At 41.7% G+C, this 110799-nt stretch overlaps 3 protein-coding genes across 3 annotated transcripts; 1 reads left to right on the top strand and 2 right to left on the bottom strand.

Moving 5' to 3' along the window:
* Positions 1 to 9743: 9743 nt before the first annotated feature.
* GFM1 (G elongation factor mitochondrial 1) lies at positions 9744 to 51307 on the top strand. Its single transcript, XM_084639001.1, has 18 exons — positions 9744 to 9903; positions 12414 to 12566; positions 13169 to 13301; positions 14399 to 14603; positions 15435 to 15551; positions 17015 to 17165; positions 20637 to 20791; positions 23220 to 23304; positions 25648 to 25785; positions 26645 to 26746; positions 28390 to 28446; positions 29053 to 29190; positions 30588 to 30670; positions 43421 to 43583; positions 44833 to 44977; positions 46166 to 46326; positions 47846 to 47899; positions 50863 to 51307. The coding sequence occupies exons 1-18, from the start codon at positions 9829 to 9831 to the stop codon at positions 50992 to 50994; spliced, it is 2247 nt and encodes a 748-aa protein (XP_084495127.1). The 5' UTR covers positions 9744 to 9828; the 3' UTR covers positions 50995 to 51307.
* On the bottom strand, positions 30706 to 42972 carry LXN (latexin). The gene is made up of 6 exons (XM_084639002.1): positions 42153 to 42972; positions 39137 to 39199; positions 38235 to 38412; positions 37592 to 37728; positions 32148 to 32210; positions 30706 to 31048 (listed from the first exon to the last, which is right to left on the bottom strand). The coding sequence occupies exons 1-6, from the start codon at positions 42279 to 42281 to the stop codon at positions 30950 to 30952; spliced, it is 669 nt and encodes a 222-aa protein (XP_084495128.1). The 5' UTR covers positions 42282 to 42972; the 3' UTR covers positions 30706 to 30949.
* Positions 51308 to 54489: 3182 nt separating the features above from the next.
* RARRES1 (retinoic acid receptor responder 1) lies at positions 54490 to 71700 on the bottom strand. The gene is made up of 6 exons (XM_084640191.1): positions 71288 to 71700; positions 60334 to 60396; positions 59302 to 59476; positions 58420 to 58556; positions 55184 to 55246; positions 54490 to 55098 (listed from the first exon to the last, which is right to left on the bottom strand). Exons 1-6 carry the CDS (start codon positions 71510 to 71512, stop codon positions 54934 to 54936), a joined length of 828 nt encoding a protein of 275 aa, XP_084496317.1. The 5' UTR covers positions 71513 to 71700; the 3' UTR covers positions 54490 to 54933.
* Between the last annotated feature and the right edge of the window lie 39099 nt (positions 71701 to 110799).

Genomic DNA, 110799 nt, shown 5'->3' with positions numbered 1-110799 from the left:
GAATTACTGCCTTATCCTAGCCATGCAGGAATAAAGACGAGATATGAGGAGTATAGTTTTATTTAGATTGCAACTTCATTAGTTCATTTGGGAAATATCTGGCAATGAACTATACAGTGCAGGGCATTGTTTCCTCAAGTTTCCACCTCTTGGGAGGGCTGCCACCAGCCCTCCTCCTTTCCAACCTTGTTCTTTCCTGTTGCTGGGACCCCTCGCTCATAGATCATGATTCAAACACTTTGTATTGGGCTCTATATGTTACTGCAGTTCAATTTTGCAACTTTCATGAGGACTCTAAAAAAGAAAATGAGCAGATACCTTTGTGTGTATTTAAAATATACCAGCAAAAGTGCCAACTCTTCCACAAATTTTCCTGAGGGTGATTCCCTGTACTATTTTTCATTTTTTAAATATTCTCGGGGTAGAGACACTGAATGTGTCAGAAACTCTAATTCAGTTAATGTTGTCATGTGCAGAGAGGTGCTAGAATAAAATTACATATTCCAACAAGTTCTCGTGCCATAGGTCTTGTTTTCACTCCGTGTGAAAGCTGTTTGAGGAGGTCATCTCAAAGTTTCAAAGCCTCAGAAGATAAATTGAAGTCCACACCAAAATCCAGTTTGCCCCACTAGCAAAGGAAGTAATGCCTCTGATCATGAACACCCTGCTGGGTGATGAGAATTTCCTGACTAGTGCTAGGATTGAAAGAACACTTTGCTCAAGTATGTGGTATAAATTAACGTTTCATTGTGTAAAAAGTCTTTTGTCCATGACACGAGAATCTTTTGCTCTTAAACGTGTTCCTGAAGTGACTAACCAAAGCAATATTTTAAAATGTACAAACCTAGAGATGGAGTGATGCTGCAGGAATAGAGAGGAGCAGTGTGGCAGGAGAAAACACGTTTATTAGCTGAACACTAGCATTCAGAACGAAACCCTCCAAAAGACAGAGACTCACTTTGGGTGAACTATTTAGCCATATCGAGAAACTCTTGTTGGATATTTAAAAAGAAAAATTCCCTGGTGAAGTAACAAATTTAAAGAGCAACATCTGTCTGTAGTTAGTTCAACGTATAAATCTGATACCTATCCCATTCTTTGCATACTTTTAAATAATTCTGTGCTCTAGAAGGTAGGATGGTTGAAGACTATTCCTTTGAGTAGGAGTCCACTTAGGTATAAAGTGCTCTACATGAGGTTATGGTTCTCATCAGATGAGGTTACACACCCCATCCTAAATCCATCCTTGACTAGTGAAATCTACCCTGGCAGAGTAAAATATGACACACCGGAAATAAGTTTCACTAGGGAAATAACCTGTTCTTCTACCTGCCTGATGAAAGATTTATGGTTGAAGCTGCAATGGTTGGGATATGTAGGAATTCATTTTCCCTGTGTAGTGATTCCAGAGCCTGTGACAACCCATGGTATTCTGTTATTAAAACTCAATACTTTAGTGCCTAATTTTCACAGTGGCCTCAGTCTGGTGTCTGAGCTTTGGTGCCCAACATTCAATTTACGTGTATATTTGCATATACCATTAACCTAGGTAGACATCTGTGAGACTTGTGCATCTAAATTTGAATTTTACATCACATTGAATTTTGAGTCCTCAGATGTATTCGTGCAACTGAATGCTCAGGCCCTGATTTAGCAAAGCACTTAAGCATTAGCCAAGAAGCTTATTATTGGAAGGCCAAATTACACGTGCCCTACTTATAAAAGCAATCCAGTTGGAGTCAGTAGAACTTCTTGCAGGATTAAGATGACACCAAATTAGATCACAAATTCTAAAGATGCAATATACCTGTTTGACTAGATGAAGGTCCATATTATTTGTATTACAGTAGCACTTAGAGGTATCAACTGAGATCGAAAACCACATTATGCTAAGCATTGCACAAACACATGAGACAGTCCCTGCCCTGATGAGTTGACAAATAGAAAGACAAAGAGTGGGAGGGGAAATTTGCAAGAGAAGTGAAGTGACTTGTACAGTGTCACACAGCTGCTCTGCAAATTTTTCTCAAAATGTATCAGCACACTTGGTAGATGAAGTTCTGTTTCCTTAACAGTAATATAAACAAACTTAGTCAAATTCTGCCAGTTCAGCTCCATTGATTTGTGGGAATACAAGAGTATAATTAAGGGCAGAATTTTATGGCTTATTTAATTTCCATCAAGGTATTTTTGCTTCCTAGCTGTACATTAATGTGCACCTGACAATTAAGCAGTAAGTGCTCCAGTAATTCCTCTACCCTCCTTCCCCCCGCCAAACATATGTTAAACTTCAAGGACAATAAATCATGGAATTGACATCTATGGTAGAACAGCTGACGAAGGCTTCAATCAAAAAGGAATTTCCCAGACATGGATGCTGCTTGCAAGCTTTGTGTTGTATGTGCCATGGCATATACATTTTGTACGTATCTAAAATTACCAATCAATTTAGGAATGCCAAACATAGAAGTACAGTACAGAGAGGTGAGGCTACACAAATGTATGAATTATTTGGCTAAAGGCCAGAGTTGGTTCTTTTAATAACTCTGACCTCCAAACATACTAAAGAATTAAAAGTTGAACTAAAATAACTGGAGAATATGTATTCCTATCCAAAGAACCAAACAGGAATTTTCTGCATTCCTTTGGAAAAAGACTGTTCAACTTGCTGAAGTTCAAGTTGTGAGTAGAGTTGCTGTTATTACTAGAATGATCTAAGGTTGTTTGGAACGAACTGCATATGAAATAGTGATCCATTTTAGCAGACTTCCATGATGGTTGTAACGCTGATGACTCCAAAAAAAAAAAAAAAAAAAAAAAGGGAAAGTGCAATATGATAACGTTTTGCATTGGTGAATAGCAGTGAATTAAGGGATGGTACTTATAGGATAGCTATTGTGACAATGTTTTAACCAATTTAGGTCACTAGATGTTCAAATTGCAGTCTTATTGCATCAAACATGTCTGTCTGCCCGCCCCAGCGCAACATACTGCATTAGAAATGTTTATACATCTCTCCTTGCCATCATTAAGCCCTGCTCTGAAGTACCAAATTAAAGTTTTAAATCTTCCACTTCGGCACATATTTATGATTTGTGTTCAGGGTGTGATAACAGCTTATAAGAGGTGGCAGAATAAAGCAGAAGGTAATGCATGTGTTGTGCTTATGCACCAATACATAGTACAATCAAAAACTGTATAGCCGTGACAGCACAAGCATTCTGAATGTTTCTGCTTCTTTGCTGCCAAGAGGCCCCCACAATCGTGTCCCCTGATAAAATAATTATTAGAATTTAGCACAGTCTAGCTTTTAATTTTCCTCTGCCCTCTTTGAAAATGGTTTAATAATTTACACTGGGGCTTGGAAAATCAATTTACCATTGGCAAGTGGGGAACTTTTCTTGGTGAAGGAGGTTGCATAAAAAATAAATTACTGGAGAATGTATTTTTCATTTAGAAAAAATCATTTCCTATATTGTGAAGACAGCTATATGAATGTCAACTAGTTCAGAGCTGTCTTCCTGCTGCTAGTGCTCTAGTGCCCCTGCTGCTCAGTGTAAGCAGTGACACATAAATATGGAGCAGTGAAACTGACAAATATGTCAGTTTTACTTCTCCACTGCAAGACAAAGTTCTCAGAACCTCTTGAATTCCAAGGAAGGAGATGGGGATGCCTCCCACATCTACATGCTCCTCTCCCAGCCTAAGGAGGAGGTCTCAACTGACATTGGGAAACAAATAATGGAAAACAGGAGTGAGGGTTACAGGGTCAGAATCAGGGATCCAGCAGAGGACACTGAGCAGAGAACCCTGGATGCACCCACTGCTCCTCGAAGGAGTCCGGGAAGCCAGTGGATGCAGCCCAGAGGAACTTTTCCCGGATACCTGATCTGAGGGAGGACCAGAAATAGGCCCCACAGTTGCAGAGCACCTCTCTATCCAACATCCTCCTCCTGTGTGGCAAGTTCTGAGCAGCTGCAGAGGCAGACCTTGGAGTTACTAAAATAAAAGGTAAGCACTGGTGACATCTTTCCCTCCATCCATCCACAATCCCTTGCCCTCCTCTCTCCCTGCACAACAGCCAGGAGTCCAGAGAAGATGGGGAGAGGGGAGGGGAGAAATAGAATAATGGAGACTGAAATAGAATAATGGTGTGTTGCCTGATGTCCGCCATCTTTAGTAAAAATATTCTTGTGATTAAAAGACAACTAGCTGGCTGGAGACCTGGGATCTGCCCCTGGACTTTGTGTGGAACTCTGAGCAAGGCAATTCACTTCTCTGTAGCTCATTTTCCTCAATTGTAAAATGGGGCTAATACAACACTGCCTAGTTAATGGATATTTGTAGAGATTTTTTTGGAGATCCTCAGATGGAAGCCACTTGACAAGTGCAAAATATTATTTATTATATTATTATTTATGTATTTTTGTTTCTATGCAAATTTTTGTTTCAGTTCAAGAATACAAACCACTACCTTTAAAATGTACATTATTAGGGTTCAGCTTTTGTCTCATTGAACCAAAGAAGGTGGCAAATATGGCAAGGCATGCAGCCATATTTCAAGCCATATTTCAAGGTGAAATCCTGGTCCCACCAAAGTCAATGGGGCCAGGATTTCATGCCAAGAATATTAATTTGAATGGATGGGAGGCAGTTAATATGAAATTCCACTTGTATTAAAAATGACATTGTTTAAGTTGGTCTCTGGGCTGTTTTTCTTTTGAAAACACCATTGTGTGGTATCACTTACTACTTTTAATATCTGCCTGTGATGTTTTTGAGAGACGTGTATCTCAGAGAAACTACAGCAAAATAATGTCTTTTTATAAAGAATGAAGCTAGTGTTTCTCAGAGTGATGGAGATCCTGAAAACTGAGGAGGCTAAACTCTGGTATTTATCCAGGAACCAAGTACCTGGCTGGAGAAAAATGCTGGCTTTGCTGTACTGTTCCACCTGTTTCCCCCAACCCTGATTTGAAAGGCTAACCTTTGAACAGTGCCAGATTTTTTTTCAGATATTCTGCTCATCCAGTCCAGCAAAGATATCTAGAACTTGAAAAATATATTACTGAGCTTCCACAATCTCATACAGAATTTCTTCTCTGCCTTCTTCCCCTAAAGAATTACCCTCAAAACAAACACACACACACACACACACTTTCATTTAAAAACGGTACTTCTACACTAACTTCCCGGTCCGAGTACCATACTAGCTTAACTAAAAGTTGCCTCAGAGCTTCTAGTTGCTACAGTACTCATGTTTATGGTGTCAGTAGGGCCTACACCTCTTTTTAGCACAGATTTTTGGATTTGTGGTGTACTTTGCAGTGTTGCCAATAGTCCACAAAGATCTACTGTGAGTTTGTTGGTGACGCTGGGCACTACTCTAGGTAACTCAGGAGGGTGGAAGACCACGAGTGTTGATGAAGCCTTCTTGCTCTAGGCCCAGGCAAACTGAAGCCCCTCTGCTCCTTGAACTTTCTGTGACCCTGCACAACTATGAGGAAGCTAGTACACAGATAGGTTTGCACACGGCTCACTAGCCAAGGCCAGCTTCTGCCTGGGAAACGTATAGATAAGGCAGAAATGTTTAGCAAAAACTAGTAACAAATAGACCCAAATAAGGCAAGGCTCGGGCAATGCTACTGAGGAAAAACACAACTGGCTGCTTTAGCTGATTGGCTACGGTATTGTACGGGGCAACAGGTAATTGGTTGTATAAGCTTGTGTAGTGAAATAGGCAAAGGTATAAATTGTATACTGTAATCTGCATTCAGGGCTGCAGGATTTGAGACAGCTCAGTCTCCCTGCGCCCTATTTGAAGCTTCAAATAAATCTCTCTGCTTCTCTACCCCGTTGTGGTCATTGGCGCGACGCACACTGGGCAACGAACCCAACTGTTGCTTGCCTCGGGCACTCTGTGCCAGCAACAAGTTTATACCTGCAAACCATTTTCTTCAAATCCTACAGAGCTACTTACATGGAAAAAGTTTTACTTACTCACATCAAGGCTGAATCTATCTTGGACATTTAGGTAAATTAACAAGAAACAACAAAAAAGATTTTTGTGTTGATTATTTTCATATCAAAATAACTACATGATAGCTGTATATGAAATGTAAAACAGGAAGATGAAAGTGAGACAGTGAAAAAGCTGAAATGGAGGAGTTCACTAGCTTTAGTGCTGTCTTCTGGTGAGAATTTTTTCAAGTGGATAATCTTCTTAACCTGTCAAGATTAAATACCCTAAAAAAAGAAAAAAAAACAAAACACATGAGCCTTCAGTAGGGGTGACGGTAACTTAAAGGACTTACTGGTACACTGGTGGCTGGGCTCCTGGACAAGGTGTGGGGTGGGGAGGCTCTGGGCTCCCAGAAAGGGCAGGGCCTGGGGCAGGGTTGGGGCCAGACACCCCCAGCCAGCCCTTCAGCACTGCCCGGCCTGCTCCACCAGGGCTCTGGCGGTGATTTAAAGGGCCCAGGGCTCCAGCCACTGCCAGGAGCCTCGGGCCCTTTTAAATCAGCAGGTCCTGGGGCAGCTGCCCCTTTTGCCCCCACCCCCATCAGTGGGCCATGCCGGTATGGTGTTTAAAGTGCAGCCATGGCAGCGCTTTAATGTCGGCTGTGTACTGGCCCATACTCGCAGCCACTTTCTTACCAGTACGCTGTACTGGCTTACTTTCACCTATGACGTTCAGATGGCAAATTTAAATTTTATCCCCCTCTTTTTCCAGGTATAGTCCATTTATTAGGCCATGTCTACACTACGTACTTACGTCGATTTAAGTTACGTCCATGATCATAAGCTGCTGTAATTACATTGCTTGTGCATGTTCACACAACGCTCTTTATAGCAGGAGAGCAGATCCACAGTTGGTGCTCTAGCATTGTCAGAGAGAGCAGTGCACTGTGGATAGCTATGCTACTGTGAAATTGCCACCGTCTCTTGCTATGATCACAGTGCATCCTGGGGGCAGACTTATCCCCGCAATGCAGTTTTCTCGGTCCCATGATTCCAAGGGCTTCCGACTGCATTTCGTGCCATTTTTCGACTGCACCTTTAAACTTTGCCCGCCATCTCTGCTCACCAGTCTTGTGTTAAGCGTTATGAACACAACATAGCGGATCCTGCAGTATTTCATGAGCTGCAAATCTGAACAGAAATCTGTGGTGTCTGCCCTGCTGGGTGCCATGGAAAGAAACAAAGAGCAGCTGTCCACAGTGGACCATTGCTATCGGGCTCAGAAAACAAACACCGAGTGGTGGGACTGGATTGTGGCACAGGAATGGGATAATGAGCAGCGGCTGCAGAACTTTCATATGCGCAAAGCCACCTTCCTGGAACTCTGTGTGGTGCTCACATTCTCCCTCCGGTGCAAAGTCTCCAAAATGAGAGCTGCCCTAATAGTGGAAAAGCGCGCGGTGATCAGTGTGTGGAAGCTGGCAACTCCAGATTGCTACCAGTCGGTCACAAAAAAGCCTGGAGTTGCGAAGTCACCATGGGGGTTGCAGTGATGCAAGTGTGCAGGCATAGGCTCCGACTCTGTGGGTGCTCCAGGGCTGGAACACCCATGGGGAAAAACTGGTGGGTGCTCTTCACCCACCGGCAGCGCTCCACCCCCGCAGCCCCAGCTCACCTCCACTCGGCCTCCTCCTCTGAGCATGCCAAGTCCCTGCTTCTCCCCCTCGCTCCCAGTGCTTGCTGCTGCAGAACAGCTGTTTCATGGTGGCAAGCCCAGGGAGGAGGGGGAACACAGCGCGCTCTGGGAGGAGGCGGGGCCGGAGGGAAAATTTGGGGAAGGAGTCCAACGGGGGCAGGGAGGGGGCGGAGTTAGGGTGGGGACTTTGGGGAAGGGGTTGGAATGAGGGTGGGGGAAGGGCAGCAGGGGGCAGTACAGGGGTGGAGTCCAGGTGCGGCCCGGGGCGAGTACCTACCGGCACGGCAAAAAGTTGGCACCTATGATCCTATCCTTAGTACATCAGGGTCTGGCGAGCAGATGTTTGGTATATTTTTCAAGTCTTCTATAACATTTATAGCACGGTTCATCCCAAATGATCTAGGAAGCAGTGCTACTGAAATGCACCCACCTGTGGGTGGAGAATAACATGCACTGCAGTATTGCAGGAGGGGTATTCAGTAAGGTACTCTCAGGTATACATGTTTCTTAATCAGTGCAATAGACCTTAACTATCTACAAAGAACTGACATAGCTTTAATTTTTAAGATTTTGTCAGAAAGACACACAAGCCCCATTCTCCTCTCTTTCACGCACATTTATAGTGCATGGTATGGTATGATATTTTCCTACTTTAGAAAGACAGTAAGTGGAGTTTGTTGCAATTTGAAATTATGATTCCAGGGTGTCTTAAGTCTTCATACCTGGCTTATACCTTTAAGCCATTCCCTCCTGTTCATTTTTGGGACTGCATTCTTCCTTTTACTGAGAACTGCTCTGCCGCCACTGAATAGTCTTTAATATTCCAGAAAAGTCCTATTGATCTAACTATTTTTTGTACCATTCCACTTATATCACAAAGGGGCCAAACATGATACGGTTTCTAGGGGGTACTGTAATATAAATAAAATAACAAGTATAAACACTGGTTTCAGAGTAGCAGCCGTGTTAGTCTGTATCCGCAAAAAGAAAAGGAGGACTTGTGGCACCTTAGAGACTAACAAATTTATTTGAGCATAAGCTTTCGTCAGCTACAGCTCACTTCATCGGGTACATTCAGTGGAAAAATGAATGCATCCGATGAAGTGAGCTGTAGCTCACGAAAGCTTATGCTCAAATAAATTTGTTAGTCTCTAAGGTGCCCCAAGTACTTCTTTTCTTTTTAAGTATAAACACTCCATCTCATTATTGCTATGCCTAGATTTTGGGTTAAGACATTGTTTGCTGGATTAATCTCGATATTGCAATCACTGTGTCTGGGGGTCGGAAAGGACACTCTATTAAAAATATATTTTATACAAAGCACTTCATATACTACACACCTACAGTACCATTGAAACACAGCCCTGGCTAGTCTGGAAAGTGCTGGTGGACAGCAAAGGGAATTTTCTCAATGTGGTCCACTCTGTTAACTCGCATGATATTTGGTGTAGTTCTTAAGCTCCAGCTCCTGGAATCAAGTGATTATATGAGAATCACAACTTTCATTTTTAAAAATTATAAGTTTCTAACCTTCATGGTTGAGGAAAAGGAAGCTTGAAAAATGTGATTCACGGGCACCCTAAGGCTCAAAAGCCAGAAGGAAAATACACAGAAACCAACCTTTATTATTATTTTATTAATACTACTAATAATTAATATATATTTTATTATTTAAAAAATTGTGATTTTTAAGGCAGTTTCATCAGCATCGAATCCTTGGGGTTGGCAAGCCTGACGACACCTTTCCTTATGCTGCCACTGGGCTCTTCCCCGCCTCCTGCCTCAGCTTCCCCAGCTGTAAAAGGACGCTAAGGATACTGGTCTCTTTGTAAAGCTCCGCGCACTCCACCGATGGTGCGTCCCAGGAGAGTGCGAGGCACGCATGAATTATTATGACGGCTCCCGCCACTGGGAAGCGCCACGTGAAGCGGAAGGGCCTGGCTCCCACCCACACAGCCCCTCATCGCCGAACCCCGCCGCCTCCCGCCCTGCAGGTGGCGCTGTCAGGAGCCTGCCAAGTGCATGGCCGGGCAGGTCCCCTCAGTGCCCCGGAAGTGTTCCCAAGCCGGGCCGGAAGCGTTCACTAGCCGGGCCGGAAGCGTGCGGGCAACAGGACCTTGGCGGTCAGAGCCGGAGAGGGAGCGGTGCGCCGCGCCTTGTCTGAATGCGCCATGCTGCAGCTGCTGAGAGCCGGGCTGGTGCTGGGGCCCTGGCGGCGTCAGGGCTCGGCGCTGCTGTGGCAGCAGGTACTGGGCTAGGCCAGCAGCCTCGCTTGTTTCCGCGGGGCCAAGCTGGCCAGGGGGCCGGAGCCCCTCTGGGTGGGAGAGCAGCTCCCGGCCCGGGGAGTGTCGGCAAAGGGCCAGCTTCTGCCCAGCCGCGCGGGGCTGTTGCCGTCGCGCCGGGGGCGAGGGCTGTCCGGGCTGCGGGTGGTAGGAGATACCACGATCCCTCTGCCCCTAGGTGTAAATACATCCATACTGCCCTACACAGACCGTCTGACTCAGGTCTGCGTTTTGAGATGCATCCACATTGCAAACCGACAGGGCTTGGGCCTGAATCACAGTGGAACTCTGACTCAACCTCCTCCGCCCCTTACAGTCCTAAGACTCTGGTCCTAAGTGCTCAGTGACTTCAGTTAGACTGATGTGTGTGGATGGAAGGGGGGGGTTAGGGCTCAAACCTGAGTCAGAGCCAAGCTTTAGCGTGCAATGTAGACAAACCTTAAACTTGTGGGCCTCTTGGCAAGAGTGTGGGATTAATCTTTGCGTATTGACCAAATTACATGCTAATGACTCTTTCAAAGATTTCAGTGCACTTTCTAAACATCCACTAAAGTGGACAAGCTAAAAATCTTACCTTAAAAGCCAGATTCCTTACCTGTATTCTTAACACCATGTTATCTTATTTAAAACCCATCATCTCTTATTCTAATGCACTTTTCACTGCTAATGCTTTTTTTTTCATTTCTTGTAGTTTCGCAGGCTTAAGTAGTTTAGTCAGTGATCCTTTGTGGCTCTCGAGCACTAGAACAATCCTGCAATGATTGGGTTGCAAACACCATAGGATAATGTTTAAATCCAAACAAAGAATAAAAGCTTTTGTTGGAATAAAAATGTACTTAATATATATTTAAGTCTTTGTTCACAAAACTTCAATTTATGTCTGAAGTGATCTGAAAGTGTCCCTGTAGACCTTACATACATCCTGGTGAGGCAGGTAAATATTATCTCAATTTTATAGACATAAGAGTATGACTTGACTGATTTAAAGGCCATGCAGACTCAGTGATGGAGCTGGAAACAGAATTAAAGAATTTTGGCTTCTGTACCTCAGCTCTGATCACCAGACAAAGCTTCCTAATATCTTGATAATTACATTCTACCAACTCAGTATTCCCCTAGTCTCACTTGGATACCGAATGTTGCTGCTTCTCTTCTACTATAATACAATGTTACTATGCAATGCTTAACCCCGCTCTGCTTTAGTTGAGGGCTCTAAATTGAGGAACAGGTCCCTTCTTCCTGCAGTTGTGGTTTGTATTCCTTAGGGCTCTGTAAGTGCTGTTAATTGTATTCCTAGTCCCCTCTTGTTACTGACCTGCCTCTGCACAGAGTTGCTCTATGCTTATTCACCTTTGCCCAGATTTGCCCTCCGTATAGGTTTTGCCTCTCACCTGCAGGTTACTGGCATGGGACTTCATCTGTACAGAGATTACATTTTTTATTTAGGCCTCTTACCATTATTGTAATAGCGATGTCAGTAATGGTGGGAGCACTACCATGGCCACATTGTCATTGACTAGAAATTAAGAGGAGACGAATGGAAAAAAAAAAACTAAATGGAGGATAATATCTTAGAGCGTGGAAGATCAGACTGAGGGAAGTAGTAGGTAGACATGGAGAACAGCGTGTGGAATGAAGGGATAGAAAAGAAGGGAGACAGGGTGAGTCTATAAGTGTCCAAGTCCTCAGTTTCACACACACAACACTTTTAGGGATGAACTCACCAATAATGGCTATCTTGTCTGCTCATTTTCAGATGTTCCTGATCTCTCCTGTCACCTTGTGACCTACTGTCTTTCTGCTGCTCCCTTTAGGCATAAAGGAAGTTTGCTTTCATACATTGTCCAAAAACCCCTTAAATCCACACTATGACCCTCCTCAAAACAGGAGAGCTAGGAGGTGGCTTGACTGAATTAATAGCTGGTAAATGCAGGGAAAAATAAGACTGCTACTTCACACAATGTCTTTGAATGTGTACAGTATCTTCCCTGATATCCCAGAAAGCAAGAGGGTGCAGGGAGCAAGTTTATCTGAAACCTCATTGCAGCATCTCTCTGCTTGCCCAAAGGATGGCAGGCTAAGTGCAGGGTTGATTGAGCTTTGGGTTGGAGGTGGGGGTTCTGGAATATGCTTAAGGATGTTTGGGGAGCTCAGATTAACTGATTTATTTCCTATCACAATGAAACAGAGGAAAGAATCACTTTAATGGTCACAAGTTACCTTCCTTGAGGCATAAAGAAAAGGAGTACTTGTGGCACCTTAGAGACTAACACATTTATTTGAGCATAAGCTTTATTTCGTGCTCAAATAAATTTGATAGTCTCTAAGGTGCCACAAGTACTCCTTTTCTTTTTGCGAATACAGACTAACACGGCTGCTACTCTGAAACCTTCCTTGAGACATGTTTATGGTGAGCCATTGTTGTTCTGACATGGACAAAACTGGCTGAACTGCCTTCTGCTCTTGTTTTTCAGTTTCTCTTGAACAGCTGCAGACAGTGTTCTTCAGGAACCATTCCCAATGAAAAGATCCGCAATATTGGAATCTCTGCTCACATTGACTCTGGGAAAACGACATTAACAGAACGAGTCCTTTTTTACACTGGGAGGATAGCACAGATGCATGAGGTTTGTCTCTGCAATACTGGTATGACACTCATTTTGGTGGTGAGGGGATTTTGAACGTTACATGCAATGATTCAGCTATCGAGTTGTCTAGAATTGTTGAACCACAAAGAGCACTGAATGGAATAAGAAGGTTGTGCTTAAAGGCTTAGTGACCCTGTTTGAAGTACAAGCCAAATGGGGAATCCTAGAGACAGCTTTCTCATGGTGCTCTCTGACTCCCCCCTAAAGTCACACACATTTGCTGTCACATACACTCCCCACCCCCCCCCAACAAAAAACCCCAAGAGACCCACCACCAACATAAATGGAGAACTTCTCCATACAGTCAAAGGTGAACGCTCACTGGCTCCAGATATGTTGGCTTATCAGATTCATAGTGAAATAGAAATTGTTTGCAATGGCTTTTTGACCACCAGGTCTTCTTCAGGAATGATATGCAAAGGAAAGAGCAAAGCTAGTTAGGATTGTAGACTTGTGCCACTAACTCAGCTGAATTTTGTTGCCTGTGTGAAAGATGCTTAGTCTGTGTTTATTCAGGCAAAATTCTCATTCAAGCCAGTGGGAGATTTTCTTTAAGTAAATGCTTTACTTTTTGTGCTTAGGTAAAAGGTAAAGATGGAGTCGGGGCTGTCATGGATTCTATGGAGCTGGAACGACAGCGTGGTATCACAATTCAGTCTGCAGCAACATATACCTTGTGGAAGGACACCAACATCAACATCATAGATACACCAGGTAACGTGAACTCTGAGAACTTTGCAAGTGCTATCCTAACCAAAATATCTTGTGTCCAAAGAAGACATCGATTCTCCCCCACCACTGTGTTACCAATCTGATAACAGTAATGTAGCTGTTTATCTGAGCTGATCACACAAAGTGTTGCACTGCCCAATCCAACCACCCATTCTCCCCTGCCTGCCCCCCACCGCCCCATCCAACCCCCCCATCTTACTGACTGCACTCATTCAACCCCCCGTTCCCCGCCCTCTGACTGCCCCGACCCCTATCCACTCCCCTGCCCTCTATCCAACCCCCCCGCTCACTGCCCCCTTACTGCGCTGTGTGGAGCACCGGTGGTTGGCAGCGCTACAGCTGCACCGCCCAGCCGGAGCCAGCCATGCTCAGCACAGCTCAGCCACCGGGTCAGGCTGCGCTCTGCAGCTGCACTGCCCCAGGAGCTCGCCACCCAGAGTATTGTGCTGGCAGTGCGGCAAGGTGAGGCTGTGGGGGAGGGGGAACAGCAGGGGAGGGGCCCGGGGTTAGCCTCTCGGGCCAGGAGCTCAGGGGCCGGGTAGGAGGGTCCCACGGGCCAGAGTTTACCCACCTCTGTGCTAGGTGCTGTACACAGAACAAAAAGACAACCTCTGCCCCAACAGCTTACTATCTTAAGTGTTGGGCGAGAGTCAGCAGATACAGAGGGAGATGGGGAGCACAAGAAAACAGTGAGACACTATTAGTCATCACGATCAGCAGTGGTATCAGTGGTTTTCTGTTTTCATTATTGATATACAGTAGTCTGCTTCAAATCAGTTTTCCTTTCTGGCTTTTTTGCACTAGTATAATGATGTTGTGTTTTGAGTTGTAGTCACTGTACGGGGGTTTCTCTGTGATTAAAATCAAAATGCTGTCCAGTGGAATTCCTTTAAAAACAATTTCTCAGAAACACTTATTTTTTTTCAAAATCTAATTCTTGGACAGAATTTGACTTGACAGTGTCCCTTTCAGCAGAGCTAAAGATTTATTCATGTGGATACAGAAGAGAAAACAACCCAATAGAGCGTAATTCCTTGCTGCAACTTAAACCATCACAGAAAATTGTTTTTCTCATTCAGGGCATGTGGACTTCACAATTGAAGTGGAACGAGCATTAAGAGTTCTTGATGGAGCTATCCTGGTGCTCTGTGCTGTTGGAGGAGTCCAGTGCCAAACAATGACCGTGAATAGGCAAATGAAGCGTTACAATGTCCCATGTTTAACATTCATCAATAAACTGGACAGAATGGGCTCAAATCCAACCAGAGCTCTGCAACAATTGAGGTAACTAATGTGCTTAGCTTGTTTGCAGTGCAGTTCCAAACTGTTCATGTGATGATTCTTGATGTTCTGAGTAGATGTTAATGAGCTTAGCTTGTATGGTCTGAGATAACAATTCAGAGAATAATGCGTAGCTTCAGGTTACATCAGATGGTAGCAAGGTAACAGAAACAACTCTTCTTTAATGTCGCCATAAGGTGGTACCAAAATAACGCTCCCATTCATAAAACAGCTGTCAATGTCAGCTTAGGTTATGAAACTTCCATTTCCCCAAAAGAAGTCCGTTTCATGGCTAGTGAGTTAGGTCTGTGGCTCATTTGGACTCATTATGATAATGGAGATGTTTCTGGAGTTACGTATAAAGGTTTAATAATAAGATAGGAGTGCTGCAGTGCGTTGTTCCAGTATCCCAGGGAGGAGGAGTAGGGACCTAAATGTGGGGCAGGCGGTTGACTTTAGCCTTGTATCTCATGCAGGTACTACCTTCTTTTCCCCCATCCTCTTCCATGCTCCAAGTCTGTACATAGATTCATTCGTAGTAGAAGAACAAGCTGGCTCCAAAGTACTAACACACATGAGGGAGAAGTAACTTCCTGGATTAAAATTACTATTGAAAACAACTAACATGGGTGAAAGCAAACTTTGATCTGCTAGTGTTTCGATTTCACTAGGGCTCTGATGCTATGACATGAGCCAGTGAGGCTTTTCTCTTGAGTGAAGGAACGCTAGGTTATTGGTCCCGGGGACACTATTGAAGAACCCAGGTAAGACAGATGAGTTAAAATGCTGCCTTGTCTTGTACTGAGAACTGATTTGTATTTTTAAACTTTTCAGATCTAAGTTAAATCACAATGCAGCCTTTATGCAGATTCCCATTGGCCTGGAAGGAAACTTCAGGGGGCTTATTGATCTTCTTGAGCAAAGGGCCATATACTTTGATGGTGACTTTGGGTAAGTGGTTGAAGGCATTTCTTATTTGTTGAGGCTACTCCCTGTTTGGTGAATGCTGAAACTGAGTAGACAATTGTTCCTGTTCCCCACCCCCACCCCCCCAAAAAAAAGTAAAAAAAAATTATTTCTTGGTAGTGAGAGAGGTAGTTAGTGGCTTGCCTGGGAGGTACATGTTTGGTTGCCCAGCTTTGGTAGCTGCATCCCTTTGATGGCCACCTGAATGTGGTTGAGAAGGTAAAACAGCACTGTTCACTAAGAATATAGGGAATGCAATTTGATTGAGGAGCCCAAATCTTTGCAGTCTCTGTGGTTGTGGGCAAGGTGGGAAGACAACACAGCATTATATCACGTATCTGGCAGAAATCAGGAGCAAGATTTTTATTCTTGTGGCCATTGGTTAAGCTTGTTCGGTGAAATCCTGTCCCTGTTCAACACAGCAGCAAGACTCCGATTTACTTCAGTGCACCCGGATTTCACCCATTCTCTCTCATGAGGGTGGGGTAGATAGGCAAGGATCCCATTCTTCACTTCATATTGGCTGTGAATAAAAAGCATCCATCCATGACGTAATGGGGGATGAGGCCCCTAACTTTGTATCTTTATTTAAAACCTGTTGAGATGCCAGTAGGGCCAGTTTAGGGTGCAGTGGTAGCTGCCGGAAACTTGGTGCAGCATAAATCAAAGCGATCTGACATTACAGCTGTCTAGAAGACAACAATTCTGTTTTGTGGGAAGTTTTGAAAATAATTTTTGTACCCCATTGGAAACAAAACAAGACCTTCCAAATGTTTTCACAAAAAAAAAGTTGGTTGAAATGTCAGTTTTCAGACTAAGACCGTACCTTTTTGATTTGGGAAGAAAAGTGTGTGTCTGTGTGTGTCCGTGTGATTCAGAATAGAGCTTTTCATCCCAGACCACTCTGAATCAGGCAGAGCAATGGCTTGAACCACATCCCAGGCAAGTGCCCTAACCACCAGGCTGGAGAGCATGGCAGTCTCTCTCTCTCTCAACCTTCCCAGTCAAAACCAATATGTCTCTGCAAAATGTTTTGGCTTTGACAAAACAGGATATTTTGACAAAATTTCATGTAGTTGAAAATGTTTGGATTAGTTCTAGTGGCCAGGCTGGTTGCATCCAACCTAAAGAGTAGGAGATCTCCTGCTCTGAAACGAGGTCCAATAGTACCTGTTTGGCATGTGAGTCTTGGGATAAACTAAAGGTAAGGTGGAATTGAGGCTGATTGTTCTGCTGCACTGCAAAGCCCCAGCATGAGCTGTTGAAGTTCCTCTCTGCTGTGGTGTTGGAGATGCAACATTGGTAGACCTCAGGAAGTTTATTATTTGCCTACATGCCGAGACTGTTGAACTGACTCAGAATTTCATGGCCACTGTGGTGCCACATGATTGAAAGCTCCACTCACATGGCTGTTCACAAAACTTACCGCGTTTTCTTTGCCTTTGTAGCGAGACCATTAGATATGATGAAATCCCAGCTGAATTTAGAGCAGAGGCTACAGAAAAACGCCAGGAACTGATTGAATGTGTTGCTAACTCAGATGAACAACTTGGGGAGCTGTTTCTGGAAGAGAAGATCCCTACAGTTACTGATTTAAAGGTAAATGATAATTCTTGTGGAACATGTATTATTTATTAGCGGTGAGATTTTTTTCAAAGCCTCCTTAAGGGATTCAGGTGCCTAAATACCATTACAGTTGTTCTTTATATCACCCAAAGTGTGCCAAGTGCCACATATTGCAGGGCCACCGTTACCTTGTAAGTGTGCCTTTACCTAGAGGCACAGCCTCCCTTGGGAGAGAGGCACCTTCGCTCCCTATACCAGCTCAGATGGCTAACAAGGCTGCCAGATGTGTTGGTGGGTTTTGTAATGTGGACAGGGAACTGGACTGACACCGCCAAAAGGCCATGAGGTCTGGAATGGATTTGAACTTTTATGTGCCCTTCATAACTCTGATAGTCTGTATAAGTATGTCCACACTTCACACTAAATCCAGGTCTGTGGGACTCAGGCTTGTGGAGTCAGTGTTTCCAAGCCAATGCTTGAGTGTCCACAGTGCATGGTAAACCTGGATTTCCAGTTGCTGGACCCAGATGTCTCAGCTGTGCTAACATGGCCATACTGCACTACACAGAGCTTGTGACTCAGGTCTTCTGATGTGACCTGCTTCCACACTGCATAATGACAGGGCTTGGACCTGAGTTACAGCAGGACTCCCGTTCTGACCCACCTTCTAGCTGGTTCCTAGGTCCTGAGTACTTCCTGACCTGCATCAAACTGATTTGTGTGTGGACAGAAGGGAGGTCTGGGCTCAAACGTGAGTCAGACCCTAGGTGTGGTGTTCCGTGAAAACATATTCTTTATGCCCTTCTGAATCCTTGAGCCATCTATTTAGTCACCCAGGTTCTTTAAGCATTAGTCTATCACTGTTACAGATGGCCATTCTGATATTGAGGCACAGAGATTGTGACTTGCTCAAAGTCACACAGCTATCCAGTAGCAGTCCTGAGGGAATTCTGCACCAAAAGATTCTGTGCCCAATATTTTAAAATTCTGCATATTTTAATTGTCAAAATAAGACAAACACAATAACAATATAATCACATCATTTTCAATTATTTGCTGACAAGTATTTTGAAATAAATTACCAAAATAATTGAAAATGGTATGATTATATTGTTGTTGTGTTTGTCTTATTTTGACAATTAAAATATGCAGAACTTTGCAGAATTTTAAATTCTTTAATTTTTTGGTGCAGAATTCCCTCAAGAATACCAGGGTTCCAGGTTTGAATGTATTTTCAGTATTCCAGGAAAGTGGCCAAAGCTGTGCCTGGATGGGATAAGTGGGCACTGTTTCACTGAATTGAACTCACTTAGGCTAGACTGAATTTGACTCAGACTTGATCATGGAAATCATAACTTTAAAACATAGCTTTAGATTTAAAAATGCCTTTGTCAGCATCTCTTTGACTCCCTTGGTATCAGAGTAATTTGGGATTGCCATTTTGTAATGCTTTCCTGTTCTATTCATGTTCTTATACTGCACTCATCACCATAGGAAGCAGCCCCCTATACCTGCTATTACTGGTGTATTACAGAGGCACAATAGTCACTCAAAGTTGGATGCATTGAGGGTTCCATTGTAAACTTTACTTGGATACTCTGGGCCCCTAACTTTTGAATTGAGTAAGTGATTTGTTTGATCCTTTTATGTACGTAATGCGTATTAGGATTGAAAGAATATTGATTTTTGGCTCCATGGAACTTTATTGATGAATCTTGTTGTCCAGCAAGTGCTCTGGCTTCAGGAGCACTCAGAAAGTTTGTACCTCAAGATGCTATTAAAGCATGTGCCATGAAGGCAAAAGGCCTGATTTTTCGGAGGTGCTAAGTAGCTGTTGCTCCCACTGACTTCAGTGGGAATTCTGGGTGCTCTGTACATTTGAAAATCCGGTCCACTGTGCTTTATTTGATGAGATGTAAAGGAAGAAAAACTAACTGGCCCGCTCATAAAGCACCCCCTCTGCTGAGTGACTAAGACAGTCCTTAATAGTGGCCTTAGAGAACTGCAAAGCTCTTCCAGTCAGAGGAGGGAGTGTTGCAGTAGTCTGTGCGCTCTCTTCCTGTTGTGATTTGCTGTAAGAGATTCTAAGAGTTTGTTGTTGATAGTACCCAGTGGGATGTCTGGGAAGGCAGTCTGTTACAAAAGTAAATTTTGTCTATTCAGAGTGGCCTTGCTCTTATCACCTTTCCTGAAAGCAAATTAATTACAGTTATTTAATATTTTTTCAGTGACAGGCAGCCAAGTTCTTGTTTAACATATTTTTTCTTGGAAAACATGTTAGCTATCAATCCTGAAGGTCACAGTGTTAGTGGATGATCATTAAGGATCAAGTGCTTAAATAAATATCTGGTTCTCTGGCACCAAACATTATTTACAAGAAATGTTGTCTGATGTGCCCCAGCTCCTTAATGGAATGAAAATAATCTTCACAAAAAAAGAAATAAAATTACTTCTGTATCTCTAAAAAATTATTGCTGATGAGAATTGTATGGAGCCATACATTTCCCGTGTTTTATTAGGCTGCCAAAGTAGAAATAATAGGCATTAACATAACTAAATAGATTTCCAAAACACACACACTCGATGACTAGTTAAGCAGAAAAGATGACAATGGAATCTTGTATTTTTGTGCATAATTTTGTTAGATCTTCAAATATTTTTTTTAAAAAAGCATCCAGCAAGATTTTTTTCCAATTCAAGAACTGTTAAGTTTTTTTTCCAGTGTCCTCTTTATGAACCATCTTGCTATTTCAAAATATTCTTTCAATCAGGAGAGCTTAAAAATAAACTGCAAGGTGGATGGCTAAGAGTTTGTGCTAATGGAAAAGGCAAGTAAAATTATTAAACGTAGGGGCCAACAATCCTTTTTTGCAAGTAGTTTGAGTTTTAGCATATTTTATAAAAGTCCTGATTACATGGAAGTGCCATGTGTGTCTGTAATGCCTCATGCTTTGGCCTGACCTCAGGGCAAATTGACTCCAGCCCTTCATTTAAGAGAGCTTGAACCTCAAGCCTAAACTTCAGGTCTAAATTTTCAGAACTGACTCTTGATTTTGGGATGCCTTAATATGAGTACTCACTAATTTATTTAAATTGGGCAATCAAATCACTGGAGCCCAAAATGGCCTTCAGTGGTGGTGTGTAGGCTATAATTTGCTTTGGGGAAGGGGCGGGGCTTTAGGGAAGGGGTGGGGTTGATCCTGGGTTGCCCTTAAATTCAAAAAGTGATCTTGGGCGTAAAAAGGTTGGAGACCACTGTGCTACATACATCATTAATGCTATAACAATGCTTCCGGTCCAACCCTGTCCCTTTATGAATGATTATCATTTTTTGTTCTTGTTAACCGTTTGCTTGGCACCTTGCAAGGGATAAGTAAAGACACAATCCCTGCCCAGCAAAGCTGCCAATCTGAACTGCTACAGTGTTAAAGGCGACTACCTTTGGTTCTATGTATAATATTGGAATTGCTACAAAATGTAAGTAATTCATAAATGTTTTTCTAGCTTGCAATCAGAAGAGCAACATTGAAAAAGTCCTTTACGCCTGTACTTGTGGGAAGTGCTTTGAAGAACAAAGGAGTACAACCCCTTCTGGATGCTGTTTTAGACTATCTCCCAAATCCATCTGAAGTCCAGAACTATGCTATTCTCAACCAGGAGTGAGTGCCAGAGGGAAGAGGGTGGGGAGGACAGATGCATTTTTATAAATATAAAGTGCTTATAGAATCAGGATTTCAAGCAGTTTCAAAACAAAGCCGGAAATTTTAACAAAATGCATGAATAATACAATTCATCAGTCATTTTAAAGAAAAACATTTATAGTAGTGTGGTGTAGTAGCCTTGCATGATCATTAAAAGATGACAGATCCCTCCATCAATGGGGCATTCTTTTCACTTGTAGTATAACATTGTTTTACTTCCTCTTAAATATTAAAACTGACAAATATTTAGTGATCTGGTCAGGTCTTATTTGTAAGGATAAATTTATATTGACATCTTAGGTTGTATCTAAACTAGGAAATAGGTCATATTTAAAAATGTCAGGGCATGTTTTAAAAAGTATTTGCTATTTCTTACTATAGTTATGACCTCATAGTTTAAAAACAAACAAAAAACAAAAACCCAGCCAAATCTTCAATGCTAGCATATATCCTTTTGTGTATAAATGGTGGTTTGAGTAATCTGTATATATGTGCATATTTTCAGACATCTCTTCATGTAGAAATAAATCTTAGAAGGATGATCAGGTTTCTCTTGCTGTATTTGAGTTGCTCAGATAATGCAGTGATAAGTACAATGTAAAACCTTTATACCTAGAAATTATACTAGTAAATGTTGTTTACCACCACCACACCCGAGCACCAGTATTTTTCATCTGACTCCTCACCCTTTCCCTGTCATGACCTTCCTTCTGTGTTAGAAAGGTTAGATAAAGTTTCTTATGTGACCCATCAGTGTTACTTCTGAGCTTGTGAGAGCAGTTGCTACTGAGGGTTCTCTCTGCCCTTCTAGCATCCAGGTTGGAATGTTTTCTTTATAATACTTCCATTCCACAACTGTAAGACCAAACCCAGAGGCTCTGAGGTTAGAGCCCCTGAATTGAATAGTAGCATATGGTACAACAGCCAAGCTAACCCATTCTTGTACCCTTATTGGTACTGACAAGCTGAGTTTTTGACCAGCCAGCTGTAGTTGAGATAGCCATGCATTTTCCCTCTCTGTTCGGTTCTCACGAATACTCCCTATGTTGACATTTATAAGTATGCGTCTCTGCTGCATGTGCAGGAAGAGCATGACGTGGAGGGCGCACTTGGCCGCAAAGTCCATGTGGACTGTAAAAAAACACTGCAAAAAAAACACCCGCAGCAGTGAGTCTTAGAGCTCAGGTCTTGTACTTGTGCTATGGTACTAAAAACAGCCGTAAAGATGTTCCTGCTTGAGCTGGAGTTCAGGCTCGGAAATCCACAACCCACCTACCCCCATCCTATCAGACCCGAATGGGAGCATCTACATGGCTATTTCTAGCACCATAGTGCAAGCCTGGTCTGTAGACTCAGGCTCTGAGACTCTCTGCCACATTTGCTTTTGTTTTTTTCCAGTGTAAAGAGAAATGTTCTGCACTGTCTTTCTTACTAGGCCCTGGTCTACTGTAGAAAATTAGGTCAGTTTAACTACATCGGTCAGAGTGTGAAAAATTCACTTTCCTGAGTGGCGTAGTGAAGCTGACATAAGTCCCCATGTAGACTGCATGAGGTTAATGGAAGAATTCTTCCATCAACCTAGCTACGGCCTCTCAGGGAGGTGGATTACCTATGCCGACAGAAGAGTCCCTCCCATTGGTGTAGGAATTGTCTACACTAAAGCGCTACTGTGGCGCAGCTGTAGCATTTTAAATGAGGAAAGACCGTAGATCTCCTTTCAGAGTAGAATTACACTTCAGTAATATTAACCAGTCTTCAAAATACCTGGAAGAGGCAGTAGTGTTATGAGGAGACTAGAACTTGGGAGGTTAAGCCAGTTTTGCCCAAGATCACAAAGGGAGTCACTGTTAGTTTGGATTTGTACTTGAGACTTTCTGGCTCCCAATACTGTGCCTGATGCACACCTCTCTCTAATGATACTTGCTTTTGGGATCAGGTGAAATCCTGGTCCCTTTGAAGTCAACAGGGGTTTTGCCATTGACTTTAAGGGGGCCAGGATTTCACTCTAGGATTTCTGTCCCTAGTGCTTTAAAAGTGCCATCTTCCATGTAGAATGAATTATATCTAATAAAGCATTGTGCTAGCCACTTCTTCCAGTGGAATTTTAGTGAGATGATGTGAATGCTGGTGATAAATATGTCAGTGCTATGGACCTCCACTTCTTCAGTGATGGCTGTAGTTTGTCTGAAGTTGTCTCCAGAGGGCCTGTCTCCAGAGGTGCACAGATTCTACTGGGAGGTGCTGAGCAGCACTTTGCAATTCCCAAACAAATTCAGTGGGAGTGTAGGGCACTCCAGCACCTAGCAGGATTGAGCACACATTCAGGAGAAGTTGCCATGTATTGTCTCATCACCTTAACCCCCCCCCCCTTTTTTTTTTTTTTAAGGGATTCTGAGGATAAAACCAAACTGCTGCTGAACTCCGTCAGAGATGACTCTGAGCCCTTTGTAGGTCTGGCTTTCAAACTGGAGGTGGGTTATTAATGTTTCTTTTTCATTTGAGAGGAATTTCTAGTTCAGCAAGAACAATTGAGGCACAGGGCATTTCCTGGGAGAACTGATGGATTAAGTAAGATTTATCTGCACTGGGCCATTAATGGCAGCTTGTCATTAATCCCCAGGAAATGTCCTAGGCAGGGATGGTTATTGGTTTTGTAAATGAAACATACTAGAGTTTTGTTTAAAAGTTTTCTGGTAAATATGTCTATTTGTCCATATGACACATTTGTTACGTGGCTGAGCTAAGGATTTCTAGCAGATGGATGGCTGGTACATTAGCCAGTTGACTTCAATTGTTTGAGTTTTTCATTTATCTTTTTCATGCTGCCAACATCTGATCCCAGCTGACTGACTTAGAGTGTTGAATACAGCTTCTGTTAATCACCTTAAAGACATACTGTACCCACATTCATTATTTGTGACCTGGGTAGAGAACAGAGCAAACAAAACCAAAGGGATCTGCCATAATGTATATAGCTCAAATCTCTCAAAAGGGGCCGAGGGATAAGAATTCTTCCATTCTGTACAAGGTAGATCTTTAATGCTGTTAATATTAGCACCCTGCGTAAGGCACCACATGTACTCTGGTTGGCTAGCAAAAGAATTTGACTCTAACATTCAGTATGCACTGAATTCTGGGGAAAGACTTTTAAACCAGGTTTTCATTTCATGAGCATAGCTTTGATCTCAAGATGAATTGCCAGGGAAAAGCATTAACAAATGGATGTAAGATGGGGTGAGATGGTGCAGGTATAATTAATCTTGCCTCAGAATTGGGGTGGTTTATGGACTAGATGACCTCTTGAGGTCCTCAGCCTTAAATTTGTGTGATTCTAATTGAGGGTGAAAACATGGATGGCCTCTAATATGTACTACTGTATCTTACCAGAACTGGTAGATCTTATGAGATAGAAGGCAAAAAATAAGAGACATGATCAGGAGGTAGGAATAAAGTGGCAATGAAGCTGATACACTAGGAGGAGAATAGCCAGGACATTGGTTGTTTCTTAGGACAGGCCAAGGAGGTGGTGATGGCCTCTCATTTTGTCCAGTTAGAAAATTTTTACTGTCTGGAAAAAGGGATAGTGGTGTATTGGTAAATGGCAGGTCCTGGTACATGGTGATGACCATGAATAGGATGCTGACAATAGCCCACGTGGTGATGCTGCTGCCCATTGAGTTAAGTTTTTCCACAGAAAAATGCACAAAACAATTGTTGTTTGTTCCAGATAGCTCTCGCTTCTCATTGCTTCTCATCTTAAGATGATTCTGGTTTATTGCAGTAACAATTTTGTAGCTTCAACAGAAGGCTTGAAAACCCCTAATCAGTTCTTTTAGTCCAGACAAACTCATTTAGCCCATTTCTTTGACTCCATTCTGTGCTGTCTTTCAACCTCCATTTTTATCCTTCCCCCTTTCTTCCATTTTGGCTCAGCAAGACTTCTTATCTTAACAATATCTTTGTTGTAACATATTTGTGGGGTCAGCAGCTATCCTGGCTCCCAAAGCCCCATGGAGCTGCTGAGCTCTGGTCTCAGTGCTCCTTTGATGTCTGTGCCTGTTGCCACAGACTGACAAGTAAATCTTTTAAATGGAGATCTTACTATCAGAGATCTAGTTAATAATGACTGTTAGACAATACATTTCTTTATTTTAATAACTTTTTTTCATCCTGCTGTGTCTGAATGCATCTATACATGGGTGAATTTGGAAATTTTAAAACGATTGCATTCCTGATACACATCATGTTTTTTCAAAAGGATTTGATTTTTCCACTTTTTCTGGGTTGAAAGGTGTTACCTTCCTTCTCTGTGGTTGGAACGGAACTGTAGCTGAAAAGTTTTGCATTCCTTTGATTTATCACCGATATTTTCAGAGGGAAATGTTATGTTCCTGTGAAAAGCTGGAAAAGGGGGTGGGTTTGTGTATGTGTGAGAGGGAAAATAAGGCTTAAAATGAAAACGTGGTTGCATCTTTAATTAGAGTAGTGACAGAGACCTCTGGCATATGAGACATTACCATCTGGATTGTTGCTAGGATGCTGTGGCATACGTTTTAGCGAGCAAGCTTTTGGAATGGTGAGTTGGGGAGGTAGGAAACTCCTCAGGAGATGCCAAATTCTACCCCAGAGTTGAGAGAAGGTTTGACTGTTTTAGAAATTTAGATGAAATTCTTTTTGATGTATAATTTCAAACTAATAAACCCAAATTAATGGTCCTTTAGCAACAGCCAGAGTAGAGTGCATGTAGAGTAGCAGTGCTGTTGACTCTCATGGTGGTTCTAACCTTTATCTCCATTTTTTAATGCCATTTGCAGGCTGGCCGTTTTGGGCAGCTAACGTACATTCGAGTTTATCAGGGGATGTTGAGGAAAAGTGAATACATTTACAACACCAGGACAGGGAAAAAGGTGCGAGTGCAGAGACTGGTTCGCATGCATGCAGACTTGATGGAGGTAAGTGTAGGAACTAGAACTAGAGGAAAATGTTTGGATGCTGTTATCTGTCCTTCAAGCTTTTTTGAAAAGTTGAGGTGCTTGTTCAGCATCTCAAAATAAAGCAACACAGGGCAAAATTCTGCTCTCGCTTGGCCCAGGTTACCCTATTTCCTTTAGTAGAGTTCTAAAGGTAGAACTGGAAATTTAAAATCTACTCCATTGTATTTTTTTTCCCCATTGAGTTGGACGATTCTCCACATATGTCTGTTCTCCACCCCTGATGCCTTACAACATGGCTCTTCGCCTTCTGGCTGAAGTAGGCTAGATGTCACTTTCTCCTTTTCAGCTTCCTTACTCATGTCTGTTTTTCAAAGGCTATTTCCTCTCTCTCCCAATGAAATAGCGCTGTTGTGAGGTTTTTAATATAATTCTCAAACTAAAATTTACCTCCCAAAATGCTACAAAAACTACCCCAATCCAGAAAACATGCAGCTGTGGAAAGCAGTAGGTTTGCTTCTAGAGTTCTCGCAACTGTGATACTATGGGCAAGTCAAGATTGCATGAAAGTTAGCAAGCGACATGCTTAGCACCCTTTCTCTTGGGCTAGCTAGTATTGAAACTGAGACCCCTTTATGAATTTGCACTGAAGATCTTCGTGTCAAGTTTGTATCCAGCTGTTTACAGCACATTTTTATCAAAGCTGGAATGTTAAAATAGTTAGACTCTTAAGCCCCTTTTGCAATTTCCAACCCAGTCCTTTTTATCGTAGTTCTTTCCACTTGAAACCAGATGTAGCTGTGTGTGTATATATATCAGATATTCTTTGCCATTTCTTTTCAATACCATGTACATAGCTAACCTGATTTTCTCCTCTTAGGATGTAGATGAAGTTTATGCAGGAGACATATGTGCATTGTTTGGAATTGATTGTGCTAGTGGGGATACATTCACTGATAAAACCAGTACTGACATTTCCATGGTAAGTATAACTCTTTTCATGGACCTGATCCATCACACCTTGGGACTTTATTGGGTTTTTAAGCCACTTTTTCTTACTTTAAATGCTCTGTTTATTCAGACAAAGGATATCTAACTGAAAATAACTTTTAGAAACATTTCTGATGCCAGTTTAGATTCCTTAAAAATGATACAAACGTAAATTGTGGTGTGTATATATGTAGGCATGTATACAAGATATTATACACACATAATACCAAATGTCAGCTCTCAGGAGTAACAGTTAGGTATAATAGGTAAAATGTTGTGTGTGTGTGTCAATGTACATATAAAATTTGGAGTTAAAAACATGGAAGCCAAACCATTTAACTAACTAGGAGACCCACAGTCCAGAAAAAAGGTAATTTCACATTCAAGCAACAGTATTAGAAATATTTTTCTTATAATTACTATATATATTAGAGTACAGTTTTGTCATGGTCTTGAGAGGAACTAATGGAATTTAGTAAGAAAATGGGGAAGGAGTTATAGTGCTTTGAAAATATCTGATAAGGCAAAGTGCTTTAAAGAGAGAGCTTTGAAACTAATGCAGATATGTTGGTGGTTTGTCATGTACAATATATAAAATCATTTATGATCATCATCACTCCCATAACCGCATTGGTCGTTGAGGCACTATCACTGATGAGCAATCAACCATTAAATCATTAGCTTCAGATTTTAAAATCTTTTTGATATACATACAAGAATTGTAACTAGTCAGTTTTCTTTACTGTGTTTGAAATGATGTTAGGTCAGAAGGATTCTTGGTTCTAATACATATCCACTTGTGGCAATGTTTTTCCAGTTTTATAATTCAATTAAAAAAAAATCCTCCCCATCACCTGAAACATAAACCTGTACAAATGTCACTCACTTATACTTGCAAAAAATATTTGAATACATTGTATATATGAAAGTGTCATGCTTACCTCATCCCACTGTCCTTCAGCAGTTATTGCATAAGGTTTGAGCTTGGCAAATGGGCAAGTTCTTATGCCTTTCCTTCCACCTTAGTACTCTTCTTTCCTTCCTTAGGAGGGTTGGTGGTGATCAGGGTAGTATTCTAGTATAGATTTAGATCGCTTCCATGCACACCCTTCATTCCCAATGCCGTAAAGCTTGAGCCCAAACTACACACAATAGAGAGTGGGTCAAGGACAGAGTGACAGCCTTAAATCTGAATTTTCCTAGCTTTGTAATTGTAAGAACATAACATTATTTTAATTTAACTTTTACCTAGGGATATGAATACCTGTTTAAAAAGTTAAACGTTTAAATGATTAAAATTATATTGTTTAACCGCTTCACTGATTAAAGGGAGAGGGGCTAGGGCTGCTGTAGCTGGGGCTGCTCCGGCCAGCGCAGCTAGGACGGGGCTGGAGGTTAACGGTTAGGGTTGGTTAACCAGGAAGACTAATGCTTACCAGTTAACCATTTAGTATTTTGTATCCCTACTTTTACCATGTTAGATGTAAATCTGAACAAAACCATGTTATAAAAATAGTCACTTTTGTTCGGAACGCATAGTCCCTGAGACCAAAACTTCAGTTTTCTGCTATAATTGCATTGCCAGCTGTACTGAAACTTGTTTATTTGGTAACTGTTCCTTTTTAACTACTACAGGAATCGATTCATGTCCCTGAACCTGTCATTTCAGTAGCCATGAAGCCTTCCAACAAGGTAAGAGCCTGTCAATCAAATTTAAAGCCAATAATATAAAACTTTCTGTCTGAGTTCCCCTCCCCTATCATTCTACTTTTGTCATTTTGCAGTTTATTGAGGGAAACACTCTGGATTTGTCTATGCTGTGAAAATGAGTGGTGTCTTAAAACATGTTATCTGATGCATTTATCAACATTTATTTGCAACTCAAATTGTTTAACATATGAATTAAATGTTAGCTGGCCCTGATTAACTGTAGGGATTTATCTACATTAAGAAAAGGCTATCCGCTAAATCAAGGTAAAAGGTGATAACCTGCACGTTCATGAAGAAAAAGATTGGGGTTAGCTAACGCTGCCCCAGTCATGACCTCTTTTCCTACTCTAGAGGTGTTCCTGCTTTGTGGTATGGCACATGCAGGCACACTTGCAAGAGTTTGGAGAATGAACCTGATTGTAAGTTTATGGATCTGTTTGGGATGGCAAATCCATAGACCTCTTATTGGGAGGAAACAGTGCTAGCTAGTTAAGATGAACTTTTCAGACCTTTCTATCATTTGCTGTTTATAGAATGTTGAATAAAGTGGTTAATTTATTTTGCATGTGTGTAATTTTTTTTTTTTAGAATGACCTAGATAAATTTTCAAAAGGCCTGAACCGGTTTACAAGAGAAGATCCTACCTTTAGAGTCCACTTTGACAATGAGAGCAAAGAGACCATTGTTTCTGGAATGGGAGAGCTGCACTTGGAAATCTATGCTCAGGTGATTATAAAAACTGAATCTGAGACGCATGCAGTTGAGTCTTGGCTGGGGAAAGTATTGCTCTTTATGTTCTGCCCTAGAATATTGTGTAGTGTTGCTGTGCACTTTTAAAAACATCTGCAGCAATCTTTCTTGTAGGTGGGCTAAGTAATCACAAAATAGAGGCCCTGATTCTGCAGTTGTGAATCACTATGCTTGTGTGGTGCTAACAGGAAGAGTTTGGGTGGAAAGCTGTTTTGAGATTTCAAAGATTTCCCACTGCACATTGGGATGAAACACATCTTTTGACATGTGTTGCCAAAAAAAAAGTCAGCAGCCAGTAGCCTAGTAGTTGGGGCAGTCACCTGGGATGACTTGGGCATAAGTCTAAATTCATGGCGTGAATTAGGCAGAGCAGGGATTTGAACCAAGGTCTTTTTCACATTCTGGGTGACAGTTCCAATCACACCCATCCTGGATTTGAGAAACCTTGATGAAAGTATCGTCAAAACTGACCTTTTCCTGTGAAAACATCCATTTTGATGAATTGGCATTTTCCAATGAAAAAACGTTTCATTGAAAAATTCCTGACCAGCTGTACTACCAGTGCTCTGCAAAAGTGCACGATTCCACTTGTTTAGATCCAGTGGAGGGTGGGGGCCACAGTTCATAAAGGATTTTTGGATCTCCAGAATGAAAAGCACTAAAATATTAATGTAAATAATTATTGGCTGCTTAAGCTCAGCATTTAATAAATGTCTAGATATAGATATTTGTACATTTCTTAGTAATCTTTTATTGGCGTTAATAGTTTTAGTTGAAGGCTTTCTATCATCTTAAAAATCAGACTTTGGTCTGAAATTTTTTACCTGTTAGTACAAACACCACCTAAGATTCCTATAATTAAAATTTCAGAAGAGCACTTTCTTCCCTATTTCCTCATTTTGTACATTTGACAGCCTTTTGTTTACAGTGAATGTCACCATAGTCAGTTTCCCCTGTTTAGCAACAGAAAGAAGAAAAAGCTCTAAGAGTTATCAAAGGAAAATGGGTTGTAAAACTAATTGGCAGGAACATCTGGAGTCTGTATGGGGTTATTCCCTTAAAACTAGTTTTGACTTGAAAAAAAAGTATGGTATTTCAAGATGATAGTGTCCCTTTAACAATTTTATATAACAATAAATGGAGCTGGCATTTTAAAGAATATAAAAAATCTTGTACAGCTTAAATCTGAATAAGAATGTTGCTGTTACCTGTATTGCGGAACACTTGTAGTTCAGAAATTACTGTTCCTAAACCAGGATTATATCAGAATGACAGTGACACGCAGTTTGTTTTTTCAGACTACTTTAATGACTGTGATCAAAGACATTGTCACTGACAGGAACAGTCCTGAATTTTTTCTGATTTCTCTGCAGCGAATGGAAAAAGAATATGCTTGTCTTTGTACCATGGGAAAGCCTAAAGTTGCCTTTAGAGAGAGCATAACAGCACCTGTACTGTAAGTATTTTCTCTATCCAGCATAATACACCAAATTAGCCAAGCACTGAGACATTTTATTATACCTTCATCACAACATTTACACTACAGAGAAGAAATACATAACACTTATTTTGATTTAGTTGGGCATTAAGTAAATACACATGGTAGGAATAGAGGGTTTCACTGAGTGAGTGAGGCTATTGTTCATCTCTTAGTCTATCTATACAGCTGCCTGCTTATATGACTTCTCCGTCACCATAGCTTCTGAGCATCTATTATTGCCATCTAGATATGCTTCTAGTCCTGCTCTGCATGTTTTGGCTGACAGCTGTTCTTTATTACTTTAACTCCATGCTGTGGATGCCAAAGAACTTGCATTTGCCAAGGAATAATTTCCTGTGAATAAAAAAATACATAACATACTGGAGAAGACTTGAAATTTTCTTAGAACAATACTGAACTAGAATACCAATTGCTGTTTAAGAAACAAAAACAAGTGCAGGACTGCAAAAGAAACAAAAACTGTGCTTTGTACTGCAGTTAGTTGGCTAATTCTTTTCAGGACCTTCCCTCCCCACAGATGACTGAAGTATGGTATGTACACGCGATGCAAATATTAATGGAGATGCAGTGGGTGTCTGAACAGTAATATTTGTAATGAGAGGGGAATCTCTTGTTATCTGTGTATGATTTAATACTGAATTGCAGTATCTAAAGCTTTGAGTCTAAAACTTTTTCCCTAAATCAAATGCAAATTATTTTCTTTGTAAAAAAAGATTTACCTGGGACAGAGTACTGTGTAGTAAGATGGTGCCAGGTGTAAGATGGTGCCATTTTGGGAACCTAAGGTGCTGCTGCCAGTGCCATGCCCAGTGTGGAGGGTAGCTCCATGGCCTGATCCAAAAGCTCTTTGTGGACCTTGCCCTTATGCTGGTTGGGTACACTGCTTTCATTCCTCCTAGCCTCTCCCTCATGTCTCTGGTCATCTTGTTCTGTGCCCAAATTGCTCCAACACATGAGCATTTTGGTCCTTGTGAGGGTGTTAAAGCAGATTAGGATGTTTTTGGCTCCTTCAAACATGGCCAGAAAGGGGAAGGGGTCCACCCTAGCAATAATTTGCCCTTGATGGAGAGATCTGAGAGCAGCTGCTCAAAGAACCTCCTCCACCTCACAGGAAAGGCCCAGGAATTTCACCCTTTTCTCTTTAGTTTTTGTAGTCAATTAGAATTATAACCAAAGAATTTAAGATCCCTGAAGCCCTGACATAAGCAGAGACCCTTGGTCTGCTACCTGCATACAAATCGAGGCAGAGTACTCTGGAGAATACAGAGTGGAAAGAGTGGTCTAGCCCTGTCATGCAGCCAATCTACTGGTCCAACCACCAGGGCAAAGGGGGAACACGTCACTGTCAGTCTGTCTAATGTGGAGGGTTCTAGAAAGACAATTCATAGGTAGTAATGTTATTTTCCCTTTTGCTTGATGATAAAACTTTTACCTGTGACACAAAATCATGAAGTAGGACAGTGTAGTCAAATTCCAAGTAATCATCGTTTCTTTTCTAGAACCACGTAAAGACAAGACAATAAGGACTGAGATTTTGTTACCTTTTCATTAATAAAACAGTCATTTAGTTGTACTTGGCAGCAATAAAATGCCCAAAATATTACAAAAGAGTAATGAATAAAACAGATGAAACATAGTTTTGCTCTATGCTGTACTTCATTTAACAACAGAATAACATCTGAAAGGCAGAACAAAAAGTTTAACGCCACACTGATTGCTCAAACAGCTCTGTTTATAAAGTCAGGCATGACTAATGTTCTCTTTCAGGGGAAATATTGGGTTTATTTTCCAAAACAACTTAACTTTTTTAGTGTTGACTCATTTTCCATTTACTTATGTTGCTATAGAGACTCTTTCCTTTGGTTGTGTTTAGATTTTTTTGACTGTGAATAATTTAGGGTTTGGAAGAAGAAGCAAAGTTGAGCAATTGGTCATTTAAGAAAATCCAAAGTGACATGGAAATGGTAAGCAGCAGAAGCTAGTACATATTTTAGGGAAAGCAAATCTTGCTATAAAAATACCTGATTTGGGAAACTAGCAGTTGCAATCAGTTGGATTAGTCCTCCAACCCACAGATATTGCTGTTCATAATGTAATCTTGGATGGGAGAACACTATGCTGGATGGAATCCCATAGAAGTTCTGTTTCTGTTGATACTAAACATTTTTACCATACATCTTGTTTCAAGCGTAACAAATGTTTGCATGTGCCATGGTCCAGTCAACTGGGGCCGTTAATCACTATGTCCATAATATATGAATATTTCAAGGCCAGATCTAATCTGAAAGGTGTTAGAATTCAGAGAAATTGTATCCTCTTGCATAAATGTTGGGTATAGGTGTTTGAACTTCACCATGCAGAGATATGAAAAAATTGTTCCCTTAGTTGAAGAGGTTAGAGGAAGCATGGGGGTGTAGCCTCCCAACTCCAGGGATCTGTGCGAAAGGGAACTCCCTCACGGCTGCTCCTGTGGCCTGTCATCAGCCTCTAAGACCCTACAGCACATGCATTTCTGCAGGTTTCCAAGGAAGAGGGAAATGATACTTCGGTGTTGGCATTCCACACACTCAATAAGGATCTCTTCTGCTTGCAAGAAGAGACAGTAGGGCTCCGGTCTCTTTATTACTCCTTCTGTACAGATGCATTTTTACACCTAATAGTGGTGAATAGAGTGGGACTTTTCAAAAGCCAATCTTTAAAAAAGGGAAGAAGGAAGATCCTGGGAACTACAGGCCAGTCAGCCTCACCTCAGTCCCTGGAAAAATCATGGAGCAGGTCCTCAAAGAATCAATCCTGAAGCACTTGCATGAGAGGAAAGTGATCAGGAACAGCCAGCATGGATTCACCAAGGGAAGGTCATGCCTGACTAATCTAATCGCCTTTTATGATGAGATTACTGGTTCTGTGGATGAAGGGAAAGCAGTGGATGTATTGTTTCTTGACTTTAGCAAAGCTTTTGACACGGTCTCCCATAGTATTCTTGTCACCAAGTTAAGGAAGTATGGGCTGGATGAATGCACTATAAGGTGGGTAGAAAGCTGGCTAGATTGTCGGGCTCAACGGGTAGTGATCAATGGCTCCATGTCTAGTTGGCAGCCGGTATCAAGTGGAGTGCCCCAAGGGTCGGTCCTGGGGCCAGTTTTATTCAATATCTTCATAAATGATCTGGAGGATGGTGTGGATTGCACTCTCAGCAAATTTGCGGATGATACTAAACTGGGAGGAGTGGTAGATACGCTGGAGGGGAGGGATAGGATACAGAAGGACCTAGACCAATTGGAAGATTGGGCCAAAAGGAATCTGATGAGGTTCAATAAGGATAAGTGCAGGGTCCTGCACTTAGGACGGAAGAACCCAATGCACAGCTACAGACTAGGGACCGAATGGCTAGGCAGCAGTTCTGCGGAAAAGGACCTAGGGGTGACAGTGGACGAGAAGCTGGATATGAGTCAGCAGTGTGCCCTTGTTGCCAAGAAGGCCAATGGCATTTTGGGATGTATAAGTAGGGGCATAGCGAGCAGATCGAGGGACGTGATCGTTCCCCTCTATTCGACATTGGTGAGGCCTCATCTGGAGTACTGTGTCCAGTTTTGGGCCCCACACTTCAAGAAGGATGTGGATAAATTGGAGAGAGTCCAGCGAAGGGCAACAAAAATGATTAGGGGACTGGAACACATGACTTATGAGGAGAGGCTGAGGGAGCTGGGATTGTTTAGCCTGCAGAAGAGAAGAATGAGGGGGGATTTGATAGCTGCTTTCAACTACCTGAAAGGGGGTTCCAAAGAGGATGGCTCTAGACTGTTCTCAATGGTAGCAGATGACAGAACGAGGAGTAATGGTCTCAAGTTGCAGTGGGGGAGGGTTAGATTGGATATTAGGAAAAACTTTTTCACTATGAGGGTGGTGAAACACTGGAATGCATTACCTAGGGAGGTGGTAGAATCTCCTTCCTTAGAGGTTTTTAAGGTCAGGCTTGACAAAGCCCTGGCTGGGATGATTTAACTGGGAATTGGTCCTACTTTGAGCAGGGGGTTGGACTAGATGACCTTCTGGGGTCCCTTCCAACCCTGATATTCTATGATTCTATGATTCTATGAAAAGCGCCTAAATGCGTTAGGAGCACAAATCCCACTGATTTCAAGATCTCAAGTCTGTAAGGTGTGCTAACAAGGAAAATAACTTGTAAATGAAATTATGTTAATAGGGTAAGATATGCCAGGCACTGCAGGAAGTCTCACCATGGTAACATGTTATAAGAGATGGGTGTGGACAGCAGAATACACAAAAACAGACTAAGGTCTAAGGATAAAGTGAAACCTGATAATTTGCCAGTAATTTCTTATCTCTGTATGAAGGGAACACAGCACAGATCTGAAATTTAATCTAATTTAAGTGTTATATAGTGTCTGCTTTTCCCTGTTCTAAAACTTATCTGTTGCAGACAGTTGTTAAAATCCACACATAATCCACTCCTGCTCCAAGTCAGCCATCAGAGGGAGAAAAACTAATTAACAAATTCTGTTCCCAGAATGATACAAACATCACTGAAGTGATGATGCTCAGGTGATTAGTCTTTATCCCCATTCTGTCACAGTTTTTCATTCCCAAAGTGAGTTTGTGACTGCATTCCTTTCGCACATACAACCTCAGCTGAGTTAATTGGACATATTGAATATCCAAGGCTGGGCTTTGAAAATGTAGTCTAAACAACTAAGGGACCATTGTACAACAGCGTGATCCTAAATGATATGCCAGTTGTGGTTATTCTGAATGTCAGGTCCTATTCTGCATTTCAGTGTCCAGGATTAATGTGTTTGAATTTTAAGTTGTCTCGCAGTAATTGCAAAAAAGAAACCATATTTCTTCTCAGCAAGCAGACAATAGAAGCAGGGAGTCAACAGATTTCCACTTGCCTAAATACCATCTATGGTTTTCCTAAGGAAACGTATACTCAGACAAATTGAGTGAAGTCTCTTTCTGGTAAGAAATCCCCAGGGTCTTTTGGCTGTGGCAGATGGATTACTTTTGACTAACTTGAAAAGCTATAATTTGTTTTGGCAGCCACAGGTCATGTACTTCTAAATGGCTTATGGCACATCAAGATCAATTCAGTAAGGAGAGACTTTCAATGGGCAATCAGAGTAATAAGGATAAAACATGAAATAACATCTACATGTTTTGGCCCTTCCCTTAGGGACCATCACCTTGCTTTTCCTGCATTTTATTTTCTTGTCAAACTTAATCAGTGATCACTATACCATATAATCCTGTGAACATTAACTAGCTAATAATGTACTGCTTTAACGAGCTGGATGGCTGCTTCTGCAGCAGAAGTAATTATAATATGAATCATATTAATAATGGCCCTCTTTCAATTATATAGTTTTAAAAGAGAAGAATTCAGAAAGCATTTCCCAACTATATAACTCTTTCAAGGTATGGGCTGCTTGAGTATTCTTTTAAGACGCATGTGCTTTAGTGAAATGAAATGTACAGAAATTAATAAAAGCAAATATAGCAAGAGCAAGGTTAAAAATAATATTTGGTGATATTAAATTAAGAATTAAACTGAGACTTGATCCCTTCTTTGAATATCCTTTTAGGTAAATTAACAATGGTTGAAGACTTGAGTGTTACAAACCAGTACAAACATAGATGGATTTTGATCTTATTGGAATTGAGATGAAGCCCATTGCTATTTGTCCAAACTCAAATAGTATAGAGATGTCAAACACTATTACTGTGACTGACTGTGATACTGTAGTGTAGACTGAAAGATAAAGGAGAGTATTTTGATATTGTGCAGATGTAAGACAACTGTAAATTGGACCTACAGAGAATATAAATGAAGGGAAGGAAAGAAAAGTAATAGAAACCCCAATCAAATGAAGTGACTAGACCAGAGATAAAATGTCAAAAGACTTATAACTAATAAACTTGCAATAGTGTAAGTACCAAGAAACTGTATGAGAAATGGAGCAAAATTAAATTAATGAAGAGAAGATCTAGGAGAATATTCCAGTCATCGAGCAGGTGCATTGTTTTGCTAGAGCAGAAAAAATATTTACTGGTTAAAAGTGCAACAGACCAAGAAATTCATAGGAATGGTTTAAAATAGAAATCTTTTTAATTACTTTTGCTTTGACTCAATCCTAGAGGTATGCTTTTCATATGAGGGGTATGGATCATAGGTGTAGGTTGGCCTGTGCCATAAAGCAGTTCAATTTTCTGCCTGGAGCATGTCCTTTGACATACTAGCTATTTGGGGGGATTAGGAGTGGGCAGGTTTGCTTCTTTATTGATGCACTCTTTGATAGTGATATCTAATTGCATCCATTGTATGAGTACTCCAGTAACAGGGTCGAAAAAACATGCGATCACATGCATATGCATGAATTCAAAAATTGGGACACTGAATATTAAATTCCAGAAACACCTTGGTACTAATGCCATGATGATTGTGGCATACCTAGAGAGAGCAAGCTGTCCTGTTATGTTCAGTGTCCTGAATTTTTTTTAGGTATTGATATGTAAATGCATATCAACTTTGAGGTGCAAAGGATAGAGAAAATAAGGAATAGGTCAGTCAATATGTACATATAAGACTGCTATCTTATACCCTAATCAGGGTAGGAAATTGTCTACACAATTTTGTGAATGGTGAGCAAAGAACCCATTTAAAATCTTGATATTGTCCAAATCTATCAGATTCACAGAATCTGTTCCACTGTAGACCTTAAATCTGAATGTATATGTTTCTACTTATCCTCCAGCAATCTATAGTTTTAACAATGGAGTATCCTTACATAGCAGCTTCTCTGAATTTATTCCTAATTATCATCATCATCCCAGTGCATTGATAGGTGCATTACTTACCACCTGCCTGACATCTCTGATATGAACCAAATTGTACAATGTGTTTTCAGTTGAGTTCTGCCATATTATATAACCACAGGCCACCCGGGCTAGATGGCTGATGGGCTCCATTTCTGGTGACATGTTGCCATAATTGTCTGAGAACCAAAGCAAATAATCTGTATTAAATGTGTGAAAATCTGACAATTTGAAACTCATTCAATCTCACCCTAGTGGATAGGATACTGGACTAGGAGGCAGGAGACCTGGGTTCTATTCTTTGCTCTACTGCACATCTGCTGTGTGACCTTGAGCAAGGTCTGTTTCTCCTTCTACCCTTTTCTATTTAGATGGTAAACTGTTCAGAACAGGGATTATCTATTCCAGTGTTTAAGTACAGAGCTTTGCACAATGATGGCCTGGTCTCAGTTGGGGCCTCTAGCAGCTACTGTAATGGTTAACAACAGTAATGAGCCATACGTTTTTAAAGCAAAGCAACTAGCCTAATAAGTATTCAGGGAAAGAGGAATTTAAAAAAAAAAATGAGTCAATCTCAGCACATGCAAAACAAATGAATGCTTGCTGCTGCTATGCTTGACACTAGAGTTTGAATGAAGGAAGTGAACGTTTCTGCCAAAATCCTTCCCCCACCCCATCTTCATACCTGGAATATTTTGTGCAACCAACGGTTCTTGAAGGCTCTTGATTCTGTTGTAAAATTTGTTATCTGCTTCATTTGTGTTCTTCCCAAGTTCTCCTTCCACTGTAAAATGCACTTGTGGTGCAGTACGTTGGTTGCCCAGAAGATAAAGAATTTCAGCAGTGCAGTTAATGGCGTTGTCCTGTTACAGAAATAGTTATATGGATTTAATCCATTTTAATAAAGTAAAATAGACAGTTAATATGTAGAAAACTCCACAATGCATCTATTTTATTGTTTTATGTATTAGCTATTTTTTCTGCAAGTCTGATGTGTGTGAGGCTGTGCAGACATTAAGATTAAAGCAGGGTCAAAATCATAATTACCCTTAAAATATATTCACAAACTTTCTGTGTAGTTTATATAGAACATGTCAAAGCTATATATTTAGTGATGGTGCTTTCCCTTTTATATCAATTTGACACAGTATTTTGCTTGTTATTTAGCTAGAGAAATCTATTCAAATGAGGTCTGCAATTTGAAGATGTTATCTAACTCACAGTGGCTGACACTAAGGCATCCTTGTTTTTAATATGCTAATTGCCTTTCTCAACCAATTGCCATACCATGGTATTGTACAGCAAAAAGTGACTTTTCAGGGCTTTCATGGTGCAAAAACTGGCTGTTTCGTATTTTGGTTAAATCCAGTCCTATGGCCTCATTAGCAATGAAGGGAGCTCTGAAATTTGTGTATGGTGCTCCAATTTTACAACCAGATCACTTTCAAATGATTATTTACTGGTACTGGCTAGAAGCCCCAACAGAGAGCAGCGCTCCATTAATCTACGTGCTGTCTACATGTATAAATTAAAAGATGATTCTTGCCCTAAAGAATCCACAATTCAAGTATATAAAGCAGAACTCACCTTGAGGAGGAGATCTTCTATTGAAAATTTAAGGTGGTATTTGTGCCCAACATCAGGAATGTCCTAAAGTGAGGAAATATTTTTTTAAAAGTTAAACTGTTCTGTCTTTAATCCTCCTTATTTCTGTACCTGATGGAGATTGTTCAGGTTATTCCTGTGAAGTATGACAATGCACAGTACCACTCTGTACAGTACATATTTAACGCTTATCTTTTGTGTACATGTGACCAGACTTAAAGCTAAGTCATTTAATACACAGCACCATCGTTCCTGATGTCACATCTGGTTAGTTATCCATGGTCCAGCTTAGTTAAAGTCCTATTGGGTTAAATACATCCAGTTCAGAGGTCCTATCTGTCACATAAAACCCATTCTCACTGCTCTTAAGCACTACAGTATTATAAATAATTGCCTTGTGAGGACCACGTGCATTGGGTGACTTTCACCCTCCAGGAATTAAGAACTGTATATAGTCTTAAAGTATTTGAGCTGTAAAATGAAAACACTACAGAATATCATACTTATCCTCAAGTCTAAGCTGTTTGTGTTCTGGAACATGGTACAGTCTCAATCAAGGACAGCTCTGTGCTGAGAGAGTCCCAGCTGTTCTGATCGTAACCATGACACTATCTTTCCAGCGAAGCATGCTTAAATGAGGTTCTTGGTGGAAAGATGGTAACTGATTCCTTGGCCAATACAGAGAGAGCCTAAAATCCCATCAGTACAGTAGCAGAAGTGTTGGGGGCATAGTTACTACACAGCAGTCCTTTCCCTCTCCTCAACTGTGTTAAACATGTTTCATACTAGCATTATAGGTGGAATAAAACCATGTACCTGAACTGTGCTACCTCCTTGGGCACTAGCAAGGCTGCTGCACAGGTTGGAACATAGTTCATTCTTACCTACACTGCAAGACTAAACCCTGTTTTAATCACATTGTAACCAGGTATCTCAGCACAATAAATGGTATAGTACAGGAAGTGTTGAACTGGAGAACAATCTTTGCAAGAAGTTATCACCACCAGGTTATTTATGCTTTCTCTGCTGCTTTGATCTGATATAAAAGGACATTGTCTGGGGAGAGGGCAGTGCAGATGTAAAAATAGCTTTATCTCCATACTTCAGAACTACAAAAAAGAAAATGGGCACAAGCTAATTCTTATTCTTCAGACTGTGCCAGTAGTGGGGGCAAGGCCACTTAAGACATCTTTGAGCAACTGGTGTGTGGGACATTTGAGCAGATCTGTCCCAACTATTATCTGTAAGAACAATGAAGAAAAAGCTCAAAGCTGTGACAAACAGGTTTATTAATACTTAGCATTTATATTGTGGTCCATTTTTCAAAATGCACAAACAGTGACTAATCCTCACTACACGCTTGTGGAGAATTGTTTCAGTGTTAGTCAAGTCACTTGTCCAAGGCAACATCGTTATCAAGAGTCAGGATTGGAATTTGGGAGCTCCTGGCTTCCTGATGTGCTCAATCCAGTAGACAATTCAGCCTACTTATCAAATAGATGTTTGTGCAGCATAAAGCAGCAGTTTTGGTTATTGATATGTAAATTAATCTGTAACTCAAGTTACTAAAGGCACAGTCTCAAAGGTGACTTTCATCCATGCATAGTAGTCTCCTAAAGAGCAGAGTTGAATTGAAAATGAGAGAGAGTAAGGCAAATTAAGGGTTAATGCAATTCAATCTGGAAAGAATCCACGGTTCTGTTACTTGTGGAGCCAGACCTGGAATAACTACAGGTATCAACAATGATCCTTTCTGGATTGAGGAGAGCTACAGAATTTCTGTATGGCAGGAAGAAACTCTTGAACAATGACTTAATCATTTGTCAGTGCTTTATGGTGACAGGTAGAATGGATAGGGGAGCTGATCTCAGTGGAGAACTTGAAACCAAGTCTCCTAAATTCTTAGGCCCTCTTCATTGTTGTGACCCAAACAGGACAATAGCTTGGCTTATTTTCAGTACTGACAATGCCAAGCATTGAAAAATCCTGAGCCAAGCCTTACTGAAATCCATGAGATCTTAAATTATAAATTTGGCATTCTTTTTATTTGTCTTGTGGTGGTAGTAATGGCTTATGTTTCCAGGCTTTTCTTTGCAACCATGAGGGCTATGTTATTTTTTTTTAATGAAAGCTGAGAACTGTGTGACTCCAGGAACTGAGGCTTTAGGCAAAACACCAAATACAGCAAAAAGAAAAGGAGTACTTGTGGCACCTTAGAGACTAACCAATTTATTTGAGCATGAGCTTTCGTGAGCTACAGCTCACTGCATCGGATGCATACTGTGGAAACTGCAGAAGACATTATATACACAGAGACCATGAACCAATACCTCCTCCCACCCCACTCTCCTGCTGGTAATAGCTTATCTAAAGTGATCACTCTCCTTACAATGTGTATGATAATCAAGTTGGGCCATTTCCAGCAATACTCAGGATAAAAGCAGGAGCCAGGGTAACAGTAGTTTTACCTGTGTAGACACTTTTTTTTTTTTTAAGCCATAGCAGAGAACCATAACTTAGCCTAAATCCTCCTGGGTTAAAACTTGGTCTTATGTGGGATCAATATTTTAACATTAGAAGATTAAGTCTATGTGATTTAAAGATATATTTTAATGTCCTGACAGACAAGAAAGACTAAAGGAGACTATAATATGGCTATTTGGTAGCATAGTTGCTGCCGGCTGGTAAATGCTCAGTTACAGCACTTCTGCAAAGGAACATCTCTGGTAGGAGCGTGACGCTGCTACGGGACTCCGCCGGGGTGGGAAACAGGCCTCTCCCTGCCCAGGCTCTGTATCGGCACTAAATCAGCACTGAGCAGAGGAGTGGGGAGTGGCTCTGGAGCAATTCCTTACACCACAGGCGGCACGGAAACTAGGCTAGCTCCGCCCTACATGCCCTAAATGCGCTGGGCTGTATCCAGCTTTCCAGACCCGGACTAATTCGGTCTAGTTCATGTGCCAGGGAGTTTCTAGCCAGCCCCTCCTCACACACTCACCTCCCTGCTGGCTTTGGTCACCTTCTGCACCATAAAAATCTTACTGGGGCTGCCGTGCTGGTAGTTGATGTAGTTGACGGCTACGGCGGCCGCTCTGGTCGCCGGGTAGTGGGTCGGGGGGATCTCCATGGAGCAGGGCGCTTGACTCGCTAGCACAAGCGGGAAGGCTGAGGCCGGCGCAGAGGTTGCGAGTGTACGATCCCTTCAGCTGCCGCTCCCGCGAAAGCCGGAAGCGGCCGCTGCAGCCTCCGCGCTGAGGGGCCCGGCTGCTGCATGTGCAGCACTGGGCACTGCGGGTCAGGCGCCTTGTTTCGGGGCAACGGGAGCAGCTGTGTTCTACTTTCGCTTTTGCGGAGGAGGGGTGAGGAGCCGCAGCAGCTGGGGCAGGCTGATGCGGGAGGCTGGAAGGGGTGTGTGTGTGTGTGAGACGCTATACATCACAATCCTTCTTCGCAAATACTGCCCCTAAAGTGAACACTGACAGCGTGGGCTTCTAGTAGTGGGACTAGGCACGTCTGTGATCAGCCCTGTGTCAGCTTCCCCTTGAGTGCCTGTTTCATAAATCCAGTCTCTGCTGTTACAGGCTTTCTTGTTAATACATTTTATTAGGCAAATTCACTTTTGGAGCTTATTCTGCCACTAGAAGCCCCACCAGTGCATCCTTGTTAGCATGAGGGACTGCCTGGATCATCCATGCTTAAACAGCTAGTGCTTTATGAAAAATTCGAATTTCTGTTTCACAGAAATGTCTATATTTTTCTTCATTCTCTGTTATAAGTGTCATTTGCATGACAACTGTCTAACCAGTTAATCCTGTCAAGGTTTTCTTTACCTATCTGAACATCTCAGACATTTATTGACAACCCAGTTTTTGCATCCAAAAAAACTAATGTCACAGTTGAGGATTATGACTTCAAGTGGAGATTAGACAGCGAAAGAAAATGAATTTGGGGCCGCAAAAGGGTTCTGATTTTCATGCTAATATCCCATATGGGTGTCTGTCAGCTATGTTTTGTTTTTAATATAGACTATTTTGGAGCATTTGGACTGCAGTGACCTATAAAGTAGAATCCTGTCTGTTTTTACTCTCATGTGGGTCCTTGAATATTTTTGGCTATTGTTTCAATGATTAATAGAAATGTGTAGCCATTTTGATTATGCATAACTAAATAGGATAAGGCAAAATATCAGTAAAGGGACATATTCCTTTGGAATTCTGACTAGAGCATAGCTTCTATGATAGATAACACAGTGCTTTGTCTTTTTAGGTTTGACTATACTCACAAGAGACAGTCTGGTGGGGCAGGCCAGTATGGTAAAGTAATAGGGTGTCTACAGCCTCTGGATCCAGAGAACTACACGCAGTTGGAGTTTGAAGACAGAACTATTGGAACAAACATCCCAAAGCAGTTTATACCTGCTGTTGAAAAGGTGACGAATATTTTCTAATATTTTGTATTTATGACATAACAATTGCACAATTCTTACCTTCCTCCTGTTGTCATCCCTGAGGAGACCAATCTTGCCCCATTGGAGGGAATGAGAGTTTTACTGTTGATTCAAGTTCAGGCAGGATCAAAGCCTAAAAGTGATTTTGCTGTGTTTTGCCCAATTCCTAAGATTTCCAGTTTTCTATGTAATTGAGAAGGTCTTGTTACTTATATTACTAAAGACAATGTAAACAGATCAGTTTCCTCATCTTTGGCATGTGAGATTCAATGTAAGACAAGAAACAAACAAAAAAGAACAAGTTGTTTTTCAAATGTTTTAATAAAACAATCCTACTTCCATTGAGACTGGTTTTTGAACAACCCCTTTCCTGAATGTATCTGCTTTTGGCTATGTCTAACCAGCAGCAAATTCTGAAAAAATGTAGTGTGTGTGATATATCTGAGATCTTTTTGTGCAGGAAACTCCAGCTAAGTTAAATTTCCTGAATAATTTCCCAAATTTCTCCACTGTGTATGTCTGTTTTTATGTGGCTGTATAGTTTAGTACATATAACTTTTAATATTAGCATGTTAATGGCAATGTCTCCATCATAGCACTGCTGTACCATTTTATGTTGCTGTATTTCTGAATCTCTTGTTGATTATGCAAAGAGATCATTCTTGGACACTTCTGTTTTGCACCCCTAACTTCAGTCGCACAACAAAAGAAGGATTTTGGCCAACCACTGCCAAGAAAAAAAAAAAAAAGGATGCTATCAAAAATGAAGGTGACATCTTTACTGATAGTGTGCCTCGTCAAGCCATTCTCTTTCTATTCAGGATGATACTTCAGATACCACAATCGTGGGAAATCTTATAAAAACATAAATAGATTATTTTAAAAAAATAAAGCTTGCCCTGAATTCCTCACCTGTTCCGTCTTCCAACGTGAGAGCAAACCAAAGTCTAAGAAAATGCCAGTAAAGAGCTTTCAAACTCTTCTGAGGGAGAAACATTCTTTCCTTTACTGTATTATGTTTTTGGGTCTTGTTTTTTCTTCTTGTCAAGTAATAGGACTGGAATTAGTTTAGGATTATACTTGCTGTGAAGCTTTCTTTCTCTTAGCAAAAGACTTGATGCTTAGTCTCTGGAGGGAGTTTACTGTTCCTTACACACTACCATTAACATTATCCTTTTTTAAAGCTATATTTTGGGGTGAAAATTGCTAACTTTGAGACACTTCTCCACAGGGATTCTATGAAGCATGTGAAAAGGGTCCTCTGATAGGTCACAAGATTTCTGGAGTCCGGTTTGTCCTAGAAGATGGTGCACATCACATGGTGGATTCTAATGAATTCTCTTTCATCCGAGCAGGAGAAGGGGCCCTCAAACAAGGTATCTTTGAAGATGTGCTGTTTTACATGTTCATAATTGAATCTTTGTTCAAACCAAATTAAGCTATTGATTTCATTTTTATGCTCCTTGCTTGCTTCCCTACTCATACACCTTTCCTATTCAGAGGCAGTCAGCCAAATGTAACCTGTGTTGAATAATGGATGTGTAAGATTTGTAGAAATTCCAAACAGTTATCTGAGGAATGTGACCTCACTCCTGAAGCTGTAGGAAAGAGACAATGGACCCTTTTTTCATAGATCTTTGTGGGAACCACCCCTTCCGTAATCATAGACACCTGTAAGAGTAAGACAGGGGGTGGGGAGGGAGTACTACACGGCCCTGCTCTGCCCCCAGCCCCTCTCCAGCCCCAGCTGCAGTTGTGATCCCCCCAGTTCCGCTGCTGGCCCTCTGCCACAGCCCCGCTCCTGGCCTGTGGCTGCGGCTTGGCCCCTGGCCCTGGCTGCAGCTCCAGGTTGTGGCTCAGCTCCTGGCCCTAGCTGCGGCATCATCCCCTGGCTCCGGCTCTGGCTCCACTCCCAGGCCCCAGCTATGACTCTGCTCCTGGCCTGGGGGGCGGGGCGCGGACACATTCCATTACTGATAAGGGGAGGGCGTGAGAGGAAAAGTTTGGGCACCACTGGACAAGATTATCATAATGACCCCTTCTGGCCTTAAAATCTATGATATAAAGAGTGCAAGTCCTCACTGAGGGAGGTTGGAATTCAAGACATTCTTCTCCAGTAATGTAAGAAATACACTTAACATTAATCATATAAGCCCTTGACATTGCTGTGCGCCAGAATATTATGAATATCAAGTCATCACAGCCAGGATTCTCCACTAGTTCCTATGATGGTCCATGCACAAGTATAACTTATAGCTAAGTGTTACCTTTCAAAACTGCCATGGAAATCTTCAAGCCCAGGTGCAATATCTGTTTTCTCACCCTTTACTGTCATGATGATTATAATGGGAAATGGACACACTTGCCTGTCACTTTTGGCCTTATCCAAAGCACTTTGAAAAACTTGCATTGATTTCAATGGGCTTTGGATCAGGTCCGGTGGGCTAGTGGTTGAATATAATTTTGCATGCCTGAGTTAGATCATTTTTGAAGACTGTGTAATATGTATGGATGAGGGAAACATAAGGATGTGACTATTCTACTTCATCTTCCTTTTTATCCAGCTATGGAAAATGCAACTCTGTGTATACTTGAGCCCATTATGTCTGTGGAAATTGTAGCACCAAATGAATTCCAAGGAGCTGTGATTGCGGGAGTTAATCGTCGTCATGGAGTGATCACAGGACAAGATGGAGTAGATGGCTATTTCACTCTGTATGCTGATGTATGTGCTGTTCAATGTGCCTAAACCTGTTTCCCCTTTCAATGACAGACCTAAAGCTGATTTACAAGAAACTTTATTTTAATATTTAGGCAATTATGTTATGAACAGAAGCAATTTCTCGTTTCCTCTCCTGCATTATTATTAAGTCTATGGCTGCTTTTTCTGAGCTCCAAATTTGCCCATATTAGTCTGATAAGTAAACCACATCCGAGGGATAAGTGTGACCTGGTGGAAGAAGTTAAATGTCATTGTATAGCAACATGTAGAACTGTACTATTAAACCTATTGTAAGTCTCCGCTATTTTAGCAAAGCAGTTTCATGCAGTGGATAAAGCATTAGACTGGGACTTGGGAGACCTGAGTTCTGTTACCTGCCCTGCCATTATATGATCTTGGGTAACTCTCTATGCCCAGCAGTCCCATCTTAAAAACAAGGATATTGATACTTCCCCTGCTTTGTGCATTGAGAGGTATAGATGAAAAGCTCTTCACTGAAAGGGACACGCTCTACTTTTTAAAACTAATAATTAAGTTTTCTAGTAGAGCACACTTTAAATAATATGTCCAGACGTCTTTTTTTATTATTTTGTTTGTTTTTAAAAGGATTTTTCCTCTCCTCTGTTGTTTACAAAGGTCTTTTCAGCCAGGAGAAGGGTCTGACCAACTAACTATACAGTGGAAGCAATGAAACCAAATTATACACAAAGTCCTGGAAGAAGCACAGAGTAAACTACCTAAAAAGTAGAAGAAATATTTCTTCCTCTAACTTCTTCCAGTTATAGTAACCTGTAGTGTTGTTACAAGTAACAATTGCAGATTTACAGACAAATGAGATTTTTTTCAAGCTGATTAGTGTCCCTTTTTTTCATTTAATTGTCTTGCTAGTTCAGGTTAAATTTATTTCTGAACAGTTGTAGGAGGTTAAAATACCTCAGCACAACTCCTTATCTCTGGCTGCCTGGTCATTCATTTTCATCCCTTACCCCCCAAAAAACATTTTTTAACCACCGTGGCAGTACTTTATCTCCATCTATAGCTTTGCCTACCTAAGGAAAAATAATCCATTGCTGACAGTGAGTGTCAGTAACATGTGCAGCCAAATCACTGCTGAACATGGTTTAAATGCAACTACAGCCAAGGACGAACCTTCTCAGTGCTATTACAGAAACTGTGGTTAAAACCTGCAGCCCAGAGATATTTCCAACTGGGACCTCTTGTGTGGTACTACAGCATACTGAGGTTGTGCCATTAAGCTAGCTGAGATGTCCTTAAACTGAGAAAGTCCTTGTTTTCCTGCTGAGCATAATGAAAATAAATGCTTTGAAATAAACACCATTTATAAAACCATATAAGAAAATCAATACTAAATGCAAAGCATAATTTTTAAAGTGTTACCAACTGGCTTTTTTGATGTCATAGTAAAGATTAGGAGAATGGAGCCTTTAATTCAAAATTACATTGAAAAATTTCTTGATTGCACAAGAATAACATGTATAATACAATTTCAATTGGATTTCAGGTGCCACTGAATAATATGTTTGGATACGCCACAGAACTGAGATCCTTCACAGAGGTAAGTCAGCAAATAAACTCTGCATACTTTTTATTGAAGAATATTGGATTTGCAGAAATAAGCATCTGAAGTTGTGTTTATCAGTGGGTCACAATGGTGACAGCAACAGTAGAAAAGAGAATCCAAATAGGGAGTAGAGTCATAATATAAACATGTGCATCGCTAATGTAGTTTATTCAAGAGTACTCAATTTTATTAATTTCTACAGCAGTCAGAAGCTGTACAGATGTTAGACACTTTAGGACAAAAATGGGTCAAAGATGCCTGCAATAAATTATTAATTTAATATTAGACACAACAATTGTGAGTGAGAATAATAATTGGTAGAGAGGGGATGGAGAAAAGGAAGATGTGGGTTATGGCAAAGTGATCTACAGTTGAGCACACGCACATTTTGATAGTATAGTTGGGTTTTTCAATTACTATTAGGGCAACAAAGAAGAAGGACTTTTGGGGTAGGGGGAGGGATAGCCCAGTGGTTTGAGCATTGGCCTGCTAAACCCAGGGTTGTGAGTTCAATCCCTGAGGAGGGATAGCCCAGTGGTTTGAGCATTGGCCTGCTAAACCCAGGGTTGTGAGTTCAATCCCTGAGGGAGCCATTTAGGGATCTGGGGCAGAAATAGGGGATTGGTCCTGCTTTGAGGAAGGGGTTGGACTAGATGACCTCCTGAGGTCCCTTCCAACCCTGATATTTATGACTCTTAAGTAGTTTGAATTAAGACCGGTAGAGGCATAGAAGAATAGAATGGGGGGAGTTTCATTCATGGAAAAAGGTACAGAGATGGAAGCAAATTGCACTGCCTCCCATCGGGCTAGAAGGGGAATGGCTTAGCCATACAAACAGCCAGTCCCCTAGGGTGTCCAGTTCACTGTGAAGGTCCAAAAAGAGTTACACATCATGTACACTGTGGCATATCATGGCAATATCTAACTTGACACCATTCTGGAGAAGGGCTCCAGATTCAACTGAAGCCAGGTCTTCTAAAAGGGGAGACCTCCCCAGAGTAACCAAATTTAGAAAGGCCTGTGCCCATTGGTCTGTCTGGGTTGATGGTAGTTTCCACAGAAAACAATACAACCTGCTGGCAATTGTATGCCAGTAATTAATAGTACCAGTAACTCTTAGAAGCAATGTCTGTTGAGAAGTTTAGAAAGGACGTGAAAGACTAGATCCTTGTATAATGCATTTGTACTTAAAATAGTTATCATCCAAGGCTGCTATGTTCTTGCCAGAGTTTCATTGCATGTAAACTTCCTGTAAGCATTACGTTCTTTTAACAATAATAATTAATGATTTTAGAAACTTTAAATGTTTACAAATTGGCTGATATTCAAACTGCAGATTCGTGGAGTTCTAGGGGATGGAAATTTCTCTCTTCTAAGCAAAAAATGTTGGTATTGTTGGATGGTTGAAATAAAGGGCCAGATCTTCAGCTGATGTAACAACAACAACAGTTATTTTGAAGTCAGTGGAGCTATGTAATTTATACCACCCGAGACTCTGGCCCATAGTTTTCAGCTGATTAGAATATACAGTAAATGTACAGGTATTGTCTCCTTTGAGGAAGAGAGTCAGGTAGGGGTACCATAGAGTACTGAAGGAATCAAAGCAACATATTTCATACATTCTGAATGAGAAGCCTAATCTTTCTAGGGTACTTTTTTCTTTTAGAAAGGAATGGAGAGTACTTGGAACAAACAGTTAATGGAACAGTATTGGCAGGACTGAAATTTGGAGAATTCTGCCATTTTTTCTCCCAATTAAGTTCTGATGGCCCTGGTTCAAGAAAGCATCCCTATTCCATTGAAGTCCATGGGATTTATGCATGTGTATAAGTCCATCCTTATTCTGGAAGTGCTTAAGCATGGTCCAAAAAAATGTTTTTTTTTTAAATAGAGCTAATAGAGTATTGCTCCCAATTCCACTCTATGCCCATGATGCAGGGTATCAAGAAGGGGGAATATGGGGAAAGGGCGGGGAGACAGTTGTCAAGGCAGGGCAAGTGAGAATTGAGGAGAATAATACTGCCACTTTTGAACCCCAGAGCACTAGTATTTTGTGCAGAAACCTACATTGTCTACGTAGCTGGAGTCATTGCCCCCAGCAGGTGTTGCTGTATAAATGCATGTTTGGTGGGAGACAGGAAGATACGTTAAACAGGAGGTCACCTCCATATTTAAAATGTGTTTATAGATGGGTGGGCTTTTAGTTATGTCTTCTACAAAAGACAAATAATAAATATTGATACACTGAAAATGAAAATCTAAATTTTGATACCTCCTAAATACTTGCTATGTCATTGCAGGCTAATGATTTTCACATGCTTTGGGAAAAAAATGTCTTCCCTAATCTTAAGTGATAATATAAGGCATGAATTTAACACTCTTCTTAGTGTCTGTCAGAATGGAAAAGCTTGGGCATAGAAGCTACTTTCCAAGTCCAATACGTGTTGCCCATTTTGAATTTCTGTGCAGGTAATGGAGATCTTTGAAAGCAGCACTTCAGCAAGCAAGATCTCCATCTTTAACAATATGAATTTTTAAGACTGTATGTTGACTTAATTACTAGAGTACTCTTCCCAAGTGAGATTTTCTGTACATAAATCACTCACAAATAGCAGCTCAACATTCTGTTGCATGCAGGTACTTCTACCTGTGAGGTGCTGAGTGGGTCATTATTAACACCAGCATCAGTCTTTTCCAAAAAAAGAGGAAGCAAAATTATAACCCAGTGATGGTCAGTTGGTTGTTATAAAACTATTTGTCTCGGCTGCTTTCCAAGACAAATATACTGTATGTGAAATAAATCTGGACTTACATTACAGAACGCTTCATTGCGTGGCTCTTCATGCTTTACTGGCAGTTATTACTGTATATTGCTTTGCAGAACATTGTGCAATCTAACTGTCAAGTATGTGTGTGTTTACAGTGTCCCTAACTTTGATTTTTTTCCCTCCCTTCAGGGAAAGGGTGAATATACAATGGAATACAGTAGATACCAGCCATGTTTACCTAGTATTCAAGAAGACCTAATTCACAAATACCTAGAAGCAACAGGACAACTTCCCGTGAAAAAGGGCAAGGCCAAGAGCTGACTTGCCTCCTCCTGAGTGTTAATTAGCAGCTTTTCACAATCTTCCGACAAACTCTTTCTCCTGCAAAGCTCTGTAACCTCAGTGACTCAACACCTCCAGGGTGAATAGATGAATTCAGACTGTATCAGGACCTAATCTTTATTAAAAGCTCCTTCCTTTATGATACATTCAGAAGTTACCTGGCGATCACGGCTGAAATGGTCACATACAAATTCCATTCATTAGCAAAAAAAATCTGTTTAATTATAATAATAATTTGTCTTTGAATTTTTTGTTTTAAAGCACTTGTATTAAAATGGTGATATGGTAATTATTTTATTTTGTTACTTGGGAAAATACAATACTATGACTATTGTGCCTCAATTTTGAATCTTCTAGGATCCCAATTCAGAAGACTAAATTTACACAGCTTGATGGGCATCAGGTGGAAGAATTCTTATCCAATAGAATGAAAATGTGTCCTTAAAGGATGTTCCCAAACAGATCCCTTTGCTTCTATAAGTCACTCATTAGCAATAAGAAAAGGAGTACTTGTGGCACCTTAGAGACTAACCAATTTATTTGAGCATGAGCTTTTGTGAGCTACAGCTCACTTCATCGGATGCATACCGTGGAAACTGCAGTAGACATTATATACACACAGAGACCATGAAACAATACCCCCTCCCACCCCATTGTCCTGCTGGTAATAGCTTATCTAAAGTGATCATCAAGTTGGGCCATTTCCAGCACAAATCCAGGTTTTCTCACCCTCTGCCCCCCCCCCCCCCCACACACACACACAAACTCACTCTCCTGCTGGTAATAGCCCATCCAAAGTGACCACTCTCTTCACAATGTGTATGATAATCAAGGTGGGTCATTTCCAGCACAAATCCAGGTTCTCTCACTCCCTCACCCCCCTCCAAAAACCACACACACAAACTCACTCTCCAGCTGGTAATAGCTTATCAAAAGTGACCACTCTCCCTACAATGTGCATGATAATCAAGGTGGGCCATTTCCAGCACAAATCCAAAAACTTGTGGCACCTTAGAGACTAACAAATTTATTTAAGCATAAGCTTTCGTGAGCTACAGCTTACTTCATCATAGCTCGCGAAAGCTTATGCTCTAATAAATTTGTTAGTCTCTAAGGTGCCACAAGTACTCCTTTTCTTTTTGCGGATACAGACTTAACACGGCTGCTACTCTGAAACGTTTGATTTTCACATGCACATTTGTTCATCCCTGACCACTGCAACCCCTGCTATGCTTACAACATTCTCTGCAGATTTCAAGTTAACAGGCCATGGGGTGGGGATGGGGTGTGAAGCTCAAAAGCAAGAAAGCGTTTTGGGACAATGTTCCTGGCACCTTGTTCTGGTTATCCAGACACAGAATGGAACTGTAGTGACGTGCTTTGCATTCGCATTCACAAAAAGATAGCGAAGATGGTTATTTTTAAATAACTATTGTAAACAAATACAATTTCAAGGATTTGCCAGGTGCACATAGACACAAAACAGATGCATCTAGCTCCATGCACACTAAACCTCATAGAATCAAATCCTGCTTGCCCGGCTCATGTATGTAGCTATTCTCAGCTGGAGTACTCTTGTGAATAAGATCAACTGGATTTGGCCTTTAAAAGTGCCCCACACGTTGCTTATTCCTTTGTAATCCAGTAAAATAAATGTTCTAGCAGGATCTTCCTTTGCCACAAACAGATAAACCCCCTCATAAAAGTAATAAGGATATATTTGAGAAAGTAAAAACTGGGTAATTGTCACTTATTTTCCATATATTTGTGGCCCTCATTTTGTCCTCTTATCAGAGGATCCCTTTTTTTTTTTTTAACAAATAGCTTACATAGACCCAGATTTATCAATGTAAAGGTCATAAGAGTTTCCTGAATTTAGGTCAAAAATCTCTCTACAGGAATACAGGGTGATATGGTTATTGAAGGGACTGACAAAAGCTGGTTGCTCAATACAAGTGGCTTTAGAATAACGCTCAGATAGAATTTAGGCCCTAATTCTGATCTCGCACTAGTGTTAATTGGAGAAACTCCATGTTTGTCAGTGGAATTACACCAATATAAACCTACGTGAGTGAATAAGACTCAGACCCTATAGATTTCTTGGTGGTTTGGTGGGGGAAGGATGGTGTCTTGCACAGGTTTTGTTGGATCTGTAACATGGTAACACATCCTGTATAAGGAGTTTCAGTAACAGTCCAGACCGCTCCATTGTCTTCTCTTTGGGTAGTAACCATTAGTTTGTTCAAGAATTTTGAGGGGTCACTTCTATCTTTGTATCTGTCACCAATCTCAATTTTCATGGAAAAAGAGGCAGTGCTCCTACTTTCAGTAAATGAATAGTCCATTGCATCAGGTGGGTGAATTTCAGCTGTTCATGGGTTTGTGAGGCAGCTGTCCTCTCAGGGAGCAAGAACAGAAAGGACCAAAACATTCTTACAAAGTGGCAAAGCTTTGAAAATAAATACTTTGTTGAATCTGGGCTTACTGGTTGAAATACTGTTATTTAAGTTGCCCCCCCCCTCCATACAGACTGAGCTTGATGACTCTGATTAAAACATTTGACTGGGAGAATTTAGCCGAGAATTTAGACCATAGTAGTTCACCTATTGCAAGGAATTCCTTTAACTTATTATAAGTAAAAATGCTGTTTTCCTTGGTATTAAGACAATCCCAGATAGATTGGCATAGATTTAAGAGTGGGAGGTAAGGGGACACCCCAATTGCCCTAAACCTAGAACACGTGGCTTAGGGCAAGGAATTTTGAGTGAAAAACTATGAATGTTCTTACAAAAGGACTTTAATATGTTTGGGATGGGGCAAAAAGGCAGCAGTAGAAAAGACAGTCTGAGAGTACTAGCTGGGTAACTTGAAAACAGCTGTTTGCTGGAGACCTGCTGTGGGGATACATCTGTGCAAAGCTTTTTCTGTTTTGTCCATCTTTGTTCAAGGTAATAACAGGAACTCTGTGCATATTGTAAACAAAAATAGACTAGGAATGACCATCCTGGGTCTTTGGCCTCATTTTTCTTCTGAAAAATTTGTACTTCTCCAAGCAAATTGTTCCAGGCTGTCTGCACGCTGAGGAAGATGACACTACATCAGTTTTTGCTCTGTCCATATTTTTACAGTTGCCTTCCTAACCATGAGGGCTAGAAACTTTTTTTTTTTTAAATGAAAGCTTAGATAATGGAGCACAATTTTGTGTCAAGGAGTAGCTTGTGCACTAAAAATGTTGTGGTCACAGAACAGTGGAATACACCAGGTTCTTCTTCTTGGCTTATGTTTATTTTAGTTTGTGATAGAGAATGTTTTTCTCTGCCTTGCCTGTTGCTCTTTCCAGAAGTGCTGCCTAGGCTGGTCTGCAGCCTGTAATGGCCATGGATTTGGAACCAATGCCCACAATGGAGATTGCTTGGAGTTGCTGAGGATGAGGAATGAATCAGCAGTGTCATGCAAAAATAAAACACAACTTCCTCCAAATGTAATGGTATTTATTTTACTGTAGATATAAGTTAAAAGCTAACATCATATTTCTGTTCAAAAATTTTAAAAAATTAGTAGACAAATATTTTTCTTATGGAGATGGAAAATTAACACTTTTCTCAAGACTTTCATCCAAATATATTAACTTTGTTCACATTCTGAGTTACAACTAACTTAGTGAAATAAAATCAGGGGTGTGTGTGTATATATATTTATTTTATAAGAACATTTTTAGGTAGATAGATATAATGTGTGATTTCTTTCATTTAAAAAATTCTACAGAGATTTATTTTTGGTGAAGGTTGACTAGTTAAAAGGCTTCGAATTCATTGCAATATAGTTTGTGTAGAAGAGTTATCACAATACTGATTGGAACTATTAATGCAATATTTTTTTCCATTTCAAATCTTTATATAAAAGCCAACATTAATCTTTTTAAATATTTGCTGCTTTCTCATTGAAAATTCCATTAGTAGACCCAGATTCTGTTCCAGACCCTTCTCCAGATTCTGACCATTGATTCTCTGACGAGCAGAAGTACTTCACTTTCAGGGGATGACCAGGAGTCCAAATGACACGGAGGTGGCATGAAATCATTTCCTGGAGAGCAGACAAAACCAAGGTTATCTCTACATTGTCTTTTTTGTTGATGAAAAGAGATTTCAGACAATATGTGTTTTTGTACCTGTGTTGGAATTTCATGTAGTACAACCGAGTAGTCAAAGTCAATCGAATCATCTTTAGTTATCTGGATGCACACAAAAGACAACGAAGAGGGTCAACCAAAATGAGACTAATGTTCAGAAGCAATTCTTCCCGGTTCCATTAGTACGGCCAGTTAGATATTTAATACATGCTGTAGCTTTCTGATTCATTGTGTGGGCTTTTTCATTGTGTGGGCATTGTGTGGGCTATGGATGGACTCTCCTTCATCTCAAGCTCTGAACTAAGGAACACACCCAACAGGATCTGTGTGTTTTCCCATCACTTCCTGTGCCCCCTCCTAGACCAGCATATAACACACACCTAAGCAAAAGCATAACCCTCCTTGAGACTTTCAGCCTTGCCCTTTCTTCCTCTCATATAGTAGGGGATATCCTACTGTCCTCTCCCTTGAGCCCCAGACTCGTCACCTTCCCAAAGCAGTGGGGCTGCACCATCCCTGAGATCTATCCAGCTCAAAGATCCATTGTTCTTGAGTTATCTCTAGGAAGGTTTTTCTTTACTAGCAAATTAGGTCATGATGAAATATGACATTGAGAGTTGTGGTAAAAACATGATGTAAAACGTAGCTCTTTGTTTACCCATGAATAGTTGACATGATGCTAAACATGACTTGTCATAAGAACATAATGGCCATACTAGGTCAGAGCAATAGTCCATCTAGCCCAGAATCCTGTCCTCTGACAGTGGCCAATGCCTGGTGCTTCAGAGGGAATGAACAGAACAGGCAAACATCGAGTGATCCATCCCGTTACCCACTCGCAGCTTCTGGCAGTCAGAGGCTTGGGACACCCAGAGTGAGGGGTTGCATCCCTGACCATCTTGGCTAATAGCTGTTGATGGACCTATCATCCATGAACTTATTTACTTCTCTTTTGAACACCATTATAGTTTTGGCCTTCACTACATCCACTGGCAATGAGTTCCACAGGTTGACTGTGTTGTGTAAATAAATACTTCCTTTGGTTTGTTTTAAACCTGTTGCCTATTAATTTCATTGGGTGACCCCTGGTTCATGTGTTTATGTGAAGGAGTAAATAACACTTCCTTATTCACTTTAGCTAAGCCAATCATGATTTTATAGACCTGTCATATCCCCCTTAATTGTCTCTTTTCCAAGTTGACTAGATCCAGTATTTTTAATCTCTTGTCATACGGAAGCTGTTCCATACACTTAATAATTTTTGTTGCCCTTCTCTGTATCTTTTCCAATTCTAATATATCTCTTTTAAGATGGGGCAACCATAATTGTATGCAGTATTCAAGGCATACCATGGATTTATATAATGGAATTATGATATTTTCTGTTTCATTATCTATCCTTTTCCTAATGGTTCCAAACATTCTGTTAGCCTTTTTGACTGCTGCTGCTCGTTCAGCTGATGTTTTCAGAGGACTATCCACAACTCCAAGATCTATTTCTTGAGTGGCAAAAGCTAATTTAGATCCCATCTTGTGAGATCCTCTTGTAACTCTTCACAGTCTGCTCTGGACTTAACTATCATGAGTAATTTTGTATGTTCTGCAAATTTTGCCAGCTCACTGTTTACCCCTTTTTCCACATCAGTTATGAATATATTGAACAGCACTGGCCCAGTACAGATCCCTGGGGGACAGTACTATTTACCTCTCCCCATTCTGAAAACTGAACATTTATTCCTGCCCTTTGTTTCCTGTCTTTTAATCAGTTAACAGTCCATGAGAGGACCTTTCCTCTTATCCCATGACTGCTTACCTTGCTTAAGAGCCTTTAGTGAGGGACCTTGTCAAAGGCTTTGTGAAAGTCCAAGTACACTGTATTCACTGGGTCACTCTTGTCCACATGTTTATTGACCCTCTCAAAGACTCCAAATAGATTGGTGAGGCATGATTTCCCTTTACAAAAGCTGTGTTGACTTCTCCCCAATAAATGTGTCTGATAATTCTGTTCTTTACTATAGTATCAACCAATTTGCCTGGTACTGGAGTTAGGCTTGCTGTTCTGTAATTGCCAGGATTGCCTCTGGAGCTGCAGGCACCAAGTACCACCTGTTGAAATGGCTAACTATGGCCATAGATGCTGAAGGGTATGTCTCCACTGGAGAGTTAACTTGGGGTTTGCTGCTAACTCCCCTCCATCCACACACAAAACCCTCTCACCCAAGTGTGGTGGTGTGTTTTCAGCCTGAGCTAGCTGTCCCTGCTGGGGCTGTCGGTTAAAGCTCAGATGCTGCTTTCACTTGAGCTGGTAACTCACTTTGAAATGATGACATCAGCTAAATCACTCCAATGCTGATGGTCCTCCAGTGCGCTCCCACAATTTCTCCCATGTAACCAGAAGGAATGACAGTTTCTCCCACAATTCACTGGGAAAGAACCACGGCAGCTCATCTTACTTCAGCACAAAGAACCATGGCATGTGCCCCAAGAACTCCTAGTGATATACATGGCGGAGTGCAGCACCACTGAGGACACAGTAACTTGGATATGGCTTTGCAGTTTGGCTGATCACACCTGGGCTAGGTGAACCCAAGATGCTCAGAGCTGGATGCTGCTCATCTGAATTAACTTGGCAATAAAGACTTACTCCAGGTTCAAGAATTCTACCTCATCAACCACTGGAGGGTGCCACTGAAAAAGGGATCTTTCATCTTCCCATAGTTAGGGAAGCCTTCCCATAGCCTTTTCTTCTGAAAATCTGACCCTAAACACCCAGGACCAAAAACTAAACACATTGTGCATATTGATCATAGAAATTAGAGATGGAAAAAACCTATTAGATCACAGATTCCATACCCTCCAGATACAAGATATAGTCCCCTGAGAGAGGGCAGGTCAAATATTCAACTGGCATTATACTTAAGCTTAGCTAAAAGGCCAAAAGACAACTGGAATGAGTTAGTATAAAGTCAGCATATTACAGTAACACGGGGTCAAATCCTCACTCTCATGTTTAGTCTTACGGAAATCAATGGAGGTATTTGCATAAGTAAGGCAAGCAGGATTTGGCTCACACTTTGTACTAACATTTTTTGCATAAATTCTTGGACAAAATAAGTCATTTTTGATTGAAATACTTTCACTTCGGATACTGAGAACTTGTATGAATCTGATATTTGATAGTGTTTAGGAGCTGCTGATTGTTGGTTTATTATGTATTGCTTATTGTGAGATGATGTGTTAACCTTGTAATGCAGATTTAATTTCAGCTTCACTTACCCATTGCTTCACATTCTTGACTTGTGCCATGAAATAGCCTAAGTTCTCTGTTGACTTTTCCCACATTAGGTAGCTGCTGCCAGCAACTGCCAAAGCCCACGCTGGCTCCAAGGCTGGTTCAATATTTCCATAGCTATCTGAGAGGGGAAGTAAAAGACAGTGATGTAAAAATAATTCTGCTTTTACATCAGACACACCGGAAACCACTTTTGCACTGACATTGGATTATTCCCAGGAAGTAACTGTTTCCCCGAAGTCTGTTTTGCAATATTGAATGGAGAGGGTAATGAACTGATAATAAGCTTCTTCTAATTATAGAAATACAAAAGCATGGGCTGACCCTGGTGGAGTTGAGTTTAGCAAGCAACATTATCCACTGGGTCCCCACAGTGTAGAGTGAAATGGGAAACCCAGTCTCCATGATGACAGAGTTAGGATGAGCCTATCCAGAGTGGGTAAATAACTGAGGCACGTCATCACTCTATTTCCAGTATACAAATATTCTACTAGTCAGTCCCCTATGTGCCTCCTCTCAGTTGAGGGAACACCAGTGGCCTCAGAGACACTTGTTAATACTCTATGACTTCCCTAAAAGCAGCGAAAGAGTGGGTCTTTCATTGCAGAATTTTGCACAGAATTATGTCGTCGAATCGGACAGATATCTCTAGTCCATCATGTTGTCTTCATCCTGCAAAGCCCCAGCAAATTTTTTCAGAAATCTTCTGGAATGTTGGCCCCTTTTTAAAATCTCTTTGTTTTAAAGCTGCTATTGTTAAAATAAATATCTTTAAAAGAAGTTTGTGCATATTTGCTTGATTTTTGTAGTGGTTACAAAAACTGTTTAGCACAAAAATTTAAAATAATGACTGAAAGGGAATGTACCGGGAATATCATTTCCAATGAGTGGTTTGGTTTGTTGCCTCATTTTTTTGTAAAAGCTGTAGTCATCTTCTCGGGTTTGCTTCTGATCTTTGGTATATGTGCAGTTTATATTAACGGCAGGTCGAGGTTTCCTCTTCAGGTAGAACACTGTAGCAAGGCAAGTCCCAACGTTTTGCTAAAAACATAAATATCAAAGCTATTATCTTTCACTCCATGTCTTTATGTGCATGCATCATGTTTTCAAAACAAAACAAAAAAACTCCATTGTGTTAATCTCTGAGGCAAAGCATATACGGTCGGCATGTTATGTGAAACTATATAGGATTTGTATAGGGTTAGGAGGATTGGGGCAAAACACCTATGATTTATCAGTTATTGCTTTTGCATCTCTTGAAGTAAACTGTGTTCAGAAAAAATACAATCAGACCTGTCCTGAGCAACAGACAGAAATTAGTTGCTTAATAGAGCTGGTCTTCTAGTACAGGGGAGCAGAGCTGTCCACGGTACCCTTGGGGATACTTTGGGATCGTCTCTCTCAGAACAGGAGATTAACTGATAAGAGAGGTCTTTTGGACAGGTTTTTCCTGTATCATAAACATGGCCTTTATTCAGAGAAGAGCCAGGGATTCATTTTAAAAATCATTCTGTATGGTGTAGATCTGCCTGTAATGGAATCCCAGATGCATATGGTGAAATCAGTAATGAGAAGTCCCCAGTGGAGTGCAAGTGCAGTGAGGGTTATAATTTCAACAAATTCATCAAGTACGTATTCAGATTTTGGAGCGTGGACACCACAGGAGATACATTTGGATAATGAGGGCCATACTGTGCCATTGATTTTGACATCAATAGGAAGTTTGACTTAAAAGTTTGATGGGACAATATAGCTCCAGGTCAGGATTATCCTCCTCAGGCATTGAGGCAAATAAACCCTATGAAGGGTCCACTCACAAAAGCATTGAAATGAGCTGTATTTTTAGGGGTAAGTATTGTACTTTGTGTAGGAAGGACCATCTTACATTACAAACTTACGCTGCTTTTGTAGTCTTCTGTAGTGAACTGCAGGTAGTACTTATGTCCAATTCCTGGGATAGTCTAGAAGTGAGAGAAACAAGATCTTTATAAAAGGGGAAGTTCAGATTGTATTTTAGCACAGATTGTTCTGGTTGCGAAGGTAGGTCATCATTAAAATATTTACTGGTTATTGCTAAATACTGTATTCAGGTGATAGCACGGAAACCCATGCTGTGGCTTACCCTTGTATCCCGTGTGGGCACTACAATACGTTATTATGGACAAGACAGCGATGCATTATTAGAGGCGGTGTCTGGGGTCACTTTTGCCTTGCTTTGGCTGTCCAATCTGAAATTAAAGATCGCATGGTACTACTTGAAATGATGAGGGGATAACCTGAGTGCCCTAATGACTATTTCTGCTCTTATTAAAACCAGTTTTATAATGTCCATGCTACGAATAAGCACACAGGACCTGATCCAGCTCCCAGTAATGGAAATAGAAAGATTCACATTGACTTCAATAGCAGCAGCAGCTGATCCATAAATGGCTGTTTTATTTGCTTACACAATAACTACTATGCTAAACTCTTTAAGAGATTTAGATATAAAGCATTACAGAGAAAGGCACCGTCTACATTACTAACACCAATGCCCAGACACTGCTCATAAGACCAGAGGTGAGCTGGAGCCGGTTCGCACCAGTTTGCTAGGACCGGTTGTTAAATTTAGAAGCCCTTTTAGAACCGGTTGTTCCGCAAGGGTCAACCGGTTCTAAAAGGGCTTCTAAATTTAACCAGCCAAAAGTGGCGCCTTAGGCACCAACTCCACGGGTGCTCCAGCCCTGGAGCACCCAAGGGGAAAATTTAGTGGGTGCAGAGCACCACTGGCAGCTCCCCGCCTGGCCCCAGCTCACCTCACCTCCACTCCGCCTCCTCTCCTGAACGCGCCGCCCCGCTCTGCTTCTCTGCCCCCCACCAGGCTTACCGCGAATCAGCTGTTCGCGCGGGCAGCCAGGGCGGGCTGAGAAGCAAGCCGTGGCTTCCCACTCAGGCCCAGGGAGGCGGAGGTGAGCTGGGAAGGGGGGGACACGAGGAGGGCCGCCCGCGCCGCAGCAGGTAACCGGGGGAGTGGGGGAGGGGGGCGGAGCAGGGGAACCGCTCCCCGCCCCAGCTCACCTCCGCCACCCTCAGCCTGAGCAGGAAGCTGCAGCTTGCTTCTCAGTCCGCCCTGGCTTCCCGCCGAACAGCTGATTCGCGGGAAGCCAGGGGAGGGGGCGGAGAAGCAGAGTGGGGCGGTGGGTTCAGGGGAGGAGACGGAGGTGAGCTGGGGCCGAGTGCGGGGCTGGGGCTGCCGGTGGGTGCTCTGCACCCACCAAATTTTCCCCGTGGAGTCGGCGCCTAAGGCGCCACTTTTGATGTGATCAGTGGGGGGAGTGGCCGCTCCCTCTGCTCCCCCCCAAGCTATGCTCCCCCGCCCCTAGGAGCCAGAGGGACCTGCTGGATGCTTCCTGGGAGCTGCCCCAGGTAAGCACTGCTGGGACTCCCCCTGGCAGGTGCCTCTGGCTCTTAGGGGTGGGGTGGGTACCCACTACGGTGGCCCATGAGACCCTCCTGCCTGGTTCTGGGGGCAGACGGGGAGGGGGGTGGATGGGGCAGGGGCTGTGGGGGGGGGCTCAAGGAACACGGGGGGGGTTGGATGGGGCAGGAGTCCCGGGGGGCGGAGGTGGGCAACAACCCCCTTGTGGGGTGAGGTGGGAACCCGTTGTTAAGATTTTGGCAGCTCATCACTGCATAAGACCCATTTTTATTTAAACATGGAGCTTGAACTAGCTTGGCTTTACCACCAGTTGAAAGGGGTGTAATTTGGTGCATATATTTTTAGAAAGATGTTTGATTCTCCCTCCGTGCTTCAGAAATTCAGTTATGCCCCATTTCTACTTGAAGCAAAACTGTGCCAACTGAGCCAGCTTTAAAAATCAGCATAGTGTGAAACTAAATTCTGCTGTTCTTTCTCCATTCAATTTGTTCAACCTATCAAAACCAAAACTTAATAGTAGCACCACTTCTACTATGAAAATAGGTTCTATTTTAGTCCCAGCTATGAGCAATGGAAACCAGATGCAGTCAGGGGAGCACAAATATGTATATGCATTTGTTACAGAACAATACAAATTGCTACTAAGGATCCTATCCGGCCCAAAGACATCTATGCAGCTTCAAGTCTACAAAGGCCCTGGCAGTCTGCAAATGTTTCTGCTAACCTACAGTCATTGACTCTGCTGCTTATTCTGAAGGGCCATGGAAACCAATTTCAACTTTGTGTCTGCCTTTGTCTGTTCTATTCCCAGGCCACAGTCATACATGGTCGCTGCATTCCCAATGACCTAGAAACCAGGTGAGTTCTTCCTCGGCTGACTTTCAGATGGATCTCTGTCAGGAAGAAGTGATGATTAGGGCCCACTGGACAGAAGATTCTTCCCTTCTCATTATACTGAATGCCAAATTAGTGTGAGTCCACTCTGAATTATAATCAATTATTACTGAGGATGCTGTGATCACAGAGTAGCAAAGTAGAGTGTGCAAAGACTACTTCCGTCACTTTATCAGAAATAATGTTCTCTAAAAATGTAACCCAGACTTCCATTTGATTATGGTTTTTCATGTGATAGATAAGTAAAAAGGCCATGTTTGACAAAGAGAAAAGCAGAAACCTTCCAAAACAACTGTTAGATATGGACATCAGGCTGATTCACATTGAAAGTGTATACAGCCTAAGAGCTGTCTTTGCAGCAGTCCTGCGAAGACTGTGTATGTACTTAACTTTATGCACCCACCAGTAGTCTCATTGACATCAATCGGGTTCTGCTCATGATGCATAAGATTAAGCACATGTATAAGTCTTTGCAGGATCTGGGCCTTAGAAAGGTGATGAAGAAAGATGCAAGTATGTCCATGAATCATTCTGCCTGGCTGTGTGTAGTCTCCAAAATTAATTCAGAGTGTGTATCATGTAGCTTATATATTTTACTGAAAAGTTAGAAAAAACAAAACATTGGTCTGAAGATGGTATGGGAGTACAATACTGGGCACAGCATTCCATCCCAAAATTTGGAGCTTAGATTAAGGAATGTTCTAAAGCCAGGGTAGTACAGATTAAGATTCTGTTCTGAAGAGGCTGATAGTCTAGATTCAAAAGAATGAAACTCACATCTTCAGATCAGTGCTGGAAAGACTAGGTGGAGTTTTTAAACATAGGCTACAGGGGTTCCCTTAATGACATAAAGTTTAGATGTCTGTCATGTTGCACACTGATTTACAAGTGAAGACTGAAGCTGTCATCCCTGAAGATGCTAGCAGGTAAGAGACTCTCACATCTCATCAGAAGTTTCAGTTCCTAAAAGCTATGACTGAAACAAAAAAGATTCAATTCTTGCTGAGCGGAAATAACCGATGGTACCACAGTTACCACACAGGTTCAGGAGACTTTTGAAAACTGGAAAATTTGAGCACAGAGGAGCTGGAATAATTTGTAAAGTGGGGGTGCTGAAAGCCAATGAACCAAACTGTGAACCCTGTATATGATGGAAATCACTTCAAGCCAGGGGGCGCTACAGCGCCCCTATTTCCATCACCTATGTCTGAGCGTACACATTTGAAATTGTGGCATTTTCAGATCTGCAAATCTTGTCACCGTTGTTTAACATTGCAGTCCTTCATGATGATGATTGCTGACTGAAATGGTTCAGTAAGATTCCTCAGTGGATCTTTACAGAAACACTTCAACTAACAAGCTCTAATTCTGATGTGGTCTGCTTAACCACAGAATATCCTGGGACAAAGTGCACTCAAGTTGCACAGAAACAAATATTTTAGGGTCAGATTCTGAAAAACGCTATCATGAATAGTCCCATTGTACCACTCAAAGTAGTAAGTACTAAGCCTGGTAATAAGTATTTGCAGGATCTGCTCCTTCCTTTGCTAGTTAATCACTTATCCTCCCACCAACTTTTGTCTTTTTCATTTTTTGCAAGCAGGGAGTTTGAATGGTTTGGGAGCTAGTGAACATATACAGGTAAAGGGTGTTTACAAATTAGTTATCTGTTGAAGTCTTGCTTATAAATTAATATTTTGCATCAGTTAAATGGCTGGCATGTTTGCACATTTTTCTTTGATAAAATCAATTATAAGACAATCAAACCAAATGAATCTATTTGGATGTTGTCATACAGATTTTCCCTTAAGGGGTTGTCTATATTGCAGTGCCTAATTATTTTATTTGAGAGTGCTAGTTGTTTACCAAATGTGTGTGTTTAAATGTAAAGGTAAATTACTGTATGATAGCAAAAATTACTACAATTTGTTAATCTTATATTTGTTTTGCATGTGATCCTCCCCAAGTGAACAGTGAAAAGAATTCTGGCTTTTTGTACAGTGTTAGAGGTTAGAACCTTGAGCAGGTGTGCACATATTTTACTTATCCAAACTTGGCTCTCCTTACACACACACACTTTTTTTTCTCCAGGCAGCTATTACTATCAAATGTTTGTAAAAGTTTACTAGGAGAGCAAAGCTGTGGGTCTGGCATCTGCACTATGTATATACATGTGGTTATATATTTCAGATAAGAGGCGACAGTGGATTAGCCACTTACACAACTTTAAAATAGCTTGTTTGGCCTCAGAGGGCAGGGAGACTGAATGTTGACCCTCATAATCTGCTTTTCTTTTCTTTTTCCCTTCCACTTTGAGCCCTAGCTAACAATGTGTTGTCCTTTTGATCTACTCAACCATCAAGTCAAAATGACAAAGGCTATTAAATGAACAGGCATTCTTAGTATAGTAACAAAGTAGCTGCCTGGAGTTTTATGAGCGACTTACGAAGGTGTTATAAGTGTTTGTGGCATAGAAACCAAGACCCAGTATTGGGAGGGATTGAGCACCCTGTGGGAGGCACTCAGCACTAAGGAGAGATGGGCCCTATGTCAGCTTGCAATTTAGCCTTAAAGGGACACAGGGAATTATTTCCATATATTGCCATAGCAGAAAAAATATTTTAGGGTCCTGTGTTAACACAGTTAACATGAAATAATTACCACCAAGGGGATTATAATACTTTTAAAATAGAAGAAATAGGGGTTTGAGACTGCCATTGACAGTGAGTGGGGGGGACTTCTGAACCCTTGGGGAGCCTCGTTAAAGTCACTGCAGCCTTGCACAGATGCAGCAGTCTGCCTGCATGCTTTGAGGCTTAAAATACTTGCAGTAGCCACTATGTAGCTAATCCAAAACTTCCCTATCAGAAATGTCCTAAGTCATATAATAAATGCTGTGTTTTTCCTTCCACGATGCTTATCCTTAATGGTGGCCTCATCCCTTTCTGTCTCTTGAGAAACATTTTCATTGTATTATTATTACTGACATAACTTTAAGTATGACAAACAAATTCCATGACAAAAACTGCAGTAGTTTCATTTTACTTGTTTAAAATAAATATTAATGAAAGAAATAAAATCTATCATAATTTTGTATATATCTGTTATCATGTAAATATAGAATTATATGCTTCTTTGAAATGGATGTAATCTCTTTATTTGTAACTATGCCATCTGGTACATGGGTTTTTAGAAAATTTTCAAGGGTGAGCTGCAAAGCTAAAGTACAAACTGACTTAAGTAAAGAAAGATGTGTTGAAAGATTTCCCTATCAACACAATGGGGGCAGCATCTGGCACAGAAATAAGTTTTTATTTAACTAGCCTTTTTAAAATTCTTCCTTTCCTGCCTTCTATGAAAAGATTTTCACTGTCTTCACTTTCACTCTCACTTCAAGGTTAGCAGATGATATCCCAGAATGCATTATTACATGACCCCAAGTCCATGGGTCTAAATGAGACCTCCAGGATATAGGACATCAAACAATGTATGCTGGGTTATTGTCAGCCAACCAGGAAGTCTCTGGAGGATTTCAGAAGAGGAAAGAAAATAATTTAACGGTTTATGTTGACATTTCTCTGCTGAATGTCTGGGCTGACGGATACCTAGCTTATTGTTGGGATAAACTTCATCCAACTTCCATGATAGATTTTCAGTTCTCAGTATACTAGAATAGCTGCTTTAGAAAGGTTCTAGACAGGATTGCCAAGTATCATGCACCTTGTGTGACAGACATACATCTACCAGCCCTGTCATTATCCCTGCAAACTAACTGAGATGTCAAGTGTCCTGCTGGGCTGTGTGGGGATAGCCAGCAACTGTTACTCCTGGCTCTGTCACGCTGCTCCCATGGCTGACTCCCCGCTGGGAAGGAGCAGCCAGCAATAATGGCAGCAGCAACTATGGGAACAGAAGGTGAAAGGGGCATAATACTGGCCCCAGGTTTCCCCCAATCTTTGCACTGACTTCAGTGGGTTCTGGATCAGGCCCAGACTTAATTAAAACAAAGTATCAGTCATACACAATGATCATCATTCTTATAATTGTAAGAAAATTAAAAAATACTTGTTCTTCTCGGGCCAGGAAATGTATGTTTCTTTGTAGCCCCTAAAGAGTTAACTTTTCTTCCGTTGTCTTTCATTTAAAGATTTCTAACATAGGCAATTATACTGTTCAGCATCCTGATACATTTCTGGAGAGACAGCTCAACCCTTAGAACTTAGAACGCTCTAATAATGCATGTTTCAGAGTAACAGCCGTGTTAGTCTGTATTCGCAAAAAGAAAAGGAGTACTTGTGGCACCTTAGAGACTAACCAATTTATTTGAGCATGAGCTTTCATGACACTGGAATCTGAGCAAGTGCTACAGCTTGGTCAAAAGATTAGGAAGTTTTACCTTTGTTGTCAGTTTCTCTTTTCCCATTCAAATACAACTTTTTAAAATTATGGGGCGGGGCTGGAATCTAATCATAGGTTTTATAAAACTTTTTTTCTACTATATTTTGGACATAAACTACTTAAGTGTTTGTTTAAGCCAGGAGCACAAAATGAAATAGAGATAAGATTTCAAGGTTTTTAAGTAGGAAATCAATTAATTCATAACATACACTTAGTGTATCCATATCAAATTCTGTTACAAATATTGCTATCAAAAGAAGCAGGGAGGTCATTTAACTAAGTGTATTAGAATGTATTAGCCCTGTTTACATGTCTCCTTATTAATTTGCTTTTCTCTGGACAGGTGGGCTAGAGAGATTCTCTGTAAAATCCACTCAAAGCTGCTTCTGCGTGTCAGTGTTTTTGGGTATTGCTTCAGTGTTGTACGTGATATGGTGGATTGTGAGGGCAGAATTTTAAACCTGAAGTGATTCAGGCTGTGGCCAGCCTCTAGGAAGGAAAAGATGACCCACCGAGGGGAATGAAACATACCTGTGTTTGCAAAGCACTGGTTTCTCTCAACATAGTGGCCTCAGACCAAACTTTGTCAATTTCAAAACCTTGCTTTTGACAGAGTCCCAGAGCTGGAACCTTTAACCTGTCTGCATGCTCTCTTAGGCCTGTCTGTTTTATGATTGGCAACTAAGAAACAGCATCAAGAGGTAAAAATGTAAGGCACATAGGACGGTTAGTGTTTTGAGCTATATGGTAGCTTGAGGATTGTCCCAGCCTATTTACAAAGTCTTGAAAGCTGCCAAGAACCAGCACCAATTTAATTTCAGATGATCTAAAATCCTACCACATACCCACCCCTTGACTTTAGATTTCTTTCAAGGCACAAACGTGTTACACTGAAGAGTCACTCTGCTCGCCTTCCACTAGCTTTAAGCATAGGACTTTCGTTGTGTGCAAAATGTCATTTTATGTATGTTCCAGAAGAGGCTGACACCAAGGTAATATCTATGTAACATAAATGAAGAAATAAGAGCTAAGGCTGGAAGCACTGACCTAGATTTCTTGGTTAGCCCATAACACGCTAGAATGTAAAAGCACGCCCAGGGGCTATGCCCATTTCTATCAGACACCATTGATTTCAGTACGATCAATGGCCATAGGGCAATAGGTGTTCTCCTTTGTTGCACCTTTTATTCTCTTACAGGACACTGAAATTGTTCATTTAATCCAAAATGTAATCTAAACTCTACAAGTTTAAGGAAGTAGATGATTTCTTTCTTGCAGTCATAGCAAAAGATACTATAATCACATATACACTGTAAACCCTTTCTGCCAGTGCAGTTACTCATTTGGCAGCCTTAGTATTCTATGTTTGCAAGATGAAGATTGAACACAAGAGGCCATTGTACTTTCCAGCAGAAAATTCTTTGGAAACATGGAGTTTGGAAGCAGTTTAGGTTTTTTTTTTTTGTTAAAAATTAAGCGTTAGCATAAAAATTAGCATGAGGTTTGCTAAATCTGAAGAGAATTCACAGTTGCCGTGACAAATAGACTATTTCACTAGGGACCAGGGCATTTCAAGAGCTGTTTTAATGTTAATGAAGTGTGTAGTAGACTGCCTGCCTTTGTTTTTATGGGCTGGTTTGGTCGCAGAGAGTTGATGAATAGTTTAACTCTGTATGCACTGGCTGCTGAAGTGCTTCTAGACATATTCAGGGGCTAGCACTGACCATTTGGGAAACGGCTGCTATTCTAGCAGCTTGCTCAGGAGCCCGTGGCCAGGAGTGTAATTCGTAATTTATTAGAAAATTTGCTGCTTGGAAGTACCAGTGGGCACATTGAGGGGGGTTTATTGGTCCCTCTCACAACCCTTCTTTCACCTTTCCTTTGGAAGTGGTTCCTCCGGCCCTCCTGTCTCCCTTTGCTTGTCTCCTTTACACCATCCAGCCCCTGACACACAAGAATACTAAATCCAAGTCCTTCTCCATCGTCTCCCTATGAAAACCGCTGAGGTGTCAGGGTCTGAAATGTGTGCATTGTGCTATTTGCAAGTGGGCTCAGTGTATTACTCTTTGCTGTGTGCATTATCCCAGTACCACACACTCGGTGCAATGCCTTTTTCTCTGTGCATTATCCAGGGAACAAGTGGGCTACTGGCATGGCCTTTTGCTCTGTGTGTTACCCTGAGCACCAGCAAACTCTGTGTAATACCCTTTGCTCGGTGTGTTACCAGGGAACAAGTGGGCTCCAGAGTTGGGCATTGCCCTTTGCTCTGTGCGTTGCCCAGGCACCAGCAGGCTCCAGGCACTGCCCTTTGCTCGGTGTGGTATGCGGGCTCGGTGCAGTACCCAGGCACTCCCTGGGTCAGGGCTCTGCCTTTTGCTCAGTGCAGTACCCGGGCTCCGGCATTGCCCTTTGCTCGGTGCGGCACCCGAGCACCAGCGGGCTCGGGGCATTGCCCTTTGCTCGGTGCGGCACCCGGGCACCAGCGGGCTCGGGGCATTGCCCCTTGCTCGGTGCGGCACCCGGGCACCAGCGGGCTCGGGGCATTGCCCCTTGCTCGGTGCGGCACCCGGGCACCAGCGGGCTCGGGGCATTGCCCCTTGATCGGTGCGGCACCCGGGCACCAGCGGGCTCGGGGCATTGCCCCTTGCTCGGTGCGGCACCCGGGCACCAGCGGGCTCGGGGCATTGCCCCTTGCTCGGTGCGGCACCCGGGCACCAGCGGGCTCTGGCATTGCCCTTTGCTCGGAGCGGCACCCGGGCACCAGCGGGCTCGGGGCATTGCCCTTTGCTCGGAGCGGCACCCGGGCACCAGCGGGCTCGGGGCATTGCCCTTTGCTCGGTGCGGCACCCGGGCACCAGCGGGCTCGGGGCATTGCCCTTTGCTCGGTGCGGCACCCGGGCACCAGCGGGCTCGGGGCATTGCCCTTTGCTCGGTGCGGCACCCGGGCACCAGCGGGCTCGGGGCATTGCCCTTTGCTCGGTGCGGCACCCGGGCACCAGCGGGCTCGGGGCATTGCCCTTTGCTCGGTGCGGCACCCAGGCACCAGCGGGCTCCAGCATTGCCCCTTGCTCGGTGCGGCACCCGGGCACCAACGGGCTCGGGGCATTGCCCTTTGCTCGGTGCAGCACCCGGGCACCGGTGGGCTCGGGGCATTGCCCTTTGCTCGGTGCGGCACCCGGGCACCAGCGGGCTCCAGCATTGCCCCTTGCTCGGTGCGGCACCCGGGCACCAGTGGGCTCTGGCATTGCCCTTTGTTCTGTGCGGTACCCAGGCACCAGCGGGCTCGGGGCATTGCCCTTTGCTCTGTGCGGCACCCGGGCACCAGCGGGCTCGGGGCATTGCCCTTTGCTCCGGGCGGTACCTGGATACTCCCCGGCTCGGGGCTCTGCCCTTTGTTCTGTGCAGTACCCAGGCACCAGCGGGCTCGGGGCATTGCCCTTTGCTCTGTGCGGCACCCGGGCACCAGCGGGCTCGGGGCATTGCCCTTTGCTCCGGGCGGTACCTGGATACTCCCCGGCTCGGGGCTCTGCCCTTTGTTCTGTGCAGTACCCAGGCACCAGCGGGCTCCAGCATTGCCCTTTGCTCGGTGCGGTACCCAGGGAACAAGAGGGCTCGGGGCATTGCCCTTTGCTCCGGGCGGTACCTGGATACTCCCCGGCTCGGGGCTCTGCCCTTTGTTCTGTGCAGTACCCAGGCACCAGCGGGCTCCAGCATTGCCCTTTGCTCGGTGCGGTACCCAGGGAACAAGAGGGCTCGGGGCTCTGCCCTGTGCTCGGTGCGGTACCCGGGCACTCCCCAGCTCGGGGCTCTGCCCTGTGCTCGGTGCGGTACCCGGGCACTTCCCAGCTCGGGGCTCTGCCCTGTGCTCGGTGCGGTACCCGGGCACTCCCCAGCTCGGGGCTCTGCCCTGTGCTCGGTGCGGTACCCGGGCACTCCCCAGCTCGGGGCTCTGCCCTGTGCTCGGTGCGGTACCCGGGCACTCCCCAGCTCGGGGCTCTGCCCTGTGCTCGGTGCGGTACCCGGGCACTCCCCAGCTCGGGGCTCTGCCCTGTGCTCGGTGCGGTACCCGAACGCTGCGCTTTGCTCGGTGCGGTACCCGACGCTCCCCGGCTCGGCGCGCCGCGCTGCCGGCCGTCCCTTACCTTGAGCGTGGCTTTCCGGACCTGTCCCAGCGCCCGCAGCGCGCTGGGCGACCCCAGGCGGTAGTTGAGATAGTGCAGCGCCACCCGGGCCGCCTGCCCGGCCAGGCGGTTGGAGACTTGCAGCTCTCCGTCTGCCCGGGGCGGCGAGGGGCCCTCACCCCACGCCAGAGGCAGCAGGAGCAGGAGCAGAAGGGGGCCGAGCCGGGCTGCGCTTCGCCGCTGCATGCTCAGCGATGCCGGCTGCTCGAGGTGCTGCGCGTCCAGAAGCTGCTCCGCACTGAGCCCGCAAGCGCCAGTACAAATAGTGAGGGTAGGGCCGGCTCCCCGCCCCTCCTGCCCCGGCTGTCAGTGCCGGGAAGTGCTCGAGCACCACCAAGGAGGCTCCGTCCAGTCTCCGGTGGCGACTTCTTGCCTTCCCCTTTTCCCGGCCCCGGCCTCCCTCCCTTTCCTTCCCTCCTGCCCGAGCTCCTTCCTTGAGTCCTCCCGCCTGTCCCTCTCTCCTTGCCCCCAGAACCTTTCTCCTTCCCCCCTTCACCTTAACCCCTTCCCCTGTTTCTTGCCTCTTCTCTGTCTCTCCTCCAACCCTCCCTCCTTTTCTCTCCTCCCTGCCTTCTGCCTCTCATTCTTCCCCCTTTCCTTCCTCTGCTCAGCCTTCACCCCCAGAGCGCCCAGCCTGCTTGGGAGGGAGGCAGATCTCAACTCGCCCAGTTTGCACTCCCAAAGGCTTTCAGGTGCTGGGAGGTAAGAGAGCAGCTCATGGAAGCCAGCCCTGGTGCTCTGTAGAGTTCCCACAGCCTTTCCTCTTCTATTCTCACTCTCTGGCTAGTCTCTTTCTCCCTCACAATTGTCTCATATCTTTTGATGAGCCACAGACACCTTGGTAGGTTAAAGAGACAAGTGGGTGAGGTAATATCTTTTATTGCACCAACTTCTCCAAGAAGAGATATCGCCTCACCCACCTTGTCTCTCTAATATCCTGTGACTGACCGGGCTACAACTACCCTGCATCCAATTTTGTTAGGTTAACGTTTTCATTCCTTCCGACCAAAGTGTCTTACACACAGTGTTTGAGATCCCCAGGAGTCTGGCTGAGTGTAAATCTAGACCTGTCAAAGCTTGTGATGAGTATGAATGAGGAATCTGCACAGTCCTGGATTTAAACAGAGGAGGAATTACACATGCCAAGGGGAAAGCAAATCCACGGCACGCTTCCCTGAGTCTGGGAGCAGTCTTGTTCCCAAGGAAATAGGAGTTGCCACAGACCATTAGTCAAACAACACAGGAAACATGGAACACTAAAAGCCTTGCAGGCTCAGTTGTGGCAACACACAGCTGTACGGCACCAGATAAAACCAGACAAAAATGAACCACAGTGTAATAAAAGAGGCATTGGACAATCATGGACTATGGTTTATAAATAAGGAATTCAAAAGTCTTGTGTGACAATGGGGAAAAAAGTAAACCCCATGTTTATGAACACTTTTTGGTCTGATTTCCCGAGGGGCAGAGCATCTACTGGCGTTCAAAGTTCTGAGCATTTAGCTCCATTGAAAATCAGGTCAATACCCTGGCACCAGCAGGCTTCCAATGTTGGTTACTAGAGAAGGCAAGGGTTTGGAGGGAAGATTCCCTCTCTTAAAGTTACTATTACTATTTGTACAGCTGTAGTGCATAGGAGCCCCAATCAGGGATGAGACTCTCATTGTGCCAGGCACTGTACAGACATATAACAGAAAGATGGGGCTTGTCCAGCTCTGAAGAAATTATAATCAGAGTATAAAATAGGAGACAACAGGTGGCTTTAACAAACCGGTGGGGAGAGCACAGGGCCGGCTCTAGGTTTTTTGCCGCCCCAAGCAAAAAATGTGTCGCCCCCCCAAGCTCCGAGAATGCAACTGCCCAAGCAAAAAAAAAAAGGGGGGGGGGTAGCCGGAATGCCGCCCCTGGAATTGTGCCACCCCAGGTACGTGCTTGCTTTGCTGGTGCCTAGAGCTGGTCCTGGGAGAGCACCAGGTAAGGAGACAAGTCTAGTCAGCATGAGAAGTGGCAGTCATTAACACCCAATGCCTAACGCTTGTTGAGTTTTTTGTAAGCATCACAGCAAAGTCTTTAGGAGGTATTAGCAAGAGAACAATGAGGTGGTTTTGCAGATGTTTATGAGTAGGTCCTCCTGTGCGTAAGAGGCGGCTTGGAAGAAATACCGTGGAATATAGAAATCCTTCAATATGAGAATGTGACTCAAAAGTGCAAATGCTGTTGGAGAGGTGATCAATTGCCTTGCTCAAAACTAAAGTTAATGTCAAAGACCACAGTAGATATAAATAATCACAAGATAGCAAATAGACCAAAAAAACCAACATCAGGTGAGCGTTAGATCTGCATCTTCCAAAGCTAAATAAAAATGGCTCTGATCCTGTGGAAAGTCACTTAGACGGCTTGTGGCAAGTATGTCCCACTCACACACAACTGAAGCACGCAAACATGAAATACTCATATACAGCGGAGGACTTTTCAGCATTTTATTTTTATTTTGCAACGGTAAATCTATATATTCTTTGAAGCCTTCCTAATCCCATTTCTTGCATCTCTTCTTAAACCTCCTCTTCTCACCGCTGTGTCCCCCCCACAAGTACATCTCCTGAAAACATTTTGTTACAAACTCGAAAATTTTTCAAGAAAATAGCACTTTCCCCCCCAAACCAAACTGGCATGTTCCTGGGGGGAAATTTTATAAGCAAAGATGGCTTTTACAATCCAAACCTGCAAAAATGTGCACTTTTGGGATGTTTTTGGTGAAAGAACAGTCATTTTATCAAAATCGTGCTAAAGTGAGATATGTGTATGTGAAATGAAAAGGAGTACTTGTGGCACCTTAGAGACTAACAAATTTATTTGAGCTTATGCAAATTTTTTTTTTTTAGTTTTATTTTTGCGAATACAGACTAACATGGCTGCTTCTCTGAAACCTGTGTATGTGAAATGATACTGTGCAAAATGGAAGTATTTTCCATGTGGAATTCAGACAAATAAAACCCACTGATATTGCATTGTTCCATCCCTTTCTCACTCTGCCTTCCCTTCTGATCCCCAGTGTGTCCCCTCTTCCAATTGCAGCCCTTCCTCTGAAAATCCTGGTCTACTCCACACCCAAACAATGAGCTATTCTGCTCTTTTCTCACTTTGCCTCACTTTCCTAGCTTTTCCACCTTTACCCATTCTGACACCCCCCTCAAAGGCCCATCTGTCCCTGGGAATTTCCCCACCCTAGCCAGAACTTGTGCATTTATCAGGAAAAGTTAATTTGACACCAATTATTAACTCTGCTGTGAGACTTCAGTAAATTCATCCATCAGTGGTAAAGGATAATTATGTGGCTTGTATGTATTTCCAGTTATCATGATATTACTATTCTTTTTAATTATGTGCAGAATCCTTTTAAGAGAGTAATGAGGAAGGGCAACTTGCTTCGCCTACCCAATAGTAACCCAATTAGCCCATCTGAGCAGGTACCATACATTTAAGCCTTTTCCAACAGATGAGGGGACAGTCACTGCAAGTGAGTGAATTGTAGCTTATGAAAATGCCTGTTTTAAGTGAAGATACTCCACCATTTTATTTCTATTACTTTTGGTAAAGCAAAGCTTCATTCTAGAAGCTATAGATTACAGCAGTATTTTGCCTTTAGGCTTCAAAGTTACCATGTTCCATTAAGAATATCTTTGAATTTTATGCATGTTTGTTTATTAACTCATGCAGTGGACTAAGTCCTTTGCATCTGTTACAAGGGTCAAACCTCTCAGCTAACCCTGGAGTTACCTAAATAAACTGGATGGAAAGTTTATACTTCTGGAGGTGTCAGTAGAGACTGGATATTTGACTAAAGTTCCTCTGTTTCACACCCTAATCACTTATTTAAATTTGAGTCCAAATTGGCATCATAATTTTTCAGGGAACAATGGAGTCTTCCATGTATGTTTTTATTCTAAAATGCTCCCTTTTAAATGTTTTTGATGTTTGGCTCACATTCCCTTTGATTTCCTCTAGCTAAACAGCCCCACTCCCACAAACTCCAACCTTCTATCTCACATGCATACTCTGATAACATCTTGATATAGGCCACTTTAAAAATTAAATACAAAAAGTGATTCCCCTTATCTGGCATAAGTGATCTGAGCTATGTCAGGTGTTTCCTGATGCTACCTTCTTGCCTCACCTGCTCCACTCTGCACAGACACCCTTGGAGGCAGGATGGGCTGCAGCAGCTAAGGAGATGGGCTCTGCAAAGCCAAGCAGGTGAAGGAAGTCAAGGCCAATAAGGGCATTAGGGGTTGAGGAAGGTTTTGGACAGGAAGGGAGGTTGAGCAGGGATGGTCTGGTGGGAAGAGGATTTTGTGTAAGGGAGACCCTAAAGTGGTAGGGAATCAGGGCTTTGCAGGGACCCTTGGGTCCCAGTCCAGGATAGTGGTGCATCAAGGGTTCCCTGTAGTGCAGCTACCCAGTACACCAGAGGCTCTAAATCACCAACACTGGGAAGCCTTACAACCACTGATGCCACTAGGCTCACCTCCACCCGAGCATCCTGTTCGACCCTTGAGCACTATACGCTACTGTGCTCTTCCCCAGCCCCTGCTCTCTTTACCATCATCATTGTCAGAATTAAGGCTACTTACCTGATCCCAAGTATGGCGGAGAAGGTATGTACATTGTGAGTAATGGATGGTTATGGGTGAGTATGACAAGGATAGAGAACCTATATTGTGAAGTGGGAAGAAGGAGGACTTGCAGGGCTGATTTCCTAGATTTTTAGAGATTACAAAGGTAACATTTGCACTTGAGCAACCTTGATTCTAAATTAACAAAGTGTTTTGATTTGGGGAATACAAAGCTTGAATGCTGAGCTCATTCACTGGTCTGGGTCTGGGTTAGGGAAGGCCTCTTTCGTACATCGAAGCAAAGGCATTTGCTCCTTCCACAAGACTGAGACAAATATACTCACTTAAAATCTGGTTGCCAATGAGTAGTCCTTGAGAACTGAGGGAGCATTCTGTAGCTAGCAGCAGGTTCTGAAAGTACCTATATTCTGCTCATTTGGTGGAGATAACAAGGAAATCTGTTTAATGTCTAATGACAGATAGCAAGAAAAAGATTAGTTGTCTAAATAAAAAAATTCCCTCTACATATTTATACAAGATGATCAGAGGGTGGAATATGCAATTTTGTATCTTTTTAGAGTACATGTTTACCTCAGTTCACACAACTCTGACCAAATGTAGAGGTAACATAAATGGTGATGTAAGTTACATGCTAATAAATGGGAGTAAGTGTGTGTTATGTAACAAGGTAGAGAACCTTCCAGGGCACTGAAACAAGGATAATTTATAAGTCAAGGGTGTGTTGAAAAACAAGACACAAGGATGATGTGAGAAAATCTAAGATAAAGGTGAGGGCTCATAGCCTGTTTTGTTTTCACCCTTCTATTGACCACTTTCCTTCTACAACCTGTAAGTTCCACACATTTATCCTCTATTTACCATTGTACAACTTACACCACAATTTTGTATCATCTCTGACTCTATCCCCTTAGGGTTTCTTATAATTGAAATGGAAGCAGGAATTGAAATGGACTTATTGAACTGTTCGTGTACAAAGCAATCTGAGATTTTCTTTTTCTTACAGCTGTTTCTCATGCATCAAATATTTGTTTAGCAACCAGTTATTTTAAGTTATGTCATATTTGAAGAATATTGGCTATAACCTATATAAAGCTTTTACAACAGACCACATGGGCTCATAATCACTAATAGATACCTTTGCAACGGAATGGAATGAATTTGGACAAAATTGTGTTTATTTTCTTTTACAACTTTTCCAGTTCAGCTCTGACTTTGGTATTCACGGTAGTTTACAAAACAAGTTCTTTATGGCCCCATTGTGTGTTTTCAAGTAAATAATGCGTGGCATTTTGTTTTATCCATCAATAACTATGGCCTGCTTATTTTTCTTTTCAACGATTATTCATAGAGAGAGTTTTAAAAAAAATTTATAGTCTCCAAAATTTGTTGTTGGATAAATCAAGTTCTGAAGAGTTGATCTTTTTAATTATTCAAGGCTGAACTTGCTTCGGGTAAGTTCAGATTTTACTGATGACCTAGTTAGTCATGCAGTGTTTGTACACAGAGAAGGGGAGAAATTCCTTCCTGACCTCTGTCATGGTCAGATTAGGCCCTTAAGCATGAGATTTGATTGTACACTTGCAATAGCTTTTATAGCTATAAATGTTAGTGCTCAGAAAACTATCCAATTCATTATTAAATCCAACCATGAACACTTCATTTCGCTTTGACAGTTATATAATGACAGTCTGCACCTAATCCAGTTGGTTTTAATGCCCAGTGAGTAGGGCAGAATGGCACTAGCTCAGGCTTCTGAAGGAAGAAAGTGGTGGTGAGTTTGATAGCATGGTAAAATGTATTCTAGTGAACTGAAAATTTGTGTAGCTGAGCATAACACTTGGGTATATATTATGAAGATGCTTTTGAATCTGCTTGGGTTACAAGGAGGCAGAAAAACGTCCAGTATTTTGCATTCAGACCTATTCATTCCACTCACAGGGTGATCTATGCAACAAAACAAAGCAATGCAATAAGCCAATGCAATGCAATGCAATAGAGGTTCCCTTTTTTATTATTCAGAGCTCTATCTGATTTGAGATCCAGCTACTTCTCCTTAAAGGGCTTTGGGAACAAAGAAAACAGATATCTGTTAGAATCCAGCAGTACCAGTGTCTGCACAGGAAAATGCAAGGTCCACCCTTTGTTACCAACCATTTTGGCAGAAAGAACATGTTTCTGGCATGTGAGACAATACACTACCTTCCTGATTTTGAAGCATAAAGCAAAAATATTTTTGAATCTGTTCACAAAATAACACTGTGTAATATGATCTTAAGTGCATTTCCTGCTTCAAGAAATCTGGGAATATATTTGCAAATAGACTTCCAGTAAATGCCCTCTTGGTCGCTGTAAATAATATGTTATGGAATGGTCAAGGTCAGGCAATGAGCAGGAACAGGATTTTGAAATTCTCTTTGTAAGTTCAGGGAGCTCATAATGCTGTGTGGATGATACTTCTGCATTAGCCAAGATACCATGTGTGTATAAATTATATGTAATGTAAACTTGGATGTAAGTTCATGTAAACTGTCAGTATCTTCTATGGCAATAAAAACTTTTTTGGTCTGAAGAAAAAACTCAACTACAGTACTGTGTCTCAATGATCTTTTGTAGCAGTGAATTTCATAGGTTGAATATATATTGCAAAAATAATTATTTAACTTTTTATTGGCTCTAAATTTACTGCCCTTTAATATAATTGTGCTTCCCCTTGTTCTTGTCTTAATGGACAGGCTAAGAGAGATGGCCCAGATTGCCAGCACTGAACCTTCTCAGGTTCTGCTGCGTGTTAGTGGTGAGTGGACCAAAATTAGACACAGTCATTCATATGAAGATATACAATTGATTGATATCTCATTATAATATTTTCTGTATTTTATATCCCTTTTAAAATTATTCCAGCTTTCCGTGAAATTGAAAATGTCATGATTAGGCTTCAGAGAAGTCTTTTAACCGCTGCTGCACATTGGGAAAACTTCTCCATTGAATTATCCATGAGGACTTCTGATCTTTTTTCCTCAGAGGATCCTGCTAGTTCAGAGGCACTACAGTTCAGAGGCAGTATCAATAAGAAATCTAACTATATTTGTCAGTGTGCATAACTTTTAATCTGCCCTTGTGCTGTCCAGTCTACTTTAGTTTTGATGAATAAAAACAGTGGTCCTGAGCCTGCAAACACTGAAGCCCATGAGTAACTGTGTGAACTCAATGAGACTACTAACATGCAAAAAGTTATTCACACAGGATCAGAGTTTTAGTGGAGTCAGCTGATTTAACAAACTCAGTGTTTCCTTTCATCCTCCAAAAAGTTAATAAATATATTAAACAGCGATCACAATATAAGCCCTTTTAGTGTCAGTTCTAGTTATGCTATATGTATGTAATTTGGGGTCAGTTTCCCTGTTTGTTTAATAATGAGACCATATCCTAGTGGTGGAGTTCAGAATGAAATTGTTTGTCTACCCTTGGATAGCATATGTACTGTTTCAAGATTACTAATTCAGTACATGCACTAATCTGGAGTTTTAAAAGATTCTTTTTTGTGGGGGCGTACGTCGTATCAGTGCCACATTTACAGGTAACTGCCTTAGGAAATGGTCACAAACTTAAGAACCACCATCTTTACAACTCTCATTAGTTTCTTAATACTTGTAGAATATCAGGTGTACACACTGACAGAAGACATGGTAAGATGCGAGCATCTCTTGTTTCCTGTAGAAGAAAGGAGAGCTTCACTGTGTGCTGGTCTGAAATACTCAGAGTGGATACAGTCATGGTATATCTTTGGCTTGTAGGTGGAAGGTTAAATTTGTAAAAGTGAGATGAGCTCGTACCAGAGATCTCTAAAACATAAGGCACTAATAGGAGAATGTCTAAGTTTACAATGTAAAGGCTAATGTAGTGCCCATCTTTAAAAAAGGGAAGAAGGAGGATCCAGGGAACTACAGGCCAGTCATCCTCACCTCAGTCCCTGGAAAAATCATGGAGCAGGTCCTCAAGGAATCAATTCTGAAGCACTCAGAGGAGAGGAAAGTGATCAGGAACAGTCAGCATGGATTCACCAAGGGCAAGTCATGCCTGATCAATCTAATTGCCTTCTATGACAAAATAACTGGCTCTGTGGATGAGGGGAAAGCAGTGGACGTGTTGTTCCAAGACTTTAGCAAAGCTTTTGACACGGTTTCCCACAATATTCTTGCCAGCAAGTTAAAGAAGTATGGGCTGGATGAATGGACGATAAAGTGGATAGAAAGCTGGCTAGATTATCAGGCTCAATGGGTAGTGATCAATGGCTCGATGTCTAGTTGGCAGCTGGAATCCCGTGGAGTGCCCCCAGGGTTGGTCCTGGGGCTGGTTTTGTTCAGTATCTTCATTAATGATCTGGAGGATGGTGTGGATTGCACCCTCAGCAAGTGTGCAGATGACACTAACCTGGGAGGAGTAGTAGATATGCTGGAAGGTAGGGATAGGATACAGAGGGACCTAGACAAATTGGAGGATTGGGCCAAAAGAAATCTGATGCGGTTCAACAAGGACAAGGGCAGAGTCCTGCACTTAGGACAGAAGAATCCCATGCACTGCTATAGACTAGGGACCGAGTGGCTAGGCAGCAGTTCTGCAGAAAAGGACCTAGGGGTTACAGTGGATGAAAAGCTGGATATGAGTCAACAGTGTGCCCTTGTTGCCAAGAAGGCTAACAGCATTTTGGGCGCATAAATAGGAGCATTGCCAGCAGATCGAGGGACGTGATCATTCCCCTCTATTTGGCATTGGTGAGGCCTCCTCTGGAGTACTGTGTCCAGTTTTGGGCCCCACACTACAAGAAGGATGTGGAAAAATTGGAAAGAGTCCAGTGGAGGGCAACAAAAATGATTAGGGGACTGGATCACATGATTTATGAGGAGAGGCTGAGGGAACTGGGATTGTTTAGGCTGCGGAAGAGAAGAATGAGGGGGGATTTGATAGCTGCTTTCAACTACCTGAAAGGGGGTTCCAAAGAGGATGGATCTAGACTGTTCTCAGTGGTAGCAGATGACAGAACAAGGAGTAATGGTCTCAAGTTGCAGTGGGGGAGGTTTAGGTTGGATATTAGGAAAAACTTTTTCACTAGGCAGGTGATGAAACACTGGAATGCGTTACCTAGGGAGGTGGTGGAATCTCCTTCCTTAGAAGTTTTTAAGGTCAGGCTTGACAAAGCCCTGGCTGGGATGATTTAGTTGGGGATTGGTCCTGCTTTGAGCAGGGGGTTGGACTAGATGACCTCCTGAGGTCCCTTCCAACCCTGATATTCTATGATTCTATGAATGCAAAGAGAAATAAGCTAGAGCAATGTCTGAAGAGTGTACTTTCTTAAGAGGCCAAAGACATGCTAATATTATTCCACTTGGGATCATCTCTAATTCATGATTACCTTATGAAAATCATTGAGGACAGTACAATTCCACATCTCAGATTAGGAATTTAAACCCTTTTCAGAAAGAAGCAAGTTGCATGAAACAGATGATAGTTCCTAAAATGATACTATGCCACTGGTGAAAATTAAAATATTAAATTATCTGCAACTGAGATATGAAATTCCATATGTTATACAAAGGAAGAGCATATTGTTGCTAACAGTTGTTCTTCCTAGCACTACAAGCAGCATAGAATATCTCACTAACCAGTTCTCAGGTAATTTTGTTGTTGGTCATGTAACAGCTGTGTATTTGGAAAATGTGAGGACCTTTAGTTTTCTTCCAGGTGGTTTGGATACACTTCAGGGAAATCTCAATTTATAGACCAGCTTACGCAAACAAATTTCTTGAATGCCTGAATAAGACATAAATCACCACTGAGTCAAATACACCAAAATTAAATACGAAACACCCAGCTAGTTCTGAGGAAGTGAGAAAACAATCCACTGACTTGCAATGAGGAAAAGTCTGTCCTTATAAAAGTAGCATTGTTGAGATTTACAAGGATGGAACAGCCTTCTGCCATTCTTCCAAGCTCTAGGCTCTGCCTTTGGTTGTTGCACAAACAAATAAGACTCTTTCACTCAGAGGACCTTAATATGAGATCAAATTGGCTGCTGCGATCCCAGCATTTTGACTTGGATTTTTTTACATTTAAGGGACTGTAATGTTCACAAAAAGTGCCAGAATGGCAGCTCTGAAGTTCCGTTTACCATAGAACATGTATAGTAAGCAGTGCTACTTCCCTACTCCACCATTATTCGTCACCCCACAGCTCCTCTGATTTGGCCAAATTGTGCAACAGGAAGAGGCGAACATATGCAGTTCTTAAATGTGAAAGTGCTGCTGATGAGTAAAAACTGAACCCAGCAGCAGATGACTGGAAACAAACAGGAAGACTAGACTAGTAAGAAATATTCCACCCTCAGAAGTGTTGAGAATTTGTGACGGTGCTGGCATTAACAGAGAGAGAATTATTCCTAATAATTAAGGCTAAGTTTTTTGTCACAGATATTTTTTAGTAAAAGTCACGGACAGATCACAGGCAATAATGAAAATTCATGGAAGCCCATGACCTGCCCCTGACTAAAAATATCCATGACAAAATAGGGAGCCTGGACATCTGCTGGTGGGCTGGAGCTCCAGGGTCTCACACCACTGGTGGCTGTGAGCTGTGGGGGTGCCCCCCTACTGCCTGCAGTGGCTGGGAGCTGCGGGGGTCTGCTGCCACCCATGCCAGAAGCTGCAGGGCGGGTACCCCACAGCTCTTTGCCTCCACAAGCGGCAGGGGACCCTGCAGCTCCCAGCTGGTGCTAGCTGAAGTCATGGAGGTCTTTGGAAGTCACAGAGTCTGTGATTTCCGTGACCTCCGTGATTAAATCGCAGCCTAACTAATAATATCATCAGAACCAGAAGTATTAGATTTTCAATACAATGAGTCATGATAAGGGAAATACCAATCTGTAGCCTATGTATTGTAAATCTGTAGCCTATGTATTGTAAATATAGGCTAATTTGTATTTTCCAGCAGCAAATCTGAACATTTTTGCCATGTGCAGTAATTAATATAATGTGTGATATGCACTGTCTAAAACATGAGAGAATGAAACTACTGTTTGCATTCTTTTAACATTTGCTCTTTATATTAAAAACTTCTCATAGAAATGGATCAGATAAAAATGGGAATTGTTTAATGACATATAGACACCATGCTTTAGTTCTTGTCTGGAGCTCGACTGCGTATCAAACATGTAAGTTAAGCATAAACTCCAATTTGTTCATACGTTTCTAATTTTTCAGATTTGTGTGTGTCTCTGTGTACTGACCTCTCATTTTACTTGCCAGAGGGTTGCTAGGTTTGGGCATTTTACTGTCAGGAAGGATGATGTTAAATCAATGTAAATTTTTTTCTCTGGCAATGATCAGCGTGTTGCTACGGATCGGTAGTTGTTTGTGCCAACCTTCAACAAAAATCACAGAACTCCCATTACTGCTGCATAAATGGAAGCATCACTGTAAATCTTGTTGACAGTTGCTTCTACATTTTCGTTGGCAGCCCTGGGCCCCAGCCAGACAACATTGTGCACAATCTGTGCACTGCAGCCAGTGCACATTGGTTGTCGCCAGGTTCCTCCTGCAATTAGTAGAACACATTATTTTTAACCTGGCAAGCAGCCCTTCCAAACATTTGTTGGTGCTATCACCAACAAAATGCAGCTAATTCATTAGTTAAGTTCCTTTCAACAGAGGATACAGTGTGGTCTGACAAATTGTTCTGCTGTTTCACTAAATAAAACTGAAATGTGAAGGATTTGGGGTTGATACCCTCGAGAGTCTTTAAGGAAATGCAACTACAGCAGGAACCAGATTAATATTTTATAGTTCAGAGATGCAAATTTGACATTTTAAATTGGCAGATCTTTGTTTCTCATGCTGACACTAATACATTAACAATGAAAGCCTGTGTCTTAATGTGAGCTCAGAAACATTTCTGATCAGAGGGTTTTCTGATCAATCTTTATATGTGGTCCATGGAATGACGCTGTGTGTGAACATGTTTTACAAACTCTCCCAATAGCAAAAGCCATTTTCCATTTCTTTTTTGGCTCTTCTGCTCTCATGTTTACATCACTCAATGGCAACGAGCTTCAGCTGTATACAAACTTCTCTTTTGCTTTTAAAAGTTCAACAGAATCAGAATGTCTTACAATGAACTGAAGTTTTTCAGGAAATGTTTCTTCTTTCCACCTGCCCCCAAATCACATCAGTGTCACCCCTTCTCATGTTGACAGGTTTCAGAGGGGTAGCCGTGTTAGTCTGTATCAGCAAAAACAATGAGGAGTCCTTATGGCACCTTAGAGACTAACAAATTTATTTGGGCATAAGCTTTCGTGGGTGGCAGAGTTTTCATGGTGTTTATTACTACAGTGAAATCTACCTCGCGGAAAAATCTTGGCATATAAGTATTCACATACCAAATAGGCTTGGGCCTGATCAGTACTTGGATGAGAGACCACCAGAGAAGTTGTTTCAAGAAGTGTTACTGGGCATTTTCCTGAGTATGGAGGCAACCTCCCTGCATGTGACAGGGCTCATTATGCTTACTGAGAGGTGGTTTTTGAGGTAAAATGTATATTTGAGGTCTGGATTGTTTGCAGTTGTTATTTTTTAGTAAGCAAGATCTACAAGATGGTAGTTAGACCTGTACTTCGTATGGCTCTGAATGCTGGGCACATGAGGAAAAGACAGGCGCAGATCTTGAATACAGTGAAAATGTTAAAATAGATGCTTGGAGTTACAAGGATGGACCATATTCAGAATGAACAAATTAGGGGAAGTATGAAAATGGTACCAATTACAGAAAAGATGTGAAAAGAAGATCAAAAGAATATGTAGAAAACAGTGTGTTACTCTCTACTTCTAAGGTTAAGAGAAGAGTTAGAAGACCCAAAGATAGCTGGATGGATGTCATACAAAAAAATCTGATTAACTTCTGACTTTCCAAGGAACTGCTTCAAGACAGACTGAAATGGAGAAGAGGGACTCAAAAGAGCCAAGCCCATACAGATAGGACTAAGACTAGAAGAAGAAGACTCTTGGTAGTGGCATTATCCCTACATCCTGCCCAAAGTTCAGTATGGGGCATTCCAGTTTTCCATTACCTTCTTGGTATATTGTGCTTATTATATAGTGTTGCTATGTATGGAGGTAGCTGCTTCACCATAGTGAATGAAATGATCAATGGGTATATCAGTTCAAGAGCCTGGTCCTACTCCAACTAAAGTTAATGGCAAGACTCGCATTGCCTTAAGTGAGTTTAGGTGTTGGATCATATTAAAGAAGTTCTGTATTAAAATCACAAATGAGTTTGATTCCCAATAGTTTAAATTCCAGAGTATTACTAATTAAGAGGTCTCTTGATTTTTGGTACTGTTTCTCTCCCTCTGTGTGTGAAACTTGCAAGCTGCTAATTGCGTTAGTACATTCTAAGACAGAGTCTGTTCTCAAAGCAATTCTTTGTAATAACAACTACTCGCACAGAGAGAGACTCAAAGCAATACTCTGTAACAACAGAAACAGCACCCAGAGACTCCCCGCCCTTTTGTTGTATTCATCTTGCTTTGTTAACAATTGTGATTAAAACAGAGATAGAGGATGGATGTGGATGGATGCTTGGTGTGGATAATAACTGAATGATCAGGGAGGTGCCAGCCTAAGAATCCAGTGTCCATTGGCTGAAGAAGGCGTCAAGTGGAAATAACCAGAGGACCCCCTGGAGGGCAGACTGGAATCCACCCAACAGCCTCAAGAATGGGAGAACCAAAGAACAAGATAACATCTGGCAGCACGGAGCCGTCAGGAATGTGCTATCTGCTGATTGATTCAGCAACAGCATGATGAAGCAATTCCCATAGACTGCCATAGGAAGAAAGTCCTATAAAAATGGACTCTAAAAAGTGGGAACTTTGGGGTCTGATTCTGCAAACCAACTTCCAGGAGCATCAGATGTGCATCTGACAAGGCCCTGCTCCCTCCTCATGTCCAGGCCACCTGGCCAGTGGTTTGGCATGAGCAACTCTAAGGCTGGTAACAATGATAACAACCTTGCAGAACCTGTGTGTGTGTGTATGAATAAATATGAGATTGAAGGGAATGTTATAGCTATAACTAACTGCTTACTATGATTCTTTCTGTATTCACAATAAATGTGGTAGTTTGCCTTTTTCCCTTTAATAAGATCCTGCTGGTTTTTATTTTATTGGTATAACATAGGATCTGGCCTCAATATGTAATATCTTTAGGGATGAAAGGTGCTATGTCAATATAATTCATATTGACAACAGTGTAATATATGTTGTATTAATTGCAGTGAATGTTGTACTTAAAATTTCATTTATAACTCCATGGTTTCACGCCATCAAAACTTTCTGGAGGGCTTTTCTTTGTGTTTGAAGTTTTCCATGCTTGATTGTGGCCCAAAGGTGAAACAAATCTCCATGAAGATTTAAGGAAAATCCATTTAGCCATTTTCAATTTATGTGAGACTGAAAAAAATGGCACTCTTTCTAGTATAAGAAGTTATTGCCATATTGCCAGTTTTTGATACAGTTAGCTCAAACTAAAGCTGAATTCTGAAACTTAGCATGTAAATAGTCTTCAATGAGATGTACTTCCAAGGCCAAATGTGAAGAACAGCAGTTAGAGAATGAGTTCCCGATAATAGAAAGTCCTAAGAGCCTTCAGTTTCCTCTTGAGTCCTCCTGCTCCCACCCACACACATGTCCCTTGCAAAACCTATATCCCCCTCCCAATATCTCTAATCATCCCCACTCACTAATCTACCAGCTCCATACTCTGTGAGTCTATGCAGTAAGATAAGATTTTCAAAATAAAAAAAAACAACAGTATTTTCTGGCAACATTTTTAGGGCCGTGAAATGTTCTGACAACAGACTAAAGTAAATTTTTTTTATTAAGTGCATGCAGATGTCACTACTCCCAGCTTCTGCCTTGACAGAGACATTTCCTACAGCAGAGGATTTTCCCCAGTAATTTAGTGTTCTGATTGAGTTTATCATGGAACACTGATTAGGTGTTGTTATTACTCATTTTGTGAATAGCAGTATCACTGACGGTATCTACACTAATTTGATTTTTCTCTTCATGTTTTTTGGAGAGTGAGATTAAATATTAGAAAGTCTTTTTCCTCTTAAAAATAATAAATAAGTTGAAACTGTAACTGTTCTAAGTGTTGTGCTATTCTAGCAAGAGCAAATTCGTGTGGAATTGTTTTCAAAAGTACTTTGGCAAGAGCTAAGGCACAATTTTAAGTGAGAAAAAGAAATTCAACACAATCTCATGTTCACGTGCGTTCTGCATTGACATATTTTTGAAGAATTTAATTAAAAAGTTAAACATGGTTCCTAACTTTTTTAAACTTTACCAAATGAGGCAACCAGAGAGGAGGAGGAGGAAATTAAAATGGCTGAATACTAGTTGTGCCCTTTTTCCACATAAAGCTTGAGCCTGTGTAAGTTGCAGGTGCAGTATGGCACATATCATACAAATGCAAGATAAAAAGTGATGATGGGCAAGAAAGAGAGAGCAATGGAGTGAATCCTGCGTTTATGGGAGCAAACTACTTTTTTGCCTAGGAGTAGAGTAAGGCCAAAGAAGAAAATATCTAGCTTTGAAGGAGGAGGTGGATTGTTTTTAAACCAATGTCTCCTCATCCAGCTATTTCCCACCCACAGCTAACCATTCTGCACCCTGGGTACATGCCAGGAATGGAACAGGCAAGCAGGAGGTTTGAGAACTACCACTGCTTACTGCAGAAGACAACAGTTTTAACCTGACATCACTTACGCATAGCTTTCAATCCCACTTGAGGTGGACTCAACAACTTTGTTGTGCCCTGTTGCAACTTTCAGCTGAAGCACATCCTTGGTTTTTTTGTCTTTTGTTTTAAAAAAAACCCTAATTCTGCAACTTTGTTGTTGTATGCACAAGGGTCTGCCCATGCAAAGCCAGTTGTAGACTGGGGACAAATTCATAGATTCCAGGCCAGAATGGATCATTGTGATCATCTAGTCTGACCGCCTGTATAACACAGCTCATAGAACTTCCCCAACATATTCTTAGAGTAGATCTTTTAGAAAAACATCCAATCTTGATTTAAAAATTGTCAGTGATGGAGAATCCATCACGAACCTTGGTAAATTGTTCCAGTGGTTCATTGCTTTCATCGTTAAGAATTTATGCCTTAACTTCCAGTCATTGGATTGTGTTATACCTTTCTCTGTTAGACTGAAGAGCCCATTATTAAATCAAGTCACTCCTTAACCTTCTCTTTGTAGAACTAAATAGACTGATCTTCTTAAATCGCACCAGTGCCAAATATAGAGGTAAAATAACCTCTTTACTCCTACTCAGATTCCCCTGCTTAGGGGGAATGCCAGGATTGCACTAGGTCTTTTGGCCACAGTGTCACATTGGGATCTCATGTTCAGCTGATTCTCCACCACACACCCCCACATCTTTTTCAGTCACTGCTCCCCAGGATTGAGTCTCCCATCCTGTCAATATGACCTATCTCCTTTGCTCCCAGATGTATACATTTACCAGTGCCGGCTCCAGGCACCAGCTTTCTAAGCAGGTGCTTGGGGCGGCATTCAGAATGGGGCAGCAGTCCATCTCCCGCGGCCGCAATTTGGCGGCAGCTCAGCCGCTCTTCCCGCCATGGCGGCTTTTGGGCTCTTCGGGGCTCGGCGGCAATTCAGCAGCTACTACTTGGGGTGGCAAAATTGGAAGAGCTGCCCCTGACATTTACATTTAGCTGTACTAAAATTCATACTGCTTGCTTATCCTCAGTTTATCAAGTCATACTGATCATGCTGAATCAATGAATCAATTTATTATTTACCACTTGCCCAATTTTTGTGTCATCTGCAGACTGTGTCAGTGGTGAGTTTCTGTTTTCTTCCAGGTCATTTGATAAAAATGTTAAATAGTGTAGGGCCGAGAACTAATCCCTGAAGGACCCCACTGGAACCATGCCCACTTGATGATGATTCCCCACTTATGATTACATTTTGAGACCTATCAGTTAGCCAATTTTTAATCCATTTAATGTATTCTATGTTAATTTTATACATTCTAGTTTTTTAATCAAAATGTCATGAGATACCAAGTCAAAGTATGTTATGTCATCACTATTACCTCTATCAGCCATATTTGTAGTCTTATCAAAAAGGATATCAAGTTAATTTGATAGGCTCTATTTCCATAAACCCATGTTGATTTGCATTAATTTACATTACCCTCCTTAAATTCTTTATTAATCGAGTCACATATCAGCAGCTCCATTATCTTGCCCAGGATCAAAGTCAGATTGATGGGCCTATAATTACTTGGGTCATCCCATTTACCCCTTTTAAAAATTGGCAAAACATTAGCTTTCTTTCAGTCTTCTGAAACTTCCGCAGTGCTTTAAGACTTATTGAAACTCAACATTCATTGTCCAGTGCATTCCTAAGCAAGCTCTTTTAAAATTCTTGGATGCAAGTTATCTGGACCTGCTGATTTAAAAATGTTTAACTTTAGTAGCTGTTCTTTGACATCCTCATGAAATACTAGTGGAATGGAATGGTGGTATTACCACCATATGATGAAACTATATAATCTGTCCGCCCACCCCATTACAGAACAGAAATTTTTATTGAACACTTCTGCCTTTTCTGCATTATTATTGATAATTCTACCTTTTCTATCTAGTAATGGACCAGTACCATAGTCAGGATTCTTTTAATTGCCAATATATTTTTAAAACTCCTCTTTTTTATTGTTAACTTGCTGGCCATGGATTTCTCTTAGTGTTCCTTTGCTTCCCTTATCATTTTTCTATAATTCTGAACTTCTGATTTATATTCATTTATGTCAACTTCCCCTTTCTTCTATTTGTTATATATATTTTTGTTTGTTTTTTATAGCTGCCTTCACTTCCCTGCTAATCCAGGTAGTTTATTTTCTAACCAGTACAGCCTTCTTCCTTGATTGTGGGATTATGTTTTTTTAGGTATCTAGTAAGATGTTCTTAAATTATCCCAATTGTCATTAATATTTTTTTATTACATTCTTCCTCCAAGCTAAGCTGATGGGCTCATAATTGTTTTCACCTTTGTGCAATTGGCCCTATTAAAGCATCAAGTATATGTATGTGTGTACACATACACAGTAAAATATATATATATATATATATATATATATATATATATATATATTTTACTGGTCTGGACTTTATTCTGCTTGCATATTATAAATGTGATCAAGTCACTATCATTTGTACCTAAGCCATCACTGATTTTTAGTTCTGTGATCAGTTTCTCTTTAACTGCTAAAACAAGGTTTAATAGAGAATTCCCCTGAGTTGGCTGCAGCACTTTTTGAGTTAGGAAAGTGTCATCTATGTTTAGAAATTCCAAGGATGTTTTAATACTGGCAACATGAGACCTTCAGCATATGTCACTCAAATTGAAGTCCCCATACAGTGATCATACAGCTTTTTTTCCTACACATTATAGATAGGTGTGTAAGGAGCTGGTCATCTTGTTCCGTAGTGCGATTTGGTGATCGCTAGCAGACACCAACTAATACCCCCATCTTGTGCTTTATCTGTTAGGACATTAATCCATAAGCATTCAAGATTGTTTTCTTCTGAGTTATCAGTGACTGGGAAACAGGTAATGCCACTCCCTCTCCCCGTTTGCTCACTTGATCCTTCCTAAATAGATGATAACCAATTATTTTAACATTCCAATCATAGGAATCATCCTACCAGGTTTCAGTAATGCCAACTAAATCAAATTTTATGCTCATAACTGAGCAATCCCAGTTCATCTTGTTTGTTACCCAGGCTCCTAGCACTGGTGGATAGACAATTCAAGAATCTCTTCTCTTCATGTCCTTTGGTTCCTTGATTAATTTTATTCTCAACTTCTCGATTTTATGCTGAGTGCTCATATCATTCTGCTTTTTCCCCCCTCCCTTTTTTCTATTAGTTTAATGCCCTCCTGACTACTCTAGCCAGCCTGTCCCCATGGAGATTGGCTTCCCTTCTGCTGAGGTGGAGGCCATCCAAACTATACAGCCCTCTCTCCCCACAGAAGATGGACCAATGTTTCACAAAAATGAAACCCTTTGCCCTTTAGTTTACCTCGTCACTTCCAGAATTTTCTGCCTTCTGTCTTCCTTTGCTCATAGGACAGGAAGTATCTCAGAGAAGAACTCTTGAACTTTCTTCTTCAGCACACTTCTGAGTTCCCTGAAGTCATCTGTTATCTGTGAGATATCTTGTGAATCATCACCAGTGGATCCTTGCCTGTTAACTTCAGAAGCCTGTCCAGTCTTAGAGTGATGTCATGTGTCTTTGCTCTGGGAAGGCAGCACACTGTCCTGTTGTCTGCCTGTCCCTTAAAGAATGTTCTTTTGATTCTTCTGAGTATTGAATCTCCAACACAGATCATCTGTCTTTCTTGGATGGTGAGAGAACTCTTTGAAGGCAAGCTTGATTTACTTACAGTTGGACCAAGCTGCCATTCACATGTGTGTCCCTTGCATCTCTCCATTTCCTTGGACCTACTGGATCTTGAGAGGTATCTTTCATAGTTTCCATGTTGAGGTTCTGGTTTTGCTTTGAAACTTCTAGCTATGTGGAATTCTTCTTGCTTTTCTTCTGGCTGGTGGCCACAGCCTGCCTGTCCTTATCTGTCTCCAGCTGTGTAGAATACCACCATGACCTCTTGTATCTGGTGGTTATGAACTGCCAGGCCTCCTTCCTCTCCTTATTCCTCAGGTACTGGTGTTTCCTGAATCTGGCTTTCTAGGAACTCCTCAGCTTCTCCGATTCTCAGTAGCATCTCCACTTGTCCCTCCAGTGCAAGAATCTTTTCCTCCAGTACAGCCACCAATTTGCACTCAGTGCACAGGGAATCCCTTCTGACATTAGGCAGGAAGGAGAACATGGTACAACCATTGCAAGTCACCACCAGTGCTGGCATCTTGATATCACATGTAATGCTGAACATGGAAGGAAAATCACTCACACTCCCTGTCTGAACTCCCTCTGAAACTCTCCTGTTGGCTGCCTCTTGTTTGTGGCTCTCAAGTTTGCCCAGCAAGTGACTTTTTAAACTAAGTCTTGCCTGCTTTGCTCTACTCAACTCTGTCCCCTCGCCACTCAGAGGCCTCAAATAGCCTCACAAGTCCAAGGGTTAGAGTCTCACAGGCTTTAGCAAGGCACTAATTGAAGTTCCCAAGGTTAGAGCCTTGTGGCCTTTAGCAGGGTACTGTGCTTACTCAGGGGCCCACGGCTCAGCTACTCAGCCCATACACGGAGAACAAACAATCAACAACTAACCCATAGATGGATCAAACACATCCCTCATCAAGTCCTGCTACCTTCAAGCACAGAATCTGCAGTGACTCCCTCCTGTCAGCTGCCTCTCAAATTGGACTAGCAATTCTCTGATCTGTGACTGTTTAAATTAATCTGCTTTGGGAATAAAATAAATTAATTAATCTGCTTTGGGTTTTAGGAATAAAATAAAATAGAGGGGCAAGTTCCACACAGAAAGAAATGGAAATGCCACTATTTTATTTGTATGACTGCTCTTCCTAGCCAGGTATCATTTACTGACTTTCAAGAGCTGTATTGACAAATACAAATATTTTTAAGTGAGCTATTTTCCATGTGCACCCCTGCTTATATAAAATACACCATATCTCACAGGACTAGATAGATTTTGTCTGAGATTACATGCTCACATATTTTATTTATATATGTTTTAATAAACTGTATTTGTTTGTGCTAACCACCTGGATTCTAAGAAGCAACTTCACATTTTTGTGAGCACAGGGCTGCAGCTTACGGTAGGAAAAGCAAAGCTGATTTTGCTCATGCCTGAAACAGTGCGTGTTAGGAATGAGGCAAATGCCATAAATCAAAATGAGAGACTTGAAACAGTTTTGACACTAATCAATAGTTTAGGACTATGGAGGCAGACTATTATTGATCCAAGAAAGAGATGGCTGGATGCTCATCAAAGAGCCCTGAGGACTTTCTCCTCACTAAGCATTTCCTCACAGGAATTATCTAACAGTTCATGACAGGCACTGGTGGAAAAATCATTTTCTTAATACAAACAATGTAGAAAAGAGAAAATAAAATAAGACCTCATGAAATGAGATATATGGAAATGAAATAAATTAAAGAACAGTAAAAAGCAAACGAGTGAGAAAGGGACAGAAATCTGTTTGTTAGTTAGTAAAACATGATGTGGAAGCGGATTAACACATTAATTGATTATGGTCGAGGCTGATTGTTTGTCATGGGAAAAGTCATGGCTTTGTCTTGGCAAAAGTTATATAAAACATAATTTTAGTTAATAACAAATGGTTTAATCCCTAATCCTGCTATTCATGGCACACAGGTGAACTGCCACCACCACCAAGAGCCCCATTAACTTTAGTGGTGTCCTTCTTCTTAGTGTATGCACAATGTACCTCAGATGGCACGTGACCAGGATTCATCACCGAATTTGGTCCACCACTGGTTGGATCATTAGCTTCTCCAGCCCAGTCCAGGTACTGGCGGGGAGTGCGCTATGAATCCAGATCTATGCCCCCCACTGGGGTCCTTACTGGACACATCTGTGCTCCTGCATGCTGTCAGTTTCAGGATCATTTATATTTCATGAAAATGTGTTAAGTAGCTATTAACAATTCAAAAGCAGAAAAAGGGCCTCATCCAAAGCCCATTGAAGTCAATGGGAGTCTTTCCTTTGACTTTAGAGTGGACTTTGAGTTGGGTCTAAAGTTAGCACAACCAAACAAACACCAAAAAAAAAAAAAAGAAAGAAATCAGTTGGAATCAGGCCCATTAGTAGACCTAAGAAAAACAGGAAGAAGAGGGTTCATATGGTGAGTAATACTTTGGACATGGCAGTTTTGGAAAAAAACGTTAAACCAAGTGCTGAAAACTGGTAGCCTATTCTCCAAACCAGAGGTTTGATTATGTGCCATAGTGTTAATGGTTTGCTGAAGTTCAGATATGTGCAAGGCAGCAAGATTACAAACAACAGATCTCCCAGACTCTCCTTCAAACTTATATATAAGACAAGAGCCGTTCAACCTTGAAATGTCCTGGAGAACAAATTATATTTCTTTCAGTAGCTGAGTCTTGGATTTAATCCCTCCCCCCACAAAATCAACAAACCTTAAAATGAGTTAGCTGTTTCATTCTAATGAAAAATCTAAAATTGGTAAACCATGAGCTACGTGTACTTAGAAAAGTATGAAAATGGGTGATCACATGGTATTGTGACATTTAGATTTATTTTTGTCTTTGAAAACAAAAATCGGATCACATGTTTTAATAAGGTTTAAGATCCTGATGTGACACATTTTTAATTTATAACAAGCAGCTTTCACTGAATCTGTGCAGCTGCATTTCCGTTGCACCTGACTGGATGTTGTAATGAGGCTCTGGAATATCACTGTATCTGGGGTCATAAGTTTACTTTTAGCTTTCTCCTGCTGTTCCCTTTTCTTCTCACCTCCCTCAGCCTCAAGTGAATGCTGCTGAAACTTTATGTTAGGACAAAGTATTATTTCTGTGTTTAGGGCATAGAGAAAAAACAGAATTGCATTGAACTATTGCTTGCACTGTAGAAATATTATTTTGCTAAGGTATCTGTGCCTTGTATTGTCTGCAAATGTAATAGAATACTTTGTTATATTTATGTCAAAACACCCTTGCTACAACTATGCAATCAACTTGTACACTATTCTACTAAGAAAAGAAACAAACCTTGATCAATAAGTTTATTATTATTTGAAAGCTTTCTAGCTATATATAGTAGTCTGAAAAGACTATATAGATATAGGAAAGGTTAGTAAATAGAAAAACTATGGAGGAGGAAAATCAAGAAAATATTAAAAGTGCTGTGAAACCCAGACTCCTAGAATGCAATCCTGGCTCCAGTGAAGTAAATGGCAAAACTCCTATTAACTTCAGCATAGCAAGGATTTCACATCAGTGTGACTACTCCACACCCTCTCAGAGCCTTTCAGCTGAAGTCTGAATCAGGATCTAGATCTTAAATACATCCTGTCTTTATAGAGTCAAGCCAAAATCCCCAATCCAGCATCCTTAAATTGTACAAAGACACATGGAACACGCTACGAAATACTTGGAGTCATGTCTTCTTATTTGGGGCCCAATCCTGCAAGATGCCAAACAACGTTAACTCCCATGGGATTCAGTGATAGTTTAGGATGCTCAGAACCTTGCAGGACTGGGCTTTTGAATGGGATGTGCCAAAATTCAGGCCTTCTGGATTCTTTTCCTTTCCTATATATCTAATAACTTCTGCAGGCCTTCAATGGAATTCATCCAGCTTCTTCCTCAACCTTCCTGTTAAGAATCTATACAGAGTAAATGGGGGAAATTAATCTCATAGCCAATTGCACAGTAGCATCATACTGGAAAGGAACTGAACAGCCAGATATCTGCACTTGGCTAACATAATTCTGAATTATAACAGTAACATTTTTTTCTGATTTTCCTCCTGATTCTATTGCTGGATTGGACCTTCATTTGTTAACATATTGTATTGTGTATTGAAAGCCAACTATATAAAACTTTTCAATAGTTTTGCAAAACATTAGGAAAAAAATTGTACTGCTGCTATGGTTTGTTCTCCTAGCAAAGTTAAGGGGAAGGTTGAGTCCATGATGCTACTGCTGACTTCTTAAGCAGTTCCAGTTTCCATGCTTAATGTGTTGGATCATATTAAAGAAGTTCTGTATTAAAATCACAAATGAATTTGATTCCCCACAGTTTAAATTCCAGGGTATTACTAATTAAGAGGTCTCTTGGTTTTTGGTACTGTTTCTCTCCCTCTACGTGTGAAACTTGCAAGCTGCTAATTGTGTTAGTACATTCTAAGACAGAGTCTGTTCTCAAAGCAATTCACACAGAGAGAGACTCAAAGCAATACTCTGTCACAACAGAAACAGCACCCAGAGACTCCCCGCCCTTTTGTTGTATTAACAATTGTGATTAAAATAGAGATAGAGGATGTATGTGGATGGATGCTTGGTGTGGATAATAACTGAATGATCAGGGGAGGTGCCAGTCTAAGAATCCAGTGTCCATTGGCTGACGAGAGCGTCAAGTGAAAATAACCAGAGAACCCCCAGAGGGCAGACTGGAATCCACCCAACAGCCTCAAGAATGGGAGAACCAAAGAACAAGATAACATCTAGCAGCGCGGAGCTGTCAGGCGTGTGCTATCTGCTGATTGATTCAGCAGCAGCATGATGAAGCAATTCCCATAGACTGCCATAGGAAGAAAGTCCTATAAAAATGGACTCTAAAAAGTGGGAACTTTGGGATCTGATTCTGCAAACCAACTTCCAGGAGCATCAGATGTGCATCTGACAAGGCCCTGCTCCCTCCTCATGTCCAGGCCACCTGGCCAGTGGCTTGGCATGAGCAACTCTAAGGCTGGTAACTATGATGACAACCTTGCAGAACCTGTGTGTGTGTGTTTGTATGAATGAATGTGTGAATAAATATGAGATTGAACGGAATGTTATAGCTATAACTAACTGCTTACTATGATTCTGTCTGTATTCACAATAAATGTGGTATTTTGCCTTTTCCCCTTTAATAAGATCCTGCTGGTTTTTAATTTATTTGACTAAACAAATGCACTGTTATGGGTCTAATTACATGAAAAAAATACTGGACTTTAAAAATTGATACTTTCTCTGTTTCACTTAATTGGATTGTAGCTTCTCTTGAGTTTGGAAACAAGAGCTGATTATGAAGTCAGCAGCTAGTTGAGTCTTAAGTAATTTCATAGGCATTGCTGAGAGAAGGAACCACAATGGAAGTACAAGAATTAACTTCTCAATTTCTTCCCCCTCCCCCTCCCAGTCCCTGAATTGTTGTATGGTTTTAACAGTGATAGTCTCCTGAATTGTATGGTTTTAACAGTGATAGTCTCCTGAATGTTGGGAGCTAGAGATTAATGACTTTCACCATCGGAAAGCTGGGGATTCCAGGCTGTGCAAATCAGGTTAGAACTGAAGAAGAAGATGTGGAGGGGCAAAGGCAAGATGGTAATCAGAATGATCTTACTTAAGGCCAGGTATCCCATTATTCAGTAGGTCTAAATCTGAATGCTATATCCTTGCAAAGTTGTGATTTCTGACCCTGGTATTTCAAGATAGTGGAAATTAAAATGGCCTCTGAAGTCTGGAGATATGGGTTCCATTACCTTTGTGCCACTGACTACATGTGACCTTAGGCAAGTTAATTTGCCTCTCTGTGCCTTCATTTCCCCAGATGTAAAGTAGATATAAAGATGCTTATCCTTCTTGGAAAAGCACTTTGAGATAGATGGTTGCAAAGTACCATAAAAGTGCTAAGTATTATTATTATTTTGCTACCCCTCAGACAAGCAGTGCAATTTTGGCACTAATCCAAGATTTAACATAAAGTATTGGAGCAAGCCTTGGACTTCGGACCTGTGTAATATTTAATCCACTACTGAGTGTTCTTGGAGATGTTGCTAAGGTTTTGAGTATTCTTTAGGAGATTGCCAAGATCCAGTGGGTTGATGAGGGTCCTATGTTGGGAAACAGGGGAAAGAATGTAGTTTGGCATTAGGGAGTAGTAACAACATATACTGTATGCAACAGGCTAACTTTTTAAATATGTTAGTAGTATTTCTCCTCCTCTTTGAATCCACCTTGGAAAATCTCAGTGTTCTTTTCACTTTTGATTTGGTTTAGCAAGGCTATTGCACTTTCAGTGTCCCAGAAGCTGCACTTCTTTGGCCCATATTTGATCCTTAGTTTGGCAGCATAAGGTAAAAAAGCTTATGAATGAAAAGCAGCTCCCACTGTTTTGTTTGTATGCTTGGGACTACATCTGGGAAGATGAGAATTGTATGACTCTCTTATTATAATTTCTTTTGTTCGTGATCCAGGGAAAAAAGATCTTCGTTTGCTCCTTAAATCCACAATGTAGATGACTGCTCTGCCAGGCTGTGTGCTAGTAACAGATTTTCCCTGCCTGTATTTGGGAATGTGCTATGCATAGAAGGTCCATTTTTTAATACCATCCCCCTCCTCTGGAGATTTAGTAGCCATGATTTGAAGACTGGAGTCTTCCTGTTTAGCCGTCTTTGCTATCCACAAGGTTCTCAAATTATTAATCCTGACTTGTTTTTTTTAAGTGTTTCAATTTTGCATGAGCTCTGGATTTGGTTTTGCTGTCAAATTTTGCACAGCTGTAGTCAAGACCTGTTTGCAAGGTCAGTTGCAGTCTTTAGGATAGTTGTGCCAACTAACATCATGCTCAGGCATTCGCTCATTGCTGATCTAGAGAAAATCACATACCCGATTTGATTTTTATAGAAGGTATCCCCTTCCTGTGAATGTATATCAAGGCAAATATAGGCGAGTGATGCAGAATATAAAACTTGTTCAGGAAGAACATTTCATGCTATACCAATATTTTGACAGCTTGCTTGAAAAACCTGTGCTCATGTAAAGCATAGACAGTGGGAGAGAAATTGTGACAAGTATATACGGTGTGGGAAAGTTCCCTCTGTTCCACTTTCTGAATCACCAACAGTTTTTCAACCTGGGTGTTCCTTGGAGAGTCCCCAGTCCAAACTCTGACCACATGAGTCACTACTTATGTCCCAGCCCCAGGAGGTATGGCTGCAGCCCAAAACCCTGTGCAATTTTGGGGTTTTTTTTACTGTCATTATTTAGCATGTTTATTTTTCTATTTATTTCCTTGAAGGATAATTACTGTACACATCCTTGGGTCATGCACATCCTGCTGGAGTTGTGAAAGGATTGTAATAAACTGCAGTATTTCCTCCCCCCTCCCTGACCTTGAAGGAACGCATGTACGGCAGGTTATTGGGCTACACTTTAGAATCAGTGGGTGAAATTCTGTGGCCTGTCTTACGTCGGTCAGAATAGATTGTCATAATAGATTCATAGATATTAAAGCCAGAAGAAACCATCATTCTAAAAATCATAACACTTCATTTTTTTGTCAGTGAATTTAGCAGTTAAGGATCAACTTTCCCACTTACGGTATAGATGCAGTAACAATAGGAATTACGTGTAGAATGGTGCAGAAAATGTCACTCACCAATTGTTTTCTGTACCAAAACAGCTCAAATCGTCTCTTCTATCTTCTTCATGGAGTTATTTTATCATTTTCACTTATGGTCATTAAATGCTTCTGCCAGTAAAAAAAACCCCAAACCTTTTTAAACAAACTTGGGCTTAGTCAGAATCTTAATTTTTGGTTATGTATTAGACCGTAAGGTCCCTAGAGCAGCACCCTTTATTTTACACACTTTCAGTAAGGTACCAGTCATGTTTCCACATAGTATAAGTAGTAGTAATGAGCAGTGCACTGGGAAAACTTTGGGCACCTGGGTGTTTGTGGAAAATATCCACAAGTACACGAAGTCGTACGTTTGCTGAAAAAGAGTGCTGTTGTGTTTAGTCTTCGTAGCATTTTTTTTTATACAAGGCATTTACAGCACTGGAAGCATATAAAATAGTTTTTGGTTTTGCTTGCGGGACAGACTGGTCAGTAAAACAACAGTAGAACAGTGCTACAAGAACTAAACATCATGGTGCCACAAATCTATGTAACAGCGTGTAAGGTCACAGGGCCCTGCAGTTGTTTCTGTTGATGCATCCAGTCAAACTGGATGCCATTACAGTAGCTCCAGCTCGGAAGCAGAAATGAGGCCAGGAGAGTTAGGGGCAAGACCAGAAGGGTCCTGCAAGGACAATTCCTAGAAACAGACAAGTGCAGGAGACAGCTTATGCTGGGGTGTATGTTTTATTTTGCTGTTATTTAAGGCAAACCAGAGGAAGTAGTTAAGTTTGGGACAGATCCAGTGTATGTGTACTGTGTTAGGAGTACTATCTGCTTACAACCAAATTTGCAGAAGCATTCTCAAAGGGTCACCTCATTATCGAGTGGTTTTAGTATTCCATTGTAGATTTCGCAAAACCTAATGAGTGACATCCACTTCATCTGCATAAAGCTTGAGTAACTGGGCTCTAGAAAGTGAAATGTATGATAACCAAGTCTGGAACTAGTGCAGCCCCCCTCCCTCAGGCCACTACTCCGGTCGTAGCTTATGGGATGCGGTAAAGGTAACAGCCCCTCTTTCTTCCTTGCATTGGGTAGTTTGATCCCAAGGCCTTTCCCTGGACTGGTCCATTCCCATTGGAGCCCCATCTCTAAAGGTGATCATATATTTGGTTTTACTGGGACAGGCCAGGTTTTTCAGTAGGTGTCCCTGTGCTCTAGGACCTTATTTCAGGACACCTGAGCTGTCCGAGTTTTTCATTTCATCAAGCAAAATGTTTTCTTTTTCATAACTACAAAATGTTGGTACAAGGATACTACTGTATTGATGAGAATTTGCTGATTTCACTGTTTGCCAGGAACAGTGGAATGAGGATTCAATGTGATGGACCATGTTTGAAATAAAGAGAAGTGTTGAATGAGTGTACGCCTAAGCCCCAGGGGGATCCTCAGACTGGGCGTTCTCCAGCCAATCTCACCTGTGGGCTCAATCCAGTAGATGTTCTCACAGCATGCACAAAAGGATGATGGTGGTGCCCTCTTTATACCCATTAGCCCAGTGGTTAGTGCACGCTCCTGGGATATGGCTTTTGTGATTCTCTTTCTTAGGCATAAAGGAAAGGAGTACTTGTGGCACCTTAGAGACTAACCAATTTATTTGAGCATGAGCTTTCGTGAGCTACAGCTCACTTCATCGGATGCATTCAGTGGAAAATACAGTGAGGAGATTTATATACACACAGAACATGAAAAAATGGGTGTTATCATACACGCTATAAGGAGAGTGATCACTTAAGGTGAGCTATACCAGCAGGAGAGCGGGGGGGGGGAGGAATCTTTTGTAGTGATAATCAAGGTGAGCCATTTCCATCAGTTAACAAGAATGTCTGAGGAACTGGGGGGCGGGGGGAATAAACATGGGGAAATAGTTTTACTTTGTGTAATGACTCTTCGAGACTGGGAGTGAATCCGATGAGGTGAGCTGTAGCTCACGAAAGCTCATGCTCAAATAAATTGGTCAGTCTCTAAGGTGCCACAAGTACTCCTTTTCTTTTTGCGAATACAGACTAACACGGCTGCTACTCTGAAACCTGGGAGTGAATGAGTCATTACACAAAGTAAAATTATTTCCCCATGTTTATTCCCCCCTATCCCCCCACTGTTCCTCAGACGTTCTTGTTAACTGCTAGAAATGGCCCACCTTGATTATCAATACAAAAGGTTCCCCTCCCACCCCCACTCTCCTGCTGGTAATAGCTCACCTTACCTGATCACTCTTCTTACGAGCAGTAGTGGATTTAGAGTTAGTGGGGCCCCATGGGCAGCTTCATTTTTGCCCCCCCACCAAGAAAAAGAACATTCTCTCTTATCTCCCCCGTTTTTCATTCTTTTTTCTTCATCCTTCGCCTATATTATAAGTAATGGGAAGTAAATGAAAATAAAGTGAGGTACCTTGATAGGGGCAGGGGTTTGGGGTGCAGGACAGGGTGCGGCTGTGGGGGTCTGGGAGGGAGTTTGGGTGTGGGGTGCAGGCTCTGGGCTGGAGCAGGGTGTCGGGGTGCGGGAGGGGGGCAGTGCTTACCTCGGGTGGCGAGGCTCCCAAAGCGACCAGCATGCACACCCCTCTGGCAGCGGCTCCTAGGCGGGGGAAACAGTGGGGCTCCACACTCGGCTGCCTGCAGGCACTGCCCCCGCAACTCCCATTGGTTGCAGTTCCCACAGAGTTGGCACTTCCGGGAGCGGCGAGGAGGGAGGGAGGCAGAGCGGGCAGGGAGCTGCCTTAGCCCTGCTCCTGGCACATCTTTGCATGCCCCTTGGCAGGAGGGGGACAGCGGGTCTCCGTGTGCTGCCTTGGGTGGGGGGAGAGTACAGAGCCACCTCCCCGCCCCGCCAGAGACTTGCCAGCAGCTGGCTGCTTCTGGGAGCAGCATGGGACCATTGGCCACAGCATGCAGGCAACCTGCCTGCCTGAGCCCTGCTGCGCCGCCGGCTGAGACTCGGGGGCAGGTTGTCAAATGAGATTTGTCCTGCATTTTGGGGGCCCCCCTGTCGTTGGGGGCTTCATGGCCACTGCACGGTTTGTTTCATAGTAAATCTGCTCCTGAAACCAAGCGATGCATCCGATGAAGTGAGCTGTAGCTCACGAAAGCTCATGCTCAAATAAATTGGTTAGTCTCTAAGGTGCCACAAGTCCTCCTTTTCTTTTTGCGAATACAGACTAACACGGCTGTTACTCTGAAACCGATCATATGTTGAATATCTACATTGTCTTTGGTGAGTGGTGTCTAATTTTAGCAGATACCGCCACTCCCCTCACCCCATCTGACCCCTGAATGTAAGTCTTTCATAGGCAATGTGAAGAATGTCATTGATTGATTGAACATACAGACTCATATTTTCAATATAGAAAAGTGTGAATGAAAAGCAGCTGATGTGGTCAGGCATTAAATTATACAGGATCCACATCCATAAACTTCTCTAACTCAGGCCTTCCCCCGCCCCCGCCCCGGTTTGCTACAAGAGGGCTGAAATCTCTAGGTCTCATACAAATAATAATAATAACAACATAATGTAGTCATTTTTATAGAAACTGCAGCAGGGTAACATGATGTACATCTAGTCTTAGCACAGTGTTAATGCTGGCTTTAATACACAGCTCTCATGAAAGCAGCACTTTATTACTCAATATTAATTACCTTCTTTGTGCACGTCAGTAGTGTTACTTTCATAATATCAGGAAATACTAGTCTCTCATCGCTGTTTGTTCAAAGTTTGTTATTAACTTTTCCTTTTCAGTAGAAAAACCTGGATATACATCTGTTTTTTTTCTAATGCTGTAAGTAATACTTACAAATTTATTTGTACTTCTAAACCACAAGGTGATTAACATGAAGGTGTAAAAATGCAAAGCACTGTAATCTCTAAGGAATGAAATTTTGAAATCAGCTGCTGAGCAGGATGTTTTTAAGGGACAGAATATATTTTGTGACTTATTCTACTATTGTACCAATAAAATAAAAACCAGCAGGATCTTATTAAAGGGAAAAAGGCAAAATACCACATTTATTGTGAATACAGAAAGAATCATAGTAAGCAGTTAGTTATAGCTATAACATGCCATTCAATCTCATATTTAGTCACACATTCATTCATACAAACACACACACAGGTTCTGCAAGGTTGTTATCATAGTTACCAGCCTTAGAGTTGCTCATGCCAAGCCACTGGCCAGGTGGCCTGGACATGAGGAGGGAGCAGGGCCTTGTCAGATGCTCATCTGATGCTCCTGGAAGTTGGTTTGCAGAATCAGACCCCGAAGTTCTCACTTTTTAGAGTCTATTTTTATAGGAATTTCTTCCTATGCCAGTCTATGGGAATTGCTTCATCATGCTGTTGCTGAATCAATCAGCAGATAGCACATTCCTGACGGCTCCAAGATGTTATCTTGTTCTTTGGTTCTCCCATCCTTGAGGCTGTTGGGTGGATTCCAGTCTGCCCTCCGGGGGGGGGGTCGGGGTCCTCTGGTTATTTCCAATTGATGCCTCCTTCAGCCGATGGACACTGGATTCTTAGGCTGGCACCTCCCTGATCATTCAGTTATTATCCACACCAAGCATCCATCCACATACATCCTCTATCTCTATTTTAATCACAATTGTTAATACAACAAAAGGGCGGGGAGTCTCTGGGTGCTGTTTCTGTTGTTAGAGTATTGCTTTGAGTCTCTCTCTCTTGTGAATTGCTTTGAGAATAGACTCTGTCTTAGAATGTACTAACACAGTTAGCAGCTTGCAAGTTTCACACATAGAGGGAGAGAAACAGTACCAAAAACCCAGAGACCTCTTAATTAGTAATACCCTGGAATTTAAACTCTGGGGAATCAAACTCATTTGTGATTTTAATACAGAACTTCTTTAATATGATCCAACATAATCCCCCTTTTGACACTAAGATTTATAATAGTCAGTGTCACTTTCTATGTAGCCTATTCAAGAGAAAGTACTGTGAGGCAATTTGAGTTTGTGATTCCAATTCATGCCACATACATGATCCTAGTGATGTATCTTTACTACAAGGTTCTGGGGCAACAGGCAAGGTGAGGCACACCCACTTTTGAGGAGTCCATTCGGTACAACCTCTAGTGTCCAATAGCTTCCCTCCCTCCCCAGCCCACTGGCTCAAGGTCCAGGGTAGCCAAAAGGATCCCATGTGTAATATGGGGAGTGGGTTAACCTTCAATACCTTTGCCTCCAGGGACTGTTGGTGAGCAATTTTGACAACAATTTCTCCCATTAACAAGTCTGGTTTACAATAGTGGAAACATGTTGCATCCATTCATATTGATAAGTGTCAAACAATGATCTCTTTCTTTTTTAACAAATGCATCAAACCCTTAATATTTCCCAATATGACCCAGAACATTTTGTGTTCCAAAGTAGCTAGTGCAAGTATCTGCATTTCAGTGCATCCCATAGCTATGGCTGTGTAGTTTCCTATTTCTAATATTTTTTTTTTCTTATGGATAAGCCATATGGTAGTATTAAGCCATTACTAAAGATTCCATTGGCCTTTTAGGTTACCCAGACCAATTTAGACCAAGTCTACATTGGCATGTACTTGTTTTTGTATCAGGCTGTCCTGTAGCTGGGACAGAAAGCTTAATTTATTTTTAAGTTCCTGCAGGTCTTCTGTATTTTTTTTTTTAAACACACAACAGTGCTAGCAACAACACAAAACACAAGACAAAACATAGAACACAGAACACAATTTCTATTGTGACAGTAGATTCATGGTATTGGGTTGCTTTTCAGCTGGCAGCTTTTCCTGATTTTCTGAAAGACAAAAAGAACATGTTTCTACCCCTTTTGGGGTGGCAGATTATTGCTTAAAATATTTCTTTTACAAATACCCTTGCTGATTGCAGGCAAAACAGAAAAATTGCCCCCATATTTTCCTGTTTTTGTTCTATAGGCAGGCCAGGTTTCAAAGGCTTTTATCTTTTAAGGGTTATGGGGAAATTATCCCACTGTTTAGTCATTAAATCCCTGAGTTTTCCTTCTTATACAGCAGACCAAGTTTATAATGTTTTTCCTGCTGTGTTAAGCTTTAAGTTTTATTTACAGGTAATAACTGAGAAGCATCATTACCATACGACCTTAAAGGATTTTTCCAAAAATCATACACACTATATGTTGTTACAGGGATACTTATTATCATTAAATTTATTAAAATTATCTTGTTATCCCATGCCTTTTATTTAGACAATTTGTTTGCTGACCAGGTATGTCCTTTATCTGCAGCTCCTTTGTGCTGCTAGTTCTTTCCTTCCTTTATCATTTAGGTAATTTGCATTTTCACAGAAACTTCCTGCTTTTGGATTTAAAGCCATCAGCAGCTCAGAGACTCTATCTTAAAAGGGACACAATCAACTTTCACCGGAGTTTTGATTACTTTTAACTTCTGCTTCCAAAACACACAGCAATCTGAAAAAGAAAACCCAACCTATTGTGGCTCCCTTTGGAGCCCTAATAGCATTTTAATTAAGTAGCATGGTATGTTTGCATTTCTTTTGCCCCTTCTACAATATACCCTGCACATGTTCTGGGGCAAATGCACATTCCTTCCATAGTTTAACTTCTATAACATTATCCAGATCCATTTTTACATAAGGTGTCACTATTTCTTTTTTTTGCTTACAGAGTTTTCATGTACCTTTATCAAAGTGACAGTCTGATTACTCAGAGCCATTTTAAGACTCAGTATTTCTAACATTGCTTCTTTTTGTTTTGTGCACCTCACCCCTGCTGTTGCTTCAGAGAGGCACTGTCTTTTTTTAATTTTTTTTTTTTACTACAACTCTCATCTGCTATTTTGTTACAAAAACAACCAACAAAAAACAACCAAAAAGAATCCAATTTTTTTTTTTTATATTCTCCTGATTTTGACTGCCCTGCTGCAGCCACAACTTAAAAACATTTTAAATTTTGTAAAGCACTGAGTTACCTTTTAAGGGTTAAATGCCAAATCCCAAAGCCAAACAACACTAATTACCTGTGTCTAGCAAAAAAGGTCTGTCAGTTTTGCAACTTTGAATTAAAGAGTCAAATGGATTTTTAGTGGCATTATTTAAAACAAAAACAAAACTAACTGGTCCTTAGAACTTTACATATTTACACACACACAGACAGATACATACACATTTTCTTTTCCTTAACATCCCTTCCACACTGCTCTGTTTTTTACATCTTACATTCCCTTTATACATTTGAGGCAGTTAAGTTCCAATAGAACCCTCTTATGTTCTTTTAGCAAATTTGACTAAATTGTCCAGTCAAATTATTTTAATCAGATAGTTTATTTTTGCCTGGCTAATTTACAGACATTGCTTTGGAAAAGGGCCCATTTTTCTTTCAGAATGGCTGCAAAGAAACCAAGAATGCTCTAACACTTTTCCTTTTTAACATTTTCGGTTAAAAGTTGTTTGGGTGAAATACAAAGTTTAACTGCTTAATTCCCTCCAGCCTCTGCAGAGTTAACTTTTTTTTTTTTTTTTACTCTCTTTTCTCTTTGTAATTATGCCTGGTGGTGCCGTACATAGGACCTTCTCCCCCTTTACCTGCCTCCCTCCAGCCTCTGCAGAGTTAACTTTTTCACTCTTTTTGTATTCCTGGAGTGCCTCTTTCACTATTTTCAGCTGGCTTTGGGTATTTGTAGCCAGCACCTTCCAATTGTCTGCTCCCTTTTCCATTTGTGCCTTTTCCTCTTTACATGAAGACAAGCGGAGGGAAGAATCCTTACATGCCTCCCACAACAACCAAATTGCTGCTGCATCTCTTTTGGCAGCACTAGAAGGTTTGTATATGAGGATATACTGAGCCAATCTATCCTCTAGGTCCGAAATAGTGCAGACATCAGCTAGGGCTTGTTTAGTCCAAGGACTGTGCCCAAATTTTTGAAGGATTTGTTTAAAAGGTGTAATTTCTTTAACAAAAGGTGAGGTTGGAGTTCCTTCTGACTCCATTCCTCCCTCTAGTACTGGCTTACCCTGTTTTCTTTTAAACATCTTAACATGGATATTTCAATCTCTTTGTCACTGCTGGTATTACTTAGCAAGTGACACAGCTTAGATTCTGAAATCATAGCTTAATCTATGCGTTTTTCCCCTGCTACCTTCCCGGAGGCCAGCAGGTCCCCTGCTACCTTCCCAGAGGCCAGCAGGTCCAGTTAACCTATTTCTCCCTGCTACCTTCTCGGAGGCCAGCAGGTCTGGTTAACCTGTTTCTCCCTGCTACCTTCTCGGAGGCCAGCAGGTCCGGTTAACCTGTTCTTCCCTGCTACCTTCTCGGAGGCCAGCAGGTCCCCTGTTACCTTCCCTGAGGCCAGCAAGTCTAGTTTAATCTGTTTTCCCTGCTACCTTCTCGGAGGCCAGCAGGTCTGGTTTAATCTGTTTTCCCTACTACCTTCTCGGAGGCCAGCAGGTCCCCTGCTACCTTCTCGGAGGCCAGCAGGTCTGGTTTAATCTGTTTTTCCTGCTACCTTCTCAGAGGCCAGCAGGTCCCCTGCTACCTTCTCAGAGGCCAGCAGGTCTGGTTTAATCTGTTTTTCCTGCTACCTTCTTGGAGGCCAGCAGGTCTGGTTAACCTAATAGAAATGCCTAGCTCAATAGAGCTGGCGGTGTGCACACCAATATTTACAATAACTGAGGTTTTTTACCAATATTCCCCCTTTCGCAATTCTCCACCAAAATGTTGTACCAATAAAATAAAAACCAGCAGGATCTTATTAAAGGGAAAAAGGCAAAATACCACATTTATTGTGAATACAGAAAGAATCATAGTAAGCAGTTAGTTATAGCTATAACATGCCATTCAATCTCATATTTAGTCACACATTCATTCATACAAACACACACACACACACACAGGTTCTGCAAGGTTGTTATCATAGTTACCAGCCTTAGAGTTGCTCATGCCAAGCCACTGGCCAGGTGGCCTAGACATGAGGAGGGAGCAGGGCCTTGTCAGATGCTCATCTGATGCTCCTGGAAGTTGGTTTGTAGAATCAGACCCCAAAGTTCTCACTTTTTAGAGTCTATTTTTATAGGAATTTCTTCCTATGCCAGTCTATGGGAATTGCTTCATCATGCTGTTGCTGAATCAATCAGCAGATAGCACATTCCTGACGGCTCCAAGATGTTATCTTGTTCTTTGGTTCTCCCATCCTTGAGGCTGTCGGGTGGATTCCAGTCTGCCCTCGGGGGGGGGGGGGGTCCTCTGGTTATTTCCAATTGACGCCTTCTTCAGCCGATGGACACTGGATTCTTAGGCTGGCACCTCCCTGATCATTCAGTTATTATCCACACCAAGCATCCATCCACATACATCCTCTATCTCTATTTTAATCACAATTGTTAATACAACAAAAGGGCGGGGAGTCTCTGGGTGCTGTTTCTGTTGTTAGAGTATTGCTTTGAGTCTCTCTCTCTGTGAATTGCTTTGAGAACAGACTCTGTCTTAGAATGTACCAACACAATTAGCAGCTTGCAAGTTTCACACATAGAGGGAGAGAAACAGTACCAAAAACCAAGAGACCTCTTAATTAGTAATACCCTGGAATTTAAACTGTGGGGAATCAAACTCATTTGTGATTTTAATACAGAACTTCTTTAATATGATCCAACACTACAAGTGATTTTGTTGTGTGGTAAGAGAATTTTTCATTTATTCTTTCATGGAAAGCAAAAGTGAAAATTGTATACTTCAAAATTATAATTCCTCCTCTACCCCTCCTTAATAATTTAGTCTCAACGCTTGTCCCTTATTTAAAGTTTGAGCAATATTTTCTATTGTCAATTCTAACCCCTCCTCCAGGTGAATTTACTGCTAGTGTTCATTTCATTGCTCAGTAAGGAAACAATTAAACTCTTTTGTCTGAATGTCCAGCCTGTTTCTTCTGTGATTTCCCTGGTGCTCTGACTTTCATGAGGTCACATATTTTAGCACATGAAACCTTTCAAAGGTGCCAGCAAATGTACTCTATTACAAGAAAAGCTTTGTGTTGTATAGTCAGATACGCAAATTGGATACAAGGAGACAACTCAGCATAGGAATAACTGAAACCAGGTGGCACTGATTTTTTGCTCTGTGCTATATTCTGAAAAGTCACAGGCTAACCTGCTAGAATTGTTCAAAATAGTATAAAAATATACAGATGAGGGTAAAGCAATACATGTAAATTAGTAAGCTCTAGGAATTGATACAAATGTATGTTCTGGGACAGAGGATTTGCTAATGATAAGGGAATAGTATATCTGTAAAATGGGAGCAATAATTCCCTGCCTCACAGGGTGTTGTAATGATAAATTCCATTAATGATTATGAAACACTCAGATATTATAGTGATCAGGGCCACATAAGTATCTTGACAGATAGGATCTCAAGAAGGTTCAGGAGAGCAAGTAAAATTAAGGTAGAGACCTGAAAGAAACTACTGAAGGATGGGTCCTAAGGGCACAGGCATAGTTTGACTTCTATATTTGGGGGGTGGGGAGCTCTAGTCAGGCTAACAGGACTGCCGGTGGCTTGCAGTTTCCCCCGCCCCCACCCCCTGGCAAACTATGCCCATTCCTAATGGCGGTGGTGAGCAATAGCGCAAAGGTACAATGCATAGTAGCTGCAAGAAAAGCAAATAAAATGCTCAGATGTATAAACAAAGGAATTAGTTACAAAGCTCAGGAAATACTGGTGCCACTGAATAAGGCTCTTGTCAGGACTCACATGGAAAACTCTTTTCAGTCCTGGGCTCAATTCTAGGGAAAAAAAACGCATCAGTGTCTTGGAAACACTCCAGAAAAGAGCAACAACAATAACTTGTGAGTGGAAGGAATGTGTTATGTGAAACTGCTAAATGTGCATAAAATGCTCAGCCATGAGAAAAAAGAAAAGAAGGTTGAAAGAGAGTTGCTTTTGGTATACAAGTAATGAAGGGGGGTAAATAAAGCTTTAGAGAGGGAAACCATGAGGACTTAGGCTCTTAGTTAAGGATGGGGCAATTCCTTTTGAATTTTTAATGTATGATGATCAACTGTTGCAGTTACTGAACGGTATTAATAGAAATTAATTTAAGAACAGAATGGCTATCTGTATACATTATACCTTTACAGTGATGTCAAGGGTTCCGCTGTAAGGCAAGTGATGGTGTCACTGGGCACACAATTTCTTTCATCCATCCGTTTCTATGCTTCCATATGCTTTCATTTAAAAAGAATGAACCGTCTAGGCCTGGTTACAAAGACAGCCTTTAGACTGCTTTCATTTGGTCTTCAGCCAGACTGAGTAAAACAATGGCATTGACAGGGATGCGAATTTCCCCCATTCCCAAGGCATTTAGTCCAAAGCATAGCAGTGTGATGAGGAACTAACCTTTGAGCATGCTTATTCAAAATCAAAATTTCCTTCTTGAGTCACTAGATTTCATTAAATAGACAGTAAACCTTTCAAAACAATTTTAAATGTTACCAAAATGCTTCTTTTTACAAACTAATTGCCATATAAATGTTTAGCATCAGTGTACACAGTGACATAATGCTATTCAGTGACCCACAGTCCTCCAATATTTCAATTATTTCCCTATTTACATTTTTGATTCACCAGGTGCCTGCAAAACATTTTTAAAAATTGAT

The sequence above is a fragment of the Lepidochelys olivacea genome, assembly GCF_965140295.1.
Source record: "Lepidochelys olivacea isolate rLepOli2 genome assembly, chromosome: 9".
Taxonomy (NCBI): domain Eukaryota; kingdom Metazoa; phylum Chordata; order Testudines; family Cheloniidae; genus Lepidochelys; species Lepidochelys olivacea.
Note: the sequence above shows the minus strand (reverse complement) of the source record. Positions and strands in the feature narration are given on the sequence as shown.

Coding starts and splice junctions, on each gene's coding strand:
- GFM1 (XM_084639001.1), top strand. CDS start 9,829: ATGCTGCAGCTGCTGAGAGCCGGGCTGGTGCTGGGGCCCTGGCGGCGT. Junction 12,567..13,168: donor GGATAGCACAGATGCATGAG/GTTTGTCTCTGC, acceptor TTTTGTGCTTAG/GTAAAAGGTAAAGATGGAGT. Junction 28,447..29,052: donor CCATGAAGCCTTCCAACAAG/GTAAGAGCCTGT, acceptor TTTTTTTTTTAG/AATGACCTAGATAAATTTTC.
- LXN (XM_084639002.1), bottom strand. CDS start 42,281: ATGGAGATCCCCCCGACCCACTACCCGGCGACCAGAGCGGCCGCCGTA. Junction 39,200..42,152: donor TGACCAAAGCCAGCAGGGAG/GTGAGTGTGTGA, acceptor TCCTCACTTTAG/GACATTCCTGATGTTGGGCA. Junction 37,729..38,234: donor GGTTGCACAAAATATTCCAG/GTATGAAGATGG, acceptor TTTGGTTCTCAG/ACAATTATGGCAACATGTCA.
- RARRES1 (XM_084640191.1), bottom strand. CDS start 71,512: ATGCAGCGGCGAAGCGCAGCCCGGCTCGGCCCCCTTCTGCTCCTGCTC. Junction 59,477..60,333: donor CAGAAGACTACAAAAGCAGC/GTAAGTTTGTAA, acceptor TTATGTTTTTAG/CAAAACGTTGGGACTTGCCT. Junction 55,247..58,419: donor TCAAGAATGTGAAGCAATGG/GTAAGTGAAGCT, acceptor GTGTGCATCCAG/ATAACTAAAGATGATTCGAT.